The sequence below is a fragment of the Squalius cephalus genome (genome assembly GCF_949319135.1).
Source record: "Squalius cephalus genome assembly, chromosome: 2".
In the NCBI taxonomy this organism is placed as follows: domain Eukaryota; kingdom Metazoa; phylum Chordata; class Actinopteri; order Cypriniformes; family Leuciscidae; genus Squalius; species Squalius cephalus.
Genome location: NC_137123.1, coordinates 28,070,561 through 28,192,456, shown reverse-complemented (window position 1 = coordinate 28,192,456; position 121,896 = coordinate 28,070,561). Strand labels below are relative to the sequence as shown.

General features: G+C 38.2%; 2 protein-coding genes across 3 annotated transcripts; both read right to left on the bottom strand.

The window, feature by feature from the left end:
- Window positions 1-9,209: 9,209 nt before the first annotated feature.
- hpgd (15-hydroxyprostaglandin dehydrogenase) lies at window positions 9,210-19,636 on the bottom strand. Its single transcript, XM_079862737.1, has 7 exons — window positions 19,514-19,636; window positions 19,174-19,297; window positions 18,512-18,618; window positions 16,858-16,954; window positions 12,497-12,573; window positions 12,066-12,229; window positions 9,210-11,340 (listed from the first exon to the last, which is right to left on the bottom strand). Exons 1-7 carry the CDS (start codon window positions 19,604-19,606, stop codon window positions 11,217-11,219), a joined length of 786 nt encoding a protein of 261 aa, XP_079718863.1. The 5' UTR covers window positions 19,607-19,636; the 3' UTR covers window positions 9,210-11,216.
- Window positions 19,637-19,882: 246 nt separating this feature from the next.
- glra3 (glycine receptor, alpha 3) lies at window positions 19,883-70,065 on the bottom strand. 2 transcript variants are annotated; one of them, XM_079851513.1, is made up of 10 exons: window positions 69,651-70,035; window positions 49,331-49,458; window positions 48,396-48,463; window positions 40,296-40,519; window positions 38,713-38,795; window positions 35,598-35,735; window positions 26,541-26,755; window positions 25,992-26,141; window positions 23,692-23,808; window positions 19,883-22,115 (listed from the first exon to the last, which is right to left on the bottom strand). In XM_079851513.1, exons 1-10 carry the CDS (start codon window positions 69,719-69,721, stop codon window positions 21,843-21,845), a joined length of 1,467 nt encoding a protein of 488 aa, XP_079707639.1. In that variant the 5' UTR covers window positions 69,722-70,035; the 3' UTR covers window positions 19,883-21,842. The 2 variants fall into 2 exon arrangements, with proteins under 2 accessions (XP_079707639.1, XP_079707640.1); XM_079851514.1 differs by lacking the exon at window positions 23,692-23,808 and having other exon boundaries at window positions 69,651-70,065.
- Between the last annotated feature and the right edge of the window lie 51,831 nt (window positions 70,066-121,896).

The window sequence follows — 121,896 nt, the reverse complement described above, 5'->3', positions numbered from 1 at the left end:
CACAACTGTTTCCAACGTTTATAATTATAAGAAATGTTTCCTGAGCACCAACTCAGAATTAGAATGATTTCTGAAGGATCATTTGACACTAAAGACTGGATTAATGGCTATTGGAAATTCAGCTTTGCCATCAAAGGAATAAATTACATTTTTCTATATTAAAATAGAAAATAATTATTTTAAATTGTAATAATAATTCACAATATTAGTTTTTACAGTGTTTTACATCAATAAATGGAGCCTTGGCGAGCATAAGAGACTTCTTTCAAAACCACTTTTGAATGGTAGTGTACAGTTACAGTAGGTCAGGTGGTCTCATCCTGAATGAGAAGATGGTTCTTGCAAAAAACATGCAATATGAACCAGAACTTATTCTTAATTTAGTCAATGGCCTTGCTATGGAGCTAAAAATTGATGGATCTTTTCTTATTTTATTAGGCTCATAAAATATTCATCGAGGCTTCATTCAGCAGTCATTTTGTTTAGTCTCAGCTTTAAAGCAAAAAATTATATTGACATCAAATCAACCTAAAAATGATCCGATCTAAAGACAAAGCAATTAATCAAGCTAAATAAAATAAAATCTGTTTGCTTTGCTTTGCTTTTTTACTGTAACTGGAGAATTTGGAGCTGGACCATGATGTAATGTGTTGCAATGATATGAATAAGAAGCAGACTAGACCAGGTCTGATGATTGCAATAATAATCTTTATTTTGAAAAAAGGAATGAAAGATGAGAACAGGGATCCATTCATAATGAATGTGTCATTAGGTTCTGTTGATTGGCCACTGGGAGCACGGCTCCGTTGCTCTCCAGTGCTGCTGTAATCCCCTGCTCTCATTAATCATTGTCCTGAAAGAGGGGTGGGGGAGATGAGAGAAACAACTTGGTGAAGTGGGTGAGAGGGAACACTTTTTGCATTCCTCCTCTTTTTTAAAGCGTGTATGTTTATGCAAGCTCCCCTCATTCCATTCCACCAGCCTCGCCATTCCATATCCCTACACATTAGGTTCATTTTCACTCCTAATTAGCAGGACCTCATGCATGTCTATGAACTCTTTACCTTCCTGATTGGTTTGTCGCGGACATGCCGGCATCTGCACCTCTTGTGGAGCACAAGGCTAATTGAGCTAATCACTCAAGTTAATGAGAGCATTTTTAAAGGTTGGAGGGCATAAGTAAATGAGATGAAGAAAGTGAAATGAAAAAGAGATATAATTAGAATCACAGATGAGTTTACTTGACTTTCAGCCATATGAAGCTGAAGTGAGTTTTTAATACATTAAAAAGCTACCCAGCTTACAAGGAACTTTCTCAAAATTTTAGCTAATATTCTGGCAAGGTTCTCTCAAAGTTATGAACAAAACATTCTTTCTGTAATGTTAATAGAGCGTGTTCAAAGTTATCTGGGCTTTAATAACATTCTCAAATCGTTAGCACAAAAAAAGTTATTTAGATATTGTTGAAACATTTTAGGTAGACATCCGTCTATGTTTTTTATTATTAAAATGTCTACTTCTTGTTTCAGAATGTTTAGAGAACATTAAAAAAAATAGCATTTGCAAATTGGAACATTCTCTTAATGTTTTCTATAATGTTCGCATAAAAAACATTTTGAAACTTGGATGTTTTGAATGTTCAAAGAGCAGTCAGAAATAACGTTTTCAAAACTTAAGGGGAACGTAAGCAAAGAACATTAGAACATATTTTGTTAGCTGAGTTTTTAGTGAGACTGAGTTTATGTATAACTGTTGAAAATGGTTTAACTTATTTTGATGAGTTAAAGCAATGTAAAAACATATGTTGTCAAATTACTGATCATATAATTTTTTACAGTTTTATATCTGTATATATTGTACTTTAAAGTCGGTTTAATGTAATTTAAGTTGAAATGACTTAAACATCCAAGTTGATTGTACTTTTTTATTATTTTTATTTTTTATTGGCGTAACATTTTAAAATAATAATACAAAGCTAACTGCATTACATGTTTATGTTGCCTCAAGGGCTAAATATTTTTTCTCTGGGAGTCACTTTTGCTAACCTCTTAAATTAGCGTTCATTTTATTTCATTGTTTTGTTCCGAAAAGAATTTCCTCCGAGTCTCTTGATTACAAATTTACACCACTCTCAATGCTTATTTTCTTTGCCAATAGGAGCCGAGTTATTATCCTTGGTCAGCCGCCAAGACCTCATTGCCTGCCAGTCAAAACAGTTTTCACATGCTCATGGGAAGCCCTACAATAACATCTTATCATTAGAAACGAGCACATAAGCAAGTATTTGGGCCACTTGGCTCCCCTGATGTAAAATAAACATAGGGGCGCTCGGTAAATCTGCGAGCTGATTGAGTCTCAAGTCCTTAGCAACACCAGTGGGAATGTACACAGTGATACTATCCACAAGTCACTCTCTATGCTGTATATATATTCTGTATCTGTGCAAAACGTATTTTAAAAGTTATTTAGAAGTTAGTCTTCATCACCTGAGGATAAAGATCTCAGACGCTCTGTTCAAATATCAGGCTGCATGGTCATGCAGTATTTGGCAATGTGTGCAAAAGCAGCAGAGTTTACAATGCCTTGACACAATCCCAAGAGACTGTCCCTGCTGTGTTTACATTGAAGATATCTCCTGTATGCACTCCTGGAACTGGCAGAAAATAGAATATTGTGTTCAATTTTCCCACCATAGTCTGTAAAGAATATATGAACTAAACACCTCTTCCTTATCTCAGATTTGTCTGCCTCTCTGCCAACAATAATGGCATGTTTGCACATTTCCTCTTCCTTGTGATAAGGGAGGACACTTTTGGGTCATCTAGATTTTGAAGTTTTGAAGTTGAATATGAAGTTTTAGCTCAAAATACCTCACATATATTTTTATAAAGCATGTTAAAATTGTCACTTTTTGAGGGTGGGCAAAATCGCACCGATTTTGTGTCTGTCCGTTTAAATGCAAATGAGCTGCTGCTCCCGGCACAGAGTGCCTCCGCTTCAACAACTTTTGTCCTTTTACCTCACACAGACATGCACTGAAAATTTCAAAAACGTTTAGCCTTTTATGTTCAAACCGGAGTCGACAAAGATGGAGAGACTCGAGAAGAAGTTACAACACAGACAACATTTCTGAATGGTTAGTTGATGAATTTATGTAGCTTAGTTATCTTCTAGTCATTGTTTAGCATATTCTGTCTTGATAATCTATAAATCGTGTACCGGGGGCGGGGTTTATGTAAATTTTAGGGTTGGTGATGTCACTAACCCGGGAGGAATGTCGTGTGTAGTCCCTACCAGCCTTTTGTTGTAGTCCTTAAAAAACAATTTCTTTAAAAGAAAATATCTCCCTTTGCTTTGAACTTTGAGCGTCGTAACTTTGCAGATGTTGTTTATGCTCAAACAGCAACATTACTCACTAACTATATATATATATATATATATATATACTATATATATTGATATTAAAATGCAACACTTCATCGAGCAAAACCTGTGAGGCCAAACCTTTTCCCAGTAAGAGATTTGAAAACAGATTTTTGCTTAGTAGGAACACCATAAAACTATTAAATGTTTCAAAACCAGCAGTTAATTGGCTGTGTTTTTTTTACACTATTCCTTTCTCAATCCTTTCCTGTCCTGTGCTGATGCAGGCTTTGCCCCCAGCGAGAATCGAGCTAGAAACCTCAATTCACTGGACGGGTGATACAAGGGAGAGAGGCATCCTAGAGAATATGCAGGCCGGCCTTACGTTTTGTATGCCATTTAATATGAGGTGAAGGGTTGTGTCTTATCACAGCTTTTAGCTTGCTTTGTTGCAAATACTCTATTCTAGTTTTGTTTTACCTCAGACCAAGGTCAGTGTGACCCAAAAATTAGATTCTTTAAAAAAAGAAAACGGTGGAGCATAGTGACTCATAGTGATTAAGTCATTTTAATCTGTCATTTCGGAGAAATTCTGTGAGCAGTTATATGTACTGAATACCGTAGTGAGGAGGTCACTGCAATTTCAAAATTTGTTCTGTGATAGAAAATAACATTGCATTTATGAGAAATAGCAAGGAGAACTGCTTGCTGCAATAAAATATTTAGAAGGTACTTTTAGTGCTGGCACACATTTAAGTGCTGTTCACTGGTCTATTTCCATTTAACTTTTTAAATGGCTTATTTCTTGCTGTCAGGTCACCGTGAGTCCCTTAGCTTATAGTCAGAGACATGGGGGTACTATAGCCCCCTCGGCCCACTCTGTAATTTGTCCTGGGTGACAGTTGCTTGTAGTTGTAAACAATGTTTGAAACACTTAAGCCCCACCAGGACTGCTGAAGAATTACACACAAAGCATCTAGGCAAATAAACAGCGAAGTATAGTGGGTCTAGACATCTGCACAATATGAAACTCCCGAAGAGATGTATGTGAAATTCAGTAATCTCTAATCTCTTATCTTATCTCAGTAATATAATATCTTTAGCAACTTCCACAATAACATTTTTGCTTCAGTGTTAGCTTTATTTTGCCTTTAATGCCACAAACAGAAGGCCTATTTGAAAAGCAGAATTTAGCAATATTGTATACAAACACTGGAGTTTGAATCCTTAGTTGGATCTGATACCCAACAATATACGTTTACAGTAATGTAATAATGAAGTGCTCACAAATGTTCACAGATGTTGTTAGAATGCGGTACTGTCCAGATGTCCACACAGACTGTGGGACTCAGTATGACACAACGGCAGCCTCACAGAGTATTTCAATTAGACACAGTTTTAACAAGATTTGATTTAAACTCTTTTATTTTTCCACAGAACATTTGTTTTGGACTTGACCAGCAATTTCTGTCTAACATGGTTTCTCAGTAGTGGTTCTTTCTGTTTTGATAGAGAAATGCAAATAAATAATGTTTTGGAAAATAATTGAATGGTTCTTCATACATACATACATACAGTGGGGAGAACACGTATTTGATACACTGCTGATTTAGCAGGTTTTCCTACTTACAAAGCATGTAGAGGTCTGTAATTTTTATCATAGGTACACTTCAACTGTGAGAGACGGAATCTAAAACAAAAATCCAGAAAATCACATTGTATGATTTTTAAGTATTTGATCACCTACCAAAAAGTAAGAATTCCGGCTCTCACAGACCTGTTAGTTTTTCTTTAAGAAGCCCTCCTGTTCTCCACTCATTACCTGTATTAACTGCACCTGTTTGAACTCGTTACCTGTATAAAAGACACCTGTCCACACACTCAATCAAACAGACTCCAACCTCTCCACAATGGCCAAGACCAGAGAGCTGTGTAAGGACATCAGGGATAAAATTGTAGACCTGCACAAGGCTGGGATGGGCTACAGGACAATTGGCAAGCAGCTTGGTGAGAAGGCAACAACTGTTGGCGCAATTATTAGAAAATGGAAGAAGTTCAAGATGATGGTCAATCTCCCTCGGTCTGGGGCACCATGCAAGACCTCACCTCGTGGGGCATCAATGATCAATGAAAGGAAGGTGAGGGATCAGCCCAGAACTACACGGCAGGACCTGGTCAATGACCTGAAGAGAGCTGGGACCACAGTCTCAAAGAAAACCATTAGTAACACACTACGCCGTCATGGATTAAAATCCTGCAGCGCACGCAAGGTTCCCCTGCTCAAGCCAGCGCATGTCCAGGCCCATCTGAAGTTTGCCAATGACCATCTGGATGATCCAGAGGAGGAATGGGAGAAGGTCATGTGGTCTGATGAGACAAAAATAGAGCTTTTTGGTCTAAACTCCACTCGCCGTGTTTGGAGGAAGAAGAAGGATGAGTATAACCCCAAGAACACCATCCCAACCGTGAAGCATGGAGGTGGAAACATCATTCTTTGGGGATGCTTTTCTGTAAAGGGGACAGGACGACTGCACCGTATTGAGGGGAGGATGGATGGGGCCATGTATTGCGAGATATTGGTCAACAACCTCCTTCCCTTAGTAAGAGTATTGAGGATGGGTCGTGGCTGGGTCGTCCAGCATAACAATGACCCAAAACACACAGCCAGGGCAACTAAGGAGTGGCTCCGTAAGAAGCATCTCAAGGTCCTGGAGTGGCCTAGCCAGTCTCCTGACCTGAACCCAATAGAAAATCTTTGGAGGGAGCTGAAAGTCCGTATTGCCCAGCGACAGCCCTGCAACCTGAAGGATCTGGAGAAGGTCTGTATGGAGGAGTGGGCCAAAATCCCTGCAGTGTGTGCAAACCTGGTCCAGAACTACAGGAAACGTATGATCTCTGTAATTGCAAATAAAGGTTTCTGTACCAAATATTAAGTTCTGCTTTTCTGATGTATCAAATACTTATGTCTTGCAATAAAATGCAAATTAATTACTTAAAAATCATACAATGTGATTTTCTGGATTTTTGTTTTAGATTCTGTCACTCACAGTTGAAGAGTACCTATGATAAAAATTACAGACTTCTACATGCTTTGTAAGTGGGAAAACCTGCAAAATCAGCAGTGTATCAAATACTTGTTCTCCCCACTGTACATACATACATACATATATGTGTGTGTTTGTTTATATATATATATATATATATATATATATATATATATATATATATATGTATATGTATATACTGTATATATACACTCACCTAAAGGATTATTAGGAACACCTGTTCAATTTCTCATTAATGCAATTATCTAATCAACCAATCACATGGCAGTTGCTCCAATGCATTTAGGGGTGTGGTCCTGGTCAAGACAATCTCCTGAACTCCAAACTGAATGTCAGAATGGGAAAGAAAGGTGATTTAAGCAATTTTGAGCGTGGCATGGTTGTTGGTGCCAGACGGGCCGGTCTAAGAACCGGTCTGTTTACAAAGAATGGTGTGAAAAGGGAAAAACATCCAGTTTGCGGCAGTCCTGTTGGCGAAAATGCCTTGTTGATGCTAGAGGTCAGAGGAGAATGGGCCGACTGATTCAAGCTGATAGAAGAGCAACTTTGACTGAAATAACCACTCGTTACAACCGAGGTATGCAGCAAAGCATTTGTGAAGCCACAACACGCACAACCTTGAGGCGGATGGGCTACAACAGCAGAAGACCCCACCGGGTACCACTCATCTCCACTACAAATAGGAAAAAGAGGTTACAATTTTTACAAGCTCACCAAAATTGGACAGTTGAAGACTGGAATAATGTTGCCTGGTCTGATGAGTCTCGATTTCTGTTGAGACATTCAGATGGTAGAGTCAGAATTTGGTGTAAACAGAATGAGAACATGGATCCATCATGCCTTGTTACCACTGTGCAGGCTGGTGGTGGTGGTGTAATGGTGTGGGGGATGTTTTCTTGGCACACTTTAGGCCCCTTAGTGCCAATTGGGCATCGTTTAAATGCCACGGCCTACCTGAGCATTGTTTCTGACCATGTCCATCCCTTTATGACCACCATGTACCCATCCTCTGATGGCTACTTCCAGCAGGATAATGCACCATGTCACAAAGCTCGAATCATTTAAAATTGGTTTCTTGAACATGACAATGAGTTCACTGTACTAAAATGGCCCCCACAGTCACCAGATCTCAACCCAATAGAGCATCTTTGGGATGTGGTGGAACGGGAGCTTCGTACCCTGGATGTGCATCCCACAAATCTCCATCAACTGCAAGATGCTATCCTATCAATATGGGCCAACATTTCTAAAGAATGCTTTCAGCACCTTGTTGAATCAATGCCACGTAGAATTAAGGCAGTTCTGAAGGCGAAAGGGGGTCAAACACAGTATTAGTATGGTGTTCCTAATAATCCTTTAGGTGAGTGTATATATATTTTGATTTTGTCCTGAGGGGGGCGCCAATAAACTATCAACACGCTGTCAGAGATTAAGACTTTATTTGTGTAAAATTAATAACTTTTAGATGATATTTTGAAGATTGTATGACAGATCAAATTATCACCTTTTCATGTTCAACCCCCCCACCCCACCCCCCCGCCCCAATCCTATAAGATTACACCAAATGCATGTGTTAAAGTTCCTTGGGTGGCCAAAAGCTAAACCTGTGCAGAGATCACACTAAATGTTGAAGACACAAGGAAGCACTCAACCTCGATTACTCATGGAGGAGTTCCAAAACACAATGAAAATTTCAGTGGAAGAAAATTTCTGCTGCTTTGTAACGAATCCCTTTGCACATTGATTTTCCAAAGTGAACACGAGTTACATGCACCAGGTTCAGGAAATGACCAAGGCCACTGGAAGTTCAGTACTTGCCTCTGTAACCTAGAGCTGTCAGATATCTGTATTCACTGTCTCAGTGTACATGCTAATATAAGTGGTCTTTCATGGGTGGGGGTGGGGGTGGGGGTGGGGGGGGGGGCAGCTGACAAACAGCTGACACACAGTGAGGCAAGTCATTCAACACACCGTTTATCTCATGTTACAACTTCCTGCCCACAATGTGCTTACCGAGCTGCATATCTTTCGGCAGAGGTACTAGTGATTACCCAAGCTTTCTCATCTGTTTAACCTGTAATCACACCCCACCCCTCAGGGCCTTCAATGCGATCTCAGTGGCCTGGTTCATCTGGTCTCCTCTCATTCAAATTACTGAAAAAAAGTTCTTTAGTTGTAAGACATAATGGAGAAGTTCAACAACTTATGTGTGCAACAGGTACGTTATAAAGATTCTGTACGTTAGCATTAGTTACTGTGATCAAGAACATACCAAGTTTAAGTGTTATGTATTGTTTGTCTGTTTATTGCGTTACCGAAACTACTGCATACGTATTTTTTTACTGATTATATGATGAAAACACGTTTGTGTTTGTGGTTAATAAAAGAATTCAACGAGGAAATGTTTGTAGAATATAGAAAGCATACACTTCCTTCAAGAATTCCTCAAGATTCTTGACTAGCTCTGACTATCAAATAGTCATCATTCAAACATCCCCCTTCCATGCAGCCCACATAGACTTTCATATCTGTATCTGCTGTCATATCAAGAAGAGTCACATTCTTGGTAATCTCTGTGATGTTTCATCACAATTTGTAAAGTTACAGTGATACGCAAAAACTTTCTTCTCATCTGTGAAATAGTCGGACACTCTTAGAACTGTTCTTGTCAAATTTAACCCTTATGAACCAACTAGGGCATTATATTATTTATGAAACTACTTTAGTGTAGACTTGGTGACTGATGTCATGATACAACAAAACACAAGTCCTAAAGTATTTAAAACAGATAAGTCACTGTACTGATATCATGATACAACAAAACACAAGTCCTAAAGTATTTAAAACAGATAAGTCACTGTACTGATATCATGATACAACAAAACACAAGTCCTAAAGTATTTAAAACAGATAAGTCATGTTTTGATTGATCAAGATAAAGTGATGCATTCCATGTCACAATATGTACCATTACGGCACCGTTTGCAATTAATATGTTTTTGTTTTGACTGCATTTATGGAAAGTTCATTGAAAATATTTATTTTTATAAAAATGTATGATCAATAAATCATGACAACATATGCTTACTCTTACTTCAAGTTATACAAGATTCAATTAGATTTTTTTAAAGTAAGTTTAGTATAATTTAAATTAAAATGAGGCAGGTGGATTTTTACAGTGTTTATCAAACAGCTTGTTAGAATGAAATGGCATTGCTGAAAATAGGAGGAAGCTTTTGCCTGTTAACTAAATCTTAATGTTACACAATTTTAATGGGACACTAAACATCCTATAATAAACTTTGCAACTAAATGTCAACTAATTCTCAGAGTATTAGTAGACTGTAGTGGACTGTTAGGTTATGGTTATATGGTTGGGGGAGCATCAAAATAAAGTGTTAGCAGATATTAAGTATAGTCTATTAATACTCTAATGATAGTTGACATGCAGCTGCAAAGTTACTTGTAGTTAGAATGTATAAAGTGGACCACTGAAATAAAGTTACCAAATATTACACAGTAATACTGATGAGAGTTAGTTGACATGCAGGGGCAAAGTTACTTGTAGTTAGAATGTATAGAGTGGACCATCGAAATAAAGAGTTAACAAATATTAAGCCAACCCAATCTCATGAAATGTGTCTCCATTAGCATGCATTGTGTTTATCGTGCAATTTATATGCAAAAATGAGTTTTTACGTGCCCTTTGATATGCACTGTTAGGCTAAACCCCTTGGGTAGGATTAGTGGTGTGAGGTACGTGTGTATTACACGCCATAAGTGCGTATCATATGCACGCATAAACTGTGAGTCATATGCACGTAAAAACACATTTTTGCATATAAATTGCACAATAAATACAATGCGTGGACACATTTCATGACATCAGGCTGGTTAAGCAGACAGTCTACTCTAATGATAGTCAGATGACATGCAGCTGCAAAGTTACTTGTAGTTAGTAGAATGTCTAAAGTGGACCATCGAAATAAAGTGTTACAAAATTTTAAATTGCAGGGCTCATCTATTTCTGGTAATGCGGTAAGTGGAGACAAATGTGCAGATTCCTGGACATAAGGACTTCATGGATGTAAACACAGCTGCCAGGTGACATTTGTTTCTGGTTTTCCATTCCAGAACAGTGCAACTTATAAATTAGGCATGAAAAAGTGTAAACAAATTAAATGAAAAATAAGAACATTGTATACAAAAGAACATTTTATACAGGAGCTAATCCTCAAGTCTACAAGACGACAAGTAGATTTTAGGTTACATTTTGGTAAAACAGAGACTATGCAATTTAGCTGCAAGAAACAAATAAAGAAAATAAAAGTACTGTATAAAGAAATTATTTGCTTTATGTTTTCAGAAGTTTATTGTTTGATTTATACATTAAAAACCTTGGATATTCTCTCACAAATATCTATATGTAAAACAAACAAAACAAAAAAGGTTGGTTGAGCACTATTGAGGTATGATAGCCACAAAACAGTAATGAATTAGTAATAAATATGATTTTTTTTTTCTCGAAAGCAATTACTCACAGTTAAAGCAGTTATGTACAAAATAATGTTCAAGAGCATTACAAAAAACAAACAGGTTTAGAAAGAGGCCTCCACACCAGTATGCAATCCTTTTTGATTTTCAAAACTGATAAATGATAAACAGGAAACACTGTCCTCTTACAAAATCTATACCCTCCCTATTTATTTGCAGGTGTTTGCACTGGACTTCAATAAAATAAATGTTCTGGTGAGGAATAAACAGGACTGGCTTGATTGTTCATCACTCTCAAGCTGAAAGAGGCTCATAGGTGTGGAAGTGAATGCCTTTAGAACAGGTTATCTTCATCACGGCTCCATTTAGGCTTTCGTCTGTTATGATTCGCAGCATTCCTTCAGCAATAAGAGATGGTCTGTAGATATTCACACAGACACAACATCATTTTACTATTCTGTCCTGTAGCATTAAGTGAAATGAACACATTTCAGCAAAGAAAGTGGAATTTTATAATGCAAACACTGATATAACAAGGCGATTGTGTTGTAAAATTTACAACGATTGTGTCTATTGGCCTCAAACTTATTTTTTCTATGTTCTTGTCAACATACTGTAACTTCAAATAACACATCCTTCATTATGTCTACGGAGAGTTTGAGACAGTCAGATACCACATAACAGACATTTCAGAGGGAAAAAATAATAAAACATCCTCAGATACACCACCAGCACCAGAATAATAGTGCGAGTGAGGTAAAATGCAGAGGCATGAAATAAAGTATCATCTATGTGATTAGTTGTGGTGGAGGTGTTTGATTTGGTTCAAATTTAAGCACATGTCAAAAATAGTGCAAGCAAAACATGCGGTCTAATCCACATTTAATCCGAGGGTGGTGCAAAACGAAATGTCTACACTTCCCAGTAAAGGCAGGGTTAAAGATTTGAAAGCATTCAATCCACTATTTATATTGGAACTGTAAAGGTCTGGACTAGAAACATATTTGTGCCATTTTCTAGAGAACACTGTTGCTGTCTGCCCAAACAACTGTTTATTCAAGGGACTGAATACATCAAACAAAGCAAAACTACTAAGACAATCCCATACAGAAGAAACAGGTAGTTCAACTGAGCTTAGCTTACTTAAGAACGCCATACTTGTCCATCCTTTGTTTGAATTCATCTTTGTACTTGACAAACTTGCCCATTGTTTCCTCATGCTCCACAGTTTGAAGTAGTTGGGTGTCCACAAAGGCTGGGCACAGTGTGTTGATCCTCACTCCATAATTGCCCTGTTCAGATGCGTCCTGCCGACAACAAAACGTGTCCAAACACGGTCAGCCTAAATTACACACACAGCGCAAAGAATGTGTCAACACACACGAGTAAGAGATCCTATCTGTGAGCAAACACAACTACTCTCTCTTGGGGGAAAAGCTGGGCTGTTAAAACCGCACTGGGTCAGCAAGTTTGGTAGTCAGCTGGAATGTACCATATTTTAAGGAAAGGATTTACATATGGTTACGGTAAACTTTACTTAGGGTAAACTGATGAGACAGGATTGATGTACTCACAGCTATGGCTCGTGAAAATCCAATCACACCATACTTTGTTGCTGTGTACACTGGCTGGTGAGGAGAATGGAGAAATGCTGGGAAGAAACAAAACAAATATTAATCCCCCCCCCAAAAAAGGATTTTTCCATATGACCATGTCTTTTAAGCTCCAGAAATGCACCATAAAGGTAGCATGTGTGACTTGAGCATTATACTCCAAGTATTCTAAAACCATATGGTATTTGTGTGAGCAACATATTCCCCAGCCATGCAACATTCATCATCCACCATGTACACACACGTATATATACAAAATCATATTCATATCTTCAAAACAGTGCCCAGAATCAGTTTGTCTATGTCCAAAAAACAACTCAGTGTCACCACAACACAGGTATCTGATGGAAGATGGATAGCCTTCCCTTTGTTGTCATAATGCTGTTGATTTACGATTGCAGTTTTTTCCATCTTCCGGGGTGCTTAAATACAAATCTGGTGTGTTTTTTTAGTGTGAACTTGGATTTGCTTGTGTGAATAGTCACAAAGGCCAAAATTTAAGTCACTTAAAATTTAAGAAATGAGATGAGTGAGATGTTAACTGCGGTTGAATCATTATGTTAGTGAATTTAACTCGAGAACCAGATCAGGATTTGTTCATTTGGTTGGATTGGTTCTTTTCGGTTCATAAATCTGAGTTCAACTCGTTGAATCAACAGTTCCCAAGTTACAACAATTGTTTGGGAATAATGACTAAAAGTGTAATATATTCCCCATACATTTGAGGAGATGTGGGAATATAGCACATGAGTCATATGGACTGTTTTCATGGTGCTTTTTTGGAGCAGATCACTATGAACTGTCATTGTATGTAAAAGAGTTGTGTGAAAATTATTCAGAATATCTTCTTTTTTTTCACCCCCACAGACACATGGGTTTGAAACATGAAGGTGAGTACATGGCTAAAATAAGCATTATTTCTATTTCTTTAACGTTCATGCACATTATCATCACATGCGACTGAATGAAAGCTTTTGTAACCGACCAGAGTCTGTTATATGAAAGCGCAATGTTTTCATCTTATTGAGGCTGTAGTAAAACAAAGCCTGTGAATGACTTCCAATTCCTTCGTCATGGAAAATGTCTGGATCTTCCAAGGCTGAGGATTTCTCCTTTAATTCAAGTATGAAAATCCTAATGGCTGTTGAGTCTAAAGTGGCTCTTTAGAAACATAAAGAGCTGAGGACAATTTCCTAAACTACTGCTTTAAACTTTATAGGGCAGTTTGGCTGTTTATTGACCTATATGAAAATACAAATTTTTGTGGAAAAGTCACCTGGATTTTTCCCAATACAATGAATATTAAAATATATGGATATTAATAACGATTATATTGCAATAAACATAAATTGTATTTTATATGAAAAGTTATTGGAGAAGTCAAATAGAACTATGTTTCCTTAGAGCGTTGAGGTTTTGTTATAATAAACAACATTTACAAGCCGCATCAAACTGAGGCAGCCAAGGGACGCCAGGGGCAAATAGCTGAGACAGTATTTACAATTAAACAATTCTTGTGTGTTCTGGATGAACAAATCTAAACACAACCGTAATGCACATCCAGAGAATAATCCACTTTGAAGGCTCTGTTCCCCATTCTGGCTGTTTTAACATCTCAGAGACAGTCGTCAAGATTTCGTATCGGTAAACATGTTAATTAAGGGGGAAGATCCTAATAAAAAGTAAACCAAACAATGAAGTCTTACAATGACATGTTTCCATTCAGCTGGTAAGTTCAGCTCTCGCCCCCTATATGCTCTAAAACCAGATGCATATGATTATCTATTTCGCAAAAGAGTAATGTAGTTTGAATTATAGAGATCTCTATATTAAATACTAAAATTACTTTTGCTCCATGCTGTTCTGTGGGATGGGTTGAGGACAAATCATAATCATATAATTCATATTATATAATTCATATTATATTTATAATGTTCTTTGTTCTGTTTAATTTATTGCATTGGCTACTTGTGGATGTGAAACTGGATCTGATGCAACTCAGGGAAACCTCACAATTTTTCCTCACAGAGATTTGCTCACAGCAATAATGAAAACATGCACAGGTATAAGACAAAATATTTATTTACAATAATAAACGATTTTTATTTTTTTTGTTCAGTTGTTTCCTAGTTTCTGATGAATAATTATTTGATGTACTGTCAACATTAATACTGATTCATTGGTGTTTAAGGAGGGTGAAGCAGGCCTATATTTTAACTTAGTCTTAACGTTACTTTCTTACACAAAGTTATGCAATTTAATGTGTGGTTAAACAGCAACAACATCAAGCTTCCAGCTTTGGAAGTGAGGGCAATGAGAGAAAGTGAGATCCCTCAACAAAATTCAAAAGAGTATAAATCTCCAGTTACAAGAAAATAAATTCCATTATATAGTCACAAAGTGAGAGTTGTTCCACTCACAAAAAAAGGATAATCACCTGTGTTATATTAGTTAGAAACTTGAGATGCAGTGATAGAAATAAACCATCCTTTATCCCAGTTCTCAGGGAAATGAAAAGGCTCTTTCAAATCCAAAGTCTAAAAACTTGTGGAGCATGTTGGGGGTTATAACAAGTTCACTGTCAGCCATGCAACATTCATCATCCACCATGTACACACACGTATATATACAAAATCATATTCATATTTTCAAAACAGTGCCCAGAATCAGTTTGTCTATGTCCAAACAACTCAGTGTCACCACAACACAGGTATCTGATGGAAGATGGATAGCCTTCCCTTTGTTGTCATAATAGTTATGCTGTTGATTTACGATTGCAGTTTTTTCCATCTTCTGGGGTGCTTAAATACAAATCTGGTGTGTTTTTTTTTTAGTGTGAACTTGGATTTGCTTGTGTGAATAGTCACAAAGGCAAAGATAGAGCACATGGGTTATACAACTTCAAAGCAAGGAGTGTCCCAGTAATGTACTGTAAATAATTAGTGTGAGACAGATCTTGAATGTCTCACACTATGCAGTTTCCCAGAGACTATTGAAATGGCTGTTACCAAAAAGTTTTTGTTTACTTTATGCTGGCTCTTCTTTGAATGCAGTCTTGGACTTAACCTAAAATAGGTTAACATGCATCCAAGGTAAAAAAAAAAAAACACTTGAATTCTCATAATATACATTGCTGCATCACCTCTTTTTTCACAGTGTCTGAAATGGTTCAATAAAGGATTTTTACCCCTCCTTTCCGAGAGCCTACTCTGCTCTGATTGGTCAATTGGCCCACTCTGTTGTGAAAGGTCTACCTCTTACAACGTGTCGAAAATGAAACGGCTATGACCATATCTGAATTTCAGCTCCGAGGGTTTCTTCAGCACTTTTAGACACAATGATACAAACAGTAATGATGGTGTCGGTTTTACCGTATCAACGACTGGACTTGCTGGCGACTTGTTTCAGGCAGTTCAGAATCGATTCTTTCTTTTGGGAGACAATAACTCCATTTATCATGCATTTTAATCTTTGAAACTTTGTAGACCTTTTACATTCACACTACATGAAAGGTAATATCCGAAAAAGCATAATAGTGAAACTTTAATGCTGCCACCTACTGTGGTGGATGTATTAAGTTTGTTTATCAAATTCTGCTGCATCATACAAAAACATTGTTTATTTTATTTTATTTTATTTTATTTTAAAACTGTCTATTAACAATAAGATGATTCTTGGATTCAATCTCAACTAACTTACATGCATTGTTAATTGTTAACACGTTTGTGCTGTACATGGCTAGCTGCATTTCATTTCATTATGTTGTCAGCCTTTTCATTTCATGTGAGTGTATATAATTCCAATCACATTTCATCCGAGTGCATTTTTAAGCAGATACTTTTGTAAGTTAAAATGTCTCATTGTGGCATACTGCTATTATTTTTTGCTTCATGCTCTTTTGTCATTTTGTTCATATTACATGCGTTCATTTAAAACTACATTCTTGGAAAAAAGGTGTGCCCAAATGACCTGTTATTCTAAAGGTTTTGACTCTTTTACATCTTAATCATCAAGCAAGTCATTTATCTGTAATCTTCAGTAACTGCACAGCATCTATTATGTAATTTATTATTTAGGTGTAATTGTGCTTGTGTAATTTTTCGTCTGTAAAAAATCGGTACAGATCCTTGACAACAGACAGAACAAAACACAAATATTTGCTTTAGTGTGAGCAAACATTTGACTCATTCTATAGTTTGCTAATGATCATAAAAATACTGTTATGTAACCTTCTTAAGCACAATACTCTGTACGGCTATATTATGAACTTTTTCAAAACAGGCACATATGTTAGACACACAATAAAGTTATCAGTGGCTTACCTGCCATAGATGAGACGTTGATGATAACCCCTCCTTCCTTTCCATACTCTTTACTCATGTGTTCTAATGCTAAATATGTCCCCTTTATGACGGATGTCTGAGGAGGAAAACAGTTGTATAAATCTACTAGCACATAGTGAACAGATGTTTTCTTAGGAGAGTGAGATTATGTTGACATTGGCCTGCTATTATGAACTAACATAAATACACATTATTTTACTGCATCATGTCCATTATGAAATCACTCTGCAGGGCATGAATAATATTAAAGATCAGTAGATTATTTCATTTCATGAACTATTGTGAAATCTTTTGGACTAGAAGCAGGGGGTGTAGTATTGTTTTGTGAATTTGTAACTCCTTTCCTGAAGTGTGGTTGAATGTTGTGCCCTAAAGGCACAAAACGTTATCCACACTATCTGTGTAAATCATGTGTTCAAGGAAATGAGGTTGAGTGGAAATGCAACAGTTTGGCATGATCTATCCAAGGGGTTTTTTTTTTGTTTTTGTTTTTTTTGTAAAAGTGATTTTTAACCCTTAAATGCATACCTCGGGTCTTTAGTGACCCGGGACGTCATTCACTCCCCTCTTCCTCATTCATTTTTTTAAAGTTAGACATCAATCTTTTTAGTATTCCTCAATCAATTAATTGTAAACAATATAACAAGAAAAAATAATAAAATTATAAAAGAATGCCTGTTTTCCCATTCATTTTTTGTAAAAATTGTATAGGGTCGCTAACGACACGAGGTGTGTAACAGTGTATTTTTATTATTTTTTTTGTACAGAAAATAGAATAATTAATTAAAATTAATTAAAATAATTAAATATTTTATAACTGAATAAGTGCAATTCACCTTTATTCTACAAAGTAACACAGTCTCACCCCAAAACGTCACATACTGACGCGTCTTGACCATACGGCAACATACGACGAAAAGGGTACCCCTAAAACGTCCATATGTGACGTTTTGGGTTATGGGTAGGTTTAGGTATGCGTTAGGGTACCGCTAAGAGGCGCTGCTGGTGCGCTTATGTCTTCGTCTCATATGGACGTTTTAGGGGTACCCTTTTCGTCGTATGTTGCCGTATGGTCAAGACGCGTCAGTATGTGACGTTTTGGGGTGAGACCGGGCTGTACAAAGTGGTAATGTCTGATACACAATGATGAAGTGATGTTTCAATCATAGTTACCACAGGCAGAATAGGAAGTATCATCAGCAAAACTTGAAATGGCTCAGCGATTTACTACAAGTACTAAACGCAATCAAACATTAGAGTCACTGTCACTTGATGGTGGATCTGGTGAAGAAGCTGTCAGCGATCAAAATATTGATTTTGAAGATGTTGAAAATGATCGTTTTAAGAATATTGAGATTGCGAAAATGAGCCAGATGCTGAATGTACTGGGAAAGGAGTTCTGATGAGGACAGTGATGATGATATAAAACATCTGCTCAAACTGAACCCTTCCAAGCTCCAAAAGGTAACAAAATGTGCTTTATTTAATTCTTCTGTAATTGTTATAGCAGGAGAGTCTTATATTATCGCGACAGGTAGAGATCCATCCGTGTTCGATATAGATCCGGGTCTCTAAAGACCCGAATATGTAATAATGATTGGCAAAACATTCATGCATTTAAGGGTTAACTCACCAAATTTACTTCAATGGTCTTTTCCCAATTCTTCTCATTGTTGATTCCAGCATTATTGATGACAATATCCAATCGACCAAACCTCTCTACTGTGTTTTGAAAGGCATCTAAGGAAGAAAAACAGTTTTCATGTTTTGATCAATAACAATAGTTCCACTTTTGACAGCAGTACAAAGTGTCCGTATCAAAACAAAACTAGCAATCCAGGTAGGCAGCTCACTAGGTTTTGAAATACAGCCAGTGTCAGCCTGCATGTGCCCTCACCTGACTTGCAGCTGCAGCATTCCACAAAGAAACATTTGATTAAACTCTATAGTAAGTGTGTCTTTAGAAACAAGTCTAACAGGAATGAACAATCTCCTCACCACCGACCCATAAACCCTTGTCTTGGAGAAATATTAACAAAAGACAAAGCATTGATTGTGTTAAAACTTCAAACAACCTATAACATTCTTCATTGTTGACCTGGGGCCTTATGAAGGTCTACTATGACCTAATTAACATCCCAAACAATGAGACTCTGTTCAGGAATAAGATGCGCTTCACATACAGGTGCGCAAATGAGAAGTGGATCATTGTTTCGTTTAAGAAAACGATTCCAACCTCAGAGAAGATGATAAATGCCCTATACATAAAAGCCTAAGTAAAAAGTATGATTTTACCTTTAAGTTTCCCCGAGTCCGTCACGTCACACTGGATAAAAATACAGTTATCCTCTCCAAACTGACCATCTAGATCACTTTTACATTCCTCTCCCACAGACTGGTTCAGGTCTACCAATGCAACCTGAATTGTCAAAAAGTAAATAAATTAATAACGTAACGCTAAAACAAGTAAACTAACTAAAGCCACCAAATGATGGATGATCAAATGGAGAAAATCGCCACAAAACAGGCAATTAAAATAGTTTAGATTTGTACAAGTTTTCCCAATAGTTAATTGGATAAATCCGCATTAACATGTCCATTTAAAAAAATATATAGAAATTTGAGAAAGCTAAACCTTCGCCCCATTCCCCAGGAGATCTTCCACCACGGCTCTTCCGATGCCTTGCGCGCCGCCGGTGACCAGAGCCACTTTCCCGTGGAGAATCATGCTGCTCACCGCCGGACGCACCGCGCACTGCTTTATGTAGGCGTACAGTCTGATGGGGGCGTGTAGATGCAGTACTACTACAGTAAACATAGACGGCCAGGTGTCGTTTTACAAACTATCATTTACCCCCAAAAGATGATTAGCCTACTAACATTTTTGTGAGAGCTCCGCGCTATAGCTCTTTAATGCCCTCGGCAGCAGTCGAATCCAGTACAAGTACACACACGTAAAGTGAGAAAATGAACGCACCTAAATGAACGAGAGACCAATGATGCTTTTATAAACATCTTTATTTTTCAGTCTTTCTCAGAGGGCGCCTCAGTAAACCTAAAAAAGGAACTTACACTTTACATTACAGTGTTCATGTTAAAAGTTTAAATACTGACAAACTGTTTTGTGGCATATTTTTTATTTAATTTTTTATGACTGTCGACTTAGCTAGGCTATATGTGGACACTGTAAAGTAGAGTGTGACCAGAAGCCTATTTGCAGATGTACACGGAAGAAAATATGCGTCTCACCTGTAACCAACTCTCTTTTGATAGCAGCGAGAACATTTGGACTGACAGGTCAGATTCACATTTAAAAAAATGCAGTACAACAGACTTAAGTTCATGCATAACATTTAACATATTAATATGTACAAAACAAATTACAACTGCTCTTGCATTATACTGTAAATGTCTATGAACTTCCTTTATCCATTCCATGATGAATGTGTGTGCCAAATGCTGATGTCAGATGGTGTTCAAAACACAACATCACAGCTCTATTTTGTCTTAGAAATGTGTGAGACTAGATATGCTTTGATCATTTGTATGGCACAGTTTTCCAGCAGATTACTTTTATTTTCAAAGAAAAGGAAATACATTTCTCCCAAATTATCATCATCATGACAAAACAAAACAAACAAACAAAAACGGTTTAATACAGTCTGGTCCCAGTATTTTAACTGTTTTGAACTATATTCAAAGAACATATAAGTGAACAGATAATTCTGAGTTTCAGTGCTAAAAAATAAATATTGATGATATTGTTAAACATTGTTTCAAATACATTTTCAGTACCCTATGGATAATTAAAATATCCTTAGAAGCAAAATTGAATATGGATCTCTTTTTTAGTTGAATCTAATAGCTCCTTTTTCAAAATCAATTGCCATTTAATCACCATTCATTCAGTTAGATTAGTTTAAAACCACTCAATTTTTTTTATTTTATTTTATTAATGACAAATATTTATTTTTTTGCACTTGAATTTGAGTATTCTCAGAAAACACATTGGCTGAGACTCCAGCCCACCTCTTTTCTCCATTCACGAATTTGCAACACATGTCTGACAGAATTCACTCCCAGCTGCATTATTTTGCAGTGGCATCATTAGCTTGAAGTGATTTGTAATGGTTTTTGAACAACAATGCTTTTGTTTGAGAGAAACTTCAGTTGGACTTGTAGAATGGTTTCAATTAGTCTATGGTTACTGACATTACGCTACCCACTAAAGTTTTGGAAATGTGTTTTCTTGAAGCAAGGTGTTCATAGCTGTAAACAGAATAGTCTTCTCTGCTGGTTCAGGGTCATTCTTGAGATTTAGCTCAGAATGTTTTTGGCCTGGATGCTGGTTTCTAGAGCTGGTCAACAATCAGGTCAGGACAAAATGACCAAGGGTAAAATACGCTGACCAAATGCTAATAAAAGCAATTCCACACTTTCTTATAAAATCATCAAGATTATATATTGTGTTTGGAAATTTGTATAATATACAGTTCTGCTCTTGCACTCTATACTTGCCATTTTTTAATAGCTGTGTATCAAATATACAACACAGAACATTGGCAGTGAAGCTGTAAGACAACAGAGTTGACAAAACCAGTGCAAGACACACATATCTGTCTCTAAAGGGGCTGTAATCGGTGTCGGACTGTGCTCCTGTGTTAAACAGGTGTGAGGAAGTTCTGTCCACTTTTATTGTAGTTTGTTAAAGGACAGGTGTGTCAGAGGCCTTACGGGTGCCTATCCATTGCATAGTGAGCGAGCGCAGTGTCCTTGAATGGGTGCACAACACAAACAAACTATTGAAAGTAACCACCGGTCCTTGACATCACAGTTTTTCATAGTCATTTTCAGAATTCAGCATAGATCATGGCAGGAACAGGACTAATAGCATCAGAGTTCATTGATGCAGCTTTACTGTGTTACTTACAGTACTTCCCAAGCTGCATCACGCCAGGTTCCATCTATCGCTTATGCACATCCTCATGGCGTAGGATTTTGTACAGAACCCAATAGAAAATATTGAAAAACAAGAAAGCCAGTGGGAATCCGGCACGAGACACAGTGTCGATCTTCTTGGCTCGGTCGATGAAGAGTTTTCTCATCTCCTCATGACTCTTGCTGGCAGCAATGGCTGGGTCAGAGGGAGTTGGGGCCGCATTGTTAGCGGCTTTGGGCACAGCCCCGTCTTTCCCTGCGTTGGGAAAGCTCAACCGGCTCTCCCGTACATCCTCCTCCTTAGCAGTAGGAAAGGATACAAAGAGAGAAGCAATCATTACTCTAGTAGTCCTACATTCGCAAAACCTGTTGCTTCCCTCATAGGGAATTTTGATAATAATGTGAACAGTAAATTAGTGTTGGCACTCTGTTTTAGTTTTAAGAGATGTTCGTAACACTTTAAATGACTTCTGGGAAGTTTCTGCCAAAATAATGCCCTGCTAGCATGCACATTTTAGTTTTTTTGTGTGTGTTTTTTTTACAAAAATCATTAGCTTTCTGACCTGTTTTCAACAATGATTTTCAGACAAATAAAGAAGACTTTGGTAGAAAGAGGAAAAGTCTAACCCATAAAACACAAACATTATTCTAATAAAACATAAGGAAAGATGGGTATGTTGCATTTACTGGAAGATAACAATTTAGTAAGCATGCAACTGAGATTAATTGAGGGCAAGAGAATTTTGGGCAACGAGACATGTGATGCATCTTGAGTGTGACATCAGGTGAAAATATAATTGTATTATTTCAAAGTCATTATTTCAGTGATACTGGACATTTATCATAATTTGTCTATTTAGATGCTACTTCATTGGTATTCTGCCCCAGTGGTTTAATAAAGTGATAAAGTATATACTATTGTTACATATATATATAGTCTCTTGTGCTCACCACAACTACATTCATTTAATCAAAAATAGTAATATTGTGAAATATTAGTACATTTTAAAATAACTATTTTATTTAATATATTTAAAATTTTGTTAAAATTCAAATGTGATGGCAGAGTTAAATTTCCAGTCTTAAGTGTCACATGATCAGACATAATTCTAATATGCTGATTTGGTGCTCAGCATTTTTTATTGAGCTGCTTAATATTTTTTGTGTAAGATGTGATAAAAATGAATATAAAGTTCAAAAGAACAGCATTCATATGAAATAGAAATCATTATTTACTGCCACTTTTAGTCAGTTTAATGCATCCTTGCTCAATAAAAATCTTTGAATGATTCTGTATATTCTCTTAAAATAAACACATTGGGGGAATCTACAGATGCTAAATTCAAATGTTTTTTTTTTTCTTAAGAATATAATTTATTATGTCATAACTATCTCTAAATAGACTGGTGTATTTAAAAACAGGGAAACAATTGTTAATTTATAAATATACCATTGTATACAATTAATTCATGTTTGTTCAAAATGGATTTAGATGTTAAAATTATACGACTAAATGTGTATACTGTATGTAGAAATTAACATTACCTTGCATAAATGCTCTAAAAATAATATCCAAAGTTAGTTCATAATACCAAATGTATTATCCAATTTAACAAATTGAAACTCAAGTAAGGTTCCAAAAATGGAAAAAAATGCAATCAAATGAATCCATTATCATTATAAAAGACTCAAGTGGCTATTTAGTTAACATTATGATCACTAGTACTAAATGGTAAAATGATGTGACATGCTGTTTCATGAGGGCTGGACACTGAATGAACATGAGGAAGAAGGGGATGAAGAGGAGTGACTGTATCATGATCTCATCAGTCAACCGAAGGGACAGAGATGAAGTGCTGTGCGCTCTCTCTTTACCCAGTCATTGGATTCGTCGAGTTGGCCCATTGATCCGTAAACAGGCTCGGCACTGCGTAGGCCATTGATACGATGCAATGACTCGGTAAGCTCCTCATCAAATGTTTGATCGAAAGTCTTTCAGCACAGCAGGGGGATTGAAAGAGAGAAAGAAACACAAAGCATGCAAACTAATAAAACATAATGGCTCACCACATGCAGGATATCATGCATGGTCCATAATTGAAAAATAAATAAAAATATTAACCAGTAAGTGGCATTCAAAAATAACTATTTCAGGCATGTACTGTAAAATAATGAAATTGCATGAAAAACGTGGTTTCATCTGTAAATTGCAGCATCCAATACTGTGGCTGTGCCTGGACTGCTTGCACATGCATTTTATAATGTCATTTAAACTTAATGCACTTTGTACCTCTTTTTTTCTCTTTATGAAAATTTCCAGAATATTCCACTGGCTAAGCATATCATGAGTCAATAATCCTCCAGCTCCATAGTGCCAGGGGAAATAACACCCCTGCCCACATGCAATATTTATACACTCCAATAAGGCAACATATAAACAGACAAAAAATGGCAATGTGACCTTTGTACTGTTCATTAGGATTTAGCCTTTGTTTGAAATATGTTTGGTTATAAAGTTGCTGTGCATGCCATAAAAATGCACTGAATACTTCTGTCCTCTAGGGGGCAGTGTTGTATATGTGTAGGATTAACAATGTGGGTGTTTCTGTGAGACCACCAGTGTAAACAAATGTGATTCCAGATGCTTATTTTAACGAATAGATGCAAATAACTACCTTTTTTACTATAAGCTATATAATAAATAACATTATCAATGATAGCCTAGACTGTTGTTAATGTGACCTTACATGTTGCTCAAACTTAACATCATAGTTCCAAGTGTAACATCAGATCAACTCAACTTGCCTTCCAGAACATACGCATTAAATCAAATTGTGTTTGGCTGTGTATTTGTGTGTCTGAGCAGAGTCTAAAAGGCAGAGAAATTCTGTCAGTCTCCCAATCATTTGCTTCAGTTACTGTCAAGTTCAAGTGCAGTGACAGTTTCTCCTCATACAGGGCAAAATCCTTCCCATGGGATTTTCAAATTCACTTTAGTGCTTTGAATGGTACTCTACTGGATTCTGTTTTTTAGACATATACTATGCAACAGATAATCTTCTTATAAGGTGAATTGTCATAAATGACCTTTATTACCATTAATCTAACTTGACAAAGGGTGTGTTTGCCACTGATATTTCCGAGAATTATTATTATTTTGTTTTTATCTTTAAACCCCAAGTTCAAGAAGGTTATACAAGAGCATATACCAGGTCCATTAATTTGATTGAACTAGCAGTCCAAGAGTGCTGCTTCTTGTGGAAATATTTTTCTTTGGCAGAGCAAAAATAGATATAAAAGCTGTTTCTGTAATATCAGTTAGGCTATATTTTAATTCATTTATTTATAAAGCGATTAGATTTGGTCCTCAAATCTGATTGGCTAGAGTGACTAGAGTGCCGAAATAACTGATCAACAGAACGGGAACTTTTTACTGTTTGGATAATTTTATATTTGTTGGGGTATTTCAGACAGTATGTGCATTGGTGGGTATTTGTCAGTGACTCTTTCTACAGGTTACATTGTTATGCCAGTAGGTGGCGACAAGTGGCTGTCTTAATAAATTAATCCAGAAAATTTCATTCAATGATTGAGCTATTTAATCATATATTCAACCGCCTCATTCAAAACCACTCACAAGTGACTGTCTATATGAGTGAGTCATTGAATCATTCATCCAATCGATTTGTTCTAAAACACAGAATCATTTAAGAACAAAACGACAACGACAGCATCACTGTTGCAACGATTCTACTGTGGATTTGACTGGAACCATTTTCATTGACGGAGCAAGATCAAACAAGTAAATCAAAATAAAATAGTGTGTCTAAAATGTTGCTCAATACTAACTTCCTTTTTTATACAAGTGATATCAGACTCGCAGTCGTGCTGGTTTTCACAAACAGACTCAGTGTGCCATCATCAGCACTCATGAATACTTGCTTCAAAATTTCTCATGATTTTTTATGGATAATAAATAAAAATAATTGACATTTGAGTTCTGACTTGTATGTGTCCACATCAACATGAAAGGTGTGAGAACTCTGTATTGTCACATACCTTCAAAACACAGGGAAGCAATTTACATCTTATCATAAATGTGGGTTCACATTAATCAGATGTGTTTTGCATTATTTTGTGACAGATTGCCTGTTACAGTTCAGCTCAGTCCATACCTTTCCAGACTTCTTCCTTCTCCGTCGGAATCGTAAGAGTTCCTTGTGTTGCCGTGAAACAAAGTTGACTGCAGCATACTCCAACAGGGCAGAAAAGACAAATAGCAAACACACAGCCATCCAGATGTCAATAGCTTTCACATAGGAAACCTGCATGGCAGAAACACACAAAAACAGTTGTTCTCAGAGACCTTAATTAGCCTTTGGCTTTTTCATTACAGCCTGCATGACAGCCAAGTCGTTTTATTATTGAACAAAACAGGGACCTTGACAATTGTCCTCATCACCGCTATGAATCAGAGATAATTTTATCTCTGCCGGGTGAAAAAGCCTATTTGCTGGAATGTTTAATTGTGTTACATAACTCAATGTAGCATTTATGAATTTTTAATATGCAATACACACTGCACGCCTGCTTTCACACATGGACGCATTTACACATTCTACTGTGGACTGCATTAATAAATGATAACTGAGAACGAATGGCAGGAAAAGAGATGCTTTGAAGATGCTGCAAGGCTCTTACTTTGATGCTTTATGCACTCTGACCTTAGGTAAGGACGTCCTGGATCCAGAGCTCTGAGTTGTCATCGTGAGCACTGTGGTGATTCCCAGGGCGACACGGGCAGGAGCGGCATCCATGTTGATCCAGAAGGAGACCCAAGAGAGGATGACGATGAGCAGGCTGGGAATGTACATCTGGATCAGGTAGTAGCCCATCTGTCTTTCCAAGTGAAAACGTACCTCGATGCATGTGAACTTGCCTAGCAGGAAATAAAGTTGACATAGGGCATAATATGAAAAAATATAAATAAGGGTTTTTGCTACTAAGCTACTTTCTCAAGACCACATTTACACAACTAATAGGTCCTATTGCCTTGAAATGCTATTGGATGGAATATTTTGTGAATAGGCCTGTTCACCTGGCCATGAACTCACACAACCTGCAAACTTGCCTTGAAGCACATCATCTTGTTTTACTGGACTGAATAAATCATCATTCAAGTAAGTAAAATTTAGTAACATGTATAGATCATGCATATATTTAGGTACTCTTGAATGCTTTAATCATATTAGATTTTGAGCTTGTAATGTCAATGTTGTAATTTTACAACACTGGGTGAAAGGGGTAACAAAATGTACCTGTACACCTTTCACATTACATGGATGGATTTTACTTCTCGCCTGCTCCATGTGAAATAAATACTAATAGATACATAATGTGTTTGACCATTCACACATTTTTAAATGTCTTCTTTGTTACACTTTTGAGTTTTAATCCAAATTAAATTATTAAATGATAAGTTCAAGTTGAATTAGGGAATACATTTTCTTTTAGAATTTGAAAGTATTTGTGTAGCAATATTTGAAATATCTGTATCTTATCATTTATAAAATATACTTAACTGGTCTGGTTCTTTTCTGGGCTTTGCTTGTGTTCAAATATCTCCTTGCTGCATGAGGGACAAATGTTCTGGAACGTGGGAGCTATAAATGCTATTAGCATGATAAGTAGAGGGCACAATAAGCTAGCCAGGCGGTATTGTGTGAATTCTTTCAATGTGTTGATTGGGATATGGAAAATAACCAGTGTTGTTTTTTTTGTTTTGTTTTTTCATTTCAGAATCACAGGAAAGACATTATCTACAAAGTGCATGATGTGAACTGGAAAAGGAAAATAAACAACCCAGTGACCATCCATCTGATGATTATGCGGATATCATGCCAACAAAGTCAAGTCATTCAAGAACACAGACCATGCCCCGTGACAGGTATCGCTGGCTGAAAAAGGATTTTATCAGTCATTGGTTTTTCAGGTCAGGATATCACTAATGATGCCATCTCCCTTCATACACCACTGGAGTATTTACGAAAGTTTGTGTCAGAAGATGAACAAAATAGAGGACTCTGCAGACACTGTGGTAAAGACTACTTCAAACTTTGCAGCAAGTGCAATGTCCACCTTTGCTTCTCGGAGGACAAGAACCACCTTTGGGACTATCATAATAGAATATGCTAGGAACAGAGCTAAATCACCTAAATGCCAAAGTTTTCAGTTTTTGTAAATACAATCTCAACATATTTTGTTATAAAAAAAAAAGTTAAAAATGTTTTGTTTTTTTTCATAAAATTCATAAAATTTCAACATGTTTTTTTTTTTTCTTCTTTTTTTTTTCCATAAAATAATTGTCCAATCTTTAATATTGTGTGATTATTGGTGTATATATAGGCCACTGTTATGGGGCTACATACTATAAGCAGTACAAATGAACCCTTAGATGTTCTTTACATTTGCTCAGACAGTGAGTGAAATGACTGAAATTCTGCTACCCAACCGGCACAACGTTGCAATATTGCAAAATTTCCCTAAAACATACTAAAATATAAAAAAAATTATAAATCCATGTATTTCTCCATTTGAGGCCTCCCACAACCACATGTAAAAGGTGGATTTAAAAGAAAAAAAAAATTATTGGGGAGCGCGTGGCACAACCTAAATGTACAGTAACACAGACCTTTTACATAGTTAGTCAGGGTCAAGCAGTTGTGTTTCCGCTCTTTTTCTCTCGCTGCCAAGACGGTCTCCCGCGGACTTGTGGAAAGTTTTGATAAGATTTTGTGAAGATTCTGGACAAGGAGTGTTTTGACACTATGCAAGTAATTTTTTTTCGTTTTTTTTCGAGTTGGGTGTGTACGTCAGCAAATCTAACTTTACATTACCTTAATCACTGTCTTGTTGGCTAAAACATAGCACCATTTTGAAACATAGCAGCAACTCCTAGCAACTATTAGCTAGGCTTAAACTATTTTTTACACAGCGGGGTTAGTTGTAGCACAGTCTTACAACTAAGCCGCCAAGTGTACAACGATAATAAAATGAAAACAGGGAGCCACACAACTTTTCAGGTTTGAGTATTTATTTATATATTTATTTTGCCACATTTACCTTTGTTGGACTTTCACAAACAATGCTGGAATTTAAATGTCAAAGTATGATTTTTTCATATTTGTTAACTATGCATTGATCGCTTGTTTATTTATTAAAAAGCCTTTTATTTCATGCAATAAACCCTTTAAAATGTGATTTTGAGCTTGTTATTATTATTATTACTGTTATTATTCATAATAATATTTTTGCAGCTGCCACACCCAAATATAATTCAATATCAATTACAATATTTGATGATTTTATTTCTTTATTTATTGCAAAACTGTGCAGCCCTTTCATATATCTCTATCCATGATATTGATCCATAATAGAAGGATGATTGGATGAGGGATGGATATCTATCTATACAGATGTACAAACAATATCAAACTATACAGATAAAATAGTACTGAATTCTGTGTGTTACACACAAGTGTTACAACTAACCCCTCTGTCTGTTACAATTAACATAACACAATTAACGCATATGGGGTAAGTTGTAACATTTGTACTTCTGTCACTTTCAGTGCAACTGTACGAAAATGGTAGGTCCTAGAAAAAAAAACTTGTAGAGATGTGTGTTGCTTGTGTAAAAAAGGATTAATTTAACTTAATTATTTTTTAAATAATTGAGCCAAAACCCAAATGTGTTAGATTGTGCCCCGTGCTCCCCTATATGGGTCTTACATATTTAGTCTGTTTTTTTTTGTGTGTGTGTGTGTTTTTTTTGGAAATGAGGAATGTAAGTTGTCCAACACATTGCAAAACCATGATGCCACAAACTGAAAGTGTACAATTTATTTACATTTAAAAGCAGTGTGATGGATTTTAATTAATCAACTAACATTTGTTTTTATTGCAGGAATAACATTCATATGCTTTTAATGTGTCAAAACTCTTTGGGAAAAACTTATGACTTTGAGTGTATGTGTCTATGTGTTATTAATAACAGAAAGGGGAACTGAAACTAGACATGACTAGTTCGCAAAAACCTTGTGATAAGTAATCAGAAAATCAGAGTTTGCTTATGCCAGTGACAGAGGGAAAAGGTTGGGGCTTTTGAACCAATTGAACCAATCATATTGAAGGTGACATGTTAGTCTTATTTGTTTTCTTGATTCTATAAAAACTGTTGTATCTGTGTTTTACGGTGGGATTCTCAATGGAATTTGTCTGAGATCCTCCGGCCTTGCTTCTTGGGAGAGATTCCCTGAGAACTGCTCGGGAAGATCTCCTGGCCGTGATTAAAGTATTTAAAGGACATTTGCAGGTCTGTTTGTCGATTTATTCCTGCGCAGGAAGCTAGTTTAGGAAGCTAGTTTAGGAAGCTAGTTTAGGGAAGCAAGTAAGTTAGAAACTCGGCCAGTTGTCGACTGAAGACGCAAGAGCTAGAGTATTAAGGTATTGGTGTCGAGAGCAGACGCCAGAGAGTTAAGGTATTGGTGTCGAGAGCAGACGCCAGAGAGTTTAAGGTATTGGTGTCGATTTGGAGACGCCAGAGATATTAAGATCAGTTGGGTGTCGAGTGCAGACGCCCCAGATAGTTAGGTTTAGGGAAAGAAAAATATCAACGACAGCAGATATTTGTTTCATGTGTGGTTGTGGAACAATTGTAGACAGCCATTACAGACGGTTATATTTATGCACATAATCCGCATGAAAGGTAGAGAGCACCTACTTAAAACGCCTGAGAGCTTTCAGCTGCAGTCTGGGTTTTTTTTTTTTTTTTTTTTTGTTCTCTGCAACTGAGCCTTTTCCTCTCTCAAAACAAATTTCTGCAAGGCTTGTCTTTACTGAAAAGCAGGGAGACGGCTTTCACTTTTTCTGTCTCTTTTGTTCCAAACTCCCGCAGAGATTTTTGCTTGGTAATATTCCAGACTGTCCTACTCTCTAACCAGAGTGCACTTGCGGGGGGCCGGGGGGAGGGGGGGAGGGCTGGGGGGAATACACTTAAAATCTGTAAACCTAAATGTAAATGTAAAGAATCACATAATGAATGCTTGCTTAAAACTATACATGTGCCTAAACAAGTAATTGCATCTAAAGAGTATATTTGACACAGAAATGCTCCCTCTGGAATGTAACCTGCTCACTCTCACACAAACACACACTTCTGGTCTCCTCTGCAGTTTGGATGGTTGGAGCTGTCAACACTGAGGTGAACTAAGACTAAAGCACCTGAGAGAATAAGGGAGAGAGATGAGAGAAACAACAACAGGAGGAAAAGGGAAGGGAAAGGAACAAAAACCAGGATACAGTCTGTGTTATGGAGCCTGACAGCACCTAACGTTCCCATGACGGAAGTGGGATGTGCTGCAGGCTCAGGAAACAACTCAAAAGAATAAATCATCCAGATAGATTACAATGGATTGGGGTAAAAAACGATTGGACAACCACAGAAGAGTAATTTCTCCAATATTTTCTATAATTTATCTTATTTCAGGGATCGGGATAAGTAATATTTAAAAATTAATTAGTGGAAAAAATATGCTACTAGGGTACTAACATAATATGAACATCAATGGGCTCTATAATCCATTTACCTCCCCGGTAAATGTCAACCATTCAAAGAAAAATAGCTAGAGCAGAGAGGAAGGATAATGCTATTGGTGTCCTCATCATGAGCATTAACAGTTAATGTTAATCAATACTGAGTGTCATAAGCAGTAGTTATAATAACAAGCTCTGTTTTGTTTTCTAGTAGAATTTTTTTTACCCTAGTGTGAGAGAGATTATGGTCATTGATTGATTTGTTTTCATACATAAGCAATTTAATTTCATGTACAGATGTAACAATATCATCATTATTGTTGCTTGGTGATTTAAATAAATCCTCAAGGTCATGTTTTCAAGGTGGCTAGTATGAAGTTTTGATTAATTGTATGAATAATTTCTAGTGTTGGAAATGTAAAGTCATACTGTATGCCATAATTTTCCATCAACGTGTGTGTAAACCCACATTGTGGCTGTCATGGAGTTTCATAATTTCAGATGCATCGCATGATGTTCAAGGCATTCATTCATTTATGCATTATATGGAAATCAAATCCACGGTCTTGGCGTTGTTAGCGTCATCCTTAACAGTTTGAGCTAAGAAATTGTTGGAATTTATTTATTAATTTATTTTGTACAATTAAATTTATAAAAGGTATGATATTTAAATATGATATATACATTTATAAGGAATTATGCTCACCAGGCTTGCATTATTTGACCAAAAATACAGTAAAAACAGTAATATTGTGAAATATTATTACAATTTAAAATAATTTATTTATTTTAATATATTTTAAAATGTATTTTATTCCTGTGATGGCAAAGCTGAATTTTCCGCAGCAATTACTTCAGTCTTCAGTGTCACATGATCCTTCAGAAATCTTTTGAAAATGCTGATTCAGTGCTCAAGAAACATTTATTATTAATTATCAATGTTTGAAAACAGTAGTGGTGCTGCTTAATATTTTTGTGGAAACCATGATTGATTTTTTTAGGATTATTTGATGAATAGAAAGATCAGGACTACAGTACCTGCAGACAACAATCCATATTTTTGGAGCTTAGGCAGAGATTAATTTTTTAGTACACTGCTTAATTTACATACGAGGAAACCCAAATGGATCCTCAATCCTTTCACTGGTTGGCTTGTTCTGCATTAGCTCAGGGATGAAAACCCGCTGTGACATCACTAAAGCTGTGCCATGTGGTTATTTCACATCCCTCATGACTCAACTGATGGAACATGCAGCTCTGAGCAAATGTATGAGTGGGCTGAACTACATGACAGAGAAGGAAATGTGTGAGCAATCATGCAGAAGACCCTGTGTCCATCCTGTCACACTGGAGAGGAGAGATCACATTTAAAGAAGTGTTAATGAACCGATGGTGAAAGTGAAACGTCATTGTGGTGTTTAAAGGCTAATGTGATTTTTAGCATCTAATGTGCCCCCTGTACCTGTTGGTATAGGTCAACCGGGGCTGGTTGTATGAGCAATAAGATTGTAAAAAGGCCTTTGGGTAAATTTCAAGGGTTGTAAGTCTACATTACATTTATGCAATAACTCCATAGGGAAAGCATGCTTGCAAAGAAATGTCTACAGGCGTAAAAGGGGCATTGATTATTACTCAGTATGCTTATCTCACAGACACCAGTCTTATTTTGTCACGTAAGTGTAGTATATTTTCACAATGTGACATCTGTGGATTGTCAGTGACTTTAAAGATGCCATAGATCAAGTATTGAATTATTGATTCCTTACTATAAAAATGCAACAGGCAATTGGACACTAAGTGGTGTTCAACCAATCAGAGGCGCCTGCAGCGGATATGTTAAGAGATCAATATATTGTATACAGGTCGGTTTGAATGAATCACTCTAAAAATGCATTCAAATAGTAAAATCTATTCAATTTGATTGTACAAGCCAAACTGAGCCAAAATCCTACTAAACTCTACTTGTAATACCCCAAAATGCATAAATTGTAGTATTACTGCAATGATTTTTACAAATTTAAGCATTTGGAAAGTGTGATAAGAGAGTTCCACTCTTTCCTAATGCTGGTAGAGGGTTATTTATTGTATATTTGTATATGTCTCATGGTATCCTTGTTATGATGCTCTACCAACCAAGGAGCGCTCAAAAAGAGGTCTTGAAAAAGGTGAAAGACCCCTGATGTAAAATATTGTGGGGCACTATTAAAGCCAGAGGCTAAATCACTGCTCTGTGCGAGAAAGTCACGATTTTGTCAGCTCTGATTACATTACTTAATTAGTCTGCTCTGATAGGACATTTTGACAACATTTCAGCACCCTGCTGAAGATACAGCAGCATTAAATTAACACAACAGCTGAGTTGAGTTTACCATGCCTTCTTTGCTAGAAGCCTTCTTGTAGCCCACCTTCTTGGTACAGTTCTTGTTTGCAGACTTAATCGCAGTTGTATTAAAAAAGATAAACAAAGCATTGTAAAATAACTGCCAGAGAGAGAGAGAGAGAGAGATAGAGAGAGAGAGAGAGAGAGAGAGAGAGAGAGAGAGAGAGAGAGAGAGAGAGAGAGCGAGAGAGCGAGAGAGCAAGAAAATATAAAATGGGTTTAAGCATTATGAAATATAACAGAATAAAGTAAAAATCCAATCCGACCTCGGTAGATGGTAATAGCTTTTGGACTTTATGCTCATGATGGAAGTAAAAATGAAACAACATGAATGACATGGTACATGTTTATAATAAAAATGATTTTGATATTAATAGCTCAAAAGTGCACAAAACATATGCATTACACAGTCCTATTTTTTATTTTATTTTTATTTTTTACAATATTTCCTGCAGAAGTTCCCTAAGTGATTTGCAATTGTCTTTTATCTTTTATTTGGACACTCAACTGTCAATTCAATCAATAACAATATGCATTTGTGAGCAAATATTGATTTAATTACTGAGTTAGAAATTTGAACGGAGTCCAGGGAATAATGACATGTAGCTCCCTATAGACCTTAGCTCCGCCCCTTTTCAGCGCTGTGTTCGTTGTGTTCTGTATTCCGCTTTGTATTTCCACAGCAGGAAGGCAAGATCTTATGGATTTATGAATGAACCCCTCATTTAAAAATCTTCCCGGTCGACTGACGTTGACAACTGCTTCAAACATTACAAGGCATGGCAACTTTCGTCAATAACTCTACAATAAGTAAATCCACTTGACCAGCTATAATTACTCTCCGTCAGCGATGCCTTATAAATATATATTTGTATACAGAGCTAACACAAAAACGGAAGTTAAAACACAAAATTATCAAGATGGCTGCATGCTTGTTTCTCTGGTGCATGAGGTCTATAAGCAACACAACTGCCAAGAGATTTCCTGTCGGAATAAAAAGACCTTTGAATTTCAGTGTTCTTACAGTACCCTCCGATTCTATATTTCTTTTCTTTTTTCCCTGCGGTTTTCCATTTCTCTTGCCTCTCGAGTCTTTTAAGGGGTGATCTCTCTCTCATTTTGTCCTCACACAAAATTGTTTGAGGCAACCTGACCTTGACCCACCAGCATCTGTCATTCATCCTGTTAGAAAGTCCCTCTGAGGCAAAACACACAGTGAGGCAAAAGGCCAGCACACACCTCTTCCCTCGGTTTTGTGTGGTCTTCCGGTATACTACTGATATAACTGTAATATGTTTCAAACACAGGCAGAATTAAAAGTAAGAGTACTGAATAATTATTTCAATTACGTCTGACAAGGCTAATGAGAGCTTGGTATTTAAGGACATATTTGACGGGATGATCGGTAAAATAGAGATACGTACAATTCTGCAATGCACTGACGATATGAGCTTACAAGCTTATCCTGATTTTGTCTGTTTTTTAAAGATTTTTCCTAGAAATCCTTAGAAGTCTTTATTGTTTTAACTAGTTTTGCTGTTATTTTGTTTGTTTTAAAGATAACTTTCTCTAAATTGCAGATTTGGGGTTGTTTCAAGGACACTAAGCCAAATGTGTTACATAAAATACTGGGCATTAACTTTGTTAACTGGTACTTTGTTAATTAGCAAGTCTCAGGCAGTGAACTGCAAATCGAAAAAGTTATATATTTTCCTGTTCAGCCTGTGTCATGTTAATAATATACTGTTGCTGAGCATTTGCAGTTGATCAGTTTAAATTTTGTTGTGTGACATGTTTTGAAAATTACCTGTGTTGTAGTGCTTGGTGCAGTATCTTAAATCAGACTCATCCTTGAGGATGAACTGTGGGAGGGTCAGTCCGTCGGCCACCTGCACAGGTCCCTTCTCTTGCCACTCAAAGATCAGGTCATTCATTGTGTAGCCAACTAGAGAAATACCAAGAGATAACTTTTAGCACATTCTAGACACGTGGACCTTGAATGCAACTTCTAAAACACAAAAAATAAATATTGTTACATTTGATAATTAAGTTCTATGATTATTGTTGGGACAAAATGATCAGTGCCCTATAGTTGCCTAGTGCTGGCCTTTTAGTAAATTTTGCCGTTTTGAAGCAAAATAACTTGCAGCGGAACTCAGCTTCGCACTAGGGAATCTGTGTCTCAGGAATTCTAAGGACTAGAGAGAGCAACCTCTTATTCACAAAATAAGATTCCAAACACAGACATAAAGTGCAGCTTAGCCTTGCAGTGTTCAAAAGTACATAAATATTACTGTGAAAACGTAAGTTTTATTATAAATAATAATAACAATAATAATAATATTAATATATATATATATGCTAATATATATATATATATATATATATATATATATATATATATATATATATATATATAAATAAATAAATATATATATATATATATATAAATAAATATATTATTTATTTGTTTTTGTGTGGGGTTGTTTTTTTCTGTGGTACTGCCTCACAATGCATGCACTATTCAAACTACTTATACTACAAAACAGCATAGAATAGTGCTTAAAATAATAGTTCATTTAAAAATAAAAATTCTGTCATCATTTACTCCTTCAAGTTGTTTCAAACCTGTATGAATTTCTTTTTTCTGCTTAACACAAAGGAAGATATTTTGAAGAATGTCAGTAACCAAACAGTTGATGGACCCCATTGACTTCCATAGTATTATTATTATTATTATTTTCCTATTATGGAAGTCAGTGGGGTTCATCAACTGTCTGGTTACCGACATTCTTCAAAATATCTTCCTTTCTGTTCAGCAGATTTGAAACAACTTGAGGGTGAGTAAATGGTGACAAAATTTTCATTTTTTAAGTGAACTATTCCTTTAAGTATGCAAATTGGGATGCACCTGTTTGCATATACCTAGAAATCAATAAGAAATGCAGTAAACTGAATCCAACCTGTCGCAAAATGGTCTGTGACTTCTCTTAATGAACAGCTACTTTTTCATTCAGTGTAAATAAAAAAAAAAAAAAAAAAAATCAATCCAAAACAAATGCAAAACATGTTGAAGATTAGCCGATAGGCTGTTGATTCATTAAATGATAAGCTGTTACCCCACAAAAGCAGTTTATTAATGTAGTGAATCATCTTATCCACTGACATCCATTTAAATGCATTCTTTTGTCTCCTGTCCTGTGTATCACAGGTTTTTTTTTTTTTTTTTTTTTTTTTTTTTTTTTGTGTGTGTGTGTGTGTGTGTGTGTGTGTGTGTGTGTGTGTGTGGTTGGGTTGGTTCACCCAGTGAAATTTCTGTCATTATAATTACTCACCCACATGTTGTTCCAAACCCGTAAGAACTTCGGTCATCTTCAGAACACAAATTAAGATATTTTTGATGAAATCTGGGAGGTTTGGAACTACATGAGGGTGTGTAATTAATGACAGAAATTTCATTTTTGGGTGAACCATCCCTTTAAAGTGGCTTTGGTTGCAGTACAGAAGACAGGGAGGATGAATCAGACGAAAGGGCCGTTTAAGAGCCGCCCATGCAGCTGAATCAAATATTAAACCTGTAAACTAATTGTTATCCATGAAAACAAAAGCAAAAAAAAAAAAAAACCAACCCTATAAGCTCTTGCTGAATTTTTGTTATTCCGTTACTAAAACGGAAAATGGGAAAAAAACTGTATTGTTTCTCTTTATTTTTACATTGAAAATCAAATAATCAGAGGGTGCACGAACCACTGTGGAACTGATGTGATTTTTAATACAAATTTGCTGACTTAGAAATATATATTTGAACTATAGCCATACAGGCATAAAGCATGCTAACTACAGTACATACTGAAAAAGTGCAAGGCTTCATTAAGAAGACAAATCATATCACAAAGCATTAAGTAATTAACCAGCACAATATCCTCAGGGCTGCAACTGCAACGAAAAATGTATGGTGAGATGTTTCTTGATATAGCTCTAGTGTCACTTTTGCTTCTCTTGGTGTACCACTTTACTGGAGGGAAGGTGAATCTGCTCATTATTCTATTCTATTCTATTCTATTCTATTCTATTCTATTCTATTCTATTCTATTCTATTCTATTCTATTCTATTGAACAAGCAAGCTATTTCTAACAGAGACAGTCTTTGTGTCAGAAACTGTCTCCTCATTTAACATTGTTGCGCATCGTCAAGAGCCTTTCAATGAGCAACTCTCATAGCAACATGAACAGGGCCACTCTAAAATATGCAGTTGTGAAGACAGATTCCCCATGACATGGGGCCTTTCTTTAAAAGCCTCAAACCCAGCTCAGAGCACTCATCATGGGAGGGATCGAGGGAGATGTGGCATGTTTTCAAGTCGACAGAAAGCTCTTGGAATGAATTACCAAACACTTTGACCACTAGCTTCACTAATCTTTAATCAGGCACACAGTACTCAGACTGTAGAGAAAGAGATAGATAGATAGGTAGGTAGGTAGATAGATAGATAGATAGATAAATAGATAGATAGATAGATAGATAGATAGATAGATAGATAGATAGATAGATAGATAGATAGATAGATAGATAGATAGATAGATAGATAGATAGATAGATAGATAGATAGATAGATAGATAGATAGAGAGTCCTTAAGTTACTGTCTAGGATGGTATATCTACGTGATGATTTTAAGGCAACAGGCCAGATGTCTTCAGGGTCCTTCCCACAGAATGACATAATTTAGCACAATCATGCCAGGTAAACGCTAAAGCCTGACATGCTTCACATCAAATCTACTATTAACCTCATCCTGGCTACCGGCTGAAGTTAGATTATCAAATGAGAAACACAGTTTGCTTTCCACACAAATCTGAACGAGGGGTGGGGGGAGTTACATAACAAGCTCTTGATGAGAGGAGGTCATACGAGATTACTCACAACTCTCCAGCTGCATTATGCACGTCTGCACATCCATGGGGAAATTCTTCAGATCCATTGGACAAGAGAGTGTCAGTGTCAATCTAAAAATTGAATGGAAAAAAAGAATCGATTTTATAAATCATACACACGCCTTTTGTTTTAATAAACAGTAGAAAACATGGTAAGAAAATGCAAATGCAATTCAATGTACATTTTCTGAATGTTTGTGAAAATCCAAAGCTCAGACAAAGAAGGGAATCAAAGAGGAGGGCTTTGAGCATCCGAAGCTGCTTAAGTGGTGGAATTTCTGAACGGGGCTAAAGCAGAGGAGAGACGAGTCTGACAGCCGCAGATTGGCCATGTTTTAATTACACTCTTTCTCCCTCAGGGCACCACGTGAATTTCAGTCAGAGTGAATCCTCTGTCGTCTCACATCTGCTCAGCTTTCCGTCATATGTTCTCAAAAGCCTGACATAATTTACCACTCACTATTAACTCCAGCACTACCCATCAACCCTCATGCTGCCACAATAATGTTGTTTTCTTATAGCTTCACTGCAGTGATTGATGTTGAATGACATTGTTTATCCTGCCATTTGTTTAGGGGTTAGTTACATTTTAGGGTTCAAAGGGAATTTATATTAAATGACACAAGTCTGTGTCAGCTGAGATATTTCATTACTATGGATTGTAGACTGACATTTTCAGAAGCTAGTGCAGCAGTTATTTCAAAGGCCATGGCCATACACAAATTTATTTGTGAATTGTCAGTCATTGTGAAAAAGATCAACAAGAATGGATTCCAATCGTAAGAAATTACCTCACTTTTGTCATGACTGGTAATTGAATTTATGAGGATGTATGCTTTTTTATTCATAAATGTAGATACAGTTTTATAGGGGGGGGGGGGGGGGGGGGATGGGGGGGATTTTGGAGGATTCAAATTGAGATTTATACAAAGCTGAATAAATAAGCTTCCCATTGATGTATGGTTTGTTATGATAGGAAAAATTTTGGCTGAGATACAACTATTTGAACATTTGGAATCTGAGGGTGCAAAAAAATCAAAACATTGATAAAATCGCCTTTAAAGTTGTCCATTTATGTTCGTGGTTGTGCTGCATTCACTCACAAAAATAAATGTTTTATATATTGATGGTAGGAAATTTACAAAATATCTTCATGGAACATGATCTTTACTTAATATCCTAATGATTTTTGGCATAAAAGAAAAATCGATCATTTTGACCCATACACTGTATTGTTGGCGACTGCCACAAATATACCCGTGCGACTTGTGACTGGTTTTGTGATCCAGGGTCACATGATAATTGTAACCATGTTGAATAAGTGTGTATGAGACTGAATTGAAGACCATCAATAATGATCAATATCAGAAACCTATTCCATCAGCTGAAATATAATGAATCTTACTGATAATACAGCTCTATAGGGACAAAGCACATGCTGGAATTTGAAATGGTTGAATGCAGTGTTTAATTACATTTCAGTGAAACGAAGTAATTTGGGACATTTCATTTACTGATTTCAAATGCTTTCCACGACCCATGGTAATTCTGACTGGTGCCGAAGAGTCTTACCTGATTGAATAGAGGACATTTCCATTTTTGAATATTCTCAAGAGCTTGTTGTCAGTGGTGACCTCATGGAAGTGCGCTCCCTTCTCGTTGGCGAAGAACAGATCAGGCTTCCAAATGGAGTCTAACATAGAGGGATCCAGGTCCAGGGAGTCATCTGGGTACTCGCTGTAAGCTAACCGAGGGTCGTTCCATTGCTGCCGTAGGAATATGTTCACTCTGTAATCCTAAGAGACGAGTAAGTGCTTAACATCAGTCAAGGCAAATAGCACAGAAGAGTTGAAACAGGCCTCTCTGCTGGTTTTAAATCAGACATAATGGGTACTTTCATGTACAAGCATGCACAGCTGCTGGAAGTTACGAATGGAAATGAGCATCATTACTTAAAAATTACGGTACAGTAAAACACTTGTGTGAGACTTACACATTCAATGCACTGCTATTTACATTTTCACAATTATATGTGTGACATCACTCTTCTGAAAATCATGAGCAAAAACCTTCAAGGGTAAAACAAGTACCACCCAGACTACATTAAATATGGGCTACAAGTTTGAAAACCACCACGTTAGATAAATAATTAATGATTTTGTACAGTGATAAGGTGTGTAATATCATCACTTTGATGTTTTGACAGGCCATGGAGTTTAGCCAACTGTTACAACTGCCAACAGTTAGATTAGATAAAATATCTTAGCAGTTTAGCAAAGGTTATGCCTCCAAGAGGTTACTTCTCCAATCTAGTCATTGGGCATGTCAAAACTCAAACATCAATCAGCTCTGTTCCGTCCTGCTGTATTTGGTGAGAAGCGTAACAGACAAGGAAGCAAAATGTTTTTGTTTTTTTAAAGATGCTGTCATGCTTTGTTGAATATGTAAAAATCTGTAAAATATATTAAAACTATATGTGTGCATGTCTGAGAAACAGGATCTTTTTTCTCTCTGTCAATCTGACAAAGAGACATATCACAGACATGCTATTACATTTGTATTGAGACACAGCCCACAGCCAATATTAAATTAAAGTTCTGAGGGGAAAATGTTATACAGTTTTATATATGCCATAATTTTCATGATATTTGCCTAGAGGCCTGGCGGAATTGCATGAGTAATGAAGAAAAAAACCAACAATAAGCTTGCAGACAGAGTTACAATAATTTGAACTAATAAAAGCTGAAAGAAAATGTTAAAAACGCATCCAAGTAGAGAGTGAAACTTGTGCTTTTTGACAACAATAGTTATTTTGTTCAGAATTTTAAGAATATACTAGACAGACTGAATTTGCCTGAAAGCGATAAGACGAGCAGTCACTAATAATGAATGGAAGATGGCGGCGCGTGGGTGATATAATTTGTTAGAAAAGATTGAAATGTCCGCAACACTGCTTACTCCCATATTTTAATAAAAAAAAAGCAACGTTTCGACCCTACTGGGTCTTCTTCAGGCAAATGGTAAAACACATTTGATACAGAGATGTATAGGACTTACAATCAACTGACCCACCCTGTGATTACAATTAGCTTGATTGGGTCTGAACAAGCCTAATAACCCCACTCATTACTGAATCAAGAGAACACTTGCATGGAAAAAACAATCAACATACACAGGAAACAATTCCATATATATAAGTTAACCCCAAAAATACAGATTAACCCCAAAAAAGAATTTTTGGAGAAAAAGCCCCACATATGCATATAACTTGCTAAAATGTAGTCAGAAACAGGAAATTACCTACAAAAAATCAGTCACTCACATACATGTCATGTATATATATAAACCCACAATCACATACATAGGCTACATAAATACAAATTATATTATGACATATGACATGGCAAAGCCATACATTATAAGAATGGCTTTATATCAAAACCTTCATTAAGGCCATAAGGAGACATTGTGTTTAAATAGTAAATCCAAAAAGTTTCCCGTTGAAGAAGCCTTTTACCGTGATCTCCTCCTCTAAACGGTTTATTGACCCGCTCCACCCCGATATATCTAAGGGCGCTGACATTATGCCCAGCTAATTTAAAATGAGCGGCAACAGGACTGCATTCATCTCCTTTTCTGATGGTGCTTCTGTGCTCTGATTCTAGTCCGTAGCGCTCTCGTTTTTTTACCAACATATGATAAGCCACATGGGCAACTGATTAAATAAATAACATGTGTGGTGCTACATGTAATAGTGCCCCGAATAGATAATGTCTTACCAGTGTGTGGATGATTAAAATTTTTACACTTATACGTGTACGAGCACTGGGCACAACTGCCACATCTATAATTGCCATCTGGCATGCTAGGAAAAGGCGTTGTAAGTTGTGGACGTATATCATTCTTAACTAGATGGTCTTTTAAGTTAGAAGCACGCTTAAAAATAAGCTTAGGTTTTTCTGGGAAGACTTTGATTAATTTAGGGTCAGCAATAATTTGTTTATAATTGATTTGTTTATAATTGACAATTGTTCAAATTGATATAATTTGTTAGACAGCAAGGCGAATAGAGAATCGGGCGGTTTTCATATCTTATCTCTGTATTTCTAATAAACTCGAAGAACTTCATTAGAAGGTCCGTGCGTCTGAGTGCATGAGTGGTGGGATATTGAAAGGAGGTTCTGCTCATAGTTCCACATGGGAAATAGGCGCAACACAGTTAACTGTGTCAGATCCGCAACTTGTCAGCAGTCATGCAAACGTCTCAAGGCTGAGGATGGAGCGTGGAGATTACCACAAACAGGAAAGCATCAGTGTTCTGCTCCACTTCCCAAAACATCTAATTGTAGTGGTTTGTTGACAGAAACATAGCTGATACTCACAGATTACAGATCACCGAATTGGCCAACATCAGCTGATGAAGCATGCCTTACTTTCATTATAGATGTCACACCACTTATTTGTCAATCTCTTGCCCAATTTGTCATCAACTTAGCAGCTAATTCTGTCCTCTGTACATCTCTTTACGGTTTGTGTGGAGGAGCTTAATTGAACCCGTGCAGCACATCTGCGAATGCTCAACCCGCTGCAGGCCTTCAGTGGCTCCATGGCAATCTCCACACATCTGCTCTATGATTGCCTACTCAAGCGGGACTCAATGGCATTGAGGGGGGAATCTGCGCCCGTGCCAACAAGCCAGCGATTTATCACATCTCCCTATGTCTGCGGCTTCTGTAACAGTCAGATAGTCCCGTCAATACATTCACTGCTTTGGTGGTGACTATTGAAACACTCAACCTGCATGTTGTCAGCATAACTGTTGGCAACTCTAAGCCTGCATGTTGTAAGCATATGCCAAAAGGAGCAAAGGCAAAAAATAAAAATGTGGCACTTACAAGCAAAAATCAAGTTTCACATCAGTCCAGACGTGCAAAACATCTTCACGATGTGGGGATGTAATTGAAAACCTTATTTTGGTTAACCATCTTAACTCCACTAAATGAAGCTGTCGATAATCTTGAGATTATTGTTCTTATCAGCTGGTAAACAGAACTGGGCTCATCAGATCAGCACATGGACTGGCAGATGTGCCCAGATTCTGAAAAAATAAAGGGTAATCTATCTGTATGGAGACATGTTCAACAACAATCCCTTAATATGTTGTTTTGAAACAGCAACTACTTGAGGTTAGACCTTCATAACCTCATAATCGGACAATAAAGATATAATAGTTTAAAGCAGTGGATCATCTGAGAATCCCTTAGATGTTTAGATGTTTAGATGCTCTTGTCCTTTAATTTTCTTTTAGCGAACAATTTAAGTGGTATATGAAGAAATATAAATGGTGTCACTTGTCATTATGAATATCAGCTGTCTGGGAACTGAGGATTGTCCAGAATAATGTTCTGTTATGGCAATGTCTTTGTTCCTGGATGTTAGGATTATCCCATGGCCCTAATGCCGAGGGAAGGCGATCTCCAAGGGCCAGATGGTATGGGCAGTGAATCTAAGAAGGGTTAATCCATATGTAACATATGGGGAAGCATATCTAGAGAGAATTCCTTTCCATGACATTTCACCCTCTTCTTCACCCTCTCCTAGTAAAGCTTATAGACAAGGACAACCAATATGAAGGATGTTGTTTATTACTGCACATTGAAACTCTCCTGAAGATGTGTAATATACCAGAAAGTTTTGAACATATCCAGATATTTATACAATTATTTGAAATATATTTTCTTGATAGACCTCAACAATGTGTTCCTTGAAAAATGTGTGAACTGAATTTTTTTTTCAAAAGATGAAAAAAAGAAAAATCTTTAGAAATCTAGTTTAAGGGCGTTTTCACACCTGTATCGTTTGGAAGATTTGTTTCAGAACTCTGCACATTTTCTCCTTTAATTCAGTTAATTTAGGCACATATGAACATGGAAATCATGTTTGGATTAGCACCAAAAAAATCGATCTGAAATCGCCTGAATGAGGTGGTCTCGGCCCACTTGAAAACGAACTCTGGAGTGGTTCGCTTGTGGTGAGAAAGCAATCCGACCCAACGGAACAAAGACAAAGTGAAAATGTGAAACTGAAATTTGGTCGGACAAACATATTTAATGACTGTTACAAAAATAGCCACAATAAGTCCACAGAGCTATTGTCTATCCATCCTAATGGAGTGGAATCTGTATCAGAAAAAAAATAGCTGTATGAGTTACATTTTAAATGTATTTTTTAACAACTTAAGGCATCTGGCCCCCCCTCCCCTCCTCAAGTTGTACCGTAGATCACATAGAACAGTTTGTTGATTTGAGTAAATGGCAAGAGTCTTGTACCCGGCTTGAAGGAAGGAATATTTATGAAGCGAAGTCCACTCTGAGTGAGGGAAAGGCTTTGGCAAAAGCACATTCTCTTCAGACATAATTATTTCAGAGTGAGTGTGCCATCTCACAGTGTATAACTTATTCAGAGCAAGCAAAGGGATGAAGGTGACAAGGCACTCTCAGTATATGTGTGTGTGATGAGCATGAGCATTCACAGACAGGAATGTTAGGACACTTGTGTAAGATAAAAGCACATTTCCTTGTTCCTGTGTGTAGATCTGTTGTAATGGGGTGAAATGCCAAATGTGGCTGTCTGCAGAGTATGGCATGACCAAATATTCAAAAAGACAAAAAATAATAATAAATAAATAAAGCGCAACATACACAGAGTTCCACACCTGGAGCCTGTTTCTATTCAACCGTGGTGGCATATAATGTACAAAAAAAGATCCCTGCAGGGATGAACTGCTCAAGTAAGTACAATAACTCCTTTCTGCCACTCATTTGCTGATTCCCTGGAGGATTAAAGATATGGCAACCTGTATACAAGCAATCCAGACCCAAGTGCATCTAAAGGCTTGGATGCTTTCTTCTGCATGAACAGCTGTTTGAATTGTCTCTTCTCTACTCCTGATGTGATTCCCCCCAGTGGTTGTTGTTAACCCACACTGCTGTCTCCAGCTCAACTTGTGAACCACTGGAGGTAACCTGATCGCTCGCTCGCTCGCTCACTCACTTCATGCTGATACTGTTCTTCTGATGTAGAAAAGTCTTGAAATATTAGTATCAACTCAGCAGATCAAAGCAGTGAATTTTGTCATTATACATAATGTCTTCACTGCTTCGTAATATATGAAAAACATTTGTCTGCCAAAGGTATGTTAATTCAGGTTGTGAAATTGCATGGTGCTCAAAAACGATTTAAGGAATTAAAAGGGTCCTTGATTATGATTTCACTTTTTAAACTTTAGTTAGTGTGTAATGTTGCTGTTTGAGTATAAACAACATTAGCAAAGTTACGACGCTCAAAGTTCAGTACAAAGGGAGATATTTTATTTTACAACAAACGGCTGGTAGGGACTACAACAAGCTTCTTCCTGGGTTGGTGACATCACGAACCCTAAAGTTCAGTAGCCCTGCCCACTGATTCGAGCATGACAAGAAGTAGTAGGTAAATAACAGACGTGATGCTAACAATGGATCGTGCAACTAAGTGATAAACATGCTTTTGAAGAGTGCAAAATGTTCTGCAGTGCCAGGTTGTGGAAAAACACTACATTAGATTTGCAGACAGCCTGAAATAAAATTTAAAAAACGATGCTGTGCCTTCTATATTGGATCCGACAGGAACGGCGCAACACACTTAAGTGAGTAAAGTTTTTACTGTGTCAACATTGCTTTGTTACAGATCGTTTGATATGTATGGGTTATGTGTACATGTCTAACCAAAATCGCCAGTGACTTCTGATATGTAATGATTCATGTAGGCATACAGTCAAGAAGTTTTTGTCTCAAAATCGTTTATTGTCAGTAAATCAAACTTCACATTGCTTCTCTTAGTAGGATGAAAATAACTTGTTATTTAATCTGTGATTAAATTATATATAGAAAGCGATCAAAGAACGCTTCCTTTTACAATTGCTGGAGCTGTCAATCAAACAGCGTGATGGACTCTTGCCAAAACTGCAGTTATAATCATCAGATCTCTTATTTACATCGTGTTTGCACTGTTAGTTATGATGAAAGCATTCGTTAGTGTGCAGAAATCGAGTTACAATGATGAGATCACTGCATTCATGCGCTCAACATGTCTGTGATCGGTAACAGTTTATTATAACGTTCAGTTGTAAGTCATTTATAAGTGGTTAGTTAATGATGAACTAATCATTTACAAAACATTCAAAAATGATTAGCAAGTGATATACTAACATTTAATGTATGTTTTGTAAATTCCATTACAAGTCATTTACAAGTGATTAGTAAATGATTAACTAATTATTTACGAAACATGACTATGCATTCATAAATGATTAATAAGTGATATGTTAATTATTGTATCGTATGTATGTTTTGTAGATTCAGTTATAAGTAATTTACAATTGATTAGTTAATGGTTAACTAATCATTTACAAAACATGAATATGCGTTTCATAAATGTTTAATAAATTACGTTTTTTTTTTTTTTTTTTATGCATGTAGCAATTAGAGGGTGCAGAAAGTGTTGTAAATGCCTTGTATACACGTACAGATCATTTGTAACAGGTAAGTAACAGTGTTCAACACAATGATGTGTAAACGCATGAATAAATCATTTACAACACTTTCTGCATCCCCTAATCTAAAGTGTAAACTATTCATCACTTGTAAATGTGTTACACATCATTCGTAGATAACATTTGTAGATCTTATGCCTTATTGATTCTTGAAGTGGTAATCTACGAATGATGTGTAACACATTTACAAGTGATGAATGGTTTACACTTTAGATTAGGGGATGCAGAAATGGTTGTAAATGATTTTTTCATACGTTTTCACATCTATAACAGGTGTTGAACACTGTAGTGTGTACTGCAGTGTAAGTGCTGACTGGTGAGGGTATAGACAGCTGTCTTCTCTGAAACACATGAGTCTTTAACCACTGGGCACCTGATGTGAGCACAACATACAAAAAAAATTAACAATTTATTAAACATTTATGAAACGCATAGTCATGTTTTGTAAATGATCAGTTAATCATTAACTAATCAAATGTAAATGACTTACAACTGAACGTTATTATAAAGTGTTACCCTGTGGTCGACTACAATTCTCATCCGCTGCAACCTTTCATACCACGATCTAAATATGATGCTATAGATATAAATATAATGCTATAATCAACAATTTTCACGATTAGTAAACCTTGAGAACTGTAATAGTAAAAATGTGCTAAAAGTTTTCAAGAGAGTTCCCACTGGTGTCGCTAATAACAAGGGTTTCTGAATTCTACATTTAGCCACTTTAAGGGGAGGATTTCAAGGGCTGAAACAAAAGACAAAGGGTTACTTCCTAGGAGCCTGGTGATGGAAGCAAGTGTGTGTCCCCTCTGACATTCAGCCACTGAACACTTCCTGACAGTGTCCTACAGTCTTTCTCACAATCTGGATTTAGATGTAATACAACATGAACGCAAAGCAGGAAACGTTTCCTCCATACAAAACACACTCTTTTAGTGACTATTAGTGCATTAATTACACCCTGTAGAAACAATCATCACAGTGCTAATATAATTGCTCTGATTTATAATGTGTAAACACCACCATGGGGCATTTGTGCATGAAAACTCATGCATGATCGCTGGATTGTGAATACATACCATAGTTGTCTCTGCAATGGAGCCGAAACTGTTAATGAATATGTTGCATGATACATTCACAGGCGGACCTGTAAAAAAGTAAAGTGAAATCAGTCATGATACATAACCTCTAAAAAGACTTTTAAAAGTGTCATTGGTTAACCAAGGTTGTTGGTTAACCAATGCATATGCAAGTATTTAATATCTATCTATCTATCTTGTTAATTCAAGATCAAGAAAAACAAGAGAAGAAAACATTTGGTTCCACTTTATGTACTGACAATTAAATTAATCATGTTTTTACGGTGTACTTATATTTAACAAATACCTGCATGTAATTACAGATGTAATTAATTTCTGTAATTACATCTATAATTACACAGTTGATATCCTGATGTGTACAATGAACTCAGGGGATAAATTTACAGCTTTATTATGCATCTGTTTGAAACACAGCGAAGTCAGGTTCCTGTCATTGAGCGTTGCCTCTCTTTTTCTTTTTTTTTTTTTAGAACTTTTCAAACTCCCTTTACTTGACATTTATGAATTAGTGGCTTCTGTAAATGAGCTTCTGAGGGGAAGTCTTTTGCCAGTTTAATAATTTAAGAAAGCTCAGGCTGATTTATGGTTTGAGATCGTTTGGGTTCATGGCCATTCTGTAACAGCATGGAAGAATGTGTTCAGGGTCACAGCAGAAACATCTAGAAGCAATAAGAAACCAGGAGCTGCTCAGTATTATTACATAATCATTTCATAGCATGAAACGGAATATAGTCACATCTGCTTCAGCTTTGTACCACATGAAAGATAAATCTCGTATAGACACCAATGATCATTATAACTAATGGTTTTAAAGATATCAAATCAAAAACAAGAAATGGTGACAAAAAAAAAAAAAAAAAAAAAACCTAAAGATACCAAAATTTATTCCTTTCAATGAGAAAAAGAACATCTACCTTTAAAGTTGGGCCTTATTCTGGCATCGTAACCTGAGATTCTTCCCATGAGCTTGTCAAGGAAGACAGAGGGTGACATGGATTCCGCTTTTCTTCGAGGGTTTTCTTGTTCTTTTGATGTTACCAAACTTAAAGAGAGAGAGAGAGAGAGAGAGAGAGAGAGAGAGAGAGAGAGAGAGAGAGAGAGAGAGAGAGAGAGAGATTTTAGCAGATCAACCACGACGACAGTCGACAAGGCTACAAATTTAAGGGGCTATACTAATGTCATCTGACATCAAATACTCAGGTTTTGCATTTGGGGCATTAGATAAGGCTGTATAAAAAGCAGCTTTTATTCACTTCAAGAAAATACAAAAAAAACAGATAAATATATTTGCATTCAAATTGGTACATATATAACAAATTTACCATCTTGTGCAATGGATTTAGCAATGTATACAGATGTCTGTGGATAAGATTTGTTATTGCACTGCATTAATGCCACCACTATAATACCCAGCTGAAAAAAAAGAGATATTATAAGAGTAATATGTTGCATTACAATAATAATAGCATTCAGCTTCATTTCATTTTGAAATACATGGCATATGCTTATCTGAGACTTATTGCATATGATCATACATGGCAACATAAACAGCTGGTGTACAAGTAATGCTGCCAAACTCCCTAGACATAAATGCACAATGGAAAATTGTGCAGCCATATTTCCTTTTAGTAATGACTGAAAGAGAATAATTTTGTCAGGCATTCTTTCTCTTGATACTGATCAGGGGTAAAAGGAAGTTCTATTGGCAGCTGCAGATAAGTGATAATTTATGTCTTGATTATTACCCCAGTGTTGAAAGGTGCTATTCTTAGTGATTGGCTTTTATATGTGTAAGCTGGATTTTTTGCAGTTGCACCCCTCTGTTCCTCAAAGAGAAGTTCACAAGTTCACATACGGCAAGCAGTGATAGGCCGTGGTTGGAAGTAAGGAAACCTACAAATGCTTGCCAGTGAATCTCATTTTGAAGTGTGGGAAGGACATGTTATTGATCGATTTGGCTTAATGAAAACACAAGGTATATTTTCAGGAATTTGTAGACTTGACATTTCATTGATCTTTTTTTCCTAAATTAATCAGGTGAGAGATACTCACTGGGGAGCTGGGGAAAGCTGTGGACAAATATCCATGAGGAACATCCATGCTTTTAAACATTTAAACCTTGTTGCATTTTCATACTTTTTACAAAATATATATTTTGTGAAAGTTACACATCTGTCCACTGTAGTGGACACAATACATCTAAGGTGGTGAGAGAAGCACAAGATGCCCCTATTCTTCAAAATTTTCTAAATGTTGAATGTAATATGTTTATATCTTCAAGTATGTTCCCCTCACTCCCTAAACTCTTTCCTGTCAAGCTTAAGCATATCCAGTCAGTTTTACTGGTATAATTATCCAGGATAATTTATTAGTCATGCAAATCCCTTTGACACAATCATTATCAATTATCATATGGAAATGAGGACACTGGCGATCTGAAACATAGAGCACCACAGGCCACTTTTTGCAAAATATGAGGAAATCTGGAATTAAATGAGGAAATTCAACAATAATCTGTGGTACTGTAGTATAGTTGTAATGTAGAATACAGCAGAATGAAATAGCATCTGAAGGGAATATTAATCACAAAAATCAATCATTTGTCAACAGGCTGGCAAAAAATGAGTGTTAAAATAAATGTTAAAATTTTGAGTGAAAAATATAAGAAATGTGATGAAAAATATTAAAAACATTTATTAAAAAAAAAGTCAAATATAAATATAAACTAATAAATAGAAAATAAATAAAACACAAGTAAGATTCAGTGTGTGGTTGTTCACATAATGCCAGTGCAATGAACTGAGCGCGAACCATGATCTGGCTTCATGTGTTATCTGTGACATGATTCATGTATTAAGCAATGTGACAAGATTATATCTACAGAAATGCTTCTTTCTGGCTACTGAAGCACCTCGTTAAGTTTCTGATGAACATAGGTCAAAGGTCAGACAGTAAGATTAGGATTAAAAGCTTGTGACGCAAAATTACTGACACTCGCTGCTCCGTCACGCAAAATCATCCTGTGAGGCAAACGCACACATTCACAACTCTGGGGCTGCTTTGCTCAGCACAGATCAGCTTTGCTCACCACTGTTGACACTGACATCCCTCTGAGCGTTCTGTTGCCATTTATTCTTCTCCAGTTTCCTCTTTCTCATTTTTCTAAGGCTTTGAGTTCTGTTGTTTTAGTTTCAAAGCTCTGAGACTAAGCAAAACTAGATCAGTTTAGAGCAAAGCAGAAGTGACTTGAGAGGGCTTTAGTGTTTCTCCATATTTGGCTGGTGCAGCATAGAGGATGATGATTTTACTCTCTACCTTTATTCCAATGCCAACTGCAGAGAATAATCACCTTTGATATCTTTCCACATCTGGGACCAATGTACTGGTTTTTGTCACACAGTTGTCTGTTTTCACTCATTTAGGGCATAACCATGATAACCACAAGTATCGAGGAACACTGAGGGCGACAAGTCCACCCCAATAATTAGATATGGTAAAAATCGTCCCATAGAAGCCGAACATGAATTCCAGTGCAATGTTTCAGTTTTAGGGGCAGTTTACAAGACACCCTTTTCAACTAAAAACGGAAAACTTTTAACTTTTAATTTTCACAAAAACAGCATTTTGGGGGCCTGAAAACACAAACGTTTAAAAACACATTTCAAAATGCACGTTTTTGAAAATGATATTACCATTTCCGTGTAAACTACATTAATGCGAATGCGTACATTACGTGTTTGACATGGTAATGGCTATGACAATGTCGAATATCCATTGCGTATTACGTGTTCAGTCTATAGGCGCGTAGTGTTTCTTTACAAAGTGAAATTGTCAACTGGCTTGGCATGCATACTATAGAGGTTTTTAGTCGTTTTCGCTGATTTGACAATGCTGTCGTCTGTTCGAAACCTTTCAAAAATGCAAAGAAAACTTTTCCTATTTTAGTACATCATTGTCATGTAAATGTACCCTTCATGGTGAAAGCGAAGCAGTGTACGAGTAGAAAAACTAAAGTGATGAAAGCAAGCAAATGCCAAAGTCAAGACGGTATACACAGAATACTCTTCTAATTTTACAATTTCATTTTAACTGAGTATTCCAAAACACAAATATTTTCATAATGACATGGCTGTCTGGAATGAAGAAAGTGAAGAACTGATAGACATGAATTCAATTCAAAATGGTATAAGCACTGCTTTGTTTATGGTTTGTATAACCACAGTCCTAATTCCGTTTTTGAATCACAAATACAGACTACTGCCACCAGCAGGTATGGAAAGGTATTTTCTCAACCACAGAATGCATGCGCTAGTTGGCCTTTGGCTGTCTTTGTGGTGTATTCAAGCACAAGGCGATTTTGCTGGGTAGGTTTTATTGTTTTATTTTATTTTTATGTTGGCTTGGTGTGTCGCATACTTAACAAGCACTGATGTTGCTTCTGAAGCTGACAGAAACTGCATCTGTGTAAAAGCCTCTGGCTGTAAGAATTGTGTCATTGTGTTGGGCCTTCCTGACTATGCAGAATTGTGAAGTCAACAGTGCACATCCCACCTTTGCTCCCAGGAGCAGTAAGGAAAGTGCAAATCTCAAATTACCAAGCTCCTTCTCAGCAGAAAGAGCCAAGCCTCCAGCAACAGCTCTCTCTCTCTCTCTCTCTCTCTCTCTCTCTCTCTCTCTCTCTCTCTCTCTCTCTCTCTCTCTCTCTCTCTCTCTCTCTCTCTCTCTCTCTCTCTCTCTCTCTCTCTCTCTCTCTCTCTCTCTCTCTCTCTCTCTCTCTCTCTCTCTCTCTCTCTCTCTCTCTCTCTCTCTCTCTCTCTCTCTCCTCCCTGAAACCCTGGTCTAGGCAGAAACATCCCTACCAGAGAAAGCCACCAGCCATGGATTTGCTCTTACAACCCATAGAAGGAGTCACCTCTGGGTCCAAATGTCTTACTGGTTTCCTGCAGTCCCAGATATATTGTCCTTGACACTCTCCCATTCCCTCCTACCAATACCAAAGGAGGCCTAGAGACAGTTACCATGGAAACCACAGGCCAATGAAGCGTCAATGGTGGTCAACAGAGCGAGGCAGTCACAGAGGATGCTCACGTTGGAGCCGATCGAAGGGGATTGAGGAGATGGCGTGAATGTGCATGTGTGGAGCCAGAAGGGAGAATAGCGACATCCGTAGATTGCATTCTGCCTCAGTGCACAAATGAATCATTGACAGAAATAACATATGGTTAAAGTTAGGGCCTACTCTCTCACACACATACATACATTGTAAATTTACTGAATAGATTTGACTGTGTGTGAGGATGTTGTATTCATTGCTGAAAAAATTGCTTTGGTTAAAACTCTCATTAAGGGTGAGCTCAATGGCTATCATAGCATCAGAATATGACTTTTGAAAAAAGGTTTTAACTGGTTAAAATAGATAGAAATGATAAAAGACAGGTTCAGAATGACAGATAAGTCGAGAGAAGGACAGAGTAGCACTTCAAAGTCTTCACATGGCCACATGAAAGAGAGGGAAAGAATGAAAGAGACAGATTGACGGAGCATATCAATGATAGAAAGAAACAGGATAGCTAAGACAATTAATTGGAAACACCAGCTCACAGTTCAGTCATTATAAAAGAAGAGTTATAGCTTCACCTTTACACTGTGACAGCTCTGACTTAATCAAAAGCACTTACAATTCACACACGGTTCACTTCACATTCAGTCTCCGGCGAGAATAAATGCCAGCAGACACTATGCTCAAATTCACACGCAACATTCATCCACATAGATTGTATCTGAAATATGTAATTTAATAGTTTTGTATTGTTCATTTACACAGATTACAGCAGCATTATAAGATTGCTTGCATGTGTTACACACATTTATTATTTTCGGTTGTGCTCTGCTTATTCACTGGCACCAAACACAGGTATCCGCATCTATGCACTCTGTGTACTCTTACTGTAATTAATGTGAATAACCAAAATACACTAATTAATATTGTATAGGTATATATTACCAATTATAGACATGTTTATACAGTATATGTGTATAATTATGTATATGTACACTACCATTTAAAAGTTTGGAGTTGGTAAGATTTTTTGAAAGTTTTTTAAATCTCTTTAAAAAAGGCAGCATTTTTTTTTTTGTAAAAAATAAATAAATAAAATAATAATAATAAAAAACAGTCATATTGTAAAAATATTATTACACTTTAAAATAGATGTTTTCTATTTTAATATGGGCTTATTGTTAAATTCAAAGTTATGTCATGAATTTCTAGATGGTGAAGGCTGATTGGTCCTTAACTCAGTCTGCTTGCAATCACATCATTCTCTATAGAGCACAGCTGATTGGCTCCTGCTCTATCAGTATCCAATGAGCTCGCTGCTCAGCCTTCAATACTTTGTCAGCATTAGTTGTAGCAGTGCAGAGCGCTTTCAGAAACCCTCCACCTTCCCCAGCTCCACCTGTATTGATCTGCTACGGGTAACGCATGTATATTGTACAGCAGCAGCATGTCTTGCTTGCTCACAGCAGCGTGTGGTGTGTGTATTGGCTGTAGCAAGTCCCGTTCTTGCTCTGCAGCAGCAGCAGCAGCAGCAGCAGCAATAACCAACTGCAGCAGCAAAACCAGCGGCATAGCAGATCTATTCTGCCAAGACCAAACATTTCGTCATTGTCATATCCATTACCATTTCAAACACTCACAGAGTTGTCATTACAGAAATATAATTTATTACTGTGATGATAAAGCTGAATTTTCACCATCATTGCTCCAGTCTTCAGTGTCACATGATCCTTCAGAAATAATTCTAATATTTTGATTTTGTGCTCAAGAAACAGTTCTGAATTGAAATGTCCGGTGAGTGGCGCTAAAATCTCAATGCTTCATCACGGTTTAAAATAACGTACACCTACACTAAACCCTAAACCTACTCAATAGTGTTAACAAAAAGCAAATGTGACATAAAAATGCAATCGTATTACGTTGTTTTTATTGCATTTTAGCTTAGTTTTGAGCTCTTTTAACGTGACTCTACTTTCACAGAATTTGTACCCGAACTCACCACATCGCAAGTACAATTCTGTACCAGCTACCGAGCAAGCTTATGTCATTAAAACCGAACATACGGAGCTGGTCAAGTGATGCAAACTCCAAAATGTATTTGCTTACAAATCATGCACCATGGTAAAAAGTGTTTTGAGGTTAGAACACAAGGAGCCGTGTGAAAACAAGTCTTTATTAATCTATTATCTACCCTGTAATCATAATTATGTATGAAAACAATTAAAAGTGATTGCTGTTTTACTGCCTCTAGTGTTCATTTTTGTTGGAAACTGCAATGATATGTAAAGAAGGGATTAACAAAAGCATTAACAAAATTAAGAGTTTTTAATTTTAATTTCAAACAATCAGCTTGTTTTATCATAGAGTAACTTGCATCACAATAACTATACAACCATATACAGCATATCTTCCATCTCATTACGCCTAACGAGCCTGTGAAATGCATCCAGTTAGTATGAGGGGAGTATGGCTGCAGTTTTGTTGTCACCCCCTGTAGGCTTCAGTCTCATTGGGTTGTCATTGCTGCGGGACAAACAACCCGCTCCCCCACCCCTCGTCTGCTTCCCTTAACGTGAAACCACAGCTAAACTGCTGGATCGGTGTGACCTGTCCTGTCAGCATGGTGCTCGCTGTGTTGTCTTGCTTTGCTAATGCGAGGAGGCTGGACACAATTTGGCTCCTTTGTTTTCGAGTGGTTGATCTTCTCTGAATGTTGCCCACTGTCGTATTTGTGTTGCATACTGTGTGAGATGCTGATGGAACTTGTGTTGTTTAGCTGACGGGCATAGACTGGCCATCAGCCTGAAGTGTGCTGGACTGGCTAATATGTCTTTCCTTATTAAGGTGCTAGTTAGTTTTTTATAGTCAGTGAGTAATGAGTGAATTTGTATGGGAATGTGTTGCCACCCTGTCCCAGAGTATTACCGTGACAGCTGATATTTATCTAAATTAAAAATCCAGTGACATCAGCCAGCCGAAATAATACCTCACTCAGAGAGTGATACGACTGACTGGTTCCAAACCATGGAGTCAAAAAAGTCAAAAAATATCAAATAAAAATAATAACTCTTATAAATAAATACATAAATCTATTGATTAACTGGGATGTGATATTTCCGTATTTATACAAATAATTGATTAGGTACTTTGCTTTTGTTTCTCTCAGTTACCTGTTTTCCTTTGTTCCAGTTTCCTGCTCCTCATTTGTCTCCATATTTTTTGATTAACTCGCCATCACCTGTTCGTCATTTGAGTTCTATCACCTTGTGTATTTAATTTCCTCCTTTCGAGTTGGTGTCTGGTTTTGATCATGTGAATGTGTAAATGTATGCTCATTTGTTTATGCCATAAATGCTGTTACAAAGTCATTAGCCTTATGGATTACTTCTTGAGTTTGATTTATTAAAGAACCTTTTGTTTATTGGAACCTGTTTGAACCTTTTTCTTCATCCTCACCATCAGTGTCACCAGATCCTGACGGTTTCCGCCACTGAATAAAAAAGGTAATTGCAACTTTTTATCACATAATTCAGACTTTTTTCTTGCAATTGTGAGTGTACATCTCAAAATCAGAATTGTGTGATATAAACTCGCAATTGAGAGTTATAAAGTCAGAATTGTAATATAAAATGAGCTCTTTTAAATTTAAGTCACATTAAAAGTTTCATTTACATTTATTAATTTAGGTGACTATAATCCAAAGAATATACAAATGAGTAATGGTGCAAAATTAGTGAATCATGAAGCATTATCCTTTTTTAGAAAAGTATAAACTGCTAGTCTGTCATTGGTAATTGATTTCCTTAGAGATACAAGCACCTTGTGATTTGTCAACTGATTGGGTGACTTTTCTGCTAAATTGGATCGAGACTGGAAGCAGTCAGAGACCTTCTCCTCCCCCATTGCTCTCTGATATTAAGCATGCACACCCTTGCCAAAATAATCAAAAGGGTGTGCTCGTGTGTGTGGTCAACCACAAAATTGGTAGTAAAGATAACTGCCATTTGGGTTAAATGGCTTCCATTGCTTGAAGGCAGTGGCACATCTCAATCTGTCATTATAGACTAACAGAATGAAAATTATAACAAACACAGACAAGAAACCACCATGCTTGAATTCAACATAAATGCCAATGTAACCATCATGTTAATCATATTGATTTTTCTTATTAGCTATATTCATAAGAAACTAGATTATTTTACAGTGTCTGGTTCTGCACATGCAATGAATAATTTGTTGACTCCCCTATAGACTTAATTAACTGTACACCAGATAAGAACTTGAAAAAAAAATCTCGTCAGTTCAGTAGATCGGTAGATACAAATAAACAAACAAATAAACCGAGTAAATAAAAATGAAGCAGGAATCCAGAGCACATGGATTCAAACAATGATCAGAAGACATGATCGCCTGAGGGTTTCCAGCAGTAACTGGAACAGATGGTAGTACAAATGAATAACCAAATCCGGTAACACTTTAGAATACTGTTCCTTCATTAATGAATAATTACACGGGAACAAACGAGTAACGTATTATTAACATTCTAGTAACTACTATTAACTAACAAGAAACTCTGATTAACAAATTAGTAAGTAATAGCGCTCAGATGAATGTAGTAGTTCATTATTAGCTAATCAATAACTACTATTTTTTTCATACCTCCCAGAGAACTACTATCTACAGGTTCATAATTAACATGAATAATGCATAATTTATAATAAAAGGTTATGGTAACCCACTAGTAATGACTCAAGTATTACTACATCATTCTAAAGGAACTGCTAATTATTTGGATCAGTATTCTAAAGTGAACAACATGATAACAACCTAATATTGACTGAAGTCATTGTAAGCTTTTGAGATTTTTCTAAGATTTTGAACAGCAATTCCTTCCAATGGATTTGGTAACACTTTAGTCATTACTAGTGTGTTCCCATGATCTTCACTTTAGAATACTGATCCAAATAATGAGTAGTTCCTTTAGAAAGATGTAGTAACACTTGATTCATTACTATCCAAAACCTTACAAAAGCCTTAAAAGCTTACAATGACTTCAGTCAATATTAGGTTGTTATCATGTTTTTCACTTTAGAATACTGATCCAAATTATTAGTAGTTTCTTTAGAAGGATGTAGTAACACTTGATTCATTACTAATGGGCTACCATTACCTTATATTAAACATTGTGCATTATAAATATTTATTAACCTGTATATAGTAGTTCTTATAGTCTTCAGTGAGGTATGAAAAATAGTAGTTATTGATTAGCTAATAGTGAACTACCACATCCGACTGAGCGCTATTACTTACTAATTTGTTCATCAGAGTTTCTTGTTAGTCAATAGTAGTTACTAGAGTGTTACTAATGCATTACTCATTTGTTCCTGTGTAGTTATTCATTAATGAAGGAACAGTATTCTAAAGTGTTACCCCAAATCCTTTATTTCTAAAATTAAGAATACTTCTGGTTTGTTTAGCTGCCCTTGTGTCACAACACAAGGGTGTGTGCGTAGCAAACAGACAGACGAAGATTCAGAAGAAAATATTTCCAATTTTACGAAGTTTAATCCAAACAGGCAATAATCCAATACAGGGCAGAGACACACATTTAACGTGAACGATAGACCAAAAAATGACATATAAATAGTGACTCAAACAAGATGATTATTTACACACAGCTGATGCAAATGAACTCATAGTGACAGTGACCACGGAGACAAACGAGTGGCGGGAATCTGAACACTGAACACTGAAGATGAATGAAAACAAATTAAAAAGTCCATGAAAACTAAACACACTGAACATACTGTGACACCTTGTACTTCATTTCAGATTGTTTTGAAATGTCTTTTATGCTCACCAAGGCAGCATTTATTTGATCAAAAATACAGTCATATTTTTTAAATATTATTACAATATCAAACAACTGTTTCTTATTTGATTATAGGCCCTGAATTTCAAGTTGCCATCATTCCAGTTCTCATTGTCACATGATCCTTCTAATATGCTGATTCGGTGCTCAAGAAACATCTCCTATTATTATCAATGTTGTTTTGATTAATATTTTCATGATACATATTTTAGGATTCTTTAATGAATAGGAAGTTCAAAAGAACAGCATTTATCTGAAATGTTTATCTTGACATTATCAATGTCTTTACAGTCACTTTTAATGAACTGAATGCATCCTTGCTGAATAAAAGTATTAATTTATTTAATAGTAATAAAAAAAATATTACTGACCATAAACTTATGAAAAATAGTGCATATATCAGAGCTCTTGGAAACCACCACATTTCCTTGTGTGTTTGTGCACACATGGACAATACAGCTCATAATGATTCTGATTCTGAATTCCTTTTATTCATGGTCGCTTTGATAGAATCTGAAAAAGAAAAGTCTTTGAGCCTTTCTTCTAGTGATTGTTTCACCCTCCCCCACTTTGGCTTTCCAACTGAAATGAATGTAACATGAAGGTGCTTCCAAAACACTCCCCTGGAGTAAGTGCAGAGAGACATGTGAGGGCAGAGATTATCAATTTAATCGGGATCAGATAGACACTAGATGATTCTCTGGATGGTGTCCATCACAAACACTAAATGTAATTCCAGCCAGGCAGAACATGCTCTCCAGACTAAGCAGGGAAGAGAGTCAGTTTGCTATAACTGTCAGTGTTGGAGAGTAGCTATAACTAACTAAGTAGTGAAGCTAAACATCAACTGCCTTCTCTCTTATATATGTAGCATTAGAAAGTCCAGACATTAACAGACAACAAAAAAAAAAAAAAAAAAAAAAAAATCCGGTATTGTAAAGGCTTCTAATTTTGTTTTGGCGGCCTCCTACAATAGGTTTACATGCATCCAAGGTAAAAAAGCATCCATGTTGAGTCTTTTCAACATGTTTTCAACACAGACCAAACTCTACAGGCCTCAGCTACTGTAGTGTTTGAGGGCGGGTAAAAGTAGATGTTGTTTGTTACAGTAGGTTCATTGAGGAAGTAAGATTGTAATTACTGATGACTCAATTCAAGCAGTTCAGAATCGGTTATTTCTTTTGGGACACGAAAATTCCATTTATTATGCACTTTGATCATTCACACTACATGATAGATAATATCTGAAAAAGCATAATAGGGGCACTTTAACATAACTAAAAAGTTTTAAATCACTGTCATCAGCTCAATTATATAAATCAGTGTTTTTTCAGTTTAAGATTATCTGTTAAATATGATGTCAATCTAATTCCTATTGTTTGTTCCTTCAAAAACCCTCATTGTTTTGTGTCATAAAAACGGCTGTAATTAAATTTTGAATGATCATATAGTTATACTTAAAAGAAATGTTCTCCTTAAATAGCTGCAATGTCGTTAGCTCCTTTAAATTATGATGAGTAGCTTGAGACTTGGCATGCTACAGTTTCAAAGCAGCTGCCAAATTTAGAAGACTGTCCTATTTTTTCCTAGAGTCACCCTGTGGAGTCTGGGTTTATTGAAATATGAAAAATCCTGGTTTTAGCGCTAAACAGGTGTGAAAGCTCCCTTCTATGCTTGTCCTCTGGGAGCGCCGCAGCAGGAGAGATCTACAGAACTGGAGTACACCATCAGCCAGAACCCAAATATGTTACATGTCTGATTAGGTGACAGAAACACTCTTTCTCTTCTTAACCTTACACATACATGACAATTGTAAGATGCTTCACTTACTGTATGTTGACAGTGAAGGTTTTCTGTGCTTGTAAACCTGCTTTTTTTTTTTTTTTCAGATTACTGTGTCTCTGTCCAAATCTTTTGTCTAGCTCATCATTATGAGACAAGTGCTAACAGTAATCATTTGTGTTCCACATGGTGATTTTCTACATGCTCTCAATCTTTAGCACTTGTGTGTATTTTTTTTTTATGGTGACAGGAGACTGTCGTTTAAGATAAGTCCATACACAGCTGTTATTAAATTTTAAACTCTGTTTCTAAGTAATTGCATATGCTCACCACTCCTTGATGTACTTTAATTTTACACCACTAACTGAAATGACCTGAGTACCCTGGGATCCTCAGTCTCATTCTCCATATTTTATGTAAGGCCCTCATTTCCTTTTCACTCAATACGCCGACTGCATAAATTTGTCATTCTGCAGAACACTGAACTGTCCTTTTCCATATGTTTGAGGTGTGGCTGATAAACATTGTCTCTAACAGTCACTAACTATATTGACTAAATCTATGTGATTTAAATATTATTGTTTAAAGTGCCCCTATTATTCTAATTTAAAGTTTCCTAATGTTGTTTTGGAGTCTCCTACAACAGGTTTACATGCTTCAAAGGTAAAATGTTCTCATAATATACATTTGCACATCACCACATTTTTCAATAATTTTCAAATGACTCGTCACATGAATCAGTCTCTTTAAATCCCTCCTTTCTGCGAGCTACTCTGCTCTGATTGGCCAGATAGCTCAGTCTGTTGTGATTGGTTTACTGCGTACAGCGCGTGTCGAAAACAAAAACGCCCATTGCCATAACAACGTCAGCTGTCCTGAGGCTTCCTACACTATAAACTAAAGACAGTAACGTACAATGACGTTGATTTTACCATATCAATGGCGAGTCCGATGATGAAACACTGGAAGAACTAGTCATTCAACCCGAACCTCCATCGCAAGGACAACTTGAGCAGGATGTTTCTCAGTGATACACTACTCAGTTTGAGGTAGATACATTATGAGATGTTGCAACTGTAACTCCTCATCATCAGCATTAACAAGTGTATGTCCATCAACAAAGTCCATCCTCAGTTCGTATGAATTAATACAATGTGAATCGTATGAAAATGCATGATTTTTCAGAAAAAAAGTAGGCTAAGCATTAAGATCAACCCCAATAACCATCATGTAAAAACATGAATGAGATTGTACAATGTACAAATTAGCCACCAATTTTCCAAAATGTAAAATAGTTATGAATTGTCATGAGATTGTGTTGAAGGAAGCCCACTCTGTTCTGGAAATGAGCTTTTGTGTCTGCATGGTCTCATAGCCTAACTTATATTACATTAAACACACACACATACAGTACTTAACATTCTGTTTCCATCACATACAACAGACTGATTGTCCGTAGCACAAAGGCTGGACTGAGGAAACACTGCATCAATACTCAGATCAATGCAACCACAGACCTCTCTGCAAAGATCTGCACCTTTCATCTCCATCCTCTAATGTAACATCCTTTATGTGCACATACACAGACAGACAAACACACACACACACACACACACACACACACACACACACACACACACACACACACACACACACACACACACACACACACACACACATACACAAACGCACACACACACACACACACACACACACACGCACACAAACAAGCACGCACACAAACAAGCACGCGCACACACACACACACACACACACACACACACACACACACACACACACACACACAACGGACAGATAAAAACGCAAAACATTTTTACACAGCCCTCCACAAGAAAGCCCTCCACAATTCTCACTATTAACTAACTATTAACTATGACTTTTGCCTCAATAAACTCCTAATAACTGATTATTAATAGTTAGTAAGATAGTTGTTAAGTTTAGGTATATAGGATTAAGGGATTTAATCCTATATACCTAAAATGTATATTTTTTAAAATGTGCTTTTATAAGTACTAATAAACAGACAATATCCTAGTAATATGCATGCTAATAAACAACTAGTCAGTAGTGAGAATTGGACACTTAACTAAAGTGTTACCAAAAATTGTTCCCCCACCAGATGAAATGTCTTGAGATGACACAATAAAAAAGTATGGTATAGTAAGTAAGAAAGTAAGTACGGTCACACAGCACTCATAGACCTTTATTAAAAAAAAAAAAAAAAAAAAAAAAACCTTATCAAAATATGTTCTGATACCAAATTGCTATATATACTGTAAATATTACTAGCAGCAATACATGTTGGCTTGAGGACAGCCACAGTGGCTCAAGCTCTAATCTGCTCAGGCTGGTGTAGAAACATGCACAATTCTCCATTCAATGTCTGTGGATTTTGGGTTTAGCTGCTCATAGTGTTGCATCACTGCAGCACAATATTTATAAAAATTGTCCCTGAAATTTCACAGTGGTCTTCAAACCTACAGCATGTTCCCAAGCCTAGAATAGCTCTTAACAAATTAACACGGTCCCGTACTTCTAGTTTGTGTACCGACTTACAAGATGTACACTTCACCCAGTTTAGTCTGTTAGTGTGTGTTGTCAAGCCAAGTGGAAACAGGAAACAAGTTAAGTGGACAGGGAAGAGCTCTCCTGCAAGCCCAGCCGAGAGGTATTTTTATTGATGGGAGTAGATGCAGCTTTACTAAGCATGAGCTGAGAAAAACAGGAACTTACACTCCACAGTATGTGACAGCAGTGACACTGATGTGTGACAGAGATTTGCGTTTCGCGCATCAGCTGCCACGGTGGTAACTTAAATGTCACAGTTATAGCTTATTTTCGCCACTATATGCAAACTGTGACCAGCATGCATAACTTAGGTAACAGCTCTCATCCTGGACGCTCTTTTTGCTGAACGTCACCACCACACCACTGCCTCATCTCTTAGTAAGAGGCATAACTGCTGAGAGATCACTTTAATGGTGTTTGTTGTGACGTTTATGAGGAATCATATAGGGATTTTAAGAGTTAGCATAGCTTTTACTGTTCAAAACTTTGAGGTAAGTAAGATTTAAAGAAATTAAAGAAATGAATGCTTTTACTCCACAAGTATGCATTCAATTCATATATAATATAGCTGTTTTCAACTGTGATTAAGAAATGTTTCTAGAGCACAAAATCAGCCTATTAAAATGATTACTGAAGGATCATGTGACTCTGAAGACTGGAGAAAATTCAGTGTTGCTATCACAGGATAAAATTACATTTTAAAACATTAAAATGGAAAACAATTTATTTTAAATTGCAATAACATTTCTCACTATCACTGTTGTTACTGTATTTTTGAACAAATACAGAACAGACATGGTGAGCATCAGAGACTTCTTTCAAAACATTAAAAAACTTATTTTTTCAAATGCTTGAAAGAGAACTCTTGTTGAGTACTCTTGTATTTATCTTAGTGTTCCCTGTTGCCTTTCAGATAATGAAGTGTCAGATGTTTTATCTTTTTAATCATTTTTGATATCAACATTTTTGGTTTTAACCTGGCATTTGTTTGGATCTTACTCCTCGACATTTTCCTCATACATAAAAGCTTTTTGAAAACTTAAACATTTTAAGCTGCTTACAGAGGCCTCCCTCTGTTTCTCGGTTCCTCTGTCTTTCTTTATCTTTCAAAAACTCTGACGAAAGTATTCAAGAGAAACAGGGCTGGCAGAATAACTCAAAGTGCAATCAATGCTTTGTGACAAAATCTTATCAATAATGCAACAGGAGCTACCTAATCTGCCTTTTACAATACGCAAACTGGCACAGGAGGCAGAGGAGTGAAACGGGCTCAAAGAAAAAGACTAAAATATCCCTTGAAGGCAGAGAAAAAGAGAGCATTAGTGCTTTTGGAAGCCGAGTGGTTTGTTAAAGAACAAGAGCCGGTTGGTCCTAATGCAGACGGTGAAAGGTACACGGGAGGACGGGAGGAAAACAGAAACGATGAGGTTCTCTTCCCGCTTGGGGGTCGCTCTCATCTTTTGGAACATTCCGCTCCAATGAGCGTTTCAGCAGATGACAATGAAACCAAGAGCAGTGCAAATATGAACAAACACATGGCTTTTGTGTGTGTGTGTGTGTGTGTGTGTGTTTGTGTGTGTCACTCTCTTGTTAATGTGTCATGTCACAGAAAGTGATTTTATGTATTATTCAAATTAAAAGTTGTATCTGTTCATTTTATTTAATATACCTGAGCTAATATGAACTAACAATGGACATTTGAATTTTTTATTAATGAAACAAATGTATTGCTCATTATTAGGTAATGTAATGCATTAACTAATGTTAACTGGGACTTAAAATGTTACCATTTATGTAGGTTTAGTAGTTTTTAATATAAAACCACAGTGTACTACTGTACATTGTCCACATCACTCCTTTTTAACACTACTAACTGCCTAGTACGTCCTACCATTGAGAGAAAATCAGACACAATTAGTTTTTTCGAAAGGTATTAGGGTTGTATGATTCCCTCCCACTCTTAGTGACAGAATTCTATAGGTATTTGAAAGCTGAATTTTTAGGCATATATAAGACTTAAAAATAATGACATAATATTTTTGGTGGGTGAATTGTGAGACTCTCTTGGAGCAGATGACACAATGTCCTACACTGTCTTTGGTCCAGTGCTGACATTAGCCTGTCCTTGTCTATTCAAGTTATTTGAGTTGGCACTGGCAGAACTGCTGCCACAAAAAGTCCCTAAATAAACAGACAGGTCTGACAAAGCAACAATCTCTGTCTTTCTCTAATTAATTACGTATGCAGCATTTCCCCACTCTGAATAGTACTTATATGAATAAACATCATAGACACAGACATCCCACAGGAAACATCTTTTTGTTTTCTATTACATAGCTGTACATAATTAAATCCAAGTCTTCAAACCATGAAACTGTAATGGAAATGTCAGTTTTAATAATAACACACTTTTCAATCCTTCCAACAGTCAGTCTTTGTGAAGATTAATTAAAATCGTCCATCTAAATGCTAATTGCTTCTGTCCTGTCTCTCTATATCAAGTTCTGATTGATGAAGTGTTTTTTAGTACAGCAGTGAATATTTCTCAGATAAAGGTATCCTTTTGTCCATTTTAGACATTCTACTAACTACAAGTAACTTTGCTACTATAATGTTACAACTAACTCTCATTAATTTGCAACTACATGTCAACTAACTCTAATATATCAGACTGATAGATTAGACTGTTAGGTTATGGTTAGGGTTAATAAGTAGACATATAATTGAAAAGTTACTTATAGTTAGTAGAATGTCTGTGAACGGAGGATCGAAATAAAGTGTTAGCAGATATTAAGGAGAAAGTCTACTAATACTCTATGATTGCTATAGTTAACGTGTTGCAGCCGTATTAGCAAAGTTGTAGTAGAATGTCTTAAGTGACCTATCGAAATAAAGTGTGATTGAAAGTTTTTTTTTTTTTAAAGTTAATATTTATAAAGGCACATACCTTAAAAAGTCTGGGCTACAGAAAAAAAAAAGCTACCAAACATTTTCATGGTGTTTGCTCAGGGGGAAAAAAAATGCACATGCTGACCTTTTGTGACAACATGACCCAATAACAGTTGTCACACTGTATTTAAAATCCTCACATACTGTAGGCTTTTCAGAAACGTTTTGAGTAAAAATAAATACAATCCGAAAATAACTCTTTTAATGTGCCTTTATTATACAGTTGACCCTTGCCTAATTGTATGCTGATGTGTTTTTTTTATTTTTTACCCAACAACTTTAGCCAACAATTACATTTTAGCTTATTATTCAGTTGAAACCAACATGTGCATAAAAAGCATTTGAATAATTGAACTTTTACTCAAAATCTTATACTGAAATATAGCTCTTGTGACAAATTCCCCGTGTGACAGCTAACCTCCGTGACCCTTATTTGGGTCCCTAAAGCTATTGAGAAATCGTATTAGTCATTCGTGAAGCAACCAACAAGTTAGAAACTGTGACAATATTCAACGTCCAACAAAACAGGGTACGACATAAAGACTCTGGGGTACTAAACAGCATTTTGATCCTTTAAATTCTTGAAGAAAACAACACATTAAAATTCGTTAACCCAGAGGCACATAATGACTAGCTACTGTAGTATGAAGCAGAGGCATGTAAACCTGTGCTGAGTGGTGTAGAACACAACACTGTTACTGTGCCATATTCCATTATCCTTTCTGAGGATAGACTGACAGCTATCTGTCTGTACTCATTCACAGTGTGTGAATGCCTGAGCGTATGCATGCTGGGGGCCGTTTTATGATTGTAGTTGTTGATGTATGTGTGTTGTCATCTGTGGCAATGTGGTGAGGACTTTATGTTTTGATGTGTTTGAGGATCTGCTACGTGGCTTTGGGAGTTTGCATGTAAATAATTTTTCCTTTTTCTTTTTCTTTTAGAAAGTTGTGGAAAGCGCTCATGAAAATTATTTTTACTTTCAAAAACACACTCAAAATATGTAGTCCACATGTAAACTTGTAGCCAAATTTCTCCATAGTTGTTTTGTAAATATCATCTCTGGTTTACACTTGTAAATCTGTATTTAAAAAAAAAAAAAGTATATTCTGAAAAAATTATAATAATAATTTGGTTATCAAAATCAAAATATTAGGCTGTTTAATATATAACTCAACCATATTAATATGTGACCCTGGACAACAAAACCAGTCACAAGGGTCAATTTTTTTAAATTGAGATTTATACTGAGATATATACTGAAAAAATAAGCTTTCCGTTGATGTATGGTTTGTTAGGATAGGACAATATTTGGCTGAGATACAACTATTTGAAAATCTGGAATCTGAGGGTGCAAAATAATCGAAACATTGAGAAAATCACCTTTAAAGTTGCGATTTTGCTGCATTCACTCACTAAAATATATTTTTTTATATATTTACGGTAGGAAATTTACAAAATATCTTAAACCTAATGATTTTTGGCATGAAAGAAAAATCGATAATTTTGACCCATCCAATGTATTGTTGGCTATTGCCACAAATATATGCATGCAACTTGTGACTGGTTTTGTGATCCAGGGTCACATATAGTCAATAACAGTTACACATCACTATTAACACATTAATAAGACTAAACAAGATTCCATCAACTGTGAAAATGAGTTAAAGAGAAGTCTACAGAGCGTGCAAATTCAATCTTTGCACAAAGATCTTGATTAAGATATAAGCACACTGAGACCACTACTTCTGAACACCTTGCTGGCAATGAACCTGTTGTGGAGTGATTATGAGCCATTGTTGACTGATATAAAAAATAAATGATCGTTTTCCACATCATTTCGAGCTATTCACTATCCATAGTCTTTGCCCTCTCTGAAGATAAATCTTATTGGTGAGTAGCTCTTGCAAAAAGTTCTTCTCAACGTTTTACATAACGCATTCTAAAGTAAGACTTGGTAGCAAGGATGAATATTTCCTGTACATTGTAATTAATTATGAGTGGTGGAATGAGGCACATCCAGCTTTTCTTTGAAAACAACTTCCTCTTAGATGTCTATAAGTAAAAACTCTCCCTCAGGGTGAACAGAATGGCAGCCAATACAAAGGCGGAACAGACACTGCAAGTGCCAACGTATCAATAATGCAAGACTTTACGCTTGCGTGAGCCCAAGGATCGTAGACAAATGAAACATTAAAAATTCATAGCATCATCAGCCAAAAGAATTGTGAGGATTCAGTACAGTTCAAAGGGACCCAGAACGCCAATTTCATATTTTGAAGCTACTTGCAAGACTAGACAGAAAGGGTTATGGAAAAAAGTGTACGGCAGAGTAAAAATAATCACCTAAACTAATAGATATATGATGGGCTTAAATGAATATAATTTGGGACTCATAAGAAGTTCCACTGGGGTGTAGTATCAGAAGTACAAAAATAAATTACCATAAAATTAAACTGTTTTGGAAAAATCCATTTACTCCTTTCAAATTCAAATCAATTAATAATTTTTATATAAAGGAAGAGACTATTATGAAACAAATACCTATTTCCTTTTCTTTAATTTGCATCATTTTATATTTTGTTTTATGTTTCCTTTAATATTTTCAAATTTATAATATTATTGCACAAAACCGTCATTAACATGTTTCCTAATAGCAACATTTAGAATTATAGAAATAATGAAAAGTATTTTACTTCAGAAGAACGATACTTTTTATTAGGATCCCAGAGCTCTAAGTTACTCTGTGAAAATGACAAGATATCACCTGTTACACTAAGAACAAGCTGCTTAAAAACTTTATCTGTGCCTACAATAGCCATCATGAATGCGGTGGTGACGAGATATATTCTCGTGCATTAAACTGTACAAAAAATAAAATTAAATAAATAAATAAATAAATAAATAAATAAATAAATAAATAAATAAATAAATAAATACTATCTTTACTCTCTCCTCCACCAGGGAAAATATTTGCTCTTACCTCAACAGAATTCCTATTTCCCACGCAATGAATCCCCAAACAGCCACAGAACGCAGCCTTTTCCGAGTCATCTCAAGACTTGATCGGCATAGACATACAGTCCTCTGTGAATGCCTGTGCTCTCTTCAGCACTTCTGGCTTCTTGACTTCAGGACGCTGGACAGCGCTCCAGCGGTTCTTCCTTCACTCCTATGCACTGTAGGCTCGTTGCGCACGGCAATCGCAAAGGAATCCCTCATAATCTTATAAAGCTAAACAGCATATATGAAACACTTCCCTCGTATCGGCACTGGAAGAGATTGAGTGCTATTTAAAAGCGTGCGGTAGCTGAAGTGATTCTTGACATATTCAGACATCTCTGAGCAGAGACCGCCCCACACAGCGCGCTTGACTGACAGTGCGCTTCTCCACTCTCACCGCACACATGCATGAGCAACGCTTACTTACAATTAGAGAGAACTGAATTTGAATACTTTCCCTTACTCGTGCCAGCCCTTTGACTATGAGAGCTGCTCACGTGATTAATAGCCCAGCATCGAGTATAATACGATACCAGATTATAGCATTATTGTCGTTAGTAGTCCTATGATATTTATATTTGTAATACAGTGATATATGTTAATACAATTTTAAAATATATTTGATTTAATAATTGTATATGCATGTGCATGTATATACTCAACGAATTAATTAATTAATTAATTCATCCCTTTTCTATGAGGATTCCTCTTTGGCCAATCTCCATCCATGTGATTCCAACTTGCTTTATTAGCAAAGATGTACATTTTATGGACATAGTGTTTATTAAACAGACTGGAAGTAATGTGTCCAGGTCAGGACATGTCAATTGGGGATGACTGACTAATATTCAACCCTGTAACAGTGAGCAGATGATTACAGAAAAATATATCATTTCTAGACATATCAGCATCTTTCTAATAAACACCTGTGTCATGACCTTAAAGGATTAATTAACTTCAAAATGAAGATTCTGTGATCATTTACTCACCTTGACGGTGTTTCAAACCTCTATGATTTCTTTCCACAAAAGAAGATATTTTGAAGAATGTCGGTAAGCAGGCAGTTGATGTACCCCATTGACTTCCATAGTAGGAAAAAAATACTATAGTAGTCAGTGAGGTACATCAACTGCTTTGGTTACCGACATTCTTCAAAATATCTTCTTTTGAGTTCAGCAGAAGAAAGAATTGCAGGTTTGAAACAACTTGAGGGTAAATGACAGAATTTTCATTTTGAAGAGAACTAATCATTTAAGCACACGGCAATGGCTAAATTAAGTATATACCAGCATCGGCCCTGTTGTTCTTTTAAAGGCTGTTGCAACATTTACTAATTTAAAAAGAAAAACTTATAAAACACCTTTTCAATGGAAAAGGCATATTTTTTTGAATGCTTCACAATAACATTTAAAAAAAAAGCCTTATAATGATATCTTAGCTCCAACTAATGATCTGTTTTTAATAAATGATAACATATTTCAGGTTTAATTATGGCTAATATTTAGTATATGACATGGTGTTATATTTAATCTTTGTGGCTAATAATACACTCATTGCAAGCTGACTGCATCAGTAAGCAATGTCAAAACTAAGTGCAATGTAACTCGTGAGTCATACATGATGGAAAATGCTAGAACGCATGCTGATTCCCTTGGTGCTGGAACGCACCCTTTCCAATTTGGCAGAGGGGTCCTAAGTTGTATTTAGGTATAGGCCTAACGCACTGAGCTTATACTGCCTGTTTTTGATTTACCCATGAAATCATCGTTGTGTTACAGTGAGTGACAGTGTCTGGCATGGGCTGCCGTAGGCAGGGTGTATGGCACAGCTGAGACTGGGTGCATCTGCGCAGCATGTGCATGTGCATGTGTGCGCCCACTCCTGTTTATTGTGCCACGTTGACCCTGTTCCCAGCTTTATGCCATTGCTCTGGAATTGGGCGATAAGCTCAAAACCTCTCTGCTGCCAAAGTTTGGCATCAGGGAGCTTTGGTCTGCTTTTTCATTTTTCATTCATTCTCTTATTTAAAAGTTACTTTTTTGTGCTTTAAAAGACAACAAAGACTTGAATAGTATGTCCATTCTTATATATAAGTGTCCCCTGATGTTATCCGCTAAATCATTGGAAAAGCCTTATAATAAAAAGTGTTTGGCCTACCCTTATTATTTATGTGTCTAAACCAGTGGTTTCCATCCTGAAATGGGACCTATTATGCAAAATTCACTTTTATAAGATATTTGAACACTGATGTGTTTATGCAGCGTGTGAGAACAACCATCCTATATTGATAAAAATCCACTCACTCATTTCTGGTCTCTTCAAACTTGCTGATTTAGCTGGAGTTGATGTTTGCGCCAAAGAGGCATTAGAAGAGTTGTGTTTTGGGATGTATCAACATAAGACTCTCCTTAGACTTCTGCCATCTGAGTCACTGAGGACATCATAGTACATGTATTTTTCAAAGGAAATGTCCTGATAAATCTCTTATAGCTACATTTGCGTCAACCTCTGCCTCCAAGTGGGCCCCAGTTTAGAACCATTTCTTTAAACTTTTCCCACAGTAGAACACATTAAAATGCATTAAGAATAGTATAGCTTTCCCCCCTTCATATTCATTTTTTAGCCATAGGTTTTGAACACATATTACTGGCAGGTGAGCTAATTGCTTATTTGCAGCTGAAGTGTGAGCAGGCAGGCGCTGTGTGTGGGTGGTTGAAGGGCAGATGGATGGGAAGAGCACTGATAATGGCCTAATGTGTACTGTGTCAATTACAAAGGTCAATGTGTGCCCTCAGATAATTTCCCCTGCCTTCGTTGAATGAACACTTCTGTCATGTAAAATAATTGTTTGAGGTAGAGCTCTTTTGTAGACTAATCACTGTCAGCCTGAAAGTAGCCTGTAATGTTTGAACACTCACCCAAGACACTCAAAAAAAGTTATTTGCAAATTTGGTTCACGAAATGTGACCCTGGACCACAAAACCAGTCACATGGGTCAATATTTTGAAATTGAGATTTATACATCATCTGAAAGTTGCATAAATAAGCTTTCCATTGATGTATGGTTTGTTATGATATTACCATGTTTGGCTGAGATACAACTATTTGAAGATCTGGAATCTGAGGGTGCAAAAAAATCAAAACATTGAGAAAATCGCCTTTAAAGTTGTCCATTTATGTTCGCGATTGTGCTGCATTCACTCACAAAAATAAATGTTTTAGATATTTAGGTATGAAATAAACAAAATATCTTCATGGAACATGATCTTTACTTAATATCCTAATGATTTTTGGCATAAAAGAAAAATCGATGATTTTGACCCATCCAATGTATTGTTGGCAATTGCCACAAATATACCCGTGCGACTTGTGTTGTGACTGGTTTTGTGATCCAGTGTCACACTTCTTCTTTGTACAAAGGTATGCTCTGCTGCAGTTAGAGTTTATGTTAAGGTATTATGTGCCCTACTAAAGGAAATTTCACACTTGTTTATCTTATTACATAGTAGTATTTTCCGCCTCTAGTCTGTCAGGATGTGCTACCCTTGTTGTATTTCAAAGAAGTGCATTTTCTTAGACAAGCATGACAACTTTAACTCAGCTCATCTTGACAACTTCATGTTGAGTGGATTTAGGTCAGATTTCAGAACAAAGAAGGCAATGATCTAAAGCTGTGACTGCAGCAATGCCTTTAATCAATGCATAGGCAAGCAGTGCCAATCTGTTCTTATTTTATATCAGAAAGTAACCAACAATGATTTTAATTATGATGGCATTTCATGGTATGCTGCATTCGCAGAGTAGTTTCATCACCAGCTTTGCCTCTACCCTCCCCTTCTCTGAAATCTTCTGTTTCATGCATAATAGAATCTGCCTAATCAATACTATAATGATCAAACCTCATTATGCTTCACTTAACTAGTTTGTCTCAGAAAACATCAAGCAAATGCATGTATAAAAAGATATTCTCAATCAACAGACTCACTGAGCAATGAGGTATATTTCAATACCCGCTCTGCTCTGTAGGTGCTCATCACATTATAATGCAAATGCATTTACTCGGCAGCCAAATATACACATGGCATTTACTGAATCAGTTATATATGGAGAGATTATTGCACTCTATTGGCTGGGAAAAAGACGAATTGCTCAATTACTGGTGTGTGGCGAATCGTTATAAATTTCGACCCGGCACGCTGCATATTAAGGGGCCTTATTTGGAAGACATAGAGACTTGGGTGGACAGTTTAGTCTCAAAGGAAGGCCGTTGCCATAGAAAAGCACTAACAACTTCTCATTATAAGAGTATCTATGAGTAAAAAAAAAGATGTAAGATCACATCACATTAGGATTGAACTTAGTTGTGAAATATTTTTTTTAGTGGGAGATCTAGTGCTAATTATCTAGTATGATTGGAAGCTCAAACCTGCAAAGAGCAATTCATGAGCTATCACTCCTCTGTCCTTGTTTAAGAAGATGTAAAGATGTTTCTTAAGGAGACTGTCCCCCTTAATAAGTGTACTATAAGTTACTTTAGTTCAATGCCTAAGCCAAATGATTCCTTACTAGTGCACCTATTTCATAAAAAAATGTGTTAATCTGCATTATTCTAACCAGAATATTTAAATCAAATCAAATTTACAACGAATGTGGGACACCATCTCTGTCCACCTGTATTGCTCACCTATTCCTTATATATCCATATAGCATGCATTTTGCCTACGTGAGAACAGACTATGACCACGGCACACCACACTCCACATAGTTGGTGCCATATTAAAACCCTTTGAGTCAATGTTAAATTAAGTATATTCTCAGAGCTAATGGTTTAGTTATTTTCAGCCAGTGGGCTGCACATCACTTTCCAAATGGGTCACACCAGCAATGAAATGTTCCAATCTGTCTGGCGGATCCATCAAAAGGGACTTTAGCCATGACTGCAGTAATAGTTCTGAGCAGATAATTAGAAATGCACTCTGCTATGACACGTTTAGACGTTAACAAAGCCTTAGTAATCAGGATTGAAGAGAGTTGTGTTCTGACTCAATCTCAAAGCATTACTGCCTTCTTTTGCTGTTAAATGATTACAAGTTCATGATGAAAGCTGTTAATCTTACATTTGTTTGGTCAAGAGGAATATTGGTAAGAAGCACATTGAACTACACACAAGCTTTGCTTTGAAATGCGACCTTATTAAATGCCATAAACTGATGCTAAAACTGGGAGGAATTCCGAAGCGTGTGCTTTTACTACCAATATTTTTTCTCTTTCTTGAGAATTATTAAACTTTTGTTGTGCTTTCCTGTGTGGATTATGGGGCCTAACGGCACATAGAACATTTCCTTCCAGTTGAGAAAGTCTTTACGCTTCACTCAGCTGCCCAAGCTCCATTGAGGTTCACGATGGTCACAGAATTCTTGAATAACATATGTCCAGACAAGGCACTGACTCACTAAAACTATGAGATCGTTCTATTGGAGATGTTGCACCAAAATGATGGCAAATTAATGATGCAATACCAAGAGAGCAGTATTAAATGACATGTTTGATTCAGCTGTCTCCCACTGGATGCTAATCCCTTTCTTCTCTATTCATGTAAATATTTCCCTGGATGCCATGGCTTTTCTAACATCCTGACACGGCCACAGTTTTAATGAGTTTAATGAGTTAACAGTTGTATGTTGCATGATCACCAGAATGCATACTGTATGTGGAACATGCAAGCACTTCTAATCATGCACAAACAAGGAATAAGATAAATGTCAATCAAGCAACATCTGTTTCTCAAAGGGTGCAAAGTCTAACAAACCATATGTTCATTGGGATTTACACAGTATGTACAAAATCCAAGTGCATGTTTTTTTAAGGCATTGAGGACTGTATCTTATAATTCTATAATAAGAAAAAAAGTATACTGTTTTAAATCCCTGCTGTTTGTTTTTAGTTAGAATAGAGTTGGATTCCTTGGAGTGCAGAGTTAGCAAAACACTTGATTACACACATTATGATGTCACAGAGATTATTTCTGTATCTGTTTAATTCTGTGATGCGTGCATGTGAGTATAGTTAGATACGGCATGGGACTGTGAGTACTATTATGTAATGTTATAAAAAAAAAAAAAAGGAAAGGATAGCTGGAATGCCATAGAGCAGTCAGAATCACAAATATAAGTGTTCTTTTCTTACACTCATTACCAGCACCTCATGCATGTTATGGCCTGATATCAATAAACCACATTCATAATTCACACCAATGAAGATCCCTGATGGATATATAGAAGCATGAAAGTGCTGACCTGTCAAACCCTATACAGAGCATCCCATAATGATCAAAGTGTATCCACGTATCAAAATCAAAGCTTTGAGTAAGAACTATATTTGAAGGCCAACCTTCTGTCACACACTCATGCAGTTCAACAATTGGATATGGAAATGATATTAGAATAGAGGCAATTCTTCGGTGAGTGGCTTTCAATTTAATCATGCATTTGTCCAGCAGCAATAATCTCACCTCCCTACTATGGCTAACATGATATGATCTGATTTTTTTCAATTGAAAGGATGTGCTGTATTGCTCATGTAGGCTCTTCTCATGCAAACTGGCATGCACTGCTGCACACATGTAATGTCCAGATTAGAAGACAATCCACAAAACACACACACACACACACACGTGCACACACACACACTCCTATATTGCCCTGGCAAAAATAAAACTTCTATTTCACTATGATAAAATAATGATAGGATTGAAGACCTGAAATGGTCAGCACACATTCCTGAAGTTAAAGCTACAATATGCAATAATTTTTTGCCGCTAGAGGGCGCTACATTCCAAACAACAACAACGGCATAGCTTGATGACAATGTGAAGGAGCGTGGAATGATGGGAACTGTCGTTTTAAACTCCACCGTGGATGTAAATCAGTCAGACGGGAATCGAAAAATCATGTTCATGGATGAGGCTAAGTTCTATTTTGATAATGACATGCTTTTTGTGGCGAGGGGGGCGTGGTTCAGCGCGGTCTGTAATGGGAGAGAGAGAGAAACGAGACGAGCGAGACGCAAGTAGGTCAAGTGCTAATGACGAACACCTGTGTCTTATTGCTGTGATCCGCGTGGAGAGACCGCTTATAAGCCGCGCGCTGGAACGAGAGAGAGACTGGAGAGAAAATTGGACGCAGAGAAAGAAAACCGGTGGATCCGAGCTCTCATTTTTGAACTGTTTTCTGCAGTCGCGATTGCCACGGTGAATGCGCGTTGTGCACGACTTTTGTTTGTTTTGCTTTATTTTAATAAAGTAAGAGTCCCAGTCACGCCAACCCCTGTCTTCTTCCTTCCTGACTCTTGAACCTCATCACACTTTTATTTCATTAAAATGAATTAACCACAAGAAAAGTAAGGTTTAATACTAAATTGGTTATCATAGATGTTACTCTATGTCGAATTCATTGTTGTGATAACGCGGCGCAGTTTTACGTGTTCTAAACAATTGTTGTAAAAGTACATTCAAAACATACCCACGTCATTTGCCAAAATACTGATTAATCTTTATGTATAACACATGCTATATTTATTTACATGGCCATAAACACCAGACGTGATAAACAATGTCAATAAACTAAACACAAATCTAAAGCAATAATACTTCCCTTACATAAACATAAATATTACCGAATGCTACATTTGGAAAATATAAAATTAACCATGCTTTGTCGACAGAACCAGCTGCAATCGGTAAAGAATAATTGTGTTCCATAACGACTGCAAGAAACAAGCTAACGTTTGTTGCTTGATAGACGCTACAACTACAACTTCCGCATTTGTCCAGGACTCCACGCAGTACGAGCGGAAACCGAGGGTAACGCGGATATGACGCAATTGACTGGCGACTCCCAGCTCACCCCTGCTCTAACGCCCCGTTTCCTTGGTTAAAATCGCAATTTTCTCACGATTTAAAAATAGTTGGAAACATTTGGGATATTGTAAGTAATCAACTTAACAAAATATATAACACTGGCCTTGAGATTTTGGGATATTTTAATGCAAAATTCTTGCATATTGTACCTTTAAGACAAACAAAAATTGAGCAAAATTGAGAAGTTATTGGGAAGTCTAATCTTCTGACAGCTTTTCCTAAATAGTTTTCCTAAAAGTGGGTGATTTCTGCATGTGCTTCCATGTACACATAAAATGTCATTCTATTGTTCTATTTGGAACATAGGAGGAAATCTTTTTTTTTTCTTTTTTTTTTTTTTTCTTTCTAGAAATCATACAAATTCATAAGAAATCTCCACCTTGTAAAATAGCATTCCTGTGAGATTGTGATAGATTTTTCTGGTAAAAACATCATACTTGGTATTCACACAAAACAAGTAACAGCTTTCCATCATTTTACAGTTAAGATTCCATTCACAGATCAGCTCCAAAATGCCGGTGAACTCTTTGATGCCACTAATCAGAAAATGAATTAGCACACATTGACAACATCTCAATGTTCTCAATGTCTACAGAAACTCAAAGTGCGTGAGGTAGCACTTGGAAGAAGCCTATCATTCTCATTTAAAGTATCATTTAAAGGCTTCTGTATCCATTATTCATGTTGATCCAAAAGCGCCTCCCATGAATAAGAAATGGCTTAGTCTAACACGATAAAGTACACATCTGCCCAGCTTACTAATGTTTGGCTTTAAGACTGCACAAATTATTTTGAATTAGGAAAGGTGTCAAAAATAATGAAGAAATTAAATAAACATGGATCACCCCTGGTTATTCCATCCAAAAACAGGATGAAAGTTGAGTTCAAAATGTATTTTTTTGCCAAATGAGATGATACAAAAAGAGCTAGAAATTAAAAAGTCAAAAAGGGGAATAAATGATCAGATGCCCCTCCAGATTTATAGGAAAAAAATAAATAAACTACTTAAACAGATACTAGATGAAAATACTGTCAGAGTGCCCCACTTTATTAGTATTTGTTCAGCCTTTTAGTTATTCTTCTTTGGGAGCAAGGAAACTTATAACTTTGGAAAGCTGGGTTATTGAGAGAAATACATACATTTGTCTGAAAAGATAATGTGAGAGTAAAAAAAAACAAAAAAACAAAAACAAACAAAAAAAAATTAAAAGTTAAATAGATGCTACAGGTCTGCCAGGTACCTGCACACATTTCCCATCACTCTCCTCAGTTCCCACCAAGCATGCCACACAACTGCTGAAAAGTGAAGCCAAAGCTTCTCGATTGCCCCCGGTGGCTGGTCCCAGTATAGCCCGCCTCCCCATGAAGTCTAATGGACGCGATGGAAACTCAACAATCAAATTACACCTCAAATAAAAAAAAATTCAAAGATGTTTTCTGTCTTATTAAGTTTGGTCTTAGTTAGTTATTTGATGCTATAAAAACGGGAATGTGACGGCATGATTGACAGCTGTGATTGACAGCTTCTCTAAACTAAGTAGTCACTGAGGCACCAACAGAATTTTTTGGGGGATTTTTGGGAGGAGATTGGAGCTTCAACTTTAATTTCTATATGTCCATAACTGTTTATTTCACAGTAAATTTTGTATTAACCGTTTCTGAGTGAGTGAGGGTGGGACCTTGATATCGCAGCTTTACTTATTGCTCACTACTGCGCAGAAGCAGGTCCCAAATCTGCGTAAGATGTCAGCGCCATATTAGGACTTTGGCGGCTTCACTTTTCACCAATGTAAGAGAGTGAAGGGGCATCATCCATCTTTTTTTACAGTCTATGGTTCCCACCTGATGGTTCCTGATCACACACACCTGCACCTCATCATCACCCTCATCACTGCCACTACTAAAGCACACATTTCACCACAGTTCACTGTCCGGTCATGTTGATTGGAAAGAGGACTACTCACCTTGCCTCCTACGGGCTACCTGACTTCTCCAGCAATCTCCCTGTCTCCAGCGATCTCCCTCGGGACTATTTACCTGCTCACTTCATCACTACCCCTTAATTTTAAATAAACCTCACTGTTCACCTGCCATCTTCCTCTCATGTGTCTACATTACGTACTGTAACAGAAGACCGGACCAGTTACAGACAGACAACAATATGGTCATCCTTCTCAGTCCCCTAGACCCGAACGTTCTGCTTCTTGCCGCCCTTCCAGAGTCTCGTCCTGCGAGACAGCCCTGAGTCTCGTCCCACCAAGACCACCCTTCCAAAGTCTCTTCCCACCGAGACCACCATTGAAGAGTCTCGTCCCGCCGAGACCACCCTTCCAGAGTCTCGAATGCCACCTCGTGTTCCTTGAAGGAATACATCGACAACATCCTGTGGGTGAGTGGATCGTCCTACACCATAGGAGAAGCAGATTCAGATTCCCTTTCAGTCCCCACCACCCCTCCTGAGCCTTGTCCTGTCATGGCTGCTGCATCTCATCCCTCCATGCCTCCATCGATTCACCACCATCCTCGTCCCATCGAGAACGCCCTTCCAGAGTCTCGTTCCGTCAAAACCGCCCTTCCAGAGTTTCGTCCCGCCGAGACCGCCCTTCCAGAGTCTCGTCCTGCGAGACTGCCCTAAGTCTCGTCCCGCCAAGACCACCCTTCCAAAGTCTCTTCCCACCGAGACCACCATTGAAGAGTCTCGTCCCGCCGAGACCACCCTTCCAGAGTCTCGTCCCAAGATGGTCGCTGCCGCGCCTGAATCTCCAGTCTCCGTCCCCTTCCTCAGTCCAGAAATGACTCCAGTCTCTGCCCTCGTCCAGAGTCCTTTGGGGGTTCCAGTCTCCGTCCTCGCCCAAGGTCCAGTGGGAGCGATGGCCACCTGAGCTGCCGGCTTCGCTCTGGTCCCCTACTAGTCCGGCATCGCCCTGGAGTCTGCACCCACCTGCTGTCTAGACTTCAGGGCGCCCGCCCCCCTCCCCGGTTGGATCATCTAAGGCACGAGGTCGCGCCTACAGGGAGTTGGGAGTACTGTTACAGGTCTGCCAGGTTCCTGCACTACATTTCCCATCCCTCTCCTCTGTTCCCACCTGCATGTCATTCCTGATCACACACACCTGCATCTCACCATCACTCTCATCACTGCCACTACTAAAGCACACACTTCACCACAGTTCACTGTCTGGGCACGTTGGTTGGAAAGAGGACTACTCACCTTGCCTCCTACGAGCTACCTGACTTCTCCAGCGATCTCCCAGTCTCCAGCAATCTCCAAGTCTCCAGTGATCTCCAAGTCTCCAGCAATCCTGCATCTCATCCCTCCATGCCTCCATCGATTCACCACCATCCCTGTAAGAAGACACATTCCTTTCACTGCCAGCACACCACTCTCCAATCCAGCATTGCACTTCCAACTCACCTGCTTCCCATTCACCGGCCCTGTTGTTGTCAAACTTCCTGTTTGAATTCATCTCTGTCACCCGAGTCTCATTCCGTAACAATAGAATATTACTGATAAATATCCATGGTAATGTATACAAATAAACACTACAGAAAGTGATCATTCATACAATTCTGAATTAATGATACATTAATTGAGCTTATATTGGAGTAGGAAAGATTTTTGGTTATTGCATTTGCATGAAATTATATTATAAGGGATTATATTTAGTTATGTAAATAAGAAAATATGTCAAAATGAAATGTAGGAAATAAACACAACCTATTATGGTTGGCTGACTGAGGAAATTTCAAATATTCAAATAACAACTAACTCTAATAAGACTCCCACTCCAAACTCCAGTCTGGCTTTTCACTACCGTTCCCAATAGCTCTGGCGGCTTCACAGTGCATTTAAGGCACATTGCCACATCACGTCTGCAGTAAAGGGATTTCATTGGCTGCTACAAATTCTTCTGGATGTTAGGAGTACAACCAATTCAGTTGGTAGATGCTAAAGTCTAAGTGAGTTCAGTTTAATTTTTATATCCTTTGGGAGAAAGCAACTAGCAAATTTGATTGTAGATGTAATCAGGATGGGGAGATTGTAATAAAGCTTGTGTAAATGTAAATAATGTGATCACAACATTCTACTCACTGTGATTTTATACAGAAATCATCACTATTACAAACATGCAAAACATACAATATAGCATTCTGTAACTTACCTCTACACATTGTTATTGCAAAGGCCTGTGCGCACTGTCAACATTAAAAGTTTCCCCCCCCCCCGTGTTATTTAAAAATTTCACATCATGCATTGCAATCACACTGATTAACATACACACAACAACAACAAAAATATACCCCTGTAAGAGAACATAGTGATTCATGGTAAACCACTTAACCAACTAAAAGTCAGGGGGCCTCATTTATATTGCGTAGAAACCGCCCAACATTTGATCTTACGATCGTTTCTCAAATGTGTGTACGTGCGATTCAGAGAATGCCTCTCTCCCAGACAGCATTATAGTGTTGGGGCAGACCTGACCTGTAGAAAAGAGATGGTATTCATCCCTCCTGGGATGGTGCTGTTCTTCTTTCTAGTAATATGGCACATAGTCTTAGAGCTCAAACATGACAATCTGGGGATCAGGTCAGGAAGCAGACAGACTGGCTAAACCGACCGTTTGCTAGCTGTCTCACGTCACCAAGGTCAGATAAATCCCATCGAATAGAGCCTCTCTCACCTAGATATCATCATATAGAGACTGCGTCTGTTCCCCTAATTAGGACATACAAAAAACTTCCAAACCCATCTAATGGTACAAATTTAATTGATGTTCAACAAATAAAAAACATTTATAATACAAATGAGCAAATGATAAAGCTTGGGTTGCTAAATATTAGATCCCTTACTTCAAAAGCACTTATTGTTAATGATATGATTACAGACTATAATCTAGATGTGCTGTGTTTGACAGAAACCTGGCTAAAACCAAACGATTACATTACTTTAAATGAGACCACCCCGCAAGATTACTGTTATAAACATGAGCCTCGTCTGAAAGGCAAAGGGGGAGGTGTTGCTGTAATTTATAGTAATATTTTATACTAAGAAGTCTAGTTTCAAATATAATTCTTTTGAAGTGTGAAGTGTTGAAGTGTACTGGTTGCAGATAAAGTCATAATTGTTGGTGATTTTAATATACATGTAGATAACAAAAAAGATGCATTGGGACTGGCATTTAAAGACATTCTTAACTCTGTTGGAGTTAGACAACGTGTCAGGAGTCAGGACCTACTCATTGTCGTAATCATACCCTAGATCTAATATTATCACACAATCAATGTTGATGTCGTTGAAATTCTGCAGCAGAGCGATGACATCTCAGATCATTATCTAGTCTCTTGTAAACTTCATTTAGCCAAGGCTGCAAAACCGACTCTGTTACAAATATGTTAGACCTATCACTTCTGCCACTAAAGATTGCTTTATTAATAAACTTCCTGATCAGTTTCATCATTTCAGTATCCCAGATAGCTTAGAAGAGCTCGATATTGCGACAGAAACTTTTAACTCTCTCTTTTCCAGCACTTTAGACACAGTTGCTCCATTGCGCTTAAAGAAGATTAAAGAAAATAGTCCAACGCCATGGCACAACGAGCACACTCAGGTCCTTAAGAGAGCAGCCAGAAAAATGGAGCACAACTGGAAGAAAACAAAACTAGAGGTATTTCGCATTTCATGGAAAGAGAGCTCTATTGCATACAGAGAGGCCTTAAAAGCTGCTAGATCTGCTTATTTTTCAACACTTTTAGAAGAAAATAAACAAAACCCTAGGTATTTATTTGAAACAGTGGCCAGAAGTTTCCAAGCAGCACAGCAGTAATGACTTTATGAACTTCTTCACTTATAAGATTGATAACATTAGGGAGGAAATTATAACTATGCAACCGTCTACTACAGTATCACATCAGGCAGTGCATTGTAGTCTCCCTAAGGAAAAATTTTATTCATTCACTGCTATAGAAGAGGAAGAATTCGCTAAACTCATTAAATCATCTAAATCGACAACATGTATGTTAGACCCTATACCGACTAAGCTACTGAAAGAAATGCTTCCAGAGGTCATAGATCCTCTTCTTAATATCATTAATTCATCTTTTTTCATTAGGATATGTACCAAAAACTTTTAAGCTGGCTATGATTAAACCGTTAAAAAAACGCAACTTGATCGTACAGAATTAGTCAATTACAGGCCGATCTCGAATCTACCTTTTCTGTCAAAGATACTAGAAAAGGCGGTATCCTCACAACTATGTTCCTTTTTAGAAAAAAATGATATCTGCGAGGATTTTCAGTCCGGATTTAGACTGTACCATAGTACTGAGACTGCTCTCATTAGAGTTACAAATGATTTGCTCTTATCATCCGATCGTGGTTGCATCTCTCTATTAGTGTTACTCGATCTTAGTGCTGCATTTGATACTATTGACCACAACATTCTTTTAAATAGACTCGAAAATTATGTTGGCATTAGTGGAATTGCTTTAGCATGGTTTAAATCATACTTATCTGACTGTTATCAGTTTGTAGCAGTAAATGAAGAGATGTCTCATCGATCACAAGTTCAGTATAGCATACCACAAGGCTCAGTTCTAGGACCGTTGCTTTTCACTCTGTACATGCTACCCTTGGGAGATATGATTAGGAAGCATGGAATTAGTTTTCACTGTTAACCCTTGTGCATCGTTTAAATTTACTACCTTTCGTTATGTTTGTGGCTGAAAACAGCCACTACTTTAAACTGCTGTAAAAATGTATCAGATAAATATTTTTTTCAATTTTTTTTGCATAAATCTATTAATCAACCTCTGTCCTGCTCAAAAATACTAAATGTTTAAAAAAAATTCAGGATTTTAACTCTTTAATTGCCAAATTCGTAAATGATGTCACTGATTTGGGGGGAAAAAAAACACAAAATGACTAATTTTCAATATAAAATGTGATTGTGGACTGGATTTTTTTTTACCTTTTATCACAGTCTTGGACATATCAAAGATTAGAAACAACATTAGTTTTGATGCATTGTTAGTTTTTGTGCAGCATCAGATTTTAACTTTTTCTCCCTCATTTACTGTTAGTGGCTGTTTTTGCCCCATTGACTTCCATTATAACCACATTTTTTGATTGCAAAGCCATGACAACATATAATCATGCATTTTTGATTGTTGGTGGTTTTCCCTGTTGGGAAGAGGTAAAATTTGTAATTTTTACTGTTGATAACCAGGTGGCACCATTAACCCTTTAGATAGGCCTGTGCAAAAAAAGCTTAGTTTCTGGCTTTTACATGGAGTTACATGGAGTATAATAAAAGAGTTAAAATCCTGATTTTTTTTTTAACATTTAGTATTATTGAGCAGGACTGAGGTTGATTAATAGATTTATGCAAAAAAAATTGAAAAAAATATTTATCTGATACATTTTTACAGCAGTTTAAAGTAGTGGCTGTTTTCAGCCACAAACATAACGAAAGGGTAGTGAATTTGCCCACAGTGTACTGTTGAGTTTTTGAAAAATTTCAAAGCATTTTCCCAAAATATGTGTCAAAATAAGATTTGTCACCAAAAATCATTCCATTTGCTGAAACACAGAGAAAGTTATGGCCAAATTTAGACTAAAAAATACCCCATAGTGGATGAAAACATCCCCAACAGCACATAAGGGTTATACTGATGATACTCAGCTCTATATTTCTTCACACCGCCCTGACGGTGGGCCAGCTCAAAGGCTTAGGACCACAACTTCCAATAGAAGGGGTCCCTTCTAGGGAGTGTGGCTAGGGGACCCAAGGGACTCCCAGCCAGTCACTATTCAGGGGAGCATGCCTCCTGAAATGCCACCAGGCTGGCCTGGTGATCTATACTAAGACACACAGTCTGGCCATTGCCTGTCTGTCCAAGACAGAGCCTCTGGAAGTTGCCTTGGATAAGGCATCCAGAAACTGAAGGCCTGTAAAGCTGGCAGAAACCATTCAGTTCCGGATCACAGAGACGGGATCTCCCGGAGAGTGTGACTTAACCTCAAGAAACGACGGAAGTCGTCCACTCAATCCACGGGTCTACCCAGTGCTCGATCCGAACACTGGGGAAGTAAGAGAGGGTTCAAACCAAGGAAGGTCTACTGAGACCTAAGACCTGATGACCCCCTCATGTGGGGAGCTCCAGTACATGAGGGCTCATATCAGGAAGGCCGCTGAGGCCTGTAACCTGGCGACCACAGCATGTGGGAGCTCGTATTCAGGAAGGCCTGTGAGGCCTGAGACCTGACGACCACAGTAAGTGGGAGCTCGTATTCAGGAAGGCCGGAGAGGCCTGTAACCTGACAGCCACACACTGTGGGGCTACCTTCAGAAAGGCCTAATGAGGCCTGTAACCACAGAATGTGGGAGATAGCCTGAAAGGGAAGCGCCTGTCGAAAAACATTGCGACAGAAGACGCACCTAGAGTGGGACCCAAGGTGAAGAACCGGAGTCTGAGCCACGTAAAAAAGGGAATGAAGCGGACAGTGCATAACCCTTACCATAAATATGGATTTTAGAAAGTACACGAAACGAAAGTGCGTGTACTTAGTCATTCTGAATCCAGGAAGGCCTGGTGAGGCCTGTAACCTGGCGACCACAGTAAGTGGGAGCTCATTTTCAGGAAGGCAGAGAGGCCTGTAACCTGATGCCACACAATGTGGGGCTACCTACAGAAAGGCCTAACGAGGCCTGTAACCACAGAATGTGGGAGATAGCTCAAGAGGGAGGCGTCTGTCATAAAACATTGTGACAACAAGACGCATCTAGAGTGGGACTCGAGGTGAAGAACCGGAGTCTGAACCACGTAAAAAAGGGAATGAAGCAAACAGCACATAACCCTTACCATAAATATGGATTTTAGAAAGTACACGAAACGAAAGTGCGTGTACTTAGCCATTCTGAATCCAGGAAGGCCTGGTGAGGCCTCTAACCTGGCGACCACAGCGTGTGGGAGCTCATACTCAGGAAGGCCTGTGAGGCCTGAGACCTGGCGACCACAGTAAGTGGGAGCTCGTATTCAGGAAGGCCGGAGAGGCCTGTAACCTGACAGCCACACACTGTGGGGCTACCTTCAGAAAGGCCTAATGAGGCCTGTAACCACAGAATGTGGGAAATAGCCTGAAAGGGAAGCGCCTCTGTCGCATCTAGAGTGGGACCCAAGGTGAAGAACCGGAGTCTGAGCCACGTAAAAAAGGGAATGAAGCGGACAGCGCATAACCCTTACCATAAATATGGATTTTAGAAAGTACACGGAACGAAAGTGCGTGTACTTAGCCATTTTGAATCCAGGAAGGCCTGGTGAGGCCTCTAACCTGGCGACCACAGCATGTGGGAGCTCATACTCAGGAAGGCCTAGTAAGGCCTATAACCTGACGACCACAGTAAGTGGGAGCTCATCCCCAGGAAGGCCGCTGAGGCCTGTGACCTGACGACCACAGAATGTGGGGCTACCTTCAGAAAGGCCTAATGAGGCCTGTAACCACAGAATGTGGGAGATAGCCTGAAAGGGAAGCGCCTGTCGTAAAACATTGCGACAGAAGACGCATCTAGAGTGGGACCCAAGGTGAAGAACCGGAGTCTGAACCACATAAAAAAGGGAACGAAGCGTACAGCGCATAACCCTTACCATAAATATGGATTTTAGAAAGTGCATGAAACGAAAGTGCATGTACTTATCCATTCTGAATCCAGGAAGGCCTGGTGAGGCCTCTAACCTGGCGACCACAGCATGTGGGAGCTCATACTCAGGAAGGCCTAGTAAGGCCTATAACCTGACGACCACAGTAAGTGGGAGCTCATCCTCAGGAAGGCCGCTGAGGCCTGTGACCTGACGACCACAGAATGTGGGAGCTTGTATCCAGGAAGGCCGGTGAGGCCTGTAACCTGATGACCACAGTATGTGGGAGCTCACATTCAGGAAGGCCGGTGAGGCCTGTAAACTGAAATGTGGAAGCTCATAACCAGGAAGGCCTGGTGAGGTCTATAACCTGCGACTACAGTATGTGGGAGCTCACATTCAACCACAGTATGTGGGAGCTCATACTCAGGAAGGCCTAGTGAGGCCTATGACCTGATAACCACAGAATGTGGGAGCTCATATTCAAGAAGGCCTGGTGAGGCCTATAACTTGATAACCACAGTATGTGGGAGCTCATCCAACCACAGTATGTGGGAGCTCATAACCAGGAAGGCCGGATGAGGCCTGTAACCTGATGACCACAGTATGTGGGAGCTCACATTCAGGAAGGCCAGATGGGGCCTGTAACCTGACATGTAGAAGCCCATCACCAGGAAGACCGGTGAGGCCTGTAACCTGGCGACCACAGTATGTGGGAGCTCATAACCAGGAAGGCCGGATGAGGCCTGTAACCTGGCGACCACAGTATGTGGGAGCTCATAACCAGGAAGGCCGGATGAGGCCTGTAACCTGGCGACCACAGTATGTGGGAGCTCATAACCAGGAAGGCCGGATGAGGCCTGTAACCTGATGACCACAGTATGTGGGAGCTCACATTCAGGAAGGCCGGATGAGGCCTGCAACCTAATAACCACAGTATGCGGGAGCTCAGCTCACTTACAATACGTTACCTGCCCACCAAACATGTCCCAGGCTCTGAACAGGACACGAGTTCTGAAAAAGAAGAGAAAGAAAATGTTATTTGCGCACAAAACATTTTCACTCAACATAATACCTGCGGCATACAGAATGAAGCACGCCAGGATTCAGAAACTCAAAACAAAAACCTAAGTTCTACTGTTTCATAAGCCTAGGAAGGCGCTCCTATCAACCAAGCTGAATTCTTGAACTCATCATAGGCCCTGCCCCAGGCCTGATGTAGGAGGAGCCTGGGAGTGATGGTGGTTGGAAAGCAAGATCCAGGGAGGTGATACCTAACGCTCAGACTGAGAACGTTTACTCTGGATCACCTCCCTGAGATCCTGCCTCCCGCGGGAGTTACGCCTCCTGCGTGCCCTGCTCCCTCTCTTAGGAGGAGGGGGTGCACGGGAAGCGACACTGGCCTTCTGGGTCTGTCTGTGATCCTCAGACCACGACGGACCAGGCCCTCCCGCCTGCCTGGGCTGGGCCGAGGACCTCCGCGGTATGCAGCTCTTAAATGCCGCAGAGCGCGCCCTCGCCTCCCTGAACTTATCGACCACCGTCTCAACGGAAGGTCCGAAAAGTTCGGAAGGCGAAACCGGCGAATCGAGGAGAAAGGTTTTTTCTTTCTCCCCGATGTCAGCCTGGTTAAGCCACAGATGTCTCTCCGTGGCCACCATAGCCGCCATCGCACGACCGATGGAAGCAGCTGACTGTTTGGTGGCCCGGAGAGCTAAATCCGTGGTACGGCGCAGCTCTGCTACCGCGTCAGAGGGCAGGCCGGCCCCCTGATCGAGGTCCCGCAGCAGGTCGGCCTGGTAGGCCTGAAGGACCGCGAGGGTGTGCAGAACCGCCCCTGCCTGACCTGCTGCCGTGTACGCTCTGCCATTCAAGCGTGATGTTGTCTTCAATGGCTTGGATGGCAGGGTCGGAGCTCCCAGTGACGATGCCCGACCAGAGGCGAGATAGTTGGCCAACGTCTCGTCTACTGGCGGCATCGACACATACCCGTGCTCTGCGGCTCCCTCCACAGCAGCGAAACTAGCCCGCTGGTGCAGATGAAGACGCGAAGAGAACGGGTTCTTCCATGCCTTCTCAATCTCAAAGTGGAGATCGGGAAGGAATGGAAGGCTCGTCCGAGCCGGTGGCCTATGGGTGGGGAGGAACCGATCGTCCAAAATACCACGAACAGGTTCCTCCCGGACGCGCCTCCACTGCAGCTGCAGTCTGTTGGTGGCGCGCCCCATAACGTCCACCAGCTCAGCGTACACTGGGCAGGAGGGCTGAAGTGGTTCAGTTTCAACCAAACTGACCTCATCAGCAACCGACTCCTGCCCGGCCCGAAGAGAACCAGTTACAGATCCATCAGAAAGAGAAAGAACATCTTCTACATTAACCTGTAACTCGCCCTCGTCAGCTGACAGATCATCCGCGAGGTTAACGCCCCTCTCCAGCTGATCTGCCAGCTCCATCTGAGAGCCCCACGAACTCAAACGCCGCTGAGCCTCAGCCCGAGCGGGACCGGAACCGCGGGGTTCAGATGCCGCGCTCACTTCCCTCGAAAAGTGAGACAGACGAGAGCGGAACGTTTTCAAAGAAAAACGCTCGCAGTTCGCGCAGGTAGCTCCCTCGAGAGCTCCCCGCGCGTGCTCTTCACCCAGGCAGAACACGCACAGATCGTGTGAATCCTCCGGTGTCAGATATCTGGGACACGGGTCGGCACACTTGCGGAAGGAATTTCTCTTCTTCTCTGTACGCTTCATTTTCTTGATTGCACTCGAGAAACACTCTCAAACAGACAAAGCAGTCCCTGAAGACGAAAGGATGTTGTCATGTGTGCAAGGCTCCCCTTTATACATCCAGGTCGCGCGCTCATCATTCAAGCTGATGATGCACAGGCTGTCGCCGGTCAACATGATTGACGTGAGTTGATACTTGATTTCAGACACCTGTCACGCCTGAGGCGTTCCCCATTGCGTCATTCTGACGTAGTGTAGAGTTCCCTTTCGAAAGGGAACCTAGAATACTGTCTAACACTTGATGGCTGCTCTGTCAAACCTTCATTGTCGGTTAGGAACCTGGGTGTGCTCTTTGATACCAATCTTTCATTTGAAAGTCACGTGTCTAGTATTTGTAAAAATGCATTTTTCCATCTTAAAAATATATCTAAATTACGTCATATGCTCTCATTGACAAATGCAGAAAAATCATGACATCAAGGCTAGATTATTGTAATGCTATCATGGGTGGTTGCCCTGCATGCTTAATAAACAAATTACAGCTGGTACAAAATGCAGCAGCTCGAGTTCTTACCAGAACCAGGAAGTATGACCATATTAGCCCGGTTCTGTCAACACTGCACTGGCTCCCTATTAAACATCGTATAAATTTAAAAATATTGCTGATTGCTTACAAAGCACTAAATGGTTTAGCTCCGCAGTACTTGAGCGAGCTCTTAACGCATTATAGTCCTTCTATTGTGATCTCAAAATTCCGGCCAGTTGATAATACCTAGAATATCAAAATCGACCTCTGGTGGCAGATCCTTTTCCTATTTAGCACCAAAACTTTGGAACAGTCTTTCTAGTCTTTGGAAGTGTCAACTAGTCTCTCCCCTGTGAAGGCCTCCCTCCCCTCCCTTTACCCAACTACAGATAAAACGTTGTTGGGATAATTCCGGTTCACGTGGCTACGTGGAAGCGATAAAAATTCTGTATTATAAATTTTAAGGCCAGACAAGTAGTATGTTGAGGGTTGATTTGTAGGGAAGGACTACACGCCTGCGCACATATATTCAAACGCGCATCCCTATAGACTGAACTCGTAATGTGCATGTGCACGCCATCGGCGTTCTCACTGGTTCGCGTTTTTAAAGTTTGCGCAGAAAGAACTTTAGAGTTTTCTGTTAAAACGGTGTTGTGTTAGCAGCCCCTAAGTTAATAACTAATGATCGTTGTGACGGAAGAGAATCAATCAAACTAACTTTAGCTGGACAATAACTTTATTCTAGAGCTGCTGTAAAGCCAAAACAATCTCTATTACTTTAATTTCCTATTATCAGTGTAAAGCTGATTTGGAACAATCTACATTGTTAAAAGCGCTATATAAATGAAGATGACTTGACTGACTTGAGTGTCGGCCCAGATCCAGGCTACATCTGGTACATGTGGATTCAATGTGTATACCAGATATGGGCCGTATCTGGGCCCACATTATGTTACTGTCTGGGCTTCCAGATGTGAAATTTTGATCTTGGAAATTGTCAACAGCTGAATGATTTTCGCCTTGTAAACGCTGCCTAATTAATGTCATTAACATAATGTCCACCTGTCAATGTCTACATCCTTTACTTGAGAATTATTAGTGGCAAGAATTGCTTAGATTTTCAAATACTGTACCTGCAGTATACTCTGAAATGTTTTATAAATATGAACGGCGGGGATTTTAGCATACGTACACTCAAGGACCAAGTCTGTGCGTATTCACCTTTTATAAATGAGGCCCATGTTACATAGACAAATTTGTTCAGCTGTTTACATTTGCCTGAAGACTTATACTTCTTAGGAACTTATAGGAATACAATGACTGACAATGACTTGCCCTAATAAACATCACAATTGCAGTATTAATAACTGAAGCTCAAATGAGATCCATAGAGGGTTGGAGCTCCATGTGACTCTCCATTGGAAATTAATGTATTCTACTCTGATGTCTCTTGTTTGTTGTGAGCAGTGAAAAGGTGGTTTAAGAGGTGTGTGTTTTTCTCCCACAAATGTGAGACCATGTGGGTTAAAATGAGTTAAATTTGTTTCATACATTAGCATAAACACATGCACATTGCAGACTCATTTCAAGCATACTTTATGTAAAAGTCTTTAGCATACTCTCATGACTTCAAACACATTCTAACAGCCTTTACTAGATTACACTTTGGTGATGAAATATGCATAATCTGAAATGCTATTAGCATGTTATGAATTCCTAGGCAGCATGTAATAGGCTGCTGTATGAATAAAATAGTATTTACTACACTACATGATAAAAAAGGAACCAGTTTCTAAATGCAGATTCACACTGCATTAGTGCACAAGTTGACTTGCACCATATATAGACAAAGATACCCCATATTTTAAACTATATATCCTCTTACCAAAACCCTTTACAAACCCAATAATGCACAATAATTGATAGGCAGAGAGCATTTCTGATAAAGTGAAAATGCTCATCAGACACTTTTTTCTCTCTCTCTTTACTGAGCCTAAGGCTGTCACAGAGAGAAGTGTGAAATCTCAGGACACCTATTTTAGTGATATCTACCAGGTATAGAGGCATTTTATGTGCAATATTCAAACAGACAGCACACTGAGCAGCTTTAAATGAAAATAAACCACTTATAAAAATAAAGCATTAATTCTGATCAGCAGAATTGCAGCTAGAGTGAAGATAACATAAAACGGTCAGAAAATCCATTGCCCACTCTCTGTTATGATACACTAGTGATAAACTGCAATCACAATGGCTCATTATAGGGGTATTTGTGATAAAATGTTGATATTAGCATGTTGAAATATTGTGTATACCGTAACTTTTGCTAAATCATCTAGTTCCTGTTATCACACAAATTATGCAAAAATAAAGGTGTCCTCTGTCTTTGAGCATCTTCCCTCATTTAGTCCATTCTGTTGTTGACAGTGACATGCCATGACTGACCTGCTGTATTCCCAAAGACTCTCCAATGTCTAGGCAATTGCCCTTAGTATCTGAAATAACAACCCACTTAAAGCAGTAAGTGGATTTCATCACTGTGTAGCTTGAGGAGAAAAGTTCTGACTTGTTTGAGTCCCAGAGCTGTGTTAGAAATTCCCAGTGGAGATAAGGTGCTTTAAAAACCAACGTTCTTTTGGTCAATGCAGTGAATCCCTGTTGCAAAATATAAGCAAATTGCATGGATTTCTATTGAAATGACTGGATTTAATTGAAAGTCTCAGCGTCAGACGTCACGCCCAAGATTCGCTGGCTGAAAGTCTGATGCATATGACAGACAAAATTGGAGACAATTCAGGAATTTCAAAGTCGTCATCTGATTGGTTGAATTCTACAGGATTTTCAGGAGATGTGTGTGATGTGTGTAATGGTCTGCCTGGAAACAAAGCTGTTGTGACACCAACTCCACCCCATGTAAGAACAAAGACGTTGTGTTTACAATTAAAACAGTGAGCGCTTATCATGATCAACTAAACACTGGAACTATGTGAAATGTGTGAAGTTCACAGCATAGACTGTGAATAAATATTTCCAAGAGAGATAGAGATATCGACTTTTTTGCATGTGCCTAAACATGATGCTGAACAAAACAAACTGTGATTGGTTGCTTTACATGTCAGTCAGATGGCCTCTGGGTGGTCCTTGGCCAATGAAAGCTGCTATGGATTCCAGACCTTCTGCCGTCTGAATGTCTGGCTAACGTGAGACTACCACACACCTTTCTATATCCCCCATTCTTCCTCCTCCTCCTCCTCCTCCCCTTCTCCTCAGAGATATATCCAATTTTCTCAGGCTATTTTTCCTCTCAATTACCAGACTGCGAGCCATATGAAATAGTGATGGGTGAGGGGATGGTCTTCCATGGTGTAAGTTCCATGAGATTGTGAACTATCCAGACGTTCAACCAACCGTGGAGAGTTGTCTGCTAGTATGGAGGGGAGGAAAAGTTTTACTCTCTTTGTGGCTTCTATATTAAAGTTGCAGAAATGTTATTTATTTAATCACAGTTTGGCATGATTATTTGAACAAGTATTATACAATAGACACAACTTTCAACTGTATATTTTAAGCAACTGGATTCCAAATTTTGCATTACATTTTGATGTTCATCTTCAGTCATTGTCATCTTTTATGACAGGAAGAAGAATGTTTAATTATTAAGTAATTAATGCACTTGTGACTGGTGCTGGCAACTGAAAACCTTTTTTTTTCACTTATGCAATGAAAATAAAAACTTGAGCAGCTTAACTTTAACACTCTCGCACTCTAATCACCTAATGTCTTTGAATATCTCTGTTTCTATATTTGCACTTGTTAATGGTTTTATTTAATGAAGATGTCAATAAACAAAACAAGGTTTCTGCTAAGGCTCATTGGTCTATGCTGTAATTTGAGAAGGATGCACAAAGGCTGTTTCTGAATCTCTCAAACATACAGTGAAATCAGGTAAAATAAAACGCTGGCTGCCTCTTTGGGAAGCCTGGCTGCGTAAAAATGGCCAATTCTCAATCAAGACTCAAGCACTGATCATCCAGTTGCATCAATTACGAATGACAGCTCCCATACCATGGTTGCCTGGTATAAATACAAATAACAAAATAATTTTAAAAATCTTTAAATTATTAAATTAGCTGTAATTTAAATCACTTTTATTATTAACACACTGTCAGGGTCCCCAGTCACAGACCAGTCTCCAGCACTACAATTCCCAGAACCCCTTTCAGTCTTTGTCTGGCCTTAAACAAAGAAAGGCTCTCTTACCTGTTGCTAATCTGTGTTGCCCTGTGTGTATTCCTAGTTCTCCTTGTCTGTTCCTGAAGTTATCTGCCTGTAATACTTACCCATTGGACCAGATACTGAGGTGTGTGCTGTCCAGTTCCCTTCACCATTCTCCATTCCTGTAAGACAAAAGAGACTGTTACCATCATCCTCATTCTCCATATTCAAGATTGTGCACTTCTACTGGCCCGTTCATCCTGTGTTGTTCACCATGTAATCACTAATAAAGCTTTTCTGGATTCACTTAACCTCTGTTTAAGTGTATATTTCCTGACACAATAAAATAATATATTGCACAAAAGAATATTGTAATATTGACCTCAGAGAAGAAAGTGCTGTATACTGTACTGCAGAACACTTGGAATATATGGTACAAGTTGCTTCGGATTATTTTATGACACATTTGCATCCTTTTTAAAAAGCTTGAAGGTCAACATAATTTCTTATTTTGTGTTATAAGGTAAAAAAAAAAAAAATGAAAAAAAATGAAAAAAATATATATAACAAGGTAATACAGCTTTAGAACGACATCAAGATGAGTAAATAATTACTGATTTACATTTGTATGAGAACTATTCCATTGACAGTCACCTAGAAATAAGTTGTGAAGGAACAAACTCCTAGCAGATGAAAGCCATTGTTGCCAAAAATTGTGAAACATGCCGAATTTTACAGGGGTGTTGTTCAATGTTCAACTGCAGTTTTGTCTCTCTTTTGTCATTCTACACTTAATTTAATTGATAGGTTCATATGATATGGTTAGACTGGATGATTGTAGATTTGAAAATCATGCTTTTCCCCATTATTGTTGAATCACGGAAGCTACACCAGTTACTTTGCCAAGAGATCTCTTATTTATTATTATACAACGTCAGACATACCAGAGAAACAGGCATAGAAGAATAAGGCTACATGAGAGGTGGTCTTCATTCCGGATTTCTTTGTTCCCCATTTCTCTTTCCCCTCACCCCATCATGCCAACTGTAATGGTTTCTCTGTGTTTCTCCTCCCTCACCCCCTCATGCCTCTATGTTTCTCCTTCCTTATGTTTAAAAAGGAACATATACCTCATGCTTACACATGGCACAATCCACTTTCCATATTAAGAAACTATCCCTCAGTGTATACATTCATGGTACATTTGCATCAGTTGAAAAAATTCCTTTCCTTGTAAAGAACATGCCAACTGTACACATTTGAAGTACACATCATTGGAACATGTTACATTGCACACATACTTATGCAAAATATAGCTCATCCCGTATATATCTCTCATCAGCACACATGTACAAACATACTCTGACTTCACAAAATACATTATGAAATTATAATGAAAATGAATAAAGAATATAATACTAAAAAATAACAATATGTATTCAGTGATGTCTTCTGAACAAATTGACGCCTCTGTGATCATAATGTGCGATTGAAATCGAACAGACCCAGCTTGTGTTCGTTCTTTTAAATCGTCATCTTCTGTGAATTCGGTGGAGCTCACCATAAGCTGTTTAGTGATATTTGACTCTTTTTTTCACCAATCTAGCTCACCATAAGCTGTTTAGTGATATTTGACTTTTTTTTCACCAATCTCTTTAGCGTTCTGACATATTGCTGTGCCATTTCTTCCTGAACAGATTGCTCCTGAACGGAATTGCTCATGAGCGCTGTGTGAAAAAGGGAAACATCTTGGCTCATGCAGGCATCTGTGCAAGAAACAATAGCTTTTGTCAGCCCGCTGAAACAAGATTAGCAACCAACTGTGCCCTCTGAGGCTTCAAAGAGAAACAGTTAGAGAAAAAAACAGATAGGTGAGAGATTGCAGGCGGTTGTTTATGAATAACCTACTAATGATAAGAAAGCCATGCAGATGGCTAAACTTTGAGGTGAAGCTTGAAAAAAGCTCAGAGTTATGTCATGCTAATGACTAAAAGGGATTTAGAAACAAATACTTGCAGAATACCAATAAATGCTGGTGCTTTGCCACTAGGGGACAACAGCACCAAAATGGACCGTCTCTCAGCAGCCAGTTACCTGGGGGTCATCGCAGCCTTCCAAATCTGTCAGGGCAATTTACTGCCCCGTCTGATCACCAGCATCTGCCGCCCAACTCATTATGGCTCCCACCAGTAGCTCAATCAATCTCAACCCCACCTGGATCCAGATCAGCTGGGCTTTATGAGAAAAGGGGAGTGTGTTGTGAAATCAGTGAAGTGACAGGAGCACAGAGGGCAGTAATTGAAAGTTCAGAGATCTTTCATGGCATAATGTCAGTGAAAAGGTTTTTAATGTGATTTCACATGATATGCATGCAATGAAGATCCAGCTGACAGTCCTTGAAATGGCATAGCACATTTAGCACTAAATCTTCCAGACACACCTAGCAGCCTTATTAATTTAGCATTTTCCATATAGCTCCCTCTTTATTTACTGATTATAAAGATAGAGGGGTAGGTGAAAGCTGCATTTATGCAGTGTTATGAAGCAGAATTTGACAAACTGTGACTCCATATGGTAGTTTAGCTGTTTGGTCTTTCCATTTGTCTGACTCTGTATCCTTTCTCAGCACAGTATCGGTTGAAATGGGGTGAGCTGTGTATCTGATAGTGTGTACAATCGCGTGCGGCTGCTTGCAGCCGTGGGCTAAAAGGTCTGTTATTTCTCTTGGGAAGCTCTATATCGCATGCTTTCAGGTTCTCTCAGGTCTCCATCAGTCTGACTGAACATGCCGGCTTAAGACTGATTCACTCGGACGTGGTAGACTGAAGGTGGGGTTGGTGGCATCATGGGCTTCACTTGGTGTTGTGTGAGCAGTATGGGTGTGCTGGTTACAATGCCACAAAAACGTCTTATTTCATAAATATTAATTACTGTAGGTTCTGCACAGTTCATTTAACATAATATAATGTTTTGATAAGTATGGGGTGTATTGATATGGAGATTCAGTCTGTATTATAGAATTTGCACATTTCTGAATAAAAAACTCAAAAGCAAACAATGTTTCTAGTAGAAAACATCAAAAATCAATTAAACTACTTCAACTGCACTTTGAATTTCAAATTTTTTAATAAAACTATTATTTTAGATAAATAGATAAGATGCAAATTTACATCTTTAGAATTTGTTCGTCAAATGGTAACATTTGAGATTTAAGTCTCAATTAAAAATAAATAAATAAATTTGTTTGGTACATTTGATTTCAAGCTGTGTGCTGGAGAGAACCTGCTGTCTGTTTTTGCAACTGATAACAACCCAATGAACACACAGCATTAAAAATAGCAAATACCAGTGCTGTATCAGCACTCGTTATAACACACCCTTACAAAATGAAATCATGTTCAAAATTTGGAGATGCTTCCTCTGTTCAAGATACATCCCTGCTACTGCCTGTTATTGAAACTGTTGGTGAAAAAGTAAAATATCAGTGATCTATTATATGCCCTGATGGCAAGTTATAACCTCATTTATTAATCTTTATTAATGTCTCATGCAACAAAACAATTAATAGTCCCCCTGAAGAAATATATCTTTCACAAATATTCTCAATTTCTACTCAATTTAAATTTCTAGAAATTGTTCATACTGTAGGTGATTTATTGCCATATGATATGCTGTTCATGTACCTCTTTCATGTACAGTACCTCTCCTATGTGTTTAATTTAATGTTAATGGCCTGGCTAGTATAACTTGTATGCTTTGTTTCATTGTGTTTTTGTTATCCCTACTTACCTTTGTAAGCCTTTTTAGTCATTTTCGCAGATCCGTGTGAACGTCGATCGGTTTGACAATGTTGTTTTAAGTATATCAATGTTGTGTAAACATAGCGCTAGTTTCCATGTCTGTGCCTGCTTCATTCTGTTCACCTGTTGTCAATTAATTAACTCATTATTTCCCTCGTTTAGGCATGGTAAAAGTACTCTCTGTTTTGTTCAGTTCTTTGTCCTTTCTCCTTTCTCGTCTGTTATGTGGTTGTGTTTTCCCGTTCTCAAACCTGGATTTAAAAAGGCTGTTCATTTTGAATTCTCCTTCGTCACACGCTCTGTTATATCAGCCACCTGTGACACCTAGTTAACTAATCAGGTCACTGAAGAACATTACTTTCATGTCTCATTGCCTGATCTTGATCTATTGAGTAAATAATTGAGTTTAAAGCTGCTGCAATAACACATATAAGTGGTTACTGGGTAATCTATTGTTTTAAGCAGTTTACAACACGCTTATAGTTCTGTTTGAGTGAATAATTTTGCTCCATTTTCCTAGAAGAGAAAGACTGTAAATTTTAAATATGTTTATCTGCTTAAAGCTACACTAACGAGTAGAGGATTTTAAAGTTAACGGACATGGACACAAAACTTTGATTACATTAAAAGACACTACAGGCAAACAATTGTTTTTTTCAGGAACTGGTCGATTTTTAGATTTTGGCCTGTTGTGGTGCCTTAACATGCTTTCTTTCAGATAAACGAGTTTGTTTACCCATAAAATCTTTAAGATATTAGGTTTAACTTATTTGGCTTGCTGTCCGCTGATGAGGGGCTTGATGAAGCAGCTTCACCTCAAGCTCTGATATACCTCCCACAGTGGCTAAATGTAGGATATGATTATGAAGGGCAAGGTACCTAAAGAGGAGCTGAAGAGGAATGCTTATCTCAGGTATTTAATTACGTTAAAAAGTTATGTTTAGACCCGCGACATACATTAGAGCTGCATGATGTTGCCTCTGAGTCTCCGTTTCTGTGAACAATTCTGTTGTTGAAAGTGGTGAAACAAGTTGTCTGCCATTTTCGTGCGTGAAGCTGAAGTTACTTGTTGTAGGAGTTGAATACTCCTGTGTTTTCTTTGTGTTTATATCCAGTTTTTGTTTCATTTGTTCAAACGAACTCGAAACAGTGAATGCTGCTATTGGTCGTGCAAAAAGGGTTCGCTGAGTCATCGGATAGGGTCGTGTGTTGTTCGTCTTCTCAATGCGCCTCCATCAGCTGGGATTGCGGCCTTGTCGAATCAAGCTGCCGTTGTCAGGATCGTGGAGGCAATCGCTGACGGTTATTGAGTGAAGAGACATTACCCTGCCATCCGTTGGACATCATTCAGCGCCTCATCCACGTAATAAGAGTGGTGATGTAAACTATTTTCCTCTTTTTCTACTGAACACTGGTAAGCAAACAACAGTTTTCTCTCTTTATTGTTTTCCACATTTTGATTTCATTTTGATTTGACTGCACTTGAAATTGATTTAAGCTTCCTCTGAAAACAAAAAAAACAGAATCATTTCAAATCAAGAGATATAAATAAATGTTTTTTTTTTTGTTAGTTAAGCTAAAACAGTTTATGCTTACCTATCCTGTTGGATCCGGGGAGGGCGAGTTTTGCAGTCAACTGGGTTTAACTCTTGAGTTTTCTACACACACACACACACTTCAGGTGGCTGCCGTGTATTGAGTCAGTCCTGAAGCCCACCTGACCGCCTCTTGAGCATTTACACATTGCAACATGATAGACACAACTTAAAACTAACAGTTGTACAAAGACTAAAAGCATTGGGTGGGGGGACTAGGATCCAGTTGCTCACTCAGTCTTCTTTAGTTTATTGCTGAATATTTACCCCACAAGGTGGCGGCATATTTCCCTCCGCCACAAATGCTTAGGCGGCAGCAGGTCAGGCTGGTGCATCCCTGCACATCATGGCATTCATGCAGGCCAACCAGGCTGACCTGCTAAAGGACTTGGAAATTGGTGAAGGATTAGCCCCTGAGGCAGTGAAAGAGCTAAGGAGAGCCACAGATCTCACGACCCGTGCTATAGGTGGTTCAATGGCTGTTATGGTCATTACAGAAAGGCATCTATGGCTCAACCTCAAAGGAACCTTCTTGATGCCCCAATTTTGCCTTCTGGCCTGTTCAGCAATGCAGTTAATATGGTCATCAACAGGTACGGCATCATAAGTCGACATGAAAAAGTATCATGAACTACGGTTTCTCCTGGCAAAAGGGGCCATAGATAAAGTACCCTTCCCAGAGAGAGTTTCAAGGTTCTAAAGGTGGTACTTTATTGTACCCAAAAAGGTTGCATAAAATTTTAGATCTGAGGGGTCTGAACTGTACTCTTCAGATATACAGGTTCAAAACCAAGTGTTTGGATGCTGCACTGCCTCCCTTGCAACTCCAGGGCATCCATGTGCTAAACTACATAGACGATTGGCTCATATTAGCTCAATCGGAGGAGCTGGTGAGACGACATCGAGATTGTGTGCTCACCCACATGAAGAAGTTGGGGTTGAGATTGAACTCCAAGAAGAGTGTACCTGTTCAGAGAACCATTTTTCTGGGGGTGGTGTGGGATTCAACCATGATGCAGTCTCCTGCACGTGTAGAGTCGATCCTAACTGCTATGAAAGATGTCAGGCTAGGTGAAAAGCTTTCAATCTTACAGGTTCAGAATCTGTTAGGTCTCATGGCTGCAGCAGCCAACGTCATTCCTTTAGGCCTTCTTCACGTTCTAGTTCTGGCTCGAAGGCAGAGGATTCCATCCCTTGAACCATCCCTACAGGGTCGTATGGGTCCCGTTCAGCAGTCTACATGCTCTACAGCTCTAGAAGAACCCATAGCTCCTGAAAAAGGGCAAGGCTATCAAGGCATGTTGCTGTCGCAAGACATTGACTATGGATGCCTCATCATGAGATGGGGTGCGGTTCTCCTTGGCTGCATAGCCAGTGGTTGTTGGGAGGACCTTCATCATTGTCTAGAAATAACAGCAGTGTTTCTAGCTCTGAAAAACTTCCTCCCACACCTGAGGGGCTATCATGTGTTGGTCAGTACAGACAACACCCAGGGAAGGCCCGGGGAATGGCAACTCTATTTACAAGTTGTGGAGTCCATATGGTGGAGGTACAACAGAACAGAAGTGGATTTGTTTGCATCCAACGTGATGACCCACTGTCCCCTCTGGTTCACTCTTAAACCTCCAGCTCCTTTTGGGTTGGATGCCATGGTACAGAGTTGGCTGAGGCCATGTAGATAGCAGTCACAGTTCGCCGATAGCTCTGCTCCCGAGGGTTCTAGCAAGGGTTCTTTAGGACCAAGTCCGCATTCTCCTTATGGCTCCGTTCTGGATGTCCTGAGTATGGTCCTCGGACCTGATATCTCTCCTTAACAACATTCCATGGTAAATTCCGGTTTGGACAGATCTTCTGTCTCAAGTGCAAGGAATAATCTACCATCCCAAGCCGGGGATTTCGGTCTCTTATCTGAGGTTGTTGAGACAATTTTGAGTTCTAGAGCCCCTTCCACCAAAAAGCTGTATGTCCTAAAATGGCGACTCTTTGTATCATGGTGTGAGCAGTGCCACTTGGAAACAGTCAACTACCCTGTTGGTTTAGTGCTGGAGTTCCTTCAAAAATGTCTGTCAACATGGTTGTCCTCATCTATGCTAAAGCTCTATGTGGCCGCCATTTCAGCTAGTCATTTATCATTAGATGGAATATCTGTTGGGAGACATCCTCTGGTGTCTCTGTTCTTGTACAGTGCCAGACGGCTAAGGTCTATTTGCCAGTAACAAGTTCCTTCCTTGGTCCTGGGAGCATAAACAGAAGCACTATTTGAGCTATTGTTTCTGAAAAACAGAAGCACTACTATTTGTTTCTGAAAAAAAAAATGCCTTAAAATGGTCATGAACTGCATTGTTTTATTGTTTTATAATGTTTCCTGGGGTGCACTTATAATGTTAGTATGATTTTTACATCAAAAATTGTCATAATTTAGAAATAAAAGGCATTTTTGCTACCCTGATTTTAGCCCTCTGATTTTAGCGCTTTGTTTTAAGGGGTGTGTCTGCTCTAAGACTTCAGTGTAAATGCCCACTGCTGTGATTGGCTAACATCTTTGCATATAAAATAGCTAGTATTACATGTGGAACTCTCTCAAAAACTTTTTGCACGTTTTTACTATTACAGCTCTCAAGGTTAACTAATCATGGAAAGTGTTGATTATAGCATTATATTTAGATCTGTAGCATTATATTTAGATCTATAGCATTATATTTAGATTGTGGCATGAAAGGTTGCAGTGATGAGCATTGTAGTCGATCACAGACATGTTGAGCATATGAATGCAATGATCTCGTCTTTGCAACTCGATTTCTGCACACTAACAAATGCTTTCATCATAAATTAAAGCTTTAGCGCAAGTTCTGCCTGGAAGACTCAATTGTTACGTCACTTCACTCACTTCTTTGAAACATCACGCGCCGATGCTCACAAGTCAGTGGTTAGTAACCTTTTGACTCCGACCTCGTCTACTCCATGTGTTTCTCTGCCCAGGATGCGACCATCCCTGGTTTCATTCACTCCGGCACCGACACAACAACATGGACCCTGGGTGATTCCACAGCGGAAGACGCGGGCCAGGACCAGAGCTAGGACCTCTCCGCCCCTTCCGGCCTTCGAGATCTCCACCCGGAACCGCTTCTCCCCTCTACGCGAGACGGAATGCGACGCTGTGATCATCGGCAGTTCCATCGTCCGGCATGTCCGTGCTACCATAGGTAAAGGTAAGGTTCGCACTCACTGCTTTCCTGGTGCTCGTGTTCTCGATGTCGCTGCACAGGTTCCCGGGATTCTGAACGGTGACGAGCCCGTCGGCGCTGTCGTGCTGCACGCGGGAACGAACGACATCAGGCTACGGCAGTCGGAGGTTCTGAAGAAGGACTACAGGAGCCTGATCGAGACGGTACGCAGTACATCGCCTGAAACAACGATCATCGTGTCTGGACCGCTTCCCACCTACCGACTAGGACACGAAAGGTTCAGTAGATTATTTGCTCTAAATGAATGGTTAATGTCATGGTGTAATGAACAGAGACTGCTCTTTGTAAATAATTGGAATCTTTTCTGGGAGCGACCTAGGCTCTTCCGTGCTGATGGCCTTCACCCCAGCAGAATCGGAGCGGCTCTTCTGTCGGACAACATCTCCAAGACGCTACACACCATATGACTAGTAAGTCAAAGTCCAAATCACACTCTTTGCTGTCCAAACTTAATTGATATAAGTACCAATGTAGAACATTATATTGAAACTGTGTCTATTCCTCGTTTAGTGAGATCAAATAATAAATCTACTGCAGGATCTAAGAAAAATCTAATTGTGATTAAACCAGAAAATCTCAATATTAGTGAACAAAAACAATTTATAAAGCTAGGTCTTTTAAACATCAGATCGCTTACACCTAAGGCGGTTATTGTAAATGAAATGGTCACAGATAATAGTTTCGATGTACTTTGCCTTACTGAAACCTGGCTTAAACCAAATGATTATTTCGGTCTTAATGAGTCTACTCCTCCTGGATACTGTTACAAGCATGAGCCCCGTCTGATTGGTCGTGGCGGTGGTGTTGCTATAATCTATAAAGATATTCTTACTGTTACTCAGAAAACAGGTCACAGGTTTAATTCGTTTGAAGTACTTGTGCTAAATGTTACTCTCTTAGATGTAAGAAAGAAATCCATATTATCTCTAGCCTTGGCTACTGTATATAGACCGCCAGGGCCTTACGCTGATTTCCTAAAAGAGTTTGCAGACTTTCTCTCAGATCTTTTGGTCAATGTCGATAAAGCATTAATTGTTGGAGATTTTAACATACACGTAGATAATTCAAATGATGCTTTAGGGGCTGCGTTTACAGATTTATTAAACTCCTTTGGGGTCAAGCAAAACGTAACTGGTCCCACTCATCGTCTTAATCATACGCTAGATTTAATTATATCACATGGAGCCGATCCAACCGATATAGATATTATACCGCAAAGTGATGAAGTCACTGACCATTACATGGTCACTTGCATACTACGTACCGCTGAAATTTGTCATGTTGCGCCGCGTTATCGACCAGGCAGAACAATCCTTCCAACAACTATAGATCATTTCTCAAATAGCTTACCTGATCTATCTCAGCTGCTCAGTGAACCCAAACAAACAGATGAACTAGAGGAAATGACTAGCACTATGAGCACCATTTTCTCTAGTACATTAGACATCGTTGCACCAATTAGATTAAAAAAGGTTAGAGAGAAAACTAAAGCACCATGGTACAACAGTGTTACGCATGTTCTAAAGAGAGAAACTCGTAATTTAGAGCGTAAATGGAAACAAACTAATCTAGAGGTCTTTAGAATCGCATGGAAAGACAGTATGTCACGTTATAAAAAGGCCCTAAAAGCAGCCAGGGCTGAGCATCTCCGCAAACTAATAGAAAACAACCAAAATAATCCAAGGTTTTTATTTAACACCGTCGCTAGACTAACAAATAAACAGACGTTACCGGAGCAAAATATTCCGTTACAGTGTAGTAGTAATGATTTTATGAATTTCTTCACTGAGAAAATAGAAAGCATCAGAAACACAATTGTAAATGTACAATCTTTAATGGTGTCTTATGATTCAGCCTCAATTATCACCCCGCAAGAACAATTACAGCGCTTTACAACTATAGGACAGGAAGAGTTAAATAAACTTATCATTGCATCTAAACCAACAACGTGTTTATTAGATCCAATACCAACTAAACTACTGAAACAAGTGTTACCTGTAGTGGAAGAGCCTCTTCTCAATATTATTAACTCGTCTTTATCCTTAGGTCATGTTCCAAGAATATTCAAGTTGGCAGTTATAAAACCTCTTATTAAGAAACCACAATTAGATCATAATAACCTAGCAAATTACAGACCCATTTCAAATCTTCCATTTATGTCTAAAATACTAGAAAAAGTTGTGTCCGCTCAACTGTGCTCTTTCTTGCAAGAAAATGATATCTATGAAAAGTTTCAGTCTGGATTCAGACCGCATCATAGCACAGAAACTGCGCTCGTTAAAATCACAAATGATTTACTTTTAGCTTCTGACCAAGGCTGTATCTCAATACTAGTTTTACTTGATCTTAGTGCTGCGTTCGATACTATAGATCACACAATACTCTTAGACCGACTACAAAACTACACTGGTGTTCAGGGACAGGCATTAAGCTGGTTCAGATCATACTTATCAGACCGTTACCATTTTGTCTGCGTAAATGGGGAAAAATCGAAGATAACGTCAGTAAACTACGGTGTACCGCAAGGATCTGTGTTAGGCCCTCTGCTATTCTCAATATATATGCTGCCACTTGGAAATATTATAAGAAAACATGGAATTAATTTCCACTGTTATGCTGATGACACTCAATTATATATTTCATCACGACCGGATGAAAACGCTAAATTATCTAAATTAACAGAGTGTGTTAAAGATATAAAATATTGGATGACATGTAATTTTCTGCTATTAAATTCAGATAAAACGGAGGTATTACTTATTAGTCCAAAAAACTGCCCACAAAACCTCTTACAATACAACTTTAATTTAGAAGGGTGTCCTGTTACTTTATCCTCTACAGTAAAAGACCTGGGTGTTATATTAGACCGCAACTTGTCTTTTGAAAATCATATTTCATATGTTACAAGAACAGCCTTTTTCCACCTTAGAAACATTGCTAAGCTACGTAACATGCTATCTGTTTCTGATGCAGAAAAGTTAGTTCATGCATTCATGACCTCGAGACTAGATTACTGTAATGCTTTATTAGCTGGTTGTCCTGCATCCTCAATAAACAAGCTACAGTTAGTCCAAAATGCCGCCGCTAGAGTTCTTACTAGATCAAGAAAATACGATCATATAACACCAATTCTGTCGTCTCTACATTGGTTACCTATAAAGTTCCGTATCAATTACAAAGTATTGCTACTGACCTATAAAGCCCTAAATGGTTTAGCTCCCGTGTATTTAACGGAACTTCTATCGACCTACAATCCATCGCGCTCTTTAAGATCACTAAATTCTAGGCTTCTGGTCATTCCTAGGATATCTAAGTCCACTAAAGGAGGGAGAGCGTTTTCACATTTAGCTCTAAAACTCTGGAATGGCCTTCCTGATATTGTTCGAGGCTCAGACTCGCTGTCCCAGTTTAAAACTAGATTAAAGACGCATCTCTTCAGCCAGGCATTCACATAATACTTACATTTTATACTACAGTTGAATCAGATTGAATGCATTAATATTGCGAACAGCAGCTACGCTAATTATTTCCCATATGCTTTTCTGTTGTTATCTCGGGACGCTAGTCCCGAGGTAAATACAGATCGTCAGCTCCAGTTTGTATCCAGCCTCTCATGGAAACTACAGATTCTCCAACACCCGTGCAGAGACGACTCGGCGCCTGTGAAGAGACGACTCGACGCTGGCGATGTTTATGCCCTAAATCAATACATGATTAACTAACTGTATTTCTCAATGTACATTTCTGAAATGCACTTTCTGTAAAGCTGCTTTGAAACAATATGTATTGTGAAAAGCGCTATACAAATAAATTTGAATTTAATTTAATTGAATTGAATTCTCACCTTCTCATGTAACCAATCGTGTTCTAATACTTGTAGTACAAAAGATCGGTACTTACACATGTCAGAGTTTGCAGATGCTGACGCTAACATTCTCCTCCATCCTCCCCACCACCACCAGGATGGTCCCTTCCCATACCTCCCAGTGGGTTGCCTACGGCTTCGTCTTCAGGCAGGAAATGCAGATTCCGTTAACCTTGGATTGCGAGCTACGGACGGGGCCTACGCCAAATAACTTAATAACTGAATACTTGCTGGGCTGTTAATAAATGTATGGTTTGTTACATCATTTTGCCTCCCGAGTCTTTCTGGTAGAAATAACAGTGCAAACACGATGTAAATAAGAGATTTGTTGATTATAACCAAAGACTATATAAAAGGGACTTTGCTGTAAAGGGAGTTTTGGCGAGAGTCCAGAACTCAGTCACTGATAAACTTGTGCTGATTGATTGAGAGCTCTGGCAATTGTAAAAGGGAGCGTTCTTTGATCACTTTTATGTATAATTTAATCAGTTTAAATAACAGATTAGTTCCATCCTACTAAGATAAACAATGTGAAATTTACCATTTAGTCACAGGTTTGATTTACTGACATTAAACATCACATAGACAAAGAACATCTGATTGTCCATGAATCAGAAATCACTAGTCACAGATTAGGCATTATAATTAGCACAGTTACTTACATGTTGTTGCATTACTGCTGAGTCCATATTGTAAAAGTCTGTTTGCAAAGCCTGCGCCAAAATTGCGACTGTGAATTCCACTGTAAAATGTACCGAATACAAATAAATAATGCTCAACTGAGACATTCACATTGTTGAAAATAAATAACCAAATTCCTAGCATTAGGATTCTTTGGAAGGTAATGTTATTTTTAGTCCAGGGAGTGATCCTGTGCTCTTCTCTCCTTGTCATCTCATTAACACGCCAGTGGGCGGGGCCAAAGTTGCAACGATGAAGTTGGCATTGATTTTACTCTGCAGAGGAGGTCTTTCACCTGTCATAGATAGGCACATTCCACAACGAGTCATTTGCTGGGCTTATTTACAATAAAAAATGTTTTTGGACTAACAAGGAAGTTTTCAGTTCCACCAGACACCCTCGGCCTTACGGCTCCACTGGGTTTCCTTGTCCCACCGGCTCCCCCTTGGTCAGTCGTTACTCCACCTTCGCCACGGACTTGCGGACCTTCCACTACGCTTTGCTCCTCCACCCCTTTGGCTGCAGCGGATTCTTCCTTCCCTTTGGGTACACCTTGGTCCTCCATCACAGCGCCATTGCCTCAGTCCTTGGGCACTCTGTCTCCACCTCAGACTCTCGTCGCCACGGCATCGACTAGGCCACCCTGGGATCCATCGGCTCGGCCACTGTCGGTCGTCCCACAGTTGACATCAGCCTCTACTCCACCTTGGCTCCACCGTGGACTGTTGTCTCTGGGCTCTGGGTCTGTGCTGTCGGACGTCCACCATCATCACCGCTGGGGTCTCGTTCTCATCCGGATGGCATCATTTCTCCGTCGCCACCCATCACCATCCCTTCACCATTTCCTGTTGCAATCACTGCCCTCATCCTTCTCCTCACCTAGCTGCGAGGTTGCGCCTTCCGGGAGTGCGCATTATGTCACACTTAGTTTTGTTTGTTCTTAGTTTCTGTTTTCATGGTCTTTCAGTTTGTTTTCATCAGTCACATGTATTTCTTTGTCTTAGTTTCCCGCCAGTCATCAGTTGTCATGGACACTCATTTAATCATCACACTTGTTCGCTATCATTTCATTATCTCTGTGTATTTAGTTCCTCTGTTTTCAGTCTTTGATGGTCGGATGTTATATGTGTTTCTGTTGGACATACTGGTACGTATTTGCGCCTGCTTTTGGATTAAACCTTGTATATGTGTGTACTTGTCACCAGTTTTTAAATGATAAAGCCATGATGAAATAAAGGCTTTTTAACTTTTTTCAACACTATTCGAGTGCCATGGAATATCTTTATTTTTTAAACCTTGTATATATTTTGAATCTGCCTTCTTCAGTCTTCTTCTTCATCTGGTGACAGTATGGTGATATCTATTAGTTAACATTTTTACCCTATTTATTCATATTTTACAGATGATTCTCTTCTCTTCCCATTTCTAGCTGGCCAATTTTACCAGGTTTATAGAAGGTTAGAGCATATTGGTCTCTGCATTGGAGCCCGAAAGAGCTTAGTATGTAATAAATCCTGCAACGTTGACAGTGACAGAAGGATCTGATATACAATACAGAACAACCACGGCAGATATCTGGATTCCTCTAGAGAGGATTACAGTGGAGCATCTGCTGAAATTATGCATCCATGTGGGAAAGTTATATACCTGTAGAGTGAATGTCAGCAGAAAGAAATATACAGAGTGTTTTTAATGTAGAGAATAATGACATGCAACAGCATAGCCTAAATATATTTCCTGTTCATACCACATTTGTAAAAACTTGTTTCTGAGAAAACATATGACATCACCATTTAGCATAGGTTTTAGCAATTACATTTAGTTCGGTTTATTAACCATATTCAGCATGTTTTAGACCCAAGTTTCCTTTTTCATATTAATTTTAAATTATGGGGACAAGTGGGGATTCAATGATCTTGACCTTGTAAATGTTTAACAGGAATCTTAACTTTTGTCATATGCAGCAAACCTGGCAAACAAAGACAATCTTAGAGATTCAGTATCAACTTATTAAATGACTGCACTTGCTTTTGCACAAACACACTTATAAAACGGAATATATTGACAAATGGTAGTTTGTGCATTGAAAAATAAGAAAATATACAAAAAATAATATTATAAAAGACTTGTTTAACTTGTGCAATGGCTCAGTAGAAGAGATAATGCAATGTCAAATGGCAATCATGAGGGTTATTAATCTGTTCTATTGTGAATATTATATTTTACTAAATATTAATACATTCTGAACTGAACTAGAGATATCAGTTAAAGACATATATATACACACAGTATGTGGCTTTATATCTAGTTAGATGGCTTCAGTTGTTTTGAATGTTCCGAACTTCCCAATTTTTACTTTAGCACTCAACAACCAAAGTGCTATTTATAATATATGATGCCACATATTTAAAACCTTTGTCTCCATCTTAGGTTAACTGATGTGCTTGCATAATAAACGCCTCATCTTGATCTTTTGAAATATTTACATTTTCAATGTAAGATGTGTTCCATCTCCAAAACCACATGATTTAGTGCAAATACAACAGATGTGCAGCTATGCTCTGCTTTTTGCTGTCACTTTAGGCATTACTGGGTACACATTCTATATGTTCCATCCAAAAATGTTACTTTGTCGCTGTTGTGAAGCTGCCTGTTCTGTTGTTGCAGATAAACTCTATTGTCTAGTGGTTGCTGTTACCATTCTCAGTTTTTTAGTCACTTAGACTCACTTAGACTCTAGGGGCCCTATTTTAACGATCTGAAAAGCAAGTATCAAGCGCGAAACGCAAGTTGCTTTGTGGGCGGGTCTTGGGCGCTGTTGCTATTATACCGGCAGGATAAATGACTCTTGCGCCCGACGCAAATTTAAAATGGGTTGGTCTGAAGTAGCTTCATTATTCATAGGTGTGGTTTGGGCGTAACATGGAATAAACCAATCAGAGCGGCATCTCACATTCCCTTTAAGAGCAGGCGCACTTTTCCATGGCGGATTGCTATTATAACGGCGGATTTGCCAGGCGCACCCCAGGAGCGGTTCACAGCCGAGGAGACCGACATTCTCGTCAGGGCTGTAAAAGACAGAGAAGTGACATTGGGGATGGGAGAAACCCACCCAAATTAGCTTCGGTTAAACAGGCATATAATAATTTTGGTAAATGTGTAAGCTAGATTTATGCCTATTTTTCACATCTTCATGGACACAACAATGATTTCCCTCGTGTGTTAATATTTTTCCTTGAAATAATGTATGATTTGCAAAAATGAAAACTGCTGCTTCTGTGTAGATGAGAGAATCAAAGTGTATGCGCGTTGTGCATACGCTACATTGATTATGGCCAAGCATGCGCCCTTAAAATAGCATATGAATAATATGCGCAACGCGCCACTGACTTTAGACTAGGTTTTTCCTGGTCAGTGGCGGAATTGTTTTCTAAACCTGCAAAATATCATCAAGGAACGTTTGCGCCGAAACACGCCTCCTCTTTGCGCTGAGGAGTTCATTCCCAAGTTTACCGGCGTGCGTCTGTGGAGGCAAAAGTCCGCTGTGCGCGGGAGCAAAATAGGAATGATACATGCGTCGGTGTACAAAGTCAATTGCGCTGGGTGCAAAATAGGGCCCTAGGTCTTCATGGGTTTCCAAATAAATGTGATATTCTCAAGTAATTATTATGTTATGCATATAAAAACATTATCTTAATAATATTTTAATAAACATATTATCTAACATAATATAAATATTTAAGGTATTTTTAAAGTATTTTATATTCTTAAAAAAAATGTAAATGTTGACAACCTCTCTAGATGCTCTCAACTGTTTTCATTTACACACATTCAATAGCAGAAAAGGTTTCTATATTCTTAGATAACACACCATTGTCACAGGTATCTTGCAGATCCTCTCACCTCGTGGTGATCCGATAGAGCCACCTGAGCAGCTTCAGATAATTTTGCAAGCATGTAAGATAGACTTATTATAGAGGTCTTTGGAAAGAACCTTTACTGAACTTTCTTTGTCGACCTATGCAAACTGACATCAAAGATACCATCTCAAAGCAGAATCATTATAGTTTCAGTTCAAGTTTTTCACTGATGCCTCAGGCTGAATGTAGAGAAAATCAGCTCTGAGTTAGCATACATGTTTTCCACCATTTCATATTTCTAGCTTTCAATCTCCTGTGAGCTATTGAACTTTAATGTCTGCTCACACTGCTATGAATCTTAATGGTTCTCATTCAGTATTGCTATCCTCGAAGTGTGGAGAGACTGGCCGCTATGACGAAGCTTAACCAGTGGGATGTGAGAAGGAGAAACAGGTTACTCTGTTAATTACCGCAGTGCCACAGCTGGCATGGAGAGTGTATAAAATTGAATCAATGTAGGTGGGTTTATTCGGCATATTGTGTTCCATTTTAGAGAGCAACAAATGGAATGTACACCCCAGTTTATCATCCAAACTGGCCTTCCTGTCCACCATTCCCTATGATTGCAAAGTAGGCTATATAGGTTCCATTTAATTGTAAGAAATTGACAAAAAATATTCAGGAGCTATTTTATATGGCCTTAAAGGGAAAATCTGTCATTGTTTACTCACCCCTCATGTCGGTCCAAACCTGCATCATCCGGTATATATTTAGATTTTTTATAAAATGAAAGTCAGTGAGGGTCCTATATTGTTTTGGATCCTTTGGACTTTCATATTAACAAAACCAGTTGAAACAAAATATCTTCAAAATATATTATTTTGTTCAACAGTGAGTAAATGATGACAGATTTTTTTCCTTTATATAAGATGAAGATGCAACCAGTGAATGCTCAAAGAAGTAAACCGATTTCTTAAAAATAAACTGCTGGTTCACTTATGTTTGTGTATTTCCTCTTTGATTCTGGAAGTTGCAGAAGTGTGCCTGAGCACCTCTCTTCGCTCCTGACAGAGAGGTTGTTAGCAAGGAAAGAAAATGTGAGAGGCTTTTTGGAGCAGTAAAAGCATCGCTAAGGGGCCCTTTTCCTCAAGAAGCGCCGTTTCACCTCTTTTTATTTTTCTTCTCCCGTTCTAGGAGCCACTCTAATCCCACACAATACGCCAGAAATAGAGGGTCTTAAAAAGAATGAGCATATTGGCAGGATCCAATTTCAGCACAGCAGAAGGAAAATAAAACTGAAGAACGAGCGAGTCTCACAACCTGGTAATCTGCGCTGTACGTTGGCCCGTAAGTGATCCCATTGGTTCTACAGATTTAGGAGAGTTTATTCATTTCTTCACAGCATATTGGACAGAAGACCAAATGAAGCCCATGCATCCTTTGATGTGCTCATTAATGAGATTGTGTCAACCTACAGCAAAAGGCTGTAAATGTTGCTATTTCCCACCTTTTTTCCTAATTTGTTTAATCAGTTTTTACTATCCTCCAGGGGATATTTGTTGATTTATGATTGGAGAAAAACAATGTACATCCAAAATCCAGACACATATCAACTCTTTATTATACCTCAGGGACATACTTTACTGTGACATTATTAAAGTATTCCTTCATTTATAAGACTTTCTGCAAATACATTTTCATCAATACATCCCTTTTCCTGTTTTAAATTAACAGAGGAATTTGTGATATACACAATAAACATGTGTTACATTCTCATATTCAGCTGTCATTTGTTTAACAAATAAACAAAATTACCACATGCTTCTTTCACCATGGTGGAGGATCCAAAAAAGAAAAATGTGTCAATCAACCTCCTAATGAATCTTTATACCCCTTGACTGTGGGTGTTGTACTTTTTGAAATCTGAGTGATCCCGTTTTTTTCTTCTTCTTCTTTTTTCATTTACTTTTTGTAGTTTATGTCTGAGGGATTTTTGAATACTGTTTGAATATATCTTAGTTCATCTGTGTCTTTTATATCCCACATTAACAGAACGTTATGTCAACAGATGACAAGCAATAACACTTTTACAAAATGTAGCCCAAGTTGGTGGTGATGAAAACTGATACTTTAACACTTTGACACTCATATTTTTCCGCTTGACTCAAGCACTCTTTGCCAGCAAAAGTAGGTCACATTAAAAGACAATTTGTGCAAATACATCATACCCTCAAAACGTTATATGTATGAAAATAAGTTTGGAAACAAATGCAATTTCTGTTTTCTTTTTTTCTTTTAACAGAGAACTTTTGTTCCCATCATGCATACGCCAAAATTACCCAAAATCAATGTAAAAATTCCCACTCTCTCTATGTAACGAAAAAAAGAAAAAAAAGAAAGGGAAGATAACCTCAAAGAACTCCAATTACCTATTGTTCAGCATGTTCTCTTCAATACGGCAATAGAAAGAAAAAAAAGACTCATGAATATTTATTTATTTTTATATATTTTTTTGCTTTCCCATTCTTCTATGGTTCAATTATTCTTATCACCTAACCCCCTCCATTCCCAATTCCAGATACATCCCTTAGCAGGTGGTAACTTATACTTTGGATTTCATACAGAACAGATGAAGAATTGTATAAGGCTGTGAGAGCAGAGTGAAAACCAGCATCACTGCTGATGATGCAAGATAAATGATAATACAATTAATAAAATCTCTCTATACTATATACTGTATATTGTGGTGCAAAGTTTTCAGTTTTCACCGCTTTCTCAGCATAATCACATACAGACATACTTGACTTTCATATTACATTTCTCTACAAGTCTGTTTAAAGTACTCTGGTCCATTAGTAATTTATAGCAGTGGCTTGGTAACATAGGTCTTGCATTTGCAGTGGGGATTACAAACAGCATGCACTTTTATTCACTAAATTCTGAGATGGCAAGAACATGGTGAATGAAGCAGTGTCATGTCCTACACCAATACGACACGCTTTACACAGTATGTGGCAGTAACACAGCCATATGGATAAAATGAATGAATTTTCTCCCTCATATAGAATGACGATTCATACTGTACATTTGAAGGCATAAAGCCTTTCCTTTTTAAATTAATAACAATTATATGTGTTAGAGATGAAAAAGAAGACACCAATTACAGCATGTGTGAAATTGGATAATGTAAATGATCTTAGGCCTATAAATAAAAACATTAAAATTTTGCATATTCAGTATTGCATAAACTTACACAGCAGCAGGTGGTAAAAGTTGCTGGTTAAGGAGGCTCAATTGAATAATCACACATCCCATTTGCTCTATTTTTGAGTGTACAAGATGGACTATTTTAATGGCTAGTAAATTCCATTTTTTGAGCTATCAGCCATTTTGAACATTTTCATAACATCCCAACATCCATGTTGACATGACCCTGATGGATGGCGCCACCCATGAACATTATAAACTGCCATCCCAGAATGATTAACAAAATCTCATACATAACAAATACATTAGATACACACTTAACTGCCTCAATGCTTATTTCCTTCTGTATTAATCCAAGAAGCCTTGTGACTGCAAAAATGCCTGATATTATAAACCCTGTTATGGTTGGAAATCTGAGTTATGTGTTTTAACTAGAGTATTACCTGTAACTGTATGTGTGTGTTGTTATCCTGAGTTACATGAGGTCATATGGAGAGCTTGTTAGCAATAGAAACTAGACATAATACATCACTACACATTTGTCATGAATTTAATTCCATTTTCCAGAGGCATCCCTGTTCAACTCATCTTGAAGGACAATGCTCTGACATAGACAGGTATCAGATCAAACCAGGAGGCAATTGATTACCATAATAACCAAACAAAGCCTCATCTTTCAAGTTTAATAAATGTCACTCTGAAAATAAGTCAAGACGAATAATGTCTGATGGTGGTGTGGTCAAAGTAAATTTCTTTTTCAAGCAACTATAGTGATTGTATTGTTTCAAAATGTGACTACACAAATTTGTCTGACAGGACAAAATAGTTGTGATAGTTATTGGATAAATATGAATAAAATGTTTTTAAAAGGGTCATGAACTGGATTTTTTTTTTAATTGTTTTATAATCTTTCCTGAGGCGCACTTATAATGTTAATAGGATTTTTACATAAAAAATGGTCACAGTTTAGAATTAAATGTCTATTTCCTACCCTGATTTTAGCCCTCTGATTTGAACAATCTGTTTGAAGGGGCATGTCTGCTGTGAGACTTCAGTGTAAACGCTCAATGCTGTGATTGGCTGACATCTTTGCATATGAAATGTAACCGCACTGGGTAGTACATTAACATTAGCTCAAATGATCTACAGGGAATTTTAATAATTAATCATGAATGTGATTAATATATTGCATATTACCATTACATTAAATTATCGAAGTTGAAAATAGATCGATTGTATATGAACTAGATGTACCACATGGCGGTACAAAATATGACCGCCGCTCAGGCCTGCACTGGCTTTCCACAAAAATAAATGACGTGGAGCAATTTGGCTGTATTGCGTGTTTATGTATATACTTAAAAAAAGTAGTAGTATGTGCATGTCTGTCTGTGTGTGTGTGTGTATGTATGTGTGTGTGTTTGTGTATGTGTGTGTCTGTGTGTGTGTGTGTCTGTGCGTGTATGTATGTGTGCGTACATGTGTGTGCGCATGTGTGTTTGTGTGTGTGTGTCTGTGCATGTGGATTTGTATGGGTGTGTGTCTGTGCGTGTGGATGTCAGTGTGTGTGCATGCTTGCCTTTGTTTGTATTCCTGCATGTGTGTGTGTGTGACAGTTAGGGTTGCCAACTTCAGAAAAGGAAAATGCGGGACAATCGTGGTTATTTATAGGAAAACGAGGGACACTCAAAATATTTGTACTGTATCACACAGTGTACGTCATTTCAGTGTCTGCAGTTAAGTTTGTGTTTAAAAGGTTATCAGACATAAACACATTTGTATTGCTTAACCTATTTATGTATTTAATTCTAAAAATAATTTTAATGTCATACATGAAAAAAGTCACATTACAAACAAACCATAGTTCAAAATAACAGCATTTATCTAAAATAGAAAGCTTTTTTAACATTATACACTAGGCTTACAGTTAAAAAGTTTGGGGTTAGTAAGATTATTTTTTGGGAAAAAAAATAAAGAAAGTAATTGCCTACTTTTATTCAGCAAGGATGCATTACATTAATCAAAAGTGACAGTTAAGATAATGTTACAAAAGCTTTCTATGTACTTTCTAAAAGCTTTAAAACATTAATAATAATCAGAAATGTTTTTTGAGCATATTATTCTCTCAGGTAGATTACATGTTTTCTTGCGTGGCTGGATGTTAGACTCATGAACAATAATCACGTTGTTTGCATTCGCCAAAATTGATTAGCCGAAATCAAAACGTGGACAGTGAAAGGAAATTACCGTTAGCGTGAGACGAGTCCGGCTTGAAGCGGAAGCGACCAGACGCCAGAGGATGTTTGCAAATCAAACAATGATTTGTCTCAAAACAGTGATTAAAAAAAGCTGTGATTGGATGATGACAGGTGTCGGTGATCATTCTCAAGTGTCGTGGTCAGCACTGCTGCTGTTGCTGTTGTATCAGTCAGTGGTTTATCAGCTTGTCAAAAAACGGGACACGGGAGGTCACGCACGGGACAAATAAATTAGGCCCAAAATACGGGACGTCTCGCCTAATTCGGGACAGTTGGCAACCTTAGTGACAGTATCATCCTAAACCAGCAACCCAACACCACCATCTACAGGCCAAAGAGTGTACAGTCACTAAATGTGCACATAAATGAATTTATTTTATACCCCCCCATGGATGAAATTCTACGAAACTTAGCATACCCCCAGAGGATGTCAAGTTAATCATACACATGAAATATGGTGCAGTTCTGAACATCTCAACTGAAGATAGGGGCGATTAAAGCAGAATAATATTGCATTTTCATTTTTTATGGGAGGGGCGCAAATCACAAATGAGTGATTATGGGCTAGGTTGATGTGGGCCCTTAAGAGCAACATACCATAAAAATGTCTTCATCCTCTGTGCCACGGTTCAGGTAGTTATTTAGGAAAAACTGAATTTTTTGGGTTTGGGGGGGCCCAGCGCGGGGGGGGGGGGGGGGGGGAGTGGCCCCCGGGGACCAAACGAAATTTTTCCGTAAAAGTCTAGTGGGGCTACATGCCCACCAAATTTCATGTTCCCCGGTGTTTCGGTGTCCCTGGTATCGTTGACGAAAAAATTCAGTAGGTGACGGGAAAAAAAAAACAAAAAAACTTTGACAATCGATTATGGGCTAGGTTGATGTGGGCCCTTAAGACCAACATACCATAAAAATGTCTTCATCCTCGGTGCCACGGTTCAGGTAGTTATTTAGGAAAAACTGCATTTTTTGGGTTTGGGGGGGGCCCAGCGTGGGGGGGGGGGAGTGGCCCCCGGGGACCAAACGAAATTTTTCCGTAAAAGTCTAGTGGGGCTACATGCCCACCAAATTTCATGTTCCCCGGTGTTTCGGTGTCCCTGGTATCGTTGACGAAAAAATTCAGTAGATGACGAAAAAAAAAAAAAAAAAAACTTTGACAATCGATTATGGGCTAGGTTGATGTGGGCCCTTAAGACCAACATACCACCATAAAAATTTCTTCATCCTCGGTGCCACGGTTCAGGTAGTTATTTAGGAAAAACTGCATTTTTTGGGTTTGGGGGGGCCCAGCGCGGGGGGGGAGTGGCCCCCGGGGACCAAACGAAATTTTTCCGTAAAAGTCTAGTGGGGCTACATGCCCACCAAATTTCATGTTCCCCGGTGTTTCGGTGTCCCTGGTATCGTTGACGAAAAATTCAGTAGATGACGAAAAAAAAAAAAAAAAAAAACTTTGACAATCCCTATATGACCGCTTTCGCTAGCTACGCTAGCGGCGGTCATAAAAATCAGTCACAACGAATTATAATTCCTCATTCATATATCAATAGTCTTATCTCAGATCGATTCTATTAGATAACCCTTAATGGAAATTAATGTAATTATCAAACAGTTGTTTGTCCAGCAAACGGCCGTAAGATTAACTTATCAACTTCTCAATAAAGTTATCACTTCTTATAATTTCAGGAAAAATAGTTTCTGGCCATGAAACTATTCTCCTGTCCTTATAAAATTTAGGTTACTGAAAAGTAACAAATCGTAAAGCTTGTAGCTAGATCAAAAACATTTCATTGACTTCGTGACGTGAGCACTCAGACAGAATCAATCAGGAATATATTGGGTTTTTAATAATTATGACCGCCGCTAGCATAGCTAGCGAAAGCGGTCATATAGGGATTGTCAAAGTTTTTTTTTTTTTTTTTTTCCCGTCATCTACTGAATTTTTCGTCAACGATACCAGGGACACCGAAACACCGGGGAACATGAAATTTGGTGGGCATGTAGCCCCACTAGACTTTTACGGAAAAATTTCGTTTGGTCCCCGGGGGCCACTCCCCCCCCCCGCGCTGGGCCCCCCGAAACCCAAAAAATGCAGTTTTTCCTAAATAACTACCTGAACCGTGGCACCGAGGATGAAGACATTTTTATGGTATGTTGCTCTTAAGGGCCCACATCAACCTAGCCCATAATCACTCATTTGTGATTTGCGCCCCTCCCATAAAAAATGAAAATGCAATATTATTCTGCTTTAATCGCCCCTATCTTAGTAGTAGTAGTAGCTTTATTGTCACTAGTCACAAGTACCAGCGAAATTAGCCATCAACCTGTCCATACAAAACATACATACAATATGACAAGGGGGTAGACAGGACAGGAAGACAGAGCATTGAGGAAAAAAATACAGCATAACATGAGGAGAGGTTAGGAGAAAAAAAGGCAACCCCCAGACTATGCTCCTGTAAGGAGTACAGTTTGGGAACAGTAAAAAACACCTCAGCAACATTTGCACATAATCAGTACACAACATGAACACACAAGACTTGCAACAGGGGAGGGGAGTGGGGGATGGAGGTAACCCAGCACAGGCAAGCAGCCATCCGGTCCTGCAGCCATTCTCGGCGCTGGTCACAGACCCGCCTGTCAGACTGGTGGTACAAAGCGTCGAAGGCGAGGGATTGGGGGTGGGGGGGTGATTGCATATCTGTATATATGTAAGAGTTTGTGTATGTGTAGGCCTGGAGAGTCGCTACGCCTGGCATCCTAATCTAGGTGCCTCAGTCCGCAGGATGTCATAGCGATACACAGCAGTTGCCATGGAGACAACCTTGGTCAGGTCCCAGACAGAGTCAACAATCAGCAGGTGTCTGTGGGGAGTGGGGGAAGGAACGCAAGAGCGTCTTGCTGCAGTGCTCATCCGGAGGAGTTGTTGTTCCAACAGCAGGCCTCGGCCAAGGCCACTGCTGATAGAGGGGGGCCGAAAGCAGATAAGATTGGGGTTGTTTGGTCTCTGGACGAGTAGCCGCATTCCAATTTACACAGCTCCTGGTCCATCTTGGTCTTCGAGACGATCTTTCCTTTCCAAAGCTGTGAGCTTCTCCATGATGTTATCCATATAGTGGTTCATATTCACAGTCTGAGTGCTGACAGCTCTGCCCACTGCTTCAATCATCACGGGCAGCCTTGTGGGGTTTTGGACAGCTGTCACCGTCTTCTTAATTCCTCGATAACCCAGGGCAATGCCTAATCCAAACAGCAGAAAACCTGTTATCATGGTTCCGAATAGGTAGATATCTTCAATGTCCTCCACGGAAAGAGCCGCCAGACACACGACCCGCCACTTCTCCCACGCGTCCATCATGTAGCCAGCTGCGAACGTCCCGGCAGGGCAGTTAGGTTCCCCCGAACCCAAGCTTCTCGTCGAGAAGATGGTGTCAATTGCGTTGAGAGACCAGTTGATCAAATCCATAATTTCTTAGTTTGTAGAGCAGTGTAGAGAGAGTCTCTCAAAGTACATACAAGACAGTAGACGAGACGAGAGCAGCAAAGCAGGGGAGATAAGGGACAGGAGGGGAAGAAAATGCGACCGCCTTCGTTGAGAGCCAAAGAGAAGGTTCTCCTTCAGTTGAGATGTTCAGAACTGCACCATATTTCATGTGTATGATTAACTTGACATCCTCTGGGGGTATGCTAAGTTTCGTAGAATTTCATCCATGGGGGGGTATAAAATAAATTCATTTATGTGCACATTTAGTGACTGTACACTCATCGGCCTGTAGATGGTGGTGTTGAGCGAAGGGTTGCTGGTTTAGGATGATACTGTCACTAAGGTTGCCAACTGTCCCGAATTAGGCGGGACGTCCCGTATTTTGAGCCTAATTTATTTGTCCCGTGCGTGACCTCCCGTGTCCCGTTTTTTGACAAGCTGATAAACCACTGACTGATACAACAGCAACAGCAGCAGTGCTGACCACGACACTTGAGAATGATCACCGACACCTGTCATCATCCAATCACAGCTTTTTTTAATCACTGTTTTGAGACAAATCATTGTTTGATTTGCGAACATCCTCTGCCGTCTGGTCGCTGCAGCTTCAAGCCGGACTCGTCTCGCGCTAACGGTAATTTCCTTTCACTGTCCACGTTTTGATTTCGGCTAATCAATTTTGGCGAATGCAAACAACGTGATTATTGTTCATGAGTCTAACATCCAGCCACGCAAGAAAACATGTAATCTACCTGAGGGAATAATATGCTCAAAAAACATTTCTGATTATTATTAATGTTTTAAAGCTTTTAGAAAGTACATAGAAAGCTTTTGTAACATTATCTTAACTGTCACTTTTGATTAATGTAATGCATCCTTGCTGAATAAAAGTAGGCAATTACTTTCTTTATTTTTTTTCCCAAAAAATAATCTTACTAACCCCAAACTTTTGAACTGTAAGTCAAGTCAAGTCATCTTCATTTATATAGCACTTTTAACAACGTAGATTGTTTCAAAGCAGCTTCACAGAGATAAGCGTATAATTTAAGGTAACAGAGATTGTTTTGGCTTTATAGCAGAGTTAAGTTATTTTCCATCTAAAGTTAGTTTTGATTGATTTGCTTCCGTCGCAACGATCATTTGTTATTAAATTAGGGGCCGCTAAGACGACACCATTCCCTCTACACAGACTTTAAACGCGAACCTGTGAGAAACGCTG

Excerpts from the sequence above, each read along its gene's own strand:
- hpgd (XM_079862737.1), bottom strand. The coding sequence starts at position 19,606 with ATGATTCTCCACGGGAAAGTGGCTCTGGTCACCGGCGGCGCGCAAGGC. Across the intron at positions 19,298-19,513 it reads TCCTGGGGAATGGGGCGAAG|GTTGCATTGGTAGACCTGAA; the intron begins GTTTAGCTTTCT and ends TTGACAATTCAG. Across the intron at positions 12,230-12,496 it reads GATTTTCACGAGCCATAGCT|GACGCATCTGAACAGGGCAA; the intron begins GTGAGTACATCA and ends TGTTGTCGGCAG.
- glra3 (XM_079851513.1), bottom strand. The coding sequence starts at position 69,721 with ATGACTCGGAAAAGGCTGCGTTCTGTGGCTGTTTGGGGATTCATTGCG. Across the intron at positions 23,809-25,991 it reads GAAGGAAGAAGTCTGGAAAG|ACTTTCGATCAAACATTTGA; the intron begins GTATGGACTGAG and ends CTGTGCTGAAAG. Across the intron at positions 22,116-23,691 it reads TCGACGAATCCAATGACTGG|GAGGAGGATGTACGGGAGAG; the intron begins GTAAAGAGAGAG and ends CCTACTGCTAAG.